The sequence below is a fragment of the Astyanax mexicanus genome, chromosome 1, assembly GCF_023375975.1.
Source record: "Astyanax mexicanus isolate ESR-SI-001 chromosome 1, AstMex3_surface, whole genome shotgun sequence".
NCBI classification, from domain to species: Eukaryota; Metazoa; Chordata; class Actinopteri; order Characiformes; family Acestrorhamphidae; genus Astyanax; species Astyanax mexicanus.
Genome location: NC_064408.1, coordinates 81709719 through 81853897, shown reverse-complemented (window position 1 = coordinate 81853897; position 144179 = coordinate 81709719). Strand labels below are relative to the sequence as shown.

The 144179-nt window shown below is 37.4% G+C and overlaps 8 protein-coding genes and 1 long non-coding RNA gene across 11 annotated transcripts; 2 read left to right on the top strand and 7 right to left on the bottom strand.

The window, feature by feature from the left end:
- Positions 1-11691: 11691 nt before the first annotated feature.
- gja1b (gap junction protein alpha 1b) lies at positions 11692-18005 on the bottom strand. The gene is made up of 2 exons (XM_007255391.4): positions 17851-18005; positions 11692-14351 (listed from the first exon to the last, which is right to left on the bottom strand). The coding sequence occupies exon 2, from the start codon at positions 14333-14335 to the stop codon at positions 13190-13192; it is 1146 nt and encodes a 381-aa protein (XP_007255453.3). The 5' UTR covers positions 14336-14351; positions 17851-18005; the 3' UTR covers positions 11692-13189.
- Positions 18006-18988: 983 nt separating this feature from the next.
- gja13.2 (gap junction protein alpha 13.2) lies at positions 18989-23862 on the bottom strand. Its single transcript, XM_007255387.4, has 2 exons — positions 23674-23862; positions 18989-20960 (listed from the first exon to the last, which is right to left on the bottom strand). The coding sequence occupies exon 2, from the start codon at positions 20935-20937 to the stop codon at positions 20089-20091; it is 849 nt and encodes a 282-aa protein (XP_007255449.3). The 5' UTR covers positions 20938-20960; positions 23674-23862; the 3' UTR covers positions 18989-20088.
- A 4136-nt stretch (positions 23863-27998) lies between these two features.
- On the bottom strand, positions 27999-31156 carry LOC125804830 (uncharacterized). The gene is made up of 2 exons (XR_007441017.1): positions 30973-31156; positions 27999-29709 (listed from the first exon to the last, which is right to left on the bottom strand). It is a non-coding gene; the product is annotated as an uncharacterized LOC125804830 (long non-coding RNA).
- A 6389-nt stretch (positions 31157-37545) lies between these two features.
- On the top strand, positions 37546-41757 carry gja12.2 (gap junction protein alpha 12.2). The gene is made up of 2 exons (XM_007255388.4): positions 37546-37776; positions 39859-41757. Exon 2 carries the CDS (start codon positions 39872-39874, stop codon positions 40616-40618), a length of 747 nt encoding a protein of 248 aa, XP_007255450.2. The 5' UTR covers positions 37546-37776; positions 39859-39871; the 3' UTR covers positions 40619-41757.
- A 686-nt stretch (positions 41758-42443) lies between these two features.
- On the bottom strand, positions 42444-45222 carry gja12.1 (gap junction protein, alpha 12.1). Its single transcript, XM_007255389.4, has 3 exons — positions 45096-45222; positions 44509-44590; positions 42444-44418 (listed from the first exon to the last, which is right to left on the bottom strand). Exon 3 carries the CDS (start codon positions 44394-44396, stop codon positions 43641-43643), a length of 756 nt encoding a protein of 251 aa, XP_007255451.1. The 5' UTR covers positions 44397-44418; positions 44509-44590; positions 45096-45222; the 3' UTR covers positions 42444-43640.
- A 3297-nt stretch (positions 45223-48519) lies between these two features.
- On the bottom strand, positions 48520-51150 carry gja13.1 (gap junction protein alpha 13.1). The gene is made up of 2 exons (XM_007255386.4): positions 51004-51150; positions 48520-50109 (listed from the first exon to the last, which is right to left on the bottom strand). Exon 2 carries the CDS (start codon positions 50086-50088, stop codon positions 49219-49221), a length of 870 nt encoding a protein of 289 aa, XP_007255448.2. The 5' UTR covers positions 50089-50109; positions 51004-51150; the 3' UTR covers positions 48520-49218.
- Positions 51151-51450: 300 nt separating this feature from the next.
- Positions 51451-56745, bottom strand: gja11 (gap junction protein, alpha 11). The gene is made up of 2 exons (XM_007255529.4): positions 56334-56745; positions 51451-52608 (listed from the first exon to the last, which is right to left on the bottom strand). The coding sequence occupies exon 2, from the start codon at positions 52586-52588 to the stop codon at positions 51689-51691; it is 900 nt and encodes a 299-aa protein (XP_007255591.2). The 5' UTR covers positions 52589-52608; positions 56334-56745; the 3' UTR covers positions 51451-51688.
- A 345-nt stretch (positions 56746-57090) lies between these two features.
- On the bottom strand, positions 57091-61680 carry hsdl1 (hydroxysteroid dehydrogenase like 1). Its single transcript, XM_007255385.3, has 4 exons — positions 61199-61680; positions 59712-60157; positions 58512-58730; positions 57091-57647 (listed from the first exon to the last, which is right to left on the bottom strand). Exons 1-4 carry the CDS (start codon positions 61416-61418, stop codon positions 57576-57578), a joined length of 957 nt encoding a protein of 318 aa, XP_007255447.2. The 5' UTR covers positions 61419-61680; the 3' UTR covers positions 57091-57575.
- A 217-nt stretch (positions 61681-61897) lies between these two features.
- Positions 61898-128393, top strand: tbc1d32 (TBC1 domain family, member 32). 3 transcript variants are annotated; one of them, XR_007440972.1, is made up of 35 exons: positions 61898-62052; positions 63932-64130; positions 64215-64376; positions 64577-64754; positions 65005-65076; positions 65527-65652; positions 65994-66072; positions 66185-66288; positions 66393-66454; positions 67193-67343; positions 67553-67612; positions 67847-67949; positions 71580-71717; positions 71876-71968; positions 74503-74645; positions 75024-75151; positions 75502-75703; positions 77040-77119; positions 78528-78666; positions 78797-78884; positions 79417-79535; positions 80231-80350; positions 81883-81971; positions 89578-89700; positions 89900-90008; positions 90376-90469; positions 92217-92342; positions 96768-96851; positions 98062-98131; positions 100571-100686; positions 107846-108000; positions 111927-112067; positions 116842-117030; positions 127045-127221; positions 128133-128393. XR_007440972.1 is itself a non-coding variant. In XM_049484324.1 (35 exons), exons 3-35 carry the CDS (start codon positions 63976-63978, stop codon positions 127162-127164), a joined length of 3918 nt encoding a protein of 1305 aa, XP_049340281.1. In that variant the 5' UTR covers positions 61900-62052; positions 63458-63556; positions 63932-63975; the 3' UTR covers positions 127165-128393. The 3 variants fall into 3 exon arrangements, 2 of the variants coding, with proteins under 2 accessions (XP_022517701.2, XP_049340281.1); XM_049484324.1 differs by adding an exon at positions 63458-63556 and having other exon boundaries at positions 61900-62052; positions 127045-128393; XM_022661980.2 differs by having other exon boundaries at positions 127045-128393.
- The last annotated feature ends 15786 nt before the right edge of the window (positions 128394-144179 follow it).

The window sequence follows — 144179 nt, the reverse complement described above, 5'->3', positions numbered from 1 at the left end:
TTTATTACCATCTGATGTGCATCATCCACCTTACAAGAACGAGCCAACCTCCAGCTCATAATCAGGACAGCAGAGATCATCAGGTGCACTCTGCCAGTGCTTCAGGACATGCATTACAGCAGGGTCATGGAGTGCGCTGGCAAGATTATAGTCAATCCCTCTCACCCTGGACATCATCTCTTCCAACCACTTCCCTCAGGCAGAAGACTTAAGACCATCTAAACAATCATAACATGGCATTGAAACAGCGTTTTTCTCTTGTTGACAAAACAAAAAGTGGTTCTGATTCTAAATGCTGGGATCAAACTAAATTGTGCATCTACTGAATTGTCAAACCCATCATTAAATAAAAGGTGCTGTATAGGACCTAGAAAAAAATACTGTCAATATTTGAACTCTTGAACTCTTTAATGCTCCTTAGAAGCTCTGTTTTCAAAATGAATTTAATTTAGTTGTAGTTCAGCAAACTGTTGTTACAGTTGCTGCTGCTAAGCAAACCGGTTATGATCATGATAAACACAATAAGGGAATCTAAGAGCTGGACAAAACACTCCAAACACATCATAAATGTTTATACATTCACCCCTGCTCCTCCCATTCCCTCCTCTCCGTCCCTGTTGCTGATTGGCTAAAGTGTTGAGTGACTCAAGCCACTTTGTTTGGGAAGAGTCAGGGATGATAACAAAGACAAGAGATCAAAGACTCAAATAAACCAGAGATCTAGAAAACGGAGTGTATTGAAATAGAACCATATACAGCACCTTTAAATCATCCACCCATCCATCCATTGTCAATATGGGTGTTGGGAGATCCTATCCCAGCCGGCGTCAGGCGGAGGGCAGTATACACCCCGGACAGGCCACCAATCCATCGCAGGGCAGACAGACACAGACAGTCACAGACTCACACCTAGGGGGCAATTTCAACTAATATCCAATCTGCATAAAAATGTCGTCTTTGGACTGTGGGAGGAAACTAAAGGACCCGGAGGAAACCCACGCAGACAGGGGAGAACGTGCAAACTCCACACACAGAAAAACTCTTGCTGTGAGGCAACAGTGCTACCCATTGCACCACCAGGCCACCCACCTTTAAATCATGATCCAAGTATTATGAATCAGATTAAATTGAATTGGGAAACCAATATTTTGCATTATTATTATTATTATTAGTAGTAGTAGTAAACAAACATAATCATTATATTGTTTTTTTTTTCTCATGCCCAATAACTTACACAACAACAGGTCTAAAAAGAATCAGTCCGAGGCCATGTGATATACAGATGTGCAGAGGATTGATAAAAAAAAAACATGCACCTGCAGCCAGGGAAAATGGGGAAATGAAACTGTGCAGATGTCTTTAGGGCAGTTGAGGAGACTGGTTCAGAATTTAACTGTCCTTCAGGACTCTCACATGAAGCTATGTTACAGAAACGAGGAAACCCTCAGTCAAATTAATGGAATTTTAACCCTCCCACATTCTTAAACAGCCATCCATCAGCAGGCTTTATATCCAAAGGCAGGAGGCATCATTGGGTAAATAATCCAACATGCGGTCGTCTCTGTCTGTTTTTACAATCACCGAGAGTGGATCAGCTGGGCCTTTTGAAGCGCACACATGCTTACTGAAGAATGAAAACAAGCCCAGCTTGAGAATCTGTGGATGTACACTTGGATTTGTTTGTTGAATGTGTCTGCAGTGGTTAAAGAGGTGCTATGTTATACTCGCAGAGCACAGCTCTTACATTGGCAGCAAGTGCACGCCTCAGGAAAGCCAGTTCTGCTGATTTCAGTGTTCCTCACCATCTGAGAGCCACTACTGCTTTGGCAAGCGCAGTGTCCACTGGGTGAAAATAAATAAGAACATACATCGCCACGGCTTTAACGAGTTTATTAGCAGCTTTTGCATTCCTGATGAGATTGTAAAAATACCTGCGCATTTATCTGGGGGACGGAGACTGAGCCTTGGGAAGGTGAAGCGGGGAAGCACTGGGTGTTTCACTGAGTGCAGATCAAGTTTTCATACCAAAAATCCACCAAATACCCAACAGTGTATTCAACCATGCTGGACAGAGCAGCAGCTGTGGATTGAGTGATTGTGGTGAGAACGGGAAAGCACACTCTAACTCCAGGCCTAAGCCCTGTTCTCTGGAGCGCTCATGATGTGATGATAGAGCTGATCTCTTTATCCCAGCCCAGACTGAAGGTTAACAGACTGATCAAAACATAAAGGGATCAGAAATCCACTGTACTGCTAATGGAGATTTCCATTCAGGAACAGAGCTGAGTTGGTTTCCTGTGACACAGCAAAGAAAAAGGTAGACTGTTTTATGCAGTACTGTATGTTAATATAATAATAAATGTCGCCATTATAGTCTAATATAAGTACTATCTTGATCACTGTGTTTCGTAGGGTGACGACGATATGTTCATCAATTAAAGCTGCAGATTGATTAATACTATTTGCTTAAGTAATAATACATCATAAGGCAGTAATTATGCAATTAAAACAGCAATATATATATTTTTTTGTGGACTGTTCTGGACACTGTTGTGGACACGTCCTGTAGAATCACATCCACATTCAATGCAGGAGGCCCCACATGCATAAACCACAGGTCAGTGCACTATTGTTTACATGGAACACTTCTTCTGCCATCATCAGTGTAGTCTTCCTTTGTCTACCAGTCCATTTGAAGTTAATGAGCTCATCAGTGCGTTTATTTTGCCTTTAGCTGGCACAGACTCGTCTTTAATTTTCATTGGCATAGCTTTAGTCCTCATGGCAAAATATGACCAGAACAGACTCCAAAGGTGTTTGAAAATTTAGAAGCAAGCCTAGTTAGTCCATCCAACAAATAGTAAGGTAATCTTAGAATACTCCTAGGTAATCAATCTGACACAGCACAGCATCTGTGTCTTCTGGGCAAGGGCAGCAGTATGTGGACAAGCTCTGTAAAAAAGTAAGAGACCCCCTATAAGTGATGAGTTTCTTTGATTTTACCAAACTGAAAACCTCTGGAATATAATCAAGAGGAAGATAGATGATCACAAGCCATCAAACCAAGCTGAACTGCTTGAATCTTTGCATCAGGAGTAGCATAAAGTTATCCAAAAGCAGTGTGTAAGACCGGTGAAGGAGAACATGCGAATATGCATATAAAAAACAGGGTGATTCCACCAAATATTGATTTCTAAACTCTTTATGAATATGAACTTGTTTTCTCTGCATCATTTGAGGTCTGAAAGCTCTGCATCTTTTTTGTTACTTCATCCATTTCTCATTTTTCCACAAATAAATGCTCTGAATGACTTTATTTTTATTTGGAATTTGAGAGAAATGTTGTCTGTAGTTTATAGAATAAAACAATAATGTTCAATTTACTCAAACATATACCTATAAATAGCAAAATCAGAGAAACATATTCAGAAACTGTGGTCTCTTGGTTTTTTCCAAGCTGTATTTTTTTTTTTTGACAAGTAGTGTATGTTAACAGATTAAACATATGTATGTGTATTTTGGGTTCATATTGTCTACAAAGTAAATGTAAAAAACATGCATTGTTCATACTGTCTTAGCTTATAGCCCATACATATAGAGTACAAATACAGCAACAATTTGGTCATAGTAGACCACCTCAGTCATTTTACTTTTGAACAAAATCTCCAAAGAACCAATCAAACTTTGGGGGATTTTAGCAATTTTCCAGGTATGCTGCATCATATTGTTAAGATATACATCGGATTATAATCAGTTATTCAGAGTGGCTTGGTATGAATGGGTCTGAATTATACTTTTAGAATCTATTACATGAATTAGCTACAAATACATTTCCTGATCCCCAGAACAGCACCCCCCCCTCCCCCAAGCCTATGTTAAAAACCAAACAGAAAACAGAATATCCTCTTAAACTCTAGGTTGAAGTATTTTATACAACATTTTTTATACAACATGAATCTGTTACAGCACCAATACACAATACAAAATGCTTTGCAATAAAACCTGTGAGTGATAGTTTGAGGCTTTATTATCTTGCTTTTCCTTGAAAGGAAAACAACATGACGGTGCGAGATGGTGAGCTTGAACGGGTTAAATGTTTAAACATTTTTATGAGTAAAAAGTCGCCGTTTGATCTGACCTACTGACTCCATATAGAGCCCCTAGTCCAGTCCTCAGACATGACTTTAGGAAGTTACACTGTGTTCTTTCTCTCTTAGCAGCTGTGTAACCAGTTACAGACCTCTCGCACTAAAATTACAGCTGTGGCAAATACATATTGCCAAAACAGACCCGCTGAAGTGATTCAATCTGATGCATACTTCGAATAGATACTGGTTACAATTATGCGAGTGAAATACAACTTTTTCTCCATTCTTAGAATATTCCTGGCTTGATTTTCCTGATTTGGACCTAGCAGTGGAAAACTGGGGCCCATCTGGCTAAATTTAGAGTAATGACCACGGTCTATGTATCGTACATCGCACTGAGAGAGCGCTGGTGTGGAAGTGTCGGGAAAAAACACAGACGCATTAAGGAGTGACTGTGGAAATATTTTGTATATGCCAGTGCAGACCACTATTGACGTTGGCCGTGTGCCTCATGCCTTCTTTCCTCTGACCTCTTGTGACATATCTCAAAGCTACAGCATCGGTTTGAGTTCGGCTGGTCTGAAGCTTATCCACCTCAGTTACCTGACAGTAGTAATGATCTGTGCTGTGGAATTGAATGTTCCTCTGTCCAAAAGCTCTCGGGTCCTAGTCATTTAGAGCTCTAACAGCCCTGACACTTCAGCAGTGGAGCCGGAGTGTGACTGCTATCAAACGAGAGGCAGTGGTGAACTGCACAAGTTGAAAGGACAGTGGCAGGACCACAGGCTAATCCATACCACATGCCTGACATCCTGCTCAGACAGTGAGTGCACGCACACTGGAGTCTCAGTGGCTTTGGCCACGGAGAGAGAGAGAAAGAGAGAGAGAAAGAGTGGAAACAGCGAGACCTGGACTGATTCACTGCACCCATGAACAGAGTTTACGCACAGGATTATGTTCCACATGTGCTTCACTGCTACGCTCGGTTTTCTCGTTGGTGTTTTTATGGTCGTCGTTTTTTTTTTTTTGTCCCTTTAGCGCCTGCTGGCCGTACTCTGGCATGACCTGCCCACACTGGCAGAGCTTCTTTCGCTGCCCTCTTCTTCAACTTGATCCTCGTGTGACTGCTCCTCGTGTTCCTTCTCCATTTCTTTCCACTTATACTCCTAGGGCCAGGTTCCCAGTGCTGGATTAAAGGGGAATTCCACACATTTTTAGAAAATGTATGAACAATTCAATCACTCAGTTGTGAACAAAGTCATTCAGAAAGTTTTGATGTAAAATGATTCACTGCAAAGAAATGTACAAACTTATTTTTTTTTATACACACTATAAGCCTGTATAAGTTAAATTAACTTAAAACATTTGAGGAAACCGGTTGTCTTAAAAAAGTTGAGAAACAGGCAATGAAAACTTAAGTTAGCATAACTTAAAACATTACGTTTTAAATATCTAAAAGGGAAGTTGATTTAACTTTTTAATTAGCAGCTCAGAAAATGATGCTTGTTCTTACAGCCTGCAACACAGAGACCAGGCAGTTCATCATAATATATGATCCACAACTTTACCTAAGGTTGTCCAGGAGAAATGACTACACACTAATGGTGAGTGTCAGGAACTGAGGAACACACCCAATATGCAAATAGTTTGTGCTAAAAGCCAATAGAAAAGAAGCTGCCAATGGCAGCAGACAAAACTCAGTTATTATTAACTATGTTAGTTAATAACTTAAAGGTCTATGTTTGAATGTATATGTTTTTGCAAATGTTCACCTATTTTAAAGCCCCACTAGGTAGGATTTCCTTGATTTTTTATATTTTTAAAGAAGTAAAGTTAAAGCTTGAAACTCACTGCAGACTCTGTAAGTTTTAAGAGGCAGCGCGACCAAAGCTCGCGAGAACTGCGACCTGCTTTCCGACCTTTAGTTCTAACAGTTCTACAAGGACTACTAGTTCATTCTTTACAAACTAGAAGCTAGAAAGAGACCAAATATGTCTGTGAAAGCCAGAAAACTAGAAAGAGAAACTAATCGGCCTAAAACATTTATTACACTCTACAACTGTAGGGGGAGCCCACAAGCACAAAATCTCAATAAAATAAAATAAAATAAAATAATAAAAATAAAAATAAAAATAAAATAAAATAAAATAAATAAAATAGTTGAGTAATGTTTTTAAATCTCCAATCTGACATAAAATAGACTTTATAGTTGAGTTCATAGACTTTATAGTTGAATAGTTGAGTTCAAACTAATTGTGTGTTTGGAGTGCAGTGGTGGTGATAGGAACCAGAATTCACAATGCCTACAACACAAATTTAGACTGGATAATAAAATGTTATTTATTTCCCAATTTGTTTTGTTTTAGTGTTGCTGATTGTGAAAATAGTGGCAAATCTGCAAGAATATGTGTTTTAAAATGAACCATCCTTCCTTAAACCATGCTGCATTCACCCTTCAGTAATAGGTGCACTTTAAAATTTGTATTTTAAGCCAAAATCCTCCCAAAATGATCAGAGAAACGATCAGAAACTTTCTGATTAAAGGCATCTTCAGATATCTAGGTTATGTTACCACCACTGTGAGCAATGCTGAGTCAGTGAGTGTCTCTAGGACAGTTTTTCATGCCAAACCACTCTGAATGACTTTCTTCACACCATAATGAGTTAATTAGGCACATATTTTTTATGAATGGAATTATACAGAATGATAAAGATTTTAAATATCTGCAGCTAATAGCTGGGGTCACATATGGGACCCAGCCCATTCCCCTCACCCATACTCTAACCACACACTAAAAACAAAAGCTCTAACTCTAAGCTCTAATGTTATATTGGGGTGTTTTCTACCATGAACTGCTTCTTTCGGTCCTTATACAACATTTCTGTTACACAGATTAGGGTCAGGACTTTAACTTGGCCATTAAAAAAACACGTTACATTTAGTACTATTTAAACATTCTGTAGTAGAATGACTTGTGTGCTTTGGGTCATTGTCTTGCTGCATGGTCCATGTTCTCTTGCATTCTTGGTACACAACTCAAAGGTCCTGACATTTTCTTTCTTCAGAATTTGCTTGTATAGTTCAAAATGCATTGTTTCTTCTATAGTAACTGTAGAATAAGCACTACGTAGATTACAGGATACACTAATGCCAAAAAATCTGTGGCTCTTTGTTCTGTCCTTTTCCACGGAAGCATATGACAGGATATAGGTCAGCTTCAGTCCCCTCTGCCGCAGGACACACATCCTACTGGCAGCACAGGGACCCCAGCGACACACTTTCTCTGAGGAAGGGTCTGCCGGGGGGGGGGGGGGGGGGGGGGGGGGGGGGGGGGGGCGGGGTTCATCGTAACATTTAGCTCTATACAAGTTAAAAAACAGAATGTGAATTTAATGTAAAGGCTGTGGAGAAGAAAGCATGATAACTAATTTGTCATTTTGTTTATGAAAGGAAGAAGAACAGGAACAACTAGAAGAAAATAAAGGACAGAAGAAGACAAAGAAAAGAAGAAAGGGAAGAAAAACACATGAAAGACAAACAGGATCTGACTCCATTCACGTTCTCCAGCTCATTAGAAACATTTGGGAGCAGCTCATCCATGTTTAATAAAACCACAGCTCTTCTGCTCAGTTCCAGCAGTGGATGCTTCAAAAGAGGAACGGGACAGGGATGAATCCAGTTCCTAACCACAACGAAAGCTGAGACTCCGTCTGAGTTCAGGCCGCTCCTGCGATTGAAGAATTGGAAGCATCCTACTGTTTTCATTCACTTACGCCTGTGTAAACAGCAGGAAGCACACAGATTGCTAAGGAAAAGTAACTACACATGATACTCTAGTACACCCAACAGTGCTAAACAGCCAATCAGAGAGCCCGGGCTGTCTGACATTTTCACGCCACCTGTGTGTGGTGGTTGGTGTTCCAGTGCTCCCACACAAAGGACCAGTTGACATCTACTGCTGATATATGATGGCCTGTTGTACCTATACTCATTCACACGCCATGCTGAGATTTAATGAAGTTCTTTTCACTGGGCACTGCCTTGTGTAGCTTACCTTAGTGACCATGTGATCTTCTTTCACATGAGACTGAAACATGGCATTTTTACCCCTGTAGTTCATTTGCTCTGGAATGAATCAGTTAACAAGTCTGCGGACATGGGGTGGTTTTCCCAATAGCACCCAAGCAGTAAGATTATTCCTAGATGGTCAAACGAGCATCACACAGAGCACTCTCTCTATTCTGGACTGGGAATTATTCCCCACTTTGCTTTGGTTTGCTTTCACACAGGGAAAGTTAAAACGTACCAAAATTCTAAACATTCTCTTTGCTTATTGATCAGATCTTCCTGTGACAATGCAAGAAGGTAAATACAAGAAGAAGGTCCTATATTCTGGACTAGTGTAGATTTCTGAGCAATTTAGCATTGACATAGCAGCAGAGAGGGCATTAGTTCATAACTGTAGTAATAAATCATGCTTAAAACCACACCTGCAAGTGTGCTTAGCACAAACATGTGGAGTATAAATGGGTCTGATCAAAGTCATACTGTGCATTTGGACAGTTTCTCAGGCATCACTACCACTGCTCTCACACTGTAAAACAACAGCTGACATAGTGAAAAGTCTTCCAATTCTGAAGCTCAGTTGACCAAATCAGGTTTAAAAACAAGCTAAAATGCACAGTGTATGACTGGCTTAATGCTGCTAATTTGCTGTTAGGCAGTTAGCCTAAATAATAAGATAAGCAGCCCTTTAATGCTAGTCTGACAGTCATGTTTTGTTTTTGTCTGCAATTGGTTAGCTGAATCAAAACCTAGTCAATTTCTCATATAGCTCATTTTATTATGATGTGTAAGGATGTTACACAAATTCTAGCACAGCATCTTATAGAAGACCAATAATACTGTAGATAATAGTAACAGTAGTGTACTGAAAAGCTAGTATAATAATTATAAGAGGATTTCTAATCAGTGTTTTTTTCTGTTAGCAGATCTTATCTACAAGTGGAACTATACATTTATTAGAGGAAATAAATAAATAAATAATTTACTCTTTATAACGCATTCATAAGTATTGTAAAATGCATTGATAAAACTAATACTTATTATTTATGAATATCCTAGGCCAGTATTCTTCAAATGACATAAGCCATTTTTTCATTCATAGCACATAAATGAATGCATTATTCAATGCTTATGAATGTGTTACAAAGCCCTTTGTAGGTACCAGGGGTGTGATAAGACACTCATCTCAAGAGACAAGAACGAGACAATTTTTTTTTTTTTTTTCATTTTTTATTTGACTGAAACTTACAAAATACCAACCTACTGGTGAATCTTGTAATGGATGTCAATATATTTTTACTTTGATTATGAATTATGTATGATTAAACATATACAGTAAAATACAGAACAGCATGCAAGTACTGCAGCTGGTTTTTCCATAAACCCAACCCTTAGGACTTTAGAACTATTGTCACTATCTATCCAGTGAGGGTTCTGTACTCAACTGGCAACCCCCTTGAAGGTTCTATACAGACCTGGCAACCTATAACCGAATCCTCTGCCTTCATGAATGTTGATAATTCTGCAGTTAAAACAGTGAAGGTGGAAGAGCCGTTTTAATCTTGCAAGATCTAATGTCACGAGATCTCGGTACCCTTTTAAAAGTGTAACCCTGTATTTTCTCTCTTAATATAAAATTACAAAATACAGAGTGCAACTATTAACATTGCACAGACAGCCTTAGCTATTTGAGAAAGATTAAAGCAGCAACTTTAAGATACCAAATGTACATTGATTACTATATTTCAGGTGAGACATTTCTTCATTTGTTCTTGTATGTTGTTTTTCTGTTTTAACCATACTTTAACTTGGAAAAAGGTTATTAGTTGGTTAGATTTCACAAAATACAAGCTAAATATGCTAGAAATGCAGGCCCTGAGTTCTCCAGAACCAGGGTTGGGAATTTAATGATCAAATAACTGATATTATGCTTCATACTTTTAGCTTTATTATGCTTTTTCATACAGCTAGAATGTGTGAGTGTAGCACAGCTGGGATCAGTAACCTGCTTGTAGAGGCTTTCAGACAAAAATAAGAACATCATTAAAAGTCAGATTGAGTTTGCTGCCTAGCCAGACTGCTGTCCAATATAAAATATTACGAGAGCAGCGCGGCATATGTTTTTATTAGACACGGGGCAGCGTCATAACAAAAGAGTTGATTTGCCATTTTTAGTCAGAGTTAGCAGCTTTAACATGAATTCCCAGAACCACCCTGAAGTTGTGGTCTGGGTGGCTGTACGGGTGGAGGAAATGGAACTCAGCAACAGAAGTTCTCAGTAGTCTGTGGAGAGGAGCGAGCTTTAATATGCATTTAAACTGTCCTCACTTGAATCCTCATCCTCCAAAAATAGATGGAGAAACATGTGGGAGCACTGGCTCGCTGTCTCAGACATGGTCTGTGCACCTCAGGAGAGGGCACTGGTTCACTTTTCTGACCCAGTCAGAAAAGTGGCTGTGGAAAGTTATATAATATGACATTAATAACCTTTTAATCTGCAAGTGTCTGCAGTGCAGGCCTACGCTTTAACCCACCATCTGCATAGCTACATTACTACTACTGTTGCATAAGTTTCATACAAGATACCCTGAAACACACTGAAGCAACAGCAGGACTGTTGGTAACTTCCAGTCCATATATTAATCTTTGTGTATACTTCCACAGTAGACGATTACCTGCTCACAGGAAAGCAAGACTAACAGGCAGCTAGTTTGTTGTTAGTCTGTATCTTCAGTGGGATTCATGCTGAGACCGGAGTTCAAAGTTAGCTCTCACGTTTTTCAAGCTGCTTTCCACAAGCTCTGCCCCCCCCTCCTCTCCTCCCCCATCTCTCTCTAATTTGTGTGCTAATGAATTTCTTTTGACAATACCTGCACAACTGAAGTCATTTTCAGGGAGTCTCCCGTTCATAAAATAACACCGGGTGATAAACCCGATAAAAAGCCATTGGTGAATAAAAGATCTGGATTAATTAGCACTAGATCAAAGTCTCCTGCGTTTTTTTCCCTCCTCTCTCTGCTCTAGCCACATGTGGTCCACAGGCTCAGCTCAGACATGTGGTTTTATTTAGCTTTGTGGAAAGGTTAAATAGGAAACTTGGATAAGGGAAAAAGCACTGAATCTTTTTATATGATGAAATTTTCAAAGTTTTGGGGGCATTTTAAAACATACATGTAAAACCATATCAGTCTTTTGGTTTGTAAGTAAGTCTTGGCAAGGGCCGATTTTGGCCACAAGGCCGAACTTCTCCTTATTGCCTCGGTTTATAACACAGCGGCTTGTATAAAGCTAATTCTTTCGAACAAAATGCCAGTACCAGGCCCTGTTTGATACTGGCACCAGACAAATTGTTGTGCATTGTGTCATTTTCTTATTATATGTGTTTAACAGCTTGTAAATTCAAATGCCTGTTTTACTGAAACACAATCTTGAGAGACAAAACTTCTACAGGAAAATATCTTTAACAGGTCAGAATAACTACTTCTATCGGTGAGATGGGAGGTTCATTGTGTACACTTTAAACATAAACACATCAAATATTACAAAGAAAAAATCTTTATTGGTTAAAATAGCTTTTTTTTCACAGATTTGATTAATGACTTTTTTTTTGCTATCATGCACTTGGACACTGTACAACAGTGGATTCCCATGGAATGACATTTCGTAACTCTCTTTTTCAAACAAATGTACAACCTTTTTATTGCTTTGTTAAGTGAATGCTAGATCTCGCTTTGGTGCATCAAGATCCAGAAAAAAAACAAGAGTTCACATGAAAACGCTGCTTTTAGTGTAGTTCTACTTCTGCTTGGTGTGTGGTAAAATAAATTAGTTCCTTGCACAACAGAGAGAACATTTGCCACTTACGCATCATACGACATCCTTGCCAAAATCTCAGTGCAAACACCATTGTAGCTGAAAAAAAAAGTCCATGAACTTCCAAGTTCGAGTACCGATATGCTACGATGTAAAGTTTTGCAATAGAAACACTAAAATGTCCAAATTGAAATTATATCTACTAGTGTTTGGTAGTTGTGGAGCTACATTGGCATATATCTTTTAATTTAATTGACTAAATATTAGTCCAGCTCTAACAAGCAGTCTTCTAAAAACTCACATTTGTGACAGTTAGCTTGATTTACAGTACTAAAACTCTATCTCTCAAGCAGCATGATTACATTGACTTAAAAAAAGAACACTCACTCCAAGGGTAAAACAAAAAAAACTAACTTATACTGCCCTCCTCTCCCATTCAAATAAACAAATAAGGAAAAAAATGACATACTTAAAAAGGAGAAATAAAGCCTTTCTCTCAAAGAGTTAAAAAATCAGATACTTCTACCCACACCAATATAACAAACACAAAATAATCAAACTAACACCACATAGATTCAAAGTTTATCAGGAAAACGACAGTCCACTGTGATTAATAAAAGAACCTCTTGTTAATAGACGTATTGCTGAAATTTGGATAATTGTCAATAAATATGCAATTGGCTCTGGTGACTTCTATGTGTATGTGACCTTGGATAGTAGTCAATCGTCTAGTGGTGGATATCCTGTATTCTTAATGAATAAATAAATATTAATTCATGAACATCAGCACTAGGAACCTGCTCAGGACCCTGTTTGATTAGATGGTGTTGAGATGGTCATAGAGATGAGGAACATGATGTGGATGAGTGTAGTAATGGGGTAAAGTGTGGTTCTGGAATAGTGGGGTGTTTTAAATGGAATGTCACTGTGTGGCTGTAGAACAATTCATGAAAAACCAATCACATATCACCAAGGCATATTCTTCCAGGAGATAAAATGCAGGACTGTCAGGAAGTGAAGCGAACACGCTCATGGCCCCTCACCCCCCCCAGCTGTTCAGCTTGTTAAGGCAATGTTAGCGCCACTAGTTTCAACGTCATCATTAATTAACAAATAGTACCTCCAGCAGTGTGAGTAAATTTAAGTCTCTGAGTCTAGAGTGAGGATGACCACAACTGGACAGCTGTCTGTCCCCTCTGTGCTCTGAGTGTCAGTACTCTAGCTAGACGTCCAGGTCGTCCGGCCTTGCCCGACTGCTCATGCGGCTGCTAGCTCGGCTGCATGGCCGTGGATCCATCAGGGCCAGGGGCTGTAGCTCGTGGCCCGGCGTAATTTTCTTGTGCTCTTGCGTATCGTCGGGGTAGTCGAAGGCTTGGGCGTGCGAGTTAGAAATGGTGCTGCCATTCTGGCCTAGCCGGTTTTGCTCGGTGCTGTAGTTGGCCCAGTTTTGCTCATTGGCCTGCTTGTTGTAGTTGCGGCAAGAGTTGGTCCTTTCACCGGTGGCTAGCTTGTAGCCTGGGGGTGACATGGGTGACAGCGGCGCCGTGGGCGAGGAACATCCGTTGTAGTAAGCGTACTTGGTGGTGGACAACTCCTTGGGCGTGGGACTCAGGGTGCCACCGGATGGGTAAGTGTTCTGTTTGCCCTTGACGCGGTCCTTGATCCGCTTGAAGAACACATAGAAGAGCTCGATGACATTGAGAAGCAGGGAGACCAGCGAGACCACCAACATGAAAATAATAAAGACAGTCTTTTCCGTGGGCCTGGACAAGAAGCAGTCCACCCTGTGAGGACATGGCGAGCGCTCACAGGTGTACACAGTAGACAGGCTGAAGCCATAGATGTACCACTGGATCACCAGGAAGCCGATCTCAAAGAGAGACTTGAAGAGGATGCTGACCACGTACGTGCGCAACAGTGCCCCCTTCATCTTCACCTTGCCATGCTCCTCCAGGCCGTGCTTGAGCTTCTTCAGCTCAATCTTCTTCAGAGGAACGTCCACGTCCCCGCCGTCATTCTGCACGGCCTTCAGCTCTTCCTCCTTGCGGTTGAGCTTCTGCTCCTTGCGCATGAGGTAGAAGACATGCGCCAGGTACAGGAGCGTGGGCGTGGACACGAAGATGATCTGAAGCACCCAGAAGCGCACGTGTGAGATGGGGAACGACTTGTCGTAGCACACATTCTCGCAACCAGGCTGCTGGGTGTTGCACTTGAAGGCCGACTGTTCGTCACCCCAGGCCGACTCCACAGCTGTTCCCAGGACCAGGATCCGGAAGATGAAGAGAACTGAGAGCCAGACCTTCCCTCCTGCTGTGGAGTACGCCTGCACCTTGTCAAGGAGCCTTCCCAAAGCGCTCCAGTCACCCATCTTGGGGGTGTTCTGGCTGCAAAGAAAAGTGTTAAGATTAATGATCATAGTTTTAAAAAGCATTTTCTGCATGATAGACATCTAAGGGTCTTCATTTGCAGCTGACATGATTTGTAAAACAAATTAAATGTATCCTCTATGCTTTCATCAAAGAATGAAAAACCTGTAAATTAAACCTGTGACATTCCAAAGTCTATGAGTATCAAAAATACACAATGATGTAAAAAGCAGAAAGTGTTGAGAGGTGTTAAGTATTTCTTTCTAATTGAACAGTGTAATGATCATGTTTTTATCACTTTTAGAACATTAATAATGTATGCTGTTATAGTAGTACATACTGTGTATATAGAAACAGTATGCATGCATGTATGTACAGAAAGCTGTATGAATTTTATAAGGCACAATAGGTGCCTTATTTCATGATTGATCTACAAACCTTGGCTTATTATAACTAGTGTACAAGGGCCTTTTGCAGGGGCAAGGGCTTATTCTAACTTGTGTGATTTGGCAAAAGGACAAAAACAGCATCAATGCCAACTTGTTAGAATAAGTCTTGACAGGCTTATTCTGTAGGTGTAATATAGTCTTAAAAATGCTGTTCTTCACTATAATCTTGTAATGTATTGAATCATATAGTATATCTCATCTCTTTTGTTGCTATAATATATATATAATAATATAATATAATATAAGACTGTAAGTAGCCCAATGGAATGATACATGAAATAAATGCTACTAAAGCTAAAACTCAGTACACACAACAAGACAGAAAAAAAACCAAACTAAAGGCTATTTCTGCCTTTATCTCACTAATGTGTAGACGGCAAACACCTAGGGTAGGCCTGCCACAATAGTTACATTATTAATACAATATGTATATTCCCCTTAATACTGCATACAGTAAGAAGAGTTCTAGTCTAGTTGACTTGGTTTAAGAGTAGCTCTATTATTTTTTACTATATTTCATTTGTTTAAGATATGTAATATTAATTTTATATTTCAAATTCTGAAGTCTAAGCATTCTTAATAATTTTAAGTTACCTGCTCATTAAAAGAAATGCATCCTTGCATTATCATGCTGTTATCATTATTATATTAGTGGCATGAAATGGTCTTCAACTGACAATAATTGTCGTTTATCGGGACAGGCCTAGCCCAGGGGATGAGACAGTGGGTTTCTAATCCGTGTATCATTCGTTCATTTGATATTCAATTGAGAATCAAAATCGGAAAATTAAAAAACCAATTCGTTTTTTCGTTTTTTCGTTTTTGAATATAATACCAAAAAACGAATAACGGCTTGTATTTTGTATTTTTATTTGGTTATCCAAACAAAAATTGGAAATTTAAAAAACGGACCAGGAGCCGAATTTGATTTTGATTTTGAACTTGACCAATTTGTGTGCCCGGAAGTTACTGATTTGTTTATTCTTGGTGGGTTTCTGTTGCGCGGGAGTTCACTGCAGTGTTATCTACACAGTCTGTATTGCTGTAGGCTTTGGATGGAGTTGAGGATGGAGAGTTTTATCTTGTTCAGAGGAACTAAACGCGTTGCAGTGAAAGAAGACGATATGACAACAGAAAATACATGTCTTTTTCGCTTAAGGTCGTGTTGAACACAGAACCTTCTAACACTCATTGCAGAACATCGCTGGATCCCCATTTGCTGCAACGTGCACGAAATCTCTTCATGCGTCTTACCACCTTCAAAAAGATCTTTAATTAGGCCAGAATGTGGTTCCAGTCCGGCCATGCTGCCTACAGCAATACAGACTGTGTAGATAACACTGCAGTGAACTCCCGCGCAACAGAAACCCACCAAGAATAAACAAATCAGTAACTTCCGGGGCACACAAATGGGTCAAGTTCAAAATCAAAATCAAATTCGGCTCCTGGTCCGTTTTTTAAATTTCCAATTTTTGTTTGGATAACCAAATAAAAATACAAAATACAAGCCGTTATTCGTTTTTTGGTATTATATTCAAAAACGAAAAAACGAAAAAACGAATTGGTTTTTTAATTTTCCGATTTTGATTCTCAATTGAATATCAAATGAACGAATGATACACGGATTGTTTCTCTTCCTCTTTTTTCATTTTTTCTCCACAAACAGAGCAGATGCTACGAGACTTTCTGGTGCTCTTTAAACCTTTTGCTCTTATAGAAACATGCATGTCTTTAGGCCCAACTGCTGCTTTATCCTGTCAGAATCCACAGAAGCGCTTGAACTAAATGAGTCTCAGTAGTCTGTGATTTAAGCAGAAGTTCTCCAGAGAGACAGAGGCATAGGGGTGGTGGAGGGCGAGCCAGGGCTCAGCATTAGAGCTGAGAACATGAGCCAGTGGTCAGACAGCAAACAGCAGCGGGATTTTATACTGCTCCAGGGATTAAATGTTGAATTTAGAGAGAAAAACTAAAATGTGCTAAAACATGGAGATGCTCAGAACAGATTGAAATAATAAATCATGACTTCCTATTATTTGTAGAGATCACTTTTTAAGACTTTCTGAGACTTTTTGTAGAAATCAGTACTTTTCGAATTATATTTCTAGTTTTTAAAGCATTTATTAAGACTTTATGAGACTTTAGAGGAAAGATATACTCAAGTTAGGCTTATTATTTCTCATAGACAAGTTCTCTTTGTGAACAATGTAAAATTGAAGCACTATTCTTTTGCTTATTAAAGTATTATTACTTGATTAAGACTTAATGAGACGTTTCTGAGCTCTCTTCTTGGTATTATTATTTCTCATAGACATGGTTAAGTCGTGTTGGAGGCCAATGTGAGATTGAAACACTTTTCTTCTGCTTCTTCAACCCACCTTTTTTTTATATCATAATTATGTGTCTCACATGTGGTTTAAACTTTTTTTTCCAGACAGAATGGTCTCAATTTAGTGTCATTTATAAATGATTCCTAGAATAATCTCATTTATTATAAAGCTCTATGTAATATATATATATATATATATATATATATATATATATATATATATATATATATATTTTTTTTTTTTTTTTTCTGTATTTTTGTTATATCTCAGAAAAATTTAACTAACTTAGCTAGCCTAGCCCCCCCCACAGTTCTCAGTGCTGATGCTGCTCCGATGGTTTCAGAAACCAGTGAAAAATAATATTCACATTTGTTGTATTTCTCCTAAAGCCAAATATAAGAAAATGCAGGGTTTCTTTCTGTATTTCTGTGATAATTTCCAGTGTTTTTAAGGCTTCCTCTCGCTCACAGTGCAGGACGTAGCCCAGTCTGAGAGGAAAAGGCGTGAATGAAATGCCAAACCCAAACACCCTGAAGGTAAATGTAGTGTTTTTGATGGTTTAGCCATCCAGCTAAATATAGGCAGCTGTGAGGAGCCGCACTCGCTGTAAGGAGTTTCTGTGGAAAAGCAGCTCTCCAGAGCCGCACTCGGCTTTCCAGTACAGAAAAAAACGAGTGAAAACTGTAAAAAGGAGAGACAGAAAAGTTAGAAGAAGTCAGGAGAAAAGTCTTCTTCACCTACCTGGAGAGTCACCGAGAAGCAGAAGAGAGTCCTGAGGGACTTTCTCCGTCACTTCTGTAGAGCTCACACCGCTTTCTCCCAAATCCTGCTCGGGGGGACCAAGAGAAACTGAGGCACACTTGTCAAACTTTCCTCGCTTATAAGAGACTTTCGTGCGGCGGTGAGAAGAAAAAAAAAGAAAAGTGAGCAAGCACCAAAGTTACAGAAGTCATGTGACCCCCTACGTCAGAGTTTTTTTATCTCCTTACTCTGAGTTTTGGTGAATATTTTCTCCTGGAAAAGAAACTTGTTGATTTGAATCTCATTTGTTTTCCATAAAAAAATATTTATCAACTAATTTCATAGAGTTTGTTCTCTGTAAAAAAAAAAACTTTTAAAACTTAATGCAGAACTTTATGCAGGCTACAGTACCAGATAAAAGTTTAGACACATCTCTGCTCATGTAATGATTTTCTTTCTATTTATATATGTTTATATAGTAAATTTAATATTAAAGCTATCCATGAACACATGGAATTATGTTATAAACAAACCAGACTATGTTTTATTCTTCTAAGTAGCACATTAAGCTTTAAGGACAGATCTGCACTGAGATTTTAATCTCAGTGTAGTAACCTAGAATAGTCTTTAAGGAGTTTCTGGAGGTGCTGAACAACAGTTATAGTTGCTGCTTTTAGTTGCTGCTCCAGCTCATCCCAAATCTTAAAATTCCCCATCTCAGTTGATCAGGTTCAGGTCAGAGGATTGTGGAGGAATAGCGGTTTTTACTGTTTACTACATAATTCCATATGTGCCCCTTAGTAGTTTTAATAACTTCCATGTATGTAGTATTAATCTACAATGTAGAAAATACATGAATCCTTTATGGCATGGGGTTGCCCTCAGGCAACAAACCATTTTTTTCATAATTACATTATGTTCATTATACCTTTTTTTTATATAATGTCTCAAAAGAAGCATCCATCAAATAAAATGAGGGGAAGAGTTTAGTTCAACATTCTGCATCGAGGTGAAGTAATCTGCAAACCAAACCTACATGAAACACAATACCAATAACTGATAAGATGAATATAATGTTCTAACATATTTAAATTTAACTACCTTTAAGATAAAATAATAAAACATGTCCACCAGTATGTAATGAAATATATTGGGGGTTTTAATCACATTTTAAATAAAGAAAATCATTGAATGAGATGTGTCCAAACTTTTCACTGGTACTGTATGAACACACCAACAGAGATTCTCCATTAAACTGCACATTGTAACTCAGTTCATCAATTGCATCAGTTTTTCTCAGTTCATCATTTGCATCAGTTTTTATATTTAGATATTTTTTATTTATATTTATTGATTGAAACACAGAAAATATGGTTATCAAACACGTTTAGAACAAATTCAAATATAAAAAAAAATGATAGTAGTAGTAAAAAAAGTATGTTCATTGCAGAAGAGATATGAATTTTGAGGCTTCTGAAAACAACAATTCGGTCAGAACAGACATTTACACATGGTTAGAGTTAATATTTTCTCTTAAAAAAGAAATATCTACCTTCATCACTTTGATTTCTGCCATATATACCCTTGTTTGGGAATGATAAAACACTGAAACTTTAATTCAAGTATAACACACCAACAGAGATGCTCCACTAACTGCACAGCGTGACCCAGTACATCAGTTACATCAGCTTTTCTCATATTTAAGAAATATTTATGTATACATTTATATATGATTATAATTATATAGATATGTATGATTAATTTTGTTTCATTTTTTTATTGCACATGATCCTCAAATATTTGGGCATTCAACACATTTGCAACATATGTAAATATATAAAACACAAGTAAAGTAAGTGTATTGCAGAGTAATAGTACTAGAAATATATGTCTGAGGCTTTTGAATACAACACTTTGGTCAAAACAGATTTTCAGACATTGTAACACTGTAACACCAAGGAGTTCATCTCACTCAACAGGTGCACTGCGACCTCTAGTGTAAGACTTTAGTAATGCATTTCAGATGTGTGGCTGTGGAGTAGTGTTTCTTTATCATGGTCCTGGAGGAACCCTGCATCCCTTCTTCTTCCTGCATTTATTGCCTTTTTTCTGCTTCCAGCACACTTGATTCAACAGATTAATTACATTTCAGTCTTTTAGAGGAAAACCTCTAAAATGTGCACGGCAGGGTGCCTCCAGGACCAGGATAGAGAAACACTGCTCTCATATGTCACGATTCTACAGTTCAGCCTTTTCTTCATGAGCAGCAGGGCTGCTGCTCCTCTGGGCCCATTTGCTCTCCATGCTGGTGTTCACACGGTTCTGCTTCAGACTTTCCACAGCTTCTAGGCCTATTGAAAATGAGGGAGGATGCATGTAATGGTGTTGTGGGTTGTAGTGCACCATACTTCTAGATTTAGGTCGTCTGCACATCCTCCTGCAACACAGATAGCACACTTCCAGCACGTTTAAGGCCAGAGACACACATGCTACCACCAGCATGAAGATAATGAAGATGGTCTTCTCTGTGGGCCTGGACATGAAACACTCTGTCTCCAACGGACAGGGCGATTGTTTGCAGAGAAATCTGGGAAACATCACAAAACCATATAGATAATACTGCCCAACGATGAAAGCCAGCTCCAGGATGATTTTGAAAAACAGCTGAGTCAGGTAGCTCCCCAACAGCCTCCCCTTGATTCGCACTTTGCCGTTCTCGTCTGTGTATTTCGGAGATTTCACTATCTGATTGGACTTCTGCATCTCCCTGAGCTTGTTCTCCTGGTGGATGACATGGATAGCATGGCCCAGGTACAGTAGAGTTGGAGTGGACACAAAGAGGATCTGCAAGACCCAGAAGCGCACGTGGGAGATGGGGAACTTCCAGTCGTAGCACACGCTCTCACAACCGGGCGTGTTGGTGTTACAGGTCATGTCTGATCGTTCATCCCCCCAGACGTTCTCCACTCCTGCTCCCAGGACCAGGATCCTGAAGATGAAGAGGACGCTCATCCATATCTTCCCAATCACAGTGGAGTGGGACTGCACCTTGTCCAGTAAACTCGAGAGAAACCCCCAATCTCCCATTCTCTTTGGTGCTCAGGGTTATTCTAGAAGAGAACGAGAAATAATGTCAAATTATTTTATACACTGTTAAACCAATACATGACAAAAAAATTATCCCCAGCAATCTGGCAGCAGGGGCGCCAAAAATATTCGTAAAAATGCTCCATAAATCTTCATGAGTAGCAGTGATTTTAACAGACCCCTTTTTACAGATATTTAAAAAAAACATATATTTCCAAAAAATAAAATATTTTTTTATGATAGTGATATATCAGCATAACAGTTAATCTAAAAACGAACATCAACTACTACTTTTTTTAGGTTAGTTAAAATAAAGCTGACCAAAAATGATAATTCATGTATTCTTATTTCCTGTATAATCACATTTCAGTTTATTTATTTATTTTATTTAGGTGTCTGTTTTCACCGATAATAAAGGTTAAAGACTATTTAATTGAAGCTTAAAAACGCTGTCAAAATGTGTATTAATTCTTTATAGAAATATAAAAATTGTAACATTTGTAACATTTAAAATTGTCTGTGTTTTGTTTTTTTTGGTAACCTGTATTGTAAACATGTTTTAGTAATAAGCAATGTTAAATTGTTAAGTAATGCCTAAGCTAATTATTAACACTAGTTAAGACATGAATAAACATTGTTAAATTTGATTGCTTAAGAATGTAAATATGGCCTGGCTCTTCATCCTGGTTTAAAGAGCTTATGTCCTTTTTGTATTTAGAGACAATTAAGCATACAATTAGAGGATCCTTGAAAACATTCTAGAAAACTTGGGACCCCCTCCTTTCTTATGATCCACAAAACATCAACCAACAATCTGACACTGAAGATTAGTGACACTCCCCTTTTTTTATACTTTTAGTTATAAGTTAATATTTGTTTATGTATTTTATTTTGTGTTTTATTTAATTATGTTTATATCTTTGTTTTACTTTGTTTTTGTTTAACATGCATATTTATTTGTGTTTATGTATCTTTGTAAGTTGTAATGTATAGACCACCATGCCCTTTTCATATAATGTCTTAAGTTATTCTCATTTCATGGGTGAAGGTGGGATGGCTGAGGGTGGGTGGTTTGGGGGTTTGTGGCTTGTAATTGATATATACTTGATTGTACTACTTTTATGGTTTGCCCAATAAACATATATATATATATATATATATATATATATATATATATATATATATATATATATATATATAAAGAATGTAAATATGAATTAATTGAGACATTAGTTTAAAAAATGTAATGATTACATTGTCTTACCTACTATGTTATAACTGTCTTATCTAATGTTAATTAATAATTAGTTGGGACATTTTGTCGTTAGTACTGATAATTAATGTAACCTTGTTAAGTGTTACTAGTGTTTATATATCTAGAGTATTAAGCACAGGCTTAGATACACAGGCTAATTGTTTAAAATACATAATTCAAGTAGTTTTCACCCTAGAAAGTTCTTACGGATCCAGTGCAGAGCCTCCGGACTAAACTAGAGCATTTATTGTATTTTTAATGGTGGTAACAGGTCGGATTGTAGCCTTCACATTCCAGCCACCAGAGGTCACCCTCCCCACACTGCTGAAGGAACTTTCTCACATCTACTGATGGTGGGTTTATCACTCACTCACTTAGTGTAGATATAATTGAGTGGATGTGTATTTAAATATCAATAATTGTTAATGTTTAATGTATGAATGTTAACTGTTGATTTAAATACAGTCTGTATTTAATATAAAGCCAGTATATTCTGTGTTTAAGTGGTATGTTAGAAACCTATTACAGACTGTGTTGATGTGTAAAGAATTCACATCATGTACATATTAATTTCTATACATTAGAATAATTTCAGAAAAAATTGGTAACCTACTCATACAATTAATAAAATATATAACAGCATACCATTTTAATTTGTCAAATCAAGTTATAGATTTTAGGCCCTTCAAAAGTCGCAGACAAGAAGTAGGTGAATAAACCTAGGCTACCTTTAAAAAGAGACTCAAGCAAAGAACTGTTGTCTCAGAGAAATAATGACTCAGACTGATGAATAAAATCGTTTCTAATCTTTTTATAAACAACTTCAGTAGAAGTATAACATTGAGCGATTTTAAGAAGTGGAAAGTTTTTAACACAGGAAGTGAAGCCTGTTCCTCTGTTTTGGATAAATGTATGGCCTGATGGTTTAGAGATAGACGGGTGAAGGGTGTGAATGTGGTCCGTTATGCCACAATAAAGTATGATGACATGATGATGTTGACATGACATCAGAATGGTAAAGTAGAGATACAATCTTCCTCTCACAAAACTGGAATAATTTGATTTCCCTCTGTGGTAAACCCCCTGTACAGTCTCTGTAATAATAATAATAATAATAATAATAATAATAATAATAATAATAATAATAATAATAATAATAATAATCATAAAAATATTTTATTTATAAATAACACAGTTTTTTATGCCAGTTGTGAGTGTATATGTGTGAGAGCATTAAAAAGAGATATATGTTATGATACAACCGACAGAAAAATAAGCTGAAGACTGACAAAAGTTGATCAAATTTAAGATTTGGACTTCGGTCCTTATGTATAAAATATCTGTAGTCCATAGCTGTTTCATAAAATATTCCACACTGATTTTACTAAGATCGTCACTGTGATAAAGCACAATAAAGTGATTAGTTTTTGTGAAATTGTTAAATGTATTAAATGATAGAGTACAAAAATACAACCACTTACCTGAAACAGTGGGTTGAACAGTAAATCCTGAATTTTAAATAAAATTAATAACAGTTTGCTGAATTCCCAACGTGGTCTGGGATCCCGCCTGATCAAAAGAACGGAAGTTACTGAAGACTGAGCTCAGCAACTCTGAGCTCAGCAACTGAATTTAGTTCCCTAATTTAGTGAAACACCAAATCACATTCTGTCTCTGCACTTATACTTTCATATACTGATGTCTAACACTAGACCCCACCCAACCAGTCATGTGTTCCTGAGGAACAGTGACATTTTCACACATTTCTACTGGTTGATTAATTTCTTACAAATACCGTAAAACGTTGACAGGTTGCAAAATAACCCCACCTTCAACTCCCACCTACTGAAATCAATTAATATGACATGCATCACTAGAGGGCAGCACTGATATTACATATTTTTGTAACAACAGAACAGTACAAAGGAAGAGAAAACGAGTGCAGAATAGCAAAAAAAAGGCTAAATTAAATTATGATAAACTAATTGAAGTAGCAAAAAAATAGAACAAAAAATGTATTGAATGTACAGCAAACATTTAATGAGTAATGGCAACAGGGTTGTCATGATATCAAAATAATTGTCTGTTATAGTAAGTTACTGAATTGTGGTATTCCACCACATATTTCAAGTTTGGAGACAGCTATCAATGATCCGAAGAAGAAGAAGAAGAAGAAGAAGAAAAAGAAGAAGAAGAAGAAGAAAAAGAAGGTTTTCAGTGATGTATAAATGTGCTTTACTATTTTGAGGTATAAAATCTAGCATAGCATTTTAGTTGAAGGTAGTATTGTCAGTAAGATGGTTTAAATGTTTTACCGTGATTTCGTGTTTCCCTTTTAACTGCTGTACACTGTTTTGTTGTGTTTGTTTGGGCGTCGAGTAATAATTAAAAAAAAAAAAGCTTAGAATTGTTTTTTGTTTTTGTTCACGATTTCATCTTTTAGGCTTTCGAATGTAGAGTTATTCATAAACACAAAAACCTGAGCAACAAGTGCTAAAAAAAAACAAACAAAAAAAAACACCAAGACTGAAAAACAGGAAGTTCTAAAAGAAATTCGGTGTGAAACGGATTTCGGCTGAAGTAAAACTTGACAATGAGTACAACAATTTTATGGATCGACCAACTCCGTTCAACTCCGAAATACAACTCTTTTAGCCGATGCTCCCAACAGGCTCACAGTGCTAGTGATAGGGTCATAGAGTTGCTCATGCAAGAATCATTATTTTTACTCCACTAACAGGCTCAAAGTAGCTCCACACTTTATTGGTAGAATACTGAGGGCTCTGATATTTAAAACGAGGCACTGAGATGTTTGAAAGTGCACAGACAGTTCATTAAAAACACTGTTTATACACACAGTACCTCCAGTTCTCCGGGGGCCGACATTTTGAAATTAAGTCAAGATAAGTCGACTGATTAGCACAAAGGAATAGGTAGGATAGCAGAACAGACTGCTAAATTAGTTCAGTGGAAATGCAGGAATTCCAGCTGTTGCTGAAAAACTTTTAAAGTTCTCAGTGCCTCATTTTTAAATATCAGGGCCCTTAGAATTCTAACAATGAAGTGTGGAGATTTTTTAAAGCTTGTTAATGGTGTAAAAATAGTGAAAAGTGCTGTATTTCTGGCGGGCTATACCACAAAACTTTGTACTCGTTGTTATGTTATTTTGTTATGTTCCATTACACCCCAAGTCCACTTCACACTGGATTTCTCTTTTCTCCTGTAAGAAGGATCTTTTCACTTTAGCTTGTGATGTGCATCACTGACTATTTTTGTTAACAGTTTCCTATACAAAAAGAGAAGTACATTTGTCATAATTTCACAACAATACATTTTTCCATTTGACTACTAAATCACATTCTTTAGGCAGACGTGTCAAACAGAAGCAGCTCCCCAATATTTGTAGTAATGTCTCAGTTGAGGTAAGATGTATCTGTGATAGAGTTATTTTTGATTGGAGGATGAAACCCAGTTCTTACACATAAAACAAACAACGTCTAGACATGCATCATTTTATAAGCCTACTTTGCAGAGGTTTAGAGTATTAAAAGATAGGGGACGTGATGTACGTGCTATAAAAGCTTCTAAATATTTAATATGTGGGAGGACAGTGACTGTTGATAAACATTTGACCATACTGGTCAGATTACTGGCATACTGCAAAAAACACAGACTTCCTTTTCTCTGAGGAAAGTCATTCCTTTCTCCTCATCCAGACACTTCTCTTTTTCTTTCAGAGTTTCTGTTTCATCAAGCTTGCTAAATTATTGGTAAGATAGATTGGCAAGATTATGTTTTTGTGGTTGTATATACAGCTCTGGAAGACCACTTCTGAATCAGTTTCTCTGATTTTGCTATTTATAGGTATATATTTGAGTAAAATTAACATTGTTGTTTTTTTCTATAAACTACAGACAACATTTCTCCAGAAAATGAGAAATGTCTGAAAGACCTCAAATAATACAAAGAAAACAAGTTCATATTCATAAAGTTTTATGAGCTCAGAATGGAATAAAACTGTTTTTAATCATTTGAGTGTAATGTTGTATTGTTGTCACTATACAGTGTGGGCAGTGTTTTTTTGTTTAATCAAGTATCTTGGTGCAGAAAAGCAGAAATATAATGTCCCCATATATGGATTCCGAATGTATGGCTTATTTAGGGCTGGCTGGATGGTAGCTAAGTTAAATCTTCTTTGAATATGATGGCTGGCTTCATATGTCTTAAAGAAATCATACTAACCCTAACCCTTCCAGCTTAAAGGCACCCATGTGTGATAGACTACAGTGAATACCAGGCTCATACATGATATGTGCAATATCAATATTCCATGCAAATATGAATACTCAAATAATCTTTTGCATGCTTAAAGTTTTTTTTTTTACTGTTAAAAGTTTGACATCTTTACAGAATCATTTTTGATGCCATATACAGACATTTTCAATAAAAAATTATTTTGATAAAATCACATCAAACACATTTTGCTTCAATTAGAACAACTTTTGTAGCATACAAATGGCTGTTTGAGTGTGTATGGTTCTGTATTTCTATATCTACATAACACATTGTAAACCTGAAAAAGCACAGCGCAATTTTATTTTTGAAATGTTTAATTTGCTTTTAAGTAGATCTTTGCCAATTGTGTGCTAAAAATGTATTAATTGCAACTGAACTCAAAAGAAACAGTTTATTGTCCAGATTTGGTGTATGGTTGTGGCACTTGAGGTAAAGGCATCAATACTCAATAAACTTTATTTAGTTTAATTTCAAATTATTTAATGCCTTACACTGAATGAGTCTGTATAACTCCAGGAATCATCTATAACAGCTCATCTACATATGCACTGTACCACAGAACAAGTTGAAATTCTATGTATAGAATGATGATGATGGTAATGGTGAATATTTCAGTCCTGTTTTAGCATTTTACACAAGGTATTATTCATTGTATAGTTCATAAACTCTGTAACTACAGTTATTAGAGTAAGCATTTTAAATAGGTTGCTCATATGTATTATTTCATGGATATAAAAAAAATGTTCAAAGGGACTATTACCTTATCACAAGTTTTTATTTTTTTTATTTTTTATGATGTCACAAAAAAATGCATTTGCATATATTTAAAAACTTTTTTTCATATATCCACACTTTATCCACTTCTGGTTTCATAAGAAGTGTTTCAGTTTAGGCTGCTTTAAGACAAATCTTGTTGCATATTTTAGAGTCACAATACACCACTGATATACTATTAACAAACAAAATCACTGCACAAGTTATTTTTTCCGAAAATAGTATAAATCTTTAATATACAGTATTTTTATTGCTGCATATTCTTTATATTGTACCTGTATTTCATAATGTGAAAAACATGCAAACACATATAAGACCAGTTTCCCAGACAAATATGAAGCCTAATAATTTTCTGAGAGCTGAATATTCCAGGACTAAACTCAATCCCTACCAGAAAAATGGCTGATAATAGATTAGATAGAAAAAAGTCATGCTAATATAGTGTCTGTATACATGTTATAGTAAATAGTCCCAATGTAATGGATGGTAACAGACATTGTGATAATAATACATTGATTATAATGCTGTGCTAACAGACTACATCATCAATTAATCTATACTCTATAAACAAAGTCATTCATTCATAGCAACTGTTGCTACATTGGACAAGTTTAGCCAGTTTTGGCAAACTTAAAGTTTACCTCATATTTGCAGAGGCTCTCATTAGACTCCAGATATTACTAATTGGTAACTACATGCAAAGCAATGCAAATTGGCTTTTTTACTTATTTCTGAGTTTTCAAAAAAAAAAAAGGCAAATATATTTCTCCAGAAAAGTAACTATTCCTGTGAACTTCCTTTTCTCTGAGGAAATCATTTCTTTTTCTCATCCAGACACTTCTCTACTTCTTTTGGAGGTTCTGCAAATTATTGGCAATCTTGGAGAAAAAAAGATTTTCAAAAGAAGTCTATAAATGAAGTCTGGAAAAATCTTACAAATTAGAAACAAATTCATATAGCAAAATACAGTATATCAGTATATGTTTGACTGGGGTTTTTGCTAATGTCCGTTTGTCTCAGTTGAGGATAGATGTATCTGTGAGTTGTTTTTTAAATAAAAGGATTAAAACCCAGTTCTTACACATACATACAAACAACGTCTAGACATGCATAATTTTAAAGACCTGAATCTGACCAGCAGTGTTCCCATGGATTTCCTTTTCTCTGGGGAAAGTCATTCCTTTCTACTTATCCAGACACTTTTCTTTTTTAGAGCTTGTGCTTCCCTGAGCTTGGAGAGAAAATAATATTTTCCAAATATATATATATATATATATATATATATATATATATATATATATATATAAATTAAGTCTAAATCTTACAATAGAATCTTACAATAGAAGAATTACAATTTCATAGTGCAAAATATTAAAATATATGTTTCACTGGGGTGTTGCAAATGCTTTGTCCAACCTGGCAACAGGTGCTATGGAAACATATGTTTGTAGACAGACTGAATAGGTTAAATCTGAGTGAATGCAAAACTGTAGAAGGCTGGGAGCTCCAGACCCATTCTGCTTTGCTGAAGATCCTCAGGTGGACTGAACAAGTCATATAGGAGGTGGAAGAGACTGATATACGGTACAAACATTTGTAAAAATTCATCACAGATGTTTGGTGGTGGAGAGTTTGAGATTTATTAGGTAGAACCGCCAAGCGTGAACTTTCTTCTTTCTTCCATACATCAGTAACTGCATTTCTTCATTGCATCTGCCTGCTTTGGATCACAAGATTCTACTTGATTGCAGAGATTGTTTTCAAGGTGCTTGCCACTCACATTCACCAAATTTGCAGACTCAACACTAGGCTTTTCAGCTTGTCTCCTCCTCAACTTCTTCAGAAGCAGCAGCCCCTCCAGCACATTGAGAGCCACAGACACACATGCAGCAACGAGGATGTAGATGGAAATAACATTCAGCTCATTTGAATGTGGCATATAGCAGCTCACACTAAAGGGGCAGGGAGGTGTGCCACATTTCACATGATTACCTATAAATATATCATAAAAAAGAAATTGTAAAGTAATAAAAACAACTTCTAGGATCGTTTTCACAAGCAGTTGAGCAAAGTAGCAAAGCATCACACATTTTCTCACATTCTTTGGGTGTTTGGAAGCTCTGTAGGTCACATGCATCACATAGGCAAGGTACAGCACAGTCGGAGTAGATACAAAAATGATCTGAGCAAACCAAAACTGGGCAGGAGCCACTGGGAAAAGTGTATTATGGCAAGACTCCGTACAGCCAGGCTGTTTTGTATTGCAGACCATTGATGTTAACGACTTCTGTGCAAAGATGCTGTTGTGCACCATCAGCATTAAGACTCTAAAGAAGAAAAGGACAGTCAGCCAGACTCTGCCAATGACGGTAGAATGGGTCAGCACCTCTTCCAACCACTTTGAGAGCAATCCTGTGAGCCCCATCTCGTCTACTTCTCAAGAACTGCTGCAAAAGATATCACACTGATATAAAAAAACAGAACATGAATGCTTGTAGCTTTTCAAATGGACACTCTGCTGCTAGGAAAATATGTTAAAACTAAATTTAGGCCTGTAGTTAAACAGAAATGACTGAAATACACAATCAAACAGTAGTAGCACACTGGAAAATGTAATGAAATGTAATAAATGTAATGATTTGAAATCAATCAACTGTTAAAACGGTTACAACTGTTGATAATTGTTTGACAACCAATCATCGAGTTGTTTCTCTGCACCAAAAAAACACATAGTAATAACTCTTACAAATGTCAATAGGACTTAGTGTGTTCTCAGTTATATTTTTAAAAATTAACCTTAGGTTTATTATTCAGTTATTAACCCTAATGCGGAAACGATTGAGAGTTACTTCTTGTGGAGTCCCACATGAATCTGTGTTAGGGCCTATAAAGAAATAATGTTACATATAAAAATTTACTTATGAGAGTGTGGGCTGACATATGGTCTCTTGGGGCTTAAGGTAATATTGGTTTGCCCCTCATTTTGCTCAAACTTACCGACTGAAACTAACCAAAACCCAAAAAATAATACATTCGATGACTGCACAATATAGCATTGTTATATTTATAACAATATATATTGTCTATGTCCAGTAAAAAACAAGTATCTAAAAAACAGCAACTTTACAGGAGAGATAAAACTTTTGGCAATTTAAAGAAAAATAACTGAAATTCTTTTTTAATAACAGTCACCAAAAAAACACCAGAAACAGTCATATTTTCATAAAGTATTCCTAAACTGATCTATAAATTACTCCCCGTACAGTATTCCTTGCTGTACACAGACCTAAAATAATGGTCGAATTTTAATTACACATTGCAACACAGACCCACAGATTTTAAGGATTTTAAACCTGCTGATTGTGTTGTTCACTACATTATTACAACATCACCTCCCTCAGTTTATAACTCACTCCATCATTGGAAGAACGGTGTGTATTGTCTTGTATTGTATTGTCTTGTTCCACTAGTATATTTCTTAGTATAAGACATATTTAGTATATTCTAAATCTACTAGGTAGATTTCTTTAAAAACCCAGTGAAACAGCTGCTTGCACATATTAAAATTCTTCTTTTTTAACTGCCAGTATATTTAAAATCATCAGTGATACAGTACATTTAAGTTGCAAGTGAAATAGAAGATAGTTCTGCACAGACTAAGCAGACCGTTCTAAAAAAAACAGCCATGACTCAAAAATATATAAACTTACCAGCAGAATGTGCTTCTTCACTGCTGCCTGTATGTCATACAGTTAGAGATCACCCTGAAAATGTACGAAAGCTTGTACGAGATGTCTGGGGTCGGCTTATATAACTAAGAGTTTTGCATTCCTGTTTTCTCCTGACCAATCCTATTTTCAGCTGCTCGGAGCAGGAAAGAGGAGGGGTGCAGTGTTTGGCACGGTTCTCTTATGTTTGTCTTGGGTTCCTCAGAGCTATGAATCTCAGACACACTTTCCCAGAAGTGATTGCATGGTTTACTGAAGTTGTTGATAAAATGCCAAATCATCTATCTATCCATCCATCCATCCATCCATCCATCCATCCATACATACAGCTATCCATCCATCCATCCATCCATCCATCTATCCATCCATCCTCACGAGCCTCTGGTTACCTCTCACTGTCCAAAAACATGAAGGTTAATTGCAGCATTTGTCTGTTTATTTGAACACAAATTGTTGAAGTGATTTTGTGTTGATTGCCTGATCCTGTGTGTGTGTGATATGTGTTGTCAGTGAGGAAGACCAGAAGAATGTTTAATGTGGGGGTGGCACTCTCAGGGGGATGGTGGTCTGGGTGTCCTCCCTCATAACATTTTTAATGAATTAGATGCAATGTCCTGCATTCTGCTGCGTTTGTGAGCACAAATAAACTAATGTACAAATAATTTTTTGAGGAGGTATTATGAAATGCTAAGGGGAGATTTAACGCCGCTGTTTAGAACATGAACAGCTTGCGGGAAAGGTCCTCCTCATCTTCTTTGTGTTCGCCTTTGGGAATCAGAAACACTTCAGTGAGCGTAGCACAGAGGAGAGTCTATTGTTGGGATGGCTGAGGTCATTTGCAGTGTTCCAGGCTTTGGTCCAACAATGTTTGCAATAGATTATCTGCAGGTCAGGAAGCTCGAACTAAAGGATGTGTTTCTAATTTTGTTATTCAGTTAATACATTTAAGCCCAAGTCCTATTCCATGTCCAAGTCACGTAAGGTAAAGTTGAGTTGGATATCATCAAATATATGAGTTGAGTCATGTGCATCAAGTTTACACATCTGTATTATATGCAATTTACAGTTTTCCTTACTTGATTTTCATACAGCCATATATAGAAAAGTACTTGGTTCTTTCGCTGCATATAACTGAATAAAAGAAAAAACGAAATTATGAAAGGTATAAAAGAAGGAAGGATGGTGGGAAGGAAGAAAGGGGATAAAAACAAGAAAAAATATTACATAAATCAGGACACAAGTGCGCCGAGTGGTCCAGCGGTCTAAAGCACTGCCACTATGAGCAGGAGGTCGCAGGTTCAACCCTAGATCATGCATCTTTGCCATCACGCTGCCGGCGTCAGAGGGAGCACAATTGGTCCTGCTCCCTCCGGTTGGGTAGATGGCGCTCTCTTCCCACATCACTCCTAGGGTGATGTACACAGCACAGGGCATCTGTGAGCTGATGTATCAGAACCGAGCCGCTGCGCTTTCCTCCAAGCGCGCTGTGATGCTACTCTCCATGCTGCATCAGCAGCAGCTCGAAAACAAGCAGTGGCTTACTTCATACTTTACTTCAGAGGAAGCATGTGTTAGTCTTTACCCTCCTGGTGTGTTGGGGCATTACTATTAATAGGGGGAGTCCTAGTGAGTGGTGTAAACTGAGGAGAAAATGGGAACATTTTGAAATAAAATAAAAATAAAAAAACAGGACACAAGTACTGTAATAAGAGAGCGGGAGATGATTCCCTGCAATCTGCTCCCTCCATCTATCAGACTGCAGACATTATAGAAAATGCTTCAGCTTTGGAGAATCTTATCACAAATGTAACAGGCTTCCTGCTTTTGCTGTACATCACAATGTGAACACAATCAAACTAAGCTAAATATTAAATAAACTCTTGCATATATTTACCCTCTGCTTCACAACATTGTTCTCTCGTCCAGTTCTCTCCTAAGGTGGCCTTTAAATGTGCCCAGCTGGGATAATTCATCCATTGTGTTCATTGCCCATTAGGGCTGTGTTGTGGTGTTGTGGGGGCAGGCCCATGGTTCTCTTGCCTCACCCTGTGACAATATAAATGAATGTGGCCGTCTGTAACAGACCTATAAAATGAAAACATTACACTGATTTGCTGATCTGATCTGATTCCTGGAATTGTTAAAATCCTCTTTTATGAAATATAGGAGAGATTTTTCTGTGTAAATCTGATATCTAGAAAAAAAGATAAATTAGAAGACTAAGAGAAGTACAGTTGCAGGAAAACGTATGTGAATCCTTTGGAATTATTTGGATTTCTACATAAATTGGTCAATAAATGTGTTCTGATCTTCATCTAAGTCACAACAATACAAAAACACAGTCTGCTTAAACTAATAACCAGTGTTGGGAAGGTTACTTTTAAAATGTAATCCCTTACAGATTACTGATTACATCACTCAAAATGTAATTTGTAACGTAATCAGTTACATTACTTCAAGTGAGTAACGTAATCTGATTACTTTGGATTACTTACAATATTGTCGTTTTTTTAAGCCTGAATGAATGTAGCAACCACATATTGCATATTATTCTTTTATTTTTCTTTCCAGTTAACAAATAGATAAACAAATAAAACATCCTTTTCAATCACTCTATAAAAATACTTATGAAACCATTTCATCAAACAATTTTATGAAACACTTCTATAAATTGATAATAAAACAATTTAAAACCAAACAATGTAACAACAACTGTAAGCTATCTATTTGCAGGTTTGCCACCAGTGTTAATTTTGACAACAAATTTTGATTTAGTCTTAGTCATAGTCTTGTGACGAAAATAGCATTTAGTTTTAGTCACAATTTAGTAATTTAGTCAACTTATTTTTAGTCGACTTAATGTCATAAGAATATAGTCTACTAAAATTACAGTAAATTTAGTCGACTAAAATGTAAAGGGTGTAAATGTAAATGCTTTTTCATCAGTTCCCTTGAGTTATTAACTCTACACGTATACGAAATGAAACGTTTAATAACCACTTGAGTAATATTGTTAATGTTTGAATATGAAATATATTTATATATGATTTAATGTATATTATTATTATTATTATTATAGGTGTGTGACTATATATATTTTACATTTAAAATTTTGCTCTAGAAATCAGGTCATAAAACAACTGAATAGTTAAATTATAGTTTAAATAGAGCTGTAGATGCAAAAACAGCTTTTAAATGATCTAGTTTTATCTCCAGCACTAACCCAGCACACCTACTGGACCTACAGTCTATAAATGAGATCAAAAACACACCTTCACACACTGTCCTGTAGAGATGCTCTCAGGATGTACTGAGAGACTTCATGAGTTAAAGTGAGAAACTTATGAGAAAGTGCTGTAAGGAACTTTACACAGACTTTTGGGTTCAGAGATTGACTTATTTTATTGTTTTATTTTGGATATATTATTGAGTTTCTTTCTGACCTGCTGCTGCTTTAACACTAGCTATATCTTTCCCACTGTGAGACTAAACAGATGATCTGATCTTAATGAGTGAGTTCTGTATCAGTTCTGTGTTTTAGTGCACTGCCGAGTTAAACACCCCATCAGCTCATGAAATAACATCAGCATTAAAACGCGGATCTCTGCATGGAGATCTGTGTGACTCTGGTCTGCAGAAGCTGAAAGATTAGTGGTGTTTTTACCGGAGATGGAGTCGCTCCACGCGGTTTACACGTTATCTTGTTTTTCGCGACGTCAAAGGAGAAATATATCGCCTCTCCTCTCTCTCTCTCCCTGCTGAACACTGTCGAGTTAACTTCCAGTCGAGCTCCGTAACGACAGTTTAATTCCCGGGTTTGTAACTGAGCGCGCGGTGCTACTGCAGGAGAGGCGGGTACTGATTGGATGAGTACCCCGCTTATCCCGCCTCTCCACCTTCGCTAAAGTAGCAGTGATTGGATCTCTTCCTAACTGGTCCCTACCTTTCACAGAACTAAATCAGTTCTGATTGGATTTCGTCCCTGCCAAACATTTGTCTTATTTTTATTCGTTGACCAAAATGTCAGTTAATTTCGTCTCGTTGTGTGTGCGGAGCCGCTGTCTGCCCCTCCTCCCTGTGTGTGTGTGTGTGTGTGTGTGTGCAGCGAGATGGGACGAGGGGCAGACAGTTCCCTTTCATATCAGAGCGATTTCACCGCAAAATGTTATTTGCGTTTTGTCAGTGTTGGAAGAGCAAAAATAGCAAAGTACCGCAATGTAATCCTTTAATTTTAGCAGAGTAACTGTAATCTGATTACCATTTATTGAAGCAGTAACTGTAACGGACTACAGTTACTTATAATTTGTAATCTGATTACGTAACGCCGTTACATGTAATCCGTTACTTCCCAACACTGCTAATAACACACAAAAATATATATGTTTGCATGGTTTTATTGAACAAAACATGTTAAAATTCACAGTGCCGGGTGGAAAAAGTATGGATTTAATAACTGGTTGACCACCAAAAATGACTGCCACCAAAAACCTCAACCAAACCTTTCCTGTAGTTGCAGATCAGATCTGCACAATGGTCAGGAGGAATTTTGGCGCATTCCTCTTCACAAAACTTTTTCAGTTCAGCAATATTCTTGGGATATCTGGTGTGAATCGCTCTCTTGAAGTCATGCCACAGCATCTCAATTGGGTTAAGGTCAGGACTCTCCCAAAGGCGTATTTTCTTCTGTTGAAGCCATTCGGTTGTTGATTTACTTCTATGTTTTGGGTCGTTGTCCTGTTGCTTCATCCATTCTCTGTTGAGCTTCAGTTGGCAGACAGATGGTCTTAAATGTTCCTGCAAAATGTCTTGGTAAACCTGGGAATTCATTATTCTGTTGAAGACGGCAATCCTTCCAGGCCCTGAGGCAGCAAAGCAGCCCCAAACCATGATGCCCCCTCCATCATGTTTCACATTTGGGATAAGGTTTTGATGATGGTGTGCTGTGCCTTATTTCCTTCCAACCTAATTTTGGTTTTATCTGTCCACAGTATATTTAGTTAGTACTGCTTTGGAACATCCAGGTGCTCTTTTGCAAACTTTAAACGTAGAGCAATGTTTTTTTGGACAGCAGTGGCTTCCTCTGTGGTGTCCTCCCATGAACTACATTCTTTTTTTTTTTTTTCTTATTATTTTTTTTCTTATTTTTTCTGATTTGTCAACAGAAATGTTAGCGTGTGCCAGAGATTTCTGTAAGTCTTCAGCTGACACTCTAGGATTCTTCCTCACCTCATTGATCATTCTGCGCTATGCTCTTGCAGTCATCTTTACAGGACGACCACGCCTAGGGAGAGTAGCAACAGTGCTGACCTTTCTCAATTTGTAGGCCGTCTGTCTTACAGTGGACACATGAACATCACGGCTTTTAGAGATACTTTAGTAACCCTTTCCGGCTCCATGCAAGTCAACAATTCTTGAACGTAGGTCTTCTGGGAGCTCTTTTGTGTGAGGCATGATTCACATCAAGCTATGCTTCTTGAGAACAGCACACTCAAAACTGGTGTGTGGTTTTTATAGTGCAGGGCAGCTTTAATCAACACATCTAATCTCATCACATTGATTGGACTCCAGGTTGGCTAATTCCTGACTCCAATTAGCTCTTAGAAAAGTAATTTGCCCTGGGTTTCACATACTTTTCCCAACCGGCACTGTGAATGTTAACATGCTGTGTTCAGTGTTCAATAAAACCATGCAAACATGTCATTTTTGTGTGGTATTAGTTTAAGCAGACTGTGTTTGTCTATTGTTGTGACTTAAATGGAGATCAGAACACATTTACTGACCAGTTTATGCAGAAATCCAAGTAATCCCAAAGGGTTCACATACTTTTTCTTGCAACTGTACGCAATCAGTCACTGGATGTTTAAGTTAGACCGTGACTCTGCACAGTGCTGTATGTCACAATTACAGAAAGTCCAATGGTAGCCTGGATTCAGCCTGGGCGATACAATCCTCCAACACTGCCGCGGCTCTAATGTGATGGGGAAGTGGTGATGACTAAATGTGAAAGGAAGGAGCCAAAATAACTGATGGAAATAATGGAAAATAGAAATAAAAAAATGGGTGATTAACCATAATGGCTAACGACTAACTGGCAATGCTAACTGTATTCTGAGTTAAACCAATCACAATTTGTGGTAACAGATAAATGTGACTGTGCTGGCTATATTAGTATGTTCTGGAATTTGATATGGTGTGTGGCTTATGGCTATAGTTCACTTGATCCTTTGGTTACAGCCCTTCAGAATGCAGCTTTTGACTCAATGCTAGCTAACAGCCGAACTTAGCAGTGAGGATTGGAGCATGTTAGCCCTGATGCTAACTGCTTCCGAGATTAATTAATCAATGATTTGTTTCTCTCAGAATTATATGATGTTACTTTATAGAAATGTGTATGTATCTATGTATGTTATTCTTCAGTTACAAAGGTCAGAACATCGAAATGAGCAAAGGAGGCCAAGCAGAGCCATTTTGGTCGTCTCCATGATGTTGCATTGTAAATGGGGAAGTCTGTGAGCTTTGCTGTGGAAGTCCAGGGTGAGTAACGCATGGTGACACTTAAGGTTTGAAAGTGTGTGGAGGGGGATGTGGACGTGATCTCTGGTTGTGTTGCAAAATAATGATTTTCTGTGCTAAGAGGCTGGGTGGAGACTGTAGGATAAAATTATAAAATTGGTCATCCCCGTGGATGATTCAATGCAGTTAGTTTCAGACGATATCTCCAGTTTCAACACTTCAACTTGTCGCTGGATTCACTTCGACCGCTAAAACATTAAACACAGCAGTTAGGTAAGCCATTTAAAATGTTACGATTATTCAATATGACTTCAATTCTGTGTGAGTTTCTATTAAAATGGTGTATCTGAACAGTAGGTAAGATCTGGGCAGTGTTTGTTGTCTGTGAGTGTGTTAGCACAATCACTTTCAGATCACTTTTTGAGGATATTGCTTTTTTTTATGGTTTACCTACCTACATACCTATACTGTCTATTCTAACAAAATATAGTACCAGTTAAAGGTTTTGGACACACCTTTTCATTCAATAAAGACATTAAAACAATTAAGGAACACATATTGAATTACATAGTAAACAAAAAAAGTGCTTGCCTCCACAATCCCCTGATTTAAACCTGATTAACTGAGATTGTGATCTGAGGTGATTTGGGGTGAGCTGGAGCTTCACAGTGTGAAGGAAAAGAAGCAACTATTGTTCAGCACCTCCAGGAACTCCTTCAAGATGCTGAGAAAACTATTTCAGGTGACTCTCCCTCATGAGACACTGAGATTAAAATACCAAGAGTGTGCAGATCTGTCCTCAAAGATAAATGTGGTACTTAGAAGAATCTAAAATAGTTTTTTTTTTTTACAATTTTTGTTTTTAAAATAATTTCATGTATGCTCCTGTATAGCTATAATGTCTTTAATATTAAAGTTACAATGTAAAATATCATAAAAGTACGAAATCAAATAAGAAGAAGTATGTCTAAATATTTGACTGGTACTGTACATCAATGCTGAAATGTGTAACTTGGATTACATGTAATGTCTTTGTTTTAAAAATATGTTGATTATTACAAATGTATTAGCATTGGCATATATGTTGATAATATAGCCATTTCAGATATCTAATAATAATAATAATTATTATTATTATTATTGTTATTATTATAACAGAATTAAACTGGAGTATAATAAATAATTTGCTGCATGTTAAAAAGTAAGATGTTAGAACAACCACAATATCAACATTAATTAAGCAAAATTTCAAAATCTCAAAAACTGAAGAATCAAAATGTAACTCAAAATTGATTTAACTGTGATTAAGCATTGAAATGACATCTAGAATCACACTAAGGTTCTTTGACAGTAGGATTAATTAGCTTATAGAGTACACCCTCTGATACATAGGATTGGTAAACCATCAGGGATACAATGCCACTTGTGTTTTGTATGAATAATAATGTGCACAAATACAAGCTAAAATTACGAGCTACTTTATACATTCTCGGCAGACTCGGCAGAAATTCACAAATTATAAAATTTGCACTAGAAATGACTAAACAACAACAACAACAGCCCCTGCAAACAATCATGGAATATTTGCAAATAAATTATATATTTTTTTATTTACTTGAAACTGTAAGTTGTAGCTCTGTACATAAAAGTTGATGTATAGTAATTACTACTTTACTATTATTTGTGGTCATTTGACAGTTGTTAGAGATAAATCAGACTATAATAATTTCATTAAATTGTTTGCGATAGATAGCTTAAGATGCATGCCTAAAAAAGCACACAAAAAAGAAACTGCACTGATGTTGGATTTTACAAATTTCTCTCATATTTATGGTTCTCATTAAGAACCTGTAACTGAGTCAGCTGGGCTGGTTTAGTAATTTACAATTAGTTTGTGTGTGCAGTGCAACCTATTTGAGTAAAACTCACATTTCCATCAGGTCTTGCCACTATATATTTATTGCATAGTCACTGTGTCCCACCCCTCTATATGTTGAAATGAAGTACACAAAAATAGTTGAATGTTTGACCTAAATCTGAACTCATATGGTAACCAATATTTAACATTATTTTATTCAACACAAATAAACTCTTTAATTGAAAATGTGTATAGTAGTATTAGATTAGTTTTGTTTTTTTCATAGATATATAATCATTGTTTTAGTATGCTTTCCTATTGAATTTAATTATACAATTAACTTTATCATTACTGTTGAATAAATGACTTGTCAGGCTGTGGCAGTAGGTCTGAAACTTTGATTACAAAATGCTTTTGTTATATCCAGATATACCTGTTGTTTTTTTTGCATTTTTGAGTTTCTGTTTTGTCCTAAGCCTCTTTTCTTCTGTCTTTAGCTGAGTATAAACCATGGGAGAATGGGGCTTTCTCTCCAACTTACTGGACAAAGTTCAGTCCCACTCCACCAGCATTGGGAAAGTGTGGATGACTGTGCTTCTAATCTTCAGGATCATGGTTCTAGGAGCTGGAGTAGATAAAGTGTGGGGGGATGAACAGTCTGGCATGGTGTGCAACATCAATACACCTGGATGCAAGAATGTGTGTTACGACCAAGCCTTTCCAATTTCCCACACTCGTTTCTGGGTTCTTCAGGTCCTTTTCGTCTCCTTGCCCACTCTGGTGTACCTCGGCTACGTCCTAAACGTCATCCACAAAGAAAACAAAATGAGACAAAAGCTCCAAAACCATGCTGAAAAGCAAGGGCTGAAGCTCCCCAAATACACAGATGACAATGGGAAGCTTCGCTATAAAGGAAACCTTTTGTGCGTCTACATAATGTGCATTATCATGACCATTTTATTTGAAGCAGCTTTCATTGTGGCCCAGTACTATCTGTATGGTTTCACAATGGAAGCAAAGATTTCATGCTATGGACCGCCATGCCCTGGACATACTGTAGAGTGCTTCATGTCTCGTCCCACAGAAAAGACCATCTTCATCATTTTCATGCTGGTGGTGGCCTGTGTGTCTCTAGCATTGAATGTAGGGGAGATATTTTATCTGATTGGTCGGGCTACTGTGTTCAGATCCCACAAATATCCACCAATCATTCGAGCTGATGAACAGAAACCCTTCACCACTGAGACATTTTGCTGAGATCAGTCTAAAACCATTTTGAGGTCAGTTTAGTGTAAATAAATCTTGAGCAGAAAAGCCAAATTAACATAAGTTACAATGCTTAAGGCTAGTTCTGCGCTTTTATTAGAACATGATAAAATAAATCTTTTTTTCCCTATGTTTAAGGTTAATCTGGGCCTGGGAAACAGGTTCTTGCTGTTAAGCCTGGTCTCAAGAGGAATATGTACATTTGTGACCTAAAGACCATTTCAGGATTCAGTGTGCACGAAATGTATTTGGGCCTAACACAACCTAGACAGGGCAAAACATTAACAATTTGAGCGGAGAATGTTACAAACAACTAGTTTAATTTTTAATCACCAGAGCCTTCACTTTAACCCAAACTTAATGTACACCTCACCCTTAACCTAAAATTATCTGATCCCTTAATCTACACCTAAACTAAATCTACTCCTAAACTTAATGTACACCACAACCTTAACATAAAATGAACTGACTACTTAACCTACACCTAAACTTAACATACTCCTTAACCTAAGCTTAACATAACTTAAATTTGAAAATGAACCTAATCTAAATTTACCCTAATCCTAAACATAGTAACTGTTAAAATTATTAGACTTTTTATGGAACCGTCAGCAAACATTTTAGTTTTTTAAAAAAACTTTTTCCTAAAGCACATTACAGGGTTCAAATTCAAGGGCATCCAAAACGTTTATCAAAATGCAGTGCAGAATGTGATTTATTTTTTACCTTAGATTTCCCACCATTAATTCCTTTTTAAAAACGCCATAAAAAAAAATTATTATGATGGTATCTAATGCACTACTGCTGTTCCTAATGAAGAGAACAGACATCATGATTGTTAATGTCTTTGTTTTTTTATGTTTGTCTTATTATTTTCATTGTCTGTAAATTAGCAATAATTCACAGAATCAGATCAAAATACACTATACACACTTATATGTCATGCCTTGTCTTTTCTATTACATAAGATGAATGTAGATTTTTGATATTGTTATTCCTGTCTGTGGGACTATTTTACTAAAGTCATACCAATTAATCAATTAATGTTTATTGAATTTTCAAATGACATGATGCCACTGTCAAATTACTTTTTTTAATAATGTATCATGATGACAAAATACACTATTCTGTTATTCTGTATTCTATTGTATTATTTAATCAATTTGTAACTTTGATTTGATAATGATGATACAAATTAAACATAACAGTGTTAATAAATCACTGTTACTAGAAATGTCAGTTGGTTTACTGTCTTGTTATTTTTCCAATCAAATATGGATGTAGATGATCTTCTCTACCACTAGGAGGCGATGTGTGATCAGGATGTTACTCGTTTTTTGACATTATATTTCTCACCATGTGTTAAAAGCTCACTGGAAAAAAGTCAAAAATGGAGTTACAAAAATGGGAAGCTCTAACACTTTAAGAACTCAGATATCTGCAGAAACACTGAAAGAAAGTCTAATAGAAAGAATGTAAGCTCTAATACAGGCATAGCGTGGATTAAAAATCTGATTTTATTTAGATTTTTTTCATGTTAATTTTTATGTTTACTATTTTTAACTTGAAGAAGTGTGCTTAAAAAACGTGTGCTTGAATGAAATGAATGGAGAGGGGTCTCATCTGTTTCAGCACTATTTATTAGCCTTTACCCACATGCCCACAAGTTCCAGATGGGTGTAGGGATGTGTAAATAAGACCAAGAGACCATTACTGATCTCATTGCCCCTTTTTCTGTTTTTCACACACTTCAGATGTTGCTATCAGTCTTTACTACATATATGATTAAAACAATGAATACACCTTGAATCAAACATTGGATGCACACATTTCCATTTTTTATTATTATTTTGTGCTATAGACATCAGTATACAGATATAGCCACAGATAATGTACAGTGTGTCCTGATTAGTTAACTCCTAGTAAGAGCCCAAATGCAGGGCAATACAGAGAAAAGCAGATAAAACAAAGCATACAGAAGCAAACAGTCAGAATCTGACAAATAGTTTAGGTCTGAGGCATGCTAAAAATCCACTCCAATAGGCCACATCCTAAATGAAACAGCACAATGAAATGGAAGGACCTGATGTTGAGCAGTAGATATTTCTACAGATCTTTCAAAAACTAAAAATAGTAAAACATATATATATATATATAAAATTGGACCTCCAACAAATAAAAAGTGAAAAGTGATGTTTTTCAAGAAAATTTCCATTAAAATCTAATACCATAATAGAAGCCATTAACTTGACCAATCCTTCCATTCTAGAAATTTCTATTAAAATTACACACAAAGTTGTTAAAAATTAGTAGCATTCTTTATTAGCAAATTGCATTAACAAAATCATAGTCCAATTAAAAAAAAATAACAAATTAATTAGACATTTTTGACATATGCATAAAAAAAATCATACATTTCAATGTAAACATGTGTGTATGATGTTCAATACCCTGTGACATGATCTACAAAACAAAGTATTCAATCAGTTTCATAACTTAAAGCTTCATTCACATAATTAATCCCACAAAAAGAAAAACAAAAATAGGTAAAAAGAAGTGTAAATAAGTAAAAATAGTAAAATGCGTGTGTCCATCTTTTTTTTACACACTGTCCTTGTTTATGAAACATTATGAGTTAAATAAGTCTGACAACCGTGTTTCATGTCAGTAAATGTAAACATGAACATCTCCCCCTAAAGCTCAAGAGTACACCAGCAAAGAAGGTCCTAAAACCAGACCTAATCTTCGTCTGTCACATCTGTACAATACTGACTAACACAGGGGATCTTTTTGACACATTTGGCACATCCTCAACATCTGTTCCTGACATGAACAGAAAGCCTGTTGATACTTTGCTTTAGCACCTGCCCATTAGCTTCTATTGTAAGTGTATTTATGCTGCAGATGTATCACAGTTAGAGACTAGCTTAAAAAATGCTAAAGCATTCATTTCTAATAATACACACTGTTTAGATCATTCGTTTAGGCCGGTTTTGGCTCTGATTTTGTTCTTTCAGGCTTTGCTGCTGCTACTTTCTTGGTTTACAGGAAGATACAAGTGTGCTTGCTTTAATCGCGCACTCATCTTAGCCTGATGCTTCTTTGACCTGTAGCCAATCAGGTAGAAAATTTCTATTAGGTTCAGGAGCAGGGAAACACATGACACGATCAACATGAAGATGATGAAGACGGTCTTCTCCGTAGGCCGAGACATGAAGCATTCTACAGTGTAGGGACATGGGTACCGGGTACATTCGATTTTGGGCACCATCACGAAACCGTACAGGTAGTACTGTCCGGCTATGAAACCTGCCTCAAGCAGGATCTTCACGATCACACTGGTCATGTAGCTGGCCAACAAGCCTCCTTTAATATCGATTTTACCCTTTTCGTCAGTGTATTTTGGTACTTTGACTCCCTGACGTTCCGCTTGGCTGTGAAGATGCTGCCTCAGCTTCTTTTCCTTGTGGACGACGTGTAGAACATGGCCTAGATACATGAGCGTCGGTGTGGCCACAAAGATGATCTGGAGGGTCCAGAAGCGAATGTGGGAGATGGGAAAAGCTTTATCGTAGCAGACATTTGTACAACCTGGTTGTTTGGTGTTACAGACCATTTTGGACTGTTCATCTCCCCACACCTTTTCAGCACCAGCTCCAAGAACCATGATTCTGAAGACAAAAAGGACCGTCATCCATACCTTCCCAATGACAGTGGAGTGGGACTGCACCTTGTCCAGCAACTTGGAGAGAAAGCCCCATTCTCCCATGTTTGCGTGTGTAACGCCTTATCTGATAGGAGAAAAAGATATTTAATAAAATAAGATTTTGAAGCAATACGTCTTGTTCCAGTGCTAAAATTCTCAGTAACAATAAAAATACCTGTAAGGGGCCTCTGGTGATTATACTTCAAGAGCGCTGTCAAAAGAAGAACAGTCCAAGGTCCAGTTCAGTACTGAACAACCTAATGATAAAAAACATGGACAACTACCATTGCTAACATGAACTTCAAATGAGTATTATTTCAGATAAAGCATTTTTTCTTACATATTTTAATGTGCTTTAATGTACTTTAAACTGCTAGCTAATCAAAATCTATGGACAAATGCAACATATATAATACAATGGTTGTTTATACAATGCCACATGTATAGGACCGTCTTTTTAAAAAGAGAAAACATGAAAATATATATTTAAATAAAGAAGTGGTCACATTTCAGATCATATGAACTGGTATTAAAATACAGATTACATCAAATAATAATGTAAAAATCTAAGTCCTCGTTCAAATTTAAGCACACAGTCGGTCCACTAGCGCACATATGGAAGCAGTCAATCTTAATCATTAAAAAGTTATCAAATAATTAACTATAAAGCTCTAAGATCCTGAAACGTTAAGAAAAGAAAGCTGTATGTCTTAAAAACAAGACAAATTCAGAACTTTAATATATATATAGATATTTACTCACCTTTAAAGTGCCACGGCCGGAAGGCTAAAGGATTGGAAACTAATGATAAAGTGCCATGGACTGGGTGCCTGCCTTGAACTTTAGCTTCCGCAGAGTTGCGCAACTGGCCCGTCGCGTTGCTCCTTACCACAAATGATAAGTTACCTGTGTGGCAGAAATGGGGAAAGATCAATCATTAATCGTCGGACGTGTTCTGTGACAGGACGTCCATGTGGGACAGGACAACGTGTCTTTTACATTTTAAAAGGATTAAAATCCTTCATGGGTCCTCTCAAATGTCATACACAATAGCTATTCTATATAAAACTTGATTTTCTTACACTTATTGACATATAAATAAACTGTATATAAAGCCATATTGGTAGGCATTCAAATGTCTGTTTCACGGAAATCTACAGAGTAAATTTGCCAGTCATCACTATCAGTGATGACTTAGCACTGGAAATTTTACTCTATAGATTCCCGTAAAATAGACCTTTAGATAACTACAGTTTTAAACAATATGGCTGTAAAAACACCTGATGAAATCATCATTCCCTGTTGCTTTTCAAAAGGTGTTATCGGCAGAACATGTGACCCTACCTCATCTGTTTGTGTTCTTTTAAACTGTCTTGACTATGACAATATTTAAACTGCTGATATGTGTCAGCACGTAAACTTACATTTATATTTTTCCAGAGACCACTTAAAAATTATGAGTTTCTTGGTTTTTACAAAATGTAAAACCTCTGGAATATAATCAAAAGGAAGATGGACAAGGAGTGGCATAAAGTTATCCAAAAGCAATGTGTAAACTGGTGGCGAATGCCAAGATACATGAAAACTGTGATTAAAAAACAGGGTTATTCCACCAAATATTGATTTCTGAACTCTTAAAACTTTATGAATATGAACTTGTTTTTTTTATTATTATTTGAGGTCTGAAAGCTCTGCATCTTTTTTTGTTATTTCAGTCATTTACAAATAAATACTCTAAATGACAATATTTTTATTTGGTTTTTAGGAGAAATGTTGTCTGTAGTTTATAGAATAAAACAATAATGTTCATTTTACTTAAACATATACAGTTGTGGTCAAAAGTTTACATACACTTGTAAAAAAACATAATGTTATGGCTGTCTTGAGTTTTCAATAAGTTCTACAACTCTTATTTTTCTGTGATAGAGTGATCGGAACACATACATGTTTGTCACAAAAAAACAGTCATAAAATTTGGTTCTTTCATAAATTTATTATGGGTCTGCTGAAAATGTCACCAAATCTGCTGGGTCAAAAATATACATACAGCAACATTAGTATTTGGTTACATGTCCCTTGGCCATTTTCACGGCAACTAGGCGCTTTTGGTAGCCATCCACAAGCTCCTGGCAAGCTTCAGGTCGAATGTTTGACCACTCTTCTTGACAGAATTGGTGCAGTTCAGCTAAATGTGATGGTTTTCTTGCATGAACCCGTTTCTTTAGCACTGTCCACATGTTCTCAATGGGTTTTAAGTCAGGACTTTGGGAAGGCCATTCTAAAACCTTAATTCTAGCCTGGTTTAGCCATTCCTTTACCACTTTTGATGTGTGTTTTGGGTCATTGTCTTGTTGGAACACCCAACTGCGCCCAAGACCCAACCTTCGGGCTGATGGTTTTAAGTTTTCCTGCAGAATTTGGAGGTAATCCTCCTTCTTCATTATCCCATTTACTTTCTGCAAAGAACCAGTTCCACTGGCAGCAAAACATCCCCAGAGCATAATACTACCACCACCATGCTTGACAGTAGGCATGGTGTTCCTGGGATTAAAGGCCTCACCTTTTCTCCTCCAAACATATTGCTGGGTGTTGTGGCCAAACAGCTCAATTTTTGTTTCGTCTGACCAGAGAACTTTCCTCCAGAAGGTTTTATCTTTGTCCATGTGATCAGCAGCAAACTTCAGCCGAGTCTTAAGGTGCCTTTTCTGGAGCAAGGGCTTCTTTCTTGCACGGCAGCCTCTCAGTCCATGGCGATGTAAAACACGCTTGACTGTGGAGACTGACACCTGTGTTCCATCAGCTTCCAAATCCTTGCAGACCTGCTTCTTGGTGATTCTTGGTTGACTCTTGACCATCCTGACCAATCTCCTCTCGGCAGCAAGTGATAGCTTGCGTTTTCTTCCTGATCGTGGCAGTGACACAACTGTTCCATGCACTTTATACTTGCGTATAATTGTCTGCACAGTTGCTCTTGGGACCTGTAGCTGCTTTGAAATGGCTCCAAGTGACTTCCCTGACTTGTTCAAGTCAATAATTCGCTTTTTCAGATCCACACTGAGTTCCTTTGACTTTCCCATTGTAGCTTTTGTAGCTGAGTCTAATCACTGGGTCAAATGAGCCCTATTTAAATGGGCTCATGAGAAGTCAACAGCTGTAGTCAATCAGAATCACTTACAAGAAGTGAAGAGGCCATGACATGAAGCTAATTTGATTGACACAACTCGCTACATCACCAAAATTGACAAATTTTGTTGCTGTATGTATATTTTTGACCCAGCAGATTTGGTGACATTTTCAGCAGACCCATAATAAATTTATGAAAGAACCAAATTTTATGACTGTTTTTTGTGACAAACATGTATGTGTTCCGATCACTCTATCACAGAAAAATAAGAGTTGTAGAACTTATTGAAAACTCAAGACAGCCATAACATTATGTTTTTTTACAAGTGTATGTAAACTTTTGACCACAACTGTACCTATAAATAGCAAAATCAGATAAACTGATTTAGAAACTTAAGTGGTCTCTTAATTTTGTCCAGAGTTTTATATGAAAATATATAATATGATCAGTATTAGAGAAAAGCTAGCTATTAAAATCATCAGAATTGATTAGACCTTACATACATTAAATACATTTACAAATGTATTTTTGTATTAGTTCTTCGTGAAAGATGGTTTAAAAAGCTCCAATACTTTTAATTAATTACTGTACTGAAAGAGATACTGTGTATAAGCAACACACAGCCTATTTAATCTAATTACATTTTATTTTTCTGTCCAATTTTTAATTATTTTTCAAATAAGCCTTTTAAATGAAACACATTCTTGATTCCTTTTTGGAAGGAAACTAGGGAGTGTAAGAACTCACCAGTAGAGGTGTTCTGCCCGTAAATCACTATTTTATCTTTGTAATAGTTAATAAAGACTTAACTAGTAAAGAAAATTATGCTGCACAGAACTATGACTAGTCAATGAACTATTTGAATCCATAAATGGTTATTTTCCTTGGTGTTCCCTGTGAGGAAAAACCTGTGGAATTTTTCATTTTATTCCACTGACAGATGAGACTTTGCATGAAACTACTAATTTTAAAGTCATCCGCTGTAGATTTTGTATTTTTTTTATATAAACATGTAATGACAGTTTTGTAATAAACATAAAATACCACAAGAAATTAAACAGCTTTAAAAGGTTTTCATTACAATACTTTATTTCAGGTGAAGAGATTATATCAACATACTCTTACATCCCAACATCATTCATTTTGAAGAATACTGAAATACTTTGAAGCCAAAAAAGCTTCTTTATAAGTTACTTTCTATGAATACATACAATACCTAAAAAAGACAAAAGTAACAAAAACTCGCAAAATGGACCAAAATACTTCAAGCCTAGTATATATCTATAATAAAGTACTAATATAGCATTTAAATTAAATCTATATCTCAATAAGCAGTCAGAATAAGATTTAACATAATTTTGTTCAATTGAAGTGTATGAACAGTGAGGTCTAGTGCAAACAGAGCTACTTTTATTTTATCAGTTATAAAAAACGTAAAAATGAATTCAACTTTCCTATTGGTACAACATTTCTTAAACAGATAAAAAAAAAAAAATGTCTCTTTAAACATACATAAGACATCAATTTAGTGTAGTGTGGAAGAATCCCAACAGTTCTCTCTTCTCTAACATTTTTGGAAATCAAACAAGAATAAATCAAGTATGGACAAAAGTTGAATTAGTTTTTTCGATAAATGATGAAATAAAAGCAGTTCCTGGCAGCAGACTCAGACCTTTGGACCCTAGAGTTTATGAACAACACATTCAAAACAACAATGTTTCTTTGAGAAGAAACAACATAATTTTTTTTGCAACATTAAATCTAATGGTCCTTTAACATCTCTTTGTCCTCATGTGCCTCGTCCAGACTGACAGCGATACTGTGTCCACTCTCTAACTGCATGTTAAGCTTGTTTTGCTTCAGAGGGTCCTCGACCCCCAGCGCGGGCTGCCACGAAGAAGACAAGCCGGCTGGGTGCTCAGCCGACGTTCTGTTGTACATCCTTTGCTTTGTGGGCCGACATCTAACCCGGGTGCAGATCAGGTAGAAGATCTCGATCACAGTCAGCAGTAGAGACACACAGGCCACCACCAGCATGAAGATGATGAAGATGGTCTTCTCTGTGGGACGGGACATGAAGCACTCCACTGTGTACGGGCACGGCTTTTTAGAGCAGGCAAATTCAGGGATCATAATGAAGCCATACAGATAATACTGCCCGACAATGAAAGCCAGCTCTAAGATTACCTTAAAGAAAAGCTGGGTTAGGTAGCTTCCTAGAAGATTCCCCTTGATCGTGACATGACCCTTGTCATCAGTGTATTTGGGCATTTTCAGCATTTTGTTGTCACGCTGCCGTTTTATTTTCTCTCTCAGCTTGTTCTCTTTGTGGATGACAAGAAAAGCATGGCCCAAGTAGATCAGGGTTGGAGTGGAGACAAAGATGATCTGCATCACCCAGAAGCGGATGTGGCTGATGGGGAACTTCCAGTCGTAGCACACATTCTCACAACCGGGCTGCATGGTGTTGCACACTAAACTAGATTGTTCATCGCCCCAGACGCTCTCCGCTCCCGCCCCCAGGACCAGGATCCTGAAGATGAAGAGGACGCTCATCCATATCTTCCCAATCACAGTGGAGTGGGACTGCACCTTGTCCAGTAGACTCGAGAGAAACCCCCAATCTCCCATTCTCCTTGGAGCTCAGGGTTACTGTAGAAAAAAAAAAAAGGAAATGTATTATATTGAGTTTCTTGGTCATTTCCGGTGTGGCAACTTCACATATTGCATGAAAGGTTTTAATTTATTTGTCAATTAACAAACTGATGCGTACAGTCCATGTTTTTTTTCTTTCTTATGTTCTATTTACAAGAAATTAGACACAAGAAAGATACACTGAGTTTTAATCTACATTTAAAATACTACTATCAGTTTCTCACAGAGGGATAAAGCCTAGTCATATATTCCTTTTAATGGAAAATCTCCATTCAAAATGCTGTTTAGTATAAGATTAAGTTTAATCCCTGTCTGGAAAACTGTCCCTTAATATTTAACTTAGGAATCAGCTTTACACTTTCCCACAGACAATTTTCTCTACAAATATCTTTATATTTATGTTGTAACTTATAATCTACAGTCAAACTATTAAAAAAACACATTTTAAACGTGTACATCTTGTAATGCTAAAAATAAGGGTCCCAATATGTCTAACAAAATATAAGTGTTAAGCAAATGGAATTAAATCTGCATTTTTCACAATGTTAACTTTATCATTAAGACAATGTAATGCTTTGAATTTCTTTGAAATTCTTTAATACTAGTTTTTAAATTCACTTTTGTTTTCATTACCCTAAAACTCACCCCCTAATCAAAACACTAATCTTAACTCAACTGAAGATCTAAACATAACCCTTATCCTGGTCTTTAACCTAGCCATGAATCTGTCATACTGGTAAAAAATCTATATGTATAAACTATAAGATATAAATAAAATATAAGATATAAATCTTACATAGAATTTGTAAAATACCAAAAAATATAAGCTCAAATGTCATAAAAATATAAACACAAAGCAATATTTCAATTTTACAAGATGCCATTTCTCACCTTTGCAAATGATCCCTTCTTCCTTATGAAAACCGCTCCAGAAACTAAGTGATATCTAACTGCTGTTGAACCTTGAGTTTTTCCCTTCCAGAGGTTGTGTAATAAATTTTTCAAAGTGGCAAACTGTCACGTTGCCGGAAGATCAGCAAATGGCACCGGGTCCAGTTTAGAGCACCTACTCTTGGAGTGGAGAGTTTTACTAATGATTGACAGATCAGAACATGAACCATGATCGTCACGATGAGCCGGTCTGAACTCCTTCACAACTTCACAATTTTTGGGTCATGACAAAAAGAAAACATCTTGACAAGGGGGAAAGTTATAAATCTATTTTTATAAATCTTCTTCATTACTAGTATTGATTAACAGGGTAAGGCTGCAATACTGTATGTATGCACTACACATGAAGGAAGAAATGAATGAATGAATGAACTTTTTTAAGCACTTTTATTAAGAATTCAACCAAGAACGAATCAGCATGGATCCACAGATTTTTAAGTAACAGAAATAAATGACAGAGCAAAAATGTGGCAATATCTATTTAAAAATTATTTAAAATCAAACACAAAACTAGCATGTGCCAGAGTTACTCAGTCATGGTTTAGGTCAGACTAACTCCATGCAACTCCACGGTTATTTGCACAATTCGGCCTTGTGAGTGGCTGTGTTTACAGAGACTTGCTGCTCAGATATGCACCTCCTCCAACACATCATTGGTGTTGAGGTCTTCTAAAACCCTGTTCTTAGCCAAGTCACTGCCAGGCTCTTTTGTATGGAGGTGTATGTCATGTTTCATCCAGTTCTGGATCACTTGACCTTTTTTGTCAAAGTTCTTCTTGGTCACAGCAGGGGTCACAGGGGTCACAATATAGTCCCTTTTTCGATTAAGGCACTCGTTGACCTTCCTGACACACAGGTAAAAAAACTCAACGAGGTTCAACAGCAGCGACACACAGGCCACGACCAGCATGAACCAAATGAAGACATTTTTCTCAGTCGGCCTTGACAGGAAGCAGTCCACCTTGTGCGGACAGGGGAAACGACTGCAGACGTATTGGGCGTGAAGGGTGAAGCCAAACAAATAATACTGGCCCAGTATAAATCCAACCTCAAGCAGTATCTTTACCAGCAAATTCAGGATATAACTTCTCAGGAGCCGGCCTTGGATGTTGACTTTGCCCTTTTCATTGCTGTATTTGGGAAATTTGCAGCCTTTCTTGAGAAACATGCTGATTTGTTCATTCTGGGCTTTCTTTATGGTTTCTCTCATTTCCTTCTCCTCGTGAAGGACATGCAGAACGTGGCCCAAGTAGACTAGTGTTGGAGTGGACACTGAGATGATCTGCAGCACCCAGAAGCGTAAGTGGGAAATGGGGAAGGCGTGGTCGTAGCAAACATTCTCACAGCCTGGCTGCTGGGTGTTGCAGATGAAGTCAGATTGTTCATCTCCCCACACTTTCTCAGCACCGGCTCCGAGGACTAGGATCCTGAAGACAAACAGCACAGTCAGCCAGATTTTCCCAATCACCGTAGAGTGTTTCTGCACCTTGTCCAACAACCGCCCAAGGACGTCCCACTCTCCCATTTTGCACTTTATTTGGTTACCTAAAGGGAAAAATAAATGATGTGAGTAACTCAATGTGGTGTAGAATAAAACATCTCACCTCAGGCTGAGATTTCCCATCACTTTTCTCAGGCATTGTCAGGTTGGGCTCAAGAAAATGGTCTGTGACATAGGCCTATGCTGGGCTGGACTGGGACAAAAAATCAGCCCTGGCATTGTTGGTTTAGACCGGCCCCTCATAATTTGGGAAGCACAACCAACTTGTAATTTATGTGTGTGGGGTTACAGAGATGCATAATGTATCATCAGCAGATTAAATTCCACTTCTATTTTTTCAGGTTAAAGGTGCTTCCTCCTTTAAACAGCTATAACATGTTTTTGTATCAGGCTACCAACAGGGCATTCTGTATAGCTTTACCATTATCAACATTATAATAAAAATTTAACTTTATTATAATCATGTTTTGAAAAACAAAAACAACAGCATTACTTTAACTACAAATATTTTTTCCTTATTACTGGATGCATTTTAGTGTTCTTTTTATGAAATATCAGCTTTAAATTGCTAAAATTAAATTATATCAGTGGTGTCAATCACTTACATCAGAGAGAGTGAGCGAGCGAGAAAGAGAGCGAGGAAGAAAAAGAGAGAGACAGTCAGAGAGAGAGAGAGAGAGAGAGAGAGAGAGCGCGCGCAATTAGGCGAGCGAGGGAGCGAGAGAGAGACCCCCTCTAACTTGTCCAGCCCTGGACCTACGTGATTATCACAATATACCAAATTAACAAATCACACTGTGTGAATGTTAGAATTACACAGCGCTGGCCTGCACACTGCATACACGCAAGTTTCCCCACTCGTCCACATTACAGTCTGGAGTTCCATTCTTACTAAACAGTTAGGCCTATGCTTATTCTGTGCTGCACTGTTCATTAATATCATTCTAAACAGATTTAACTCACTCAAACAGATGGGCCAGTTAGGGCTTGAACAGAAGGTACACAGGCTCAGATAAGGTCAGGCTGGATCTAAGCTCAAATCTCACCTGATATCATACCAAGATATCAACTTATCATCCTTTTTAACATGTAAATAGTGATGATTGCTGGTGTTGTCTTAAAAAATACATAACTATATATCAATTATTAGAAATAAAAAAATATATATTTTTTTCTTTTGTAATATAATTTGGAGATTTTTTACATTAAAAAACTTTATTTAATACTTCATTCATGAATGCACTTCAAATAATATTTTGTAACATATTGTGACTTATGGTTATTCTTTGGAAGGGCTCACATAATATTGAAAATAGTAAATATGTCATTCATTTTATTTTACCTCACAGTTTGCTACACGTCCAAATGTATCCACACACATCTTGTAATTAGTGAATTCAGTTCCCTTTAAAGCACACTTATCATTGGTGCAGATGTTCAGTTTGTAACAGAGAGCTTAATAGTAAAGCTTTTAGTTTAATTGGACAAATTGTAGTATATCTGGAAAAAAAACTCCCTGTATTTAGCATAAGAAATTATTTGTATTGTATACTTGGATAAATATTGTGTTCTGTGAAAATTGTCTTTAAATATAATATTTTTTACCATATTACCCAGTCCTACATTTGGCAATATAATAGGATGCACTGAGGCAGTCACACATGAGCTTAATGTCACAATAGAATGGGATGGCTAGAGGGGTACACAGTAATGATGCTTGTGACCCAAACATGATGATCAAATATTAGGACCTGACCTCACTAGCTGATCGGTAACAATTAGATTCTTACAGCAATGTTCCAACATCTAATGTAAAACCTTCCCAGACCTGTAAACCCCCCCCCCCCCCCCCAAACAACCCTAACACTGCTTATTCCTAATGGTGAAAACATTATACTGTATATGGCTTATATATTGTATATGGTTCCATAATGAATCTTGTTAAAGTGGTTTATATAACCCATTTATCTCCTAGTGTACTAATATTAGGACTGTCAATGTTAAAGCGTTAACGCACACGATCAATTTGAAACAAGTGACTCGTTATTATTTTTTAAACGCAATTTATTACACCACCAAGTTTGACTCCAATTTCTGCCGTAATCTGCCCCACTGTCACCCAACAGATTTTGGTCTAGTTCTGGTCCCATACCAACTCTGGAGCGGTTCACTTGTGGTGAGAATGTGATCTGGCCCCTATTCGACCCAGCAATACTTCTTTTTAATTGAGATAATCTGCTGATAAGGTGCAGTTTAATCTGATAAATTAGCCAGATAATATACTGCTCTGAATCAAAGCTGTCAGTGCTGCTCCAAGCAGCTTGCAGCTGAGTGACTCTGGGCTGTACTTCCCACTGAAAACAAAACACCATTTAAAAGCACAGCAGCAGATTTTCTGCGTCCAGCTAATGCAGGTTCACACTGCACAGCTATTCGCACAGGAACACAGAATCTTCTCACTATATTTACTTTCCTGCTCTTGCATTAGACAGCTCTGACCAATCAGAGGATACAATGTGCTTGCTGGTTTACTGGTCCTCATTTTGGTGTGTTGAAGTTAATGCCTGTGTGAAATGAAACCAAACAGAGGGAGAAAACGCTCCAAATAAATTAACTCGTCAACGAATCCGGAACAAAGGAACCAACTACACACAAGAAAACTCCCTTTTAAGCTGAGCAAATTAAGTTCAAATTTAAAAACCCTTACAACATATTTGTCATGGTTATTTTTATTTCAGAACCCCATGTTGGTTTTATCTCCCCTCAAACATTAAAGTAGATATTTTAATTGACACCACTAATATAAATATAATTGCATTTTACATTTCTTACATTTATTTTTTTATTTACATTTAAATATCCACTATAAAAAACTTGCATCTGCTACATTTTGTTAATCGATTGACACCACTAATTAACATTCACGTTTATTGAAGAGACATTAGATGTGCAGGTGTCTACAGACTTTACAGAGTTTACTTTGATTTAGTTTGACTATATCAGTAAATTAATCACATTATTCTGAAATAATACAGACAGTACAGTGCTATACAGGTTTTCCACTCCCTCTAAAAGGTTAATTATATGCTTATTCTGCAAGTTAATTGACCTGGCAGAGAGAATACACTGTGCTTATTGATAAGGAATGAGCAAGGTCTTTAAAGATAGCTTCTATAATCTAGTGGGAACCAAGGCTTTGACCTTGTTTTAACACAACACTTGCACTGTTCCTGAAGGAAGCAGCATACAAAGGTTAGGATTGCTCATTAAAAGGTTGTAGTTAAAATAACAAATTCTTCTTCTTATTCTTCTTCTTATTATTATTAAAAGCAGAAAGGCAGTTGAAGAATTAAGAGTTCGTTTTAAACAAAAAATGTGTACCTACTATTCATCTAAACATCATTAAAATTTGGAAAATGATTACACATAACTGTTAAATTACATTATTGCCTTCTGTTTCAGATGCATATTCATGCAGCAGTTAACAACTTTCCCTATAAGCATTTTGGTTTACTAAAACTTGTATTAAACCAAAATTAATGTATAAATTAATATTAAGATGACAAATTAATAATGAGTTCCTAACAACTTTGCTATTCGATCACATAAATATTGTTAATTAAAATCTAAAATCAGTAGTAGTTAAACAAAAGTCAATCATTCTTCTCAAAAAATAATATTTATAACCTGTAATGATATTTAAGAATTCAAATTCTCTTTTTCTACACCAATGATAGCAAAAATTGACACAATTTTTAGGTCTACTTACCAAATAAAGGAGTAAACAGACAGATCCGGGAGCTCAGTGAAGATGGGACAGAACTAAAGACTAGGCAAATCTTGTCTGACCCTTTTTCTTTTTACCTCTGAGGCCCCATCTAAAACAAAACACCACCACGCTCCCATTATCACAGAGATAATGCCCTTATTCTGTCTTGTGTCTAAGCTCCTACATGTTATGATTGTAACTGGCCTTTAAAAGAACACAATATACTGTACTCATTTTGCAAGGACGAAGGCTTATGAATAAGACACAATGCATGATATTAAGATTTTAAAGTTTAAAGTCTATAGACATTGTTTAACCATGTTTTACCAGAATTCAGTGACAAATCACTGTGACACTGTGAACATGGCAGCACACTGACTAGAAACTAATCTGGATTAGAAATCAATATTAAGATAACAAATTAATAATGAGTTCATAAAAAAACTAAAATCAGAAGTAGTTCGATAAAAGTCAATCATTCTACCTATAAAAATAATATTTATAACATGTAATGATATTTAAAAATTAAATGTATCTTTTTGTACACCAACAACAGCAAAAGTAGACACAGTTCTTAGGTCTATTTAACAAATAAAATAGTAATCAGACAGGTTTGAGAGGACAAATCACTGTGACACTCTGATAATGGCAGGATAATGACTGTAAACTATTTTAAGAGCCCATACAGTATGTGGTCATCATCCATTGTTATACATGTACAGTAATATTTAATGAATATAAAGACTACATACATAAATTGGTAATACAAGAAGTGTTTAATGATTGTTTCAGCAAATATAAACAGAAAAATAATCTTCTATAATGGAATAATCTTTTACCATAAATAAATCTAAAGTAGGAAAAAGGTACCACAGTAGAGTAGAACCAGCACACTCACCACACCAAGAACACTGATGTCTATTGGTCACTCTTACGTTGCTTATATCACAACTATAATTCCTTCTGTAATAATTTAAGAAAAGTAAGTGCCAAACACCATAATGGTCCAACAAGAGTTATTTTCAATCAACTAACTGTTAGTGCCCATGAAAACTAGTCTGAAAAGTCTAAAATATCTTGTGATCATTTTACAAGGACAACACGAGGTGATCTCCATATTTGCACTCTATAAAACACTGCATCATGATAGTTGGATATACTTTATCTCACATTAGTGAGGTGTTAAGTGTGTCAAAGCTTACAACATGTTTTGCATCATTAAATCCATCAATATGTCTGCAGTTAGGTCGTCCTGCACAGCAGTCGATGCCCCAGCATCCAAATCCACTCTGGGATGCACTGCATGAGTCGAAACTAGAGTAAAAATGAGATAAACATGCAAATCATTTAAAAAATAATAGTTGAAGAAGCACAGATATGGGAATAGTGGAACAATGTTGATATGCAATATAGTGTACTAAGTTCCTTTCAGGGCTGTGCAATATTCAGAATTCAAACCAATTCAATAAATGAATATGAATGTTAATTTAATCCACCCTACAGCAGGTTGAACTGAATTTGAATTTGCATTACAAGAAGTGGAATTAAACTCAGCAATTTAGAGACATTTATTTTTATCATATATCAGTGGGAATGTGATACTTTTAACAATGTAAAAGTACAGACATTAACATTAGGCATACAGCCACTTTAATGAACAAGCACAGATGTCTTTTTACATGCATTATTATTTTGCAGATTGCTATAAATACAAAAATTACCCTTTCTGTCCCTCAATTAACTTCATTCACTTTATTGTGTGCCATCAAAATGGCCTAAATGTTTGAACAACTATATTAAATACCTGGATAAAGCAAGGTGTTCTGGGAAATTAAGCATTGTCAATTTCTACAATTTAAAGGTTATTACAATTTTAATAGCCTGTTTTATAGAGTATGATGTAATCATACATTTGTGGCCCATGCAAAAAGATCTGTATGACATTCATGTTGTAATCACATGTCATGTACTGAAAAGCTTTGTTTTTAAATAAACCTGAATTATGTATTATGAATTTCTTTGAATTTCATTTCATTTTAATTCTACTTCCTGCTAAAAAAAATAATTGCACTTCAGCTTCTAGTTTGCAACCTCAAGTGGAATTTAGGGATCATTCTCAATTCAAATAGAGAAATATTGTACAACCATGCTTCCTATTATATTTCATCTGTAATTCACCTGTATTGTATGAGGCCAGTATCCTGTAGTTCTGTGGGAGATACCCAGAGTGGACAGGGCATGCCTTGCATACACATGTGGCTGTGGAACCAACCAGCCAGCACCACCCAGGTCTCCTTCTCCTTTAGAGGTAACTCTACAGGGGATCAAACTCTGCACAAAGACCCCTCGGTGACCATATTCATAATGCAGGGTGCGACTGAAGTGGTCAAGGAAAGCCTAGTGGGGGGGAAAAAAAAGACATATTTTACCCAAAGGAACAATTTATTTTTAAGGGCTATTACACACAGAGTTGGCAGTATATTTTGTATAACTAACTACTTTATAGCTGCAGTCATTGACCGCTTAGGTTTCAAAGTTTTTACTAAAGTTACTGAATGTGCATTCTTTCACAATTTTGTCCCCCTTCTTTATCCCATTAATTAATGCAATGTAATCAACACAGAGAACAGATATCATTTGAGTGGTAGACCATTTTATCACACAAATAATGATACATGTGGGTCGTGGTCATCATGTGAGTGGGTCGTGCTGCTGTGACAGAATCAGACAGACTGGTGCTTGTGAACACAATTTACATTTTTTTGCAAAACATGCTACAGTATGACTGTTTTTAACAGTTAAACACGTGAATATAAACTGAAAATCAACACATTAGGGTCAACATCAAAAAACCAGTGGTCCGAGGAAATCGATATGGACAGAAACGTGTTTCCTAATATTTTGGTGTACCTAATTTCAAATCTAAACCAGTGTTTCTTCATTCTGGTCTTGGAACACCACTGTCCTGTAGGTTAAAGAGTTGATGAGGTGAACTAGATTCTCACCTCTTTAACTTTTAGTAGTTTTTACATTTTTTAGACAATGTTTGAAAAGTCAATCACCCAAAAGCCCCTTTTTCCATACTGTGTTTTCTCAGCCTTCACAATGAATAATACTGCTGCCACTTAGTGTGTCTTTTTTGCTACTCAGTGGGGGTTACCACAGTGACCTCCACCAACTGTGACATCACATACACACCATCTAAATACTGGCAATTTTGTGTACATTTAGGACAGTCAAATAAAACAGGACCGAAAGTCAAACCATAATCCTTAGGAATCTGACTGTTAGAACACATAGTAGTTAATGCATAATAAATCTAGGGGTTAAATTGTGCTTAGGACACTATTGTAAAACATGAACAATTTGATCACTGACCATGGATGCAGAAAGCACAGCCTTCCTTGAAGTGGGCTTGGAACATCCTTCAGATGAGATATTAACCACAGCGCCTCTTTGTCTCTCTGCCATGCCAGGCAGAGCCAGACGGGTCACCAGGGTGGCCGTGGTGACATTATTGTTTAAGATGTGCCAAACGGTGCCTTCAGACAAGTCAAGAAAGTCTCTGAATACATTGTGGGATGAATCCAGACAGTTCACAACAAACCCTATGTCCTTGTCTCCGATGGCATCTTTAATAGGTTTACACACTGAGAGACCATGTGTGAAATCTGCTTCAACCAAAATGGCCTCCACCCCATGGACATCTGAAATAGACTTTGCTACATCATTTACACTGCGGACATCTGGGCTTATCAGGATGATGCACACACCATGTCTGGCCAGTTCCTCAGCATATGCTTTGGCTATGGCCTCTGATGCACCTGCATGAGAATAAAACAGAGCCAACATGAGAATACATCGTTTTTATCATTCAGACTAATGCAGAAGATAAACAGTCAGTAGGTGCAGTGATGGACAGTAACAAAGTAAATGCAATTTTTTACTATCCTTAAGTAGTTAAGTGTATTTGTTTATCTATACTTTCTCCACTACATCACAGAGTCAAATATGCGCAAACAGTATGTGTATGAAAATTTAAAAATTAAACGCAAGCACAACACATATACAGCACAGTACATAGCCACACAGTAAAAGTATATAGTGGAATGTTAGTTTAACAGTGTACATTTTTTTAAACGTACCTAAACCCACATACAAGAAGGGAAATTTGAAATATAGAGATTCAGTATAGTAAAAACCTATTGTAAACTTTTTTTAAGAATGTTATTAGGTTTACAATAAAAAAAAGAATGGTGAATGGTATCTCTAGCTACTTTTTACATGCTGGCCAATCAGTTTGGTCTTGCAGGTCATGTTTTTCATTGTGTTCAACCACCTTGGTCTTGCTGGTCAAGCATCTTGGTTATGTTGGTCCTCCAATTTGGTCTTGCTTGTCAACAGTCTTGGTCATGTTTCGTCAGCCAGCTTAGCCTTGCTGGTGAAGATGCATAAGCCTTTTCTTGTTGGTTAATCACTTTGGTCTTGCAAGTCATGCTGGTCTCCAGGTTGGTCTTGCTGGTCAACAGTCTTGATCATATTGGTCTGGCAGTTTGGTCTTGCTGGTTAAGATGGTCAACAAGATTTTTCTTGCTAGTCAACCACTTTGGTTAGTTTTAGTTTTGGTTTATGCTGATCAACCAGCTGGATCTTGCTGGACAAGCTGATTAATCGGCATGGTCATACTGGTGGTCTAGCTTGGTCGACCATGTTTGAAAACCAGTGAAGCCTTTAAAACACAAAATCTAAAACATCTTCCTGACCAGTTGGAGCAGGCCATGCTGATTTTTTTTTTTGAGCAGGTACATTATTTGTGCACTTTGTCCATCACTAATAGGTGTTAACTGTCACTTGTGTAAACTTACCACTAATGACAGCCCATTTGCCATACTGGTGAACCAGATCTCGGGGGTGAACGAGCCTGGGGATGAAGTGAAGCCGCACCAGGCTGTAACAGTCCCGCACGAGCACAGCAGCTTTGCTCGCTGTGTACAAAGCTCCCACTAATGCCAGGGTCTCCACATAACAGCTACAGGATCTGGCGATTTCTCTGTACAGAAACTGGAAGCTATCAACAGCAGCCATAAGAGGAGAATTACTGATAGCTAACTTTAGCTAACTAATAAGCAAACGAGCCTGTTTAAATCTAATACTGAACAAACCCCACTAAACCGAGCACACAGCCTACCGGGCGAGCTGGGCTCTCTCTCTTTCAGCCTCTATTTAACAGGTGTGAGGTTTTAAACTGACTGTTTACACTGATGAATGATCCAGACTTTTCCTGCACCGTTTCACAGCCTGAACACAACACAAACACACACGCAGAGCCGACAAAAGGTCACGTGACTCTTTCTCAGCCATTCTTTTAAAGGGACCGATAGTTGTTTTTTGTAACAGCACTTTTCGTGTACAAATTATAGTGCAAAAAATTATCTTCGTAAAAATATACATATCATGTTGTTTTTAGAATATTTTGTCGCATAATTATTTTTTTTATATTACAATATTTGTAACATTTGCTATAGTCGGTGGAGCGCACTCTGATTGGTCAGCTTGCTGTTTCTATAGTGACGCCGGTTGTGTGCGGACAGGCTCTCTCTGGCAGTGGTTAGGAGATTAGCTTGTGCTCAAACTCCGCTTTTTCAGCTCCGTTAAAAGATTTTCTACCTTCTAAAGGGTTTTTTTTCACATCTTCTCGGATGAAATGAACCTTGGTCAGGTAGTTTACGCCGTTCCGCGTTCTGTCTGTGTGTTAATTTAGCTTAGCAGCTAGCTAATTCCAAGACACAGCAGACTGTTAATAAAAACCGGTGTTCTGTCGAATATGGCTACCCGTCGATATGTGCTTCTTACTACCAGTGCGCAAGCGCTTATTCGCAAGTTTCGGGTTTCATGTGTTTTTACGGTAATTATGTTATACGTGGGGGCATTAAACAACCGGAGCGTCCTGTCATCATTTGTATTTGTATTATGTGAATGGCAGTTAATAATTAAAGTATAACGCAAGTAATAATACGACCATGAAAAAAAATCAAAACACGTTAAATCACCCGTTTAACTCTTTTAACCGTACCCTGACATATTGATTCAGATTTTCCAAAAATCAAATCGAGACTTTTTAGCGAGCATTTTTAAATATATGGTGCTATTTCTGGTATTTCTATGTTTAAATACACACAAGGGTATCACAGTTTGTCAAGGTAGCACAAATCGACAGAACACCAGTTAGCTAGCGTATCATTATACTTACCCGGCTACTGTTCGCTGCTGTTATGCTTTTTGTAGTCACTGCCTATATATCTATAGTGAAGGACTCAATGACATTGTTAACGTCTCTGGATATTATAACTACTGAACTGTTTAACTAGCTGTGTGTGATAGCTGGCTAGTCAAGAAACCTAGGTTAGCTAGCTGTCTGTTACCTACACTCGCCTGTTATTCACAAACAGCTCCTTCTTAGCTCAAATACCATTATTATTGTTAACTAACTAACGTGCTAAATAACGGCTATTAGAGTTAGCATCACACAAAAAAATGCAGCTCAAGACCAGGATTTTGGAAAGCTTGTCATCCATGCCTTCACACATACTGTTCTGCTAAGCTGACAGTTTATCCAGCTCATCACCAGCACACTAAATAGTGCATTTGATTTTACTTGTTCTTGGTCATGAGAGGTCATGCTGGTTGACAAGTCATGCTGGGTCATGGTGGTTAACCAGTTTGGTTATGCTTGGTCACACTGGTTATCTAACTTAGCTAGTGTGGTCAGGTTAATCATGGTTGTAGGCAAGCTAAACCACCCAACTCAACAAAAATACAGCTAACCAAGCAACCAGCTGGACCAGGTTACAGTAGAGATTAAACCCTTTCTCTTTATCTTGGGTTAGATTCATAAGGTTATGGTTAAGGATGGGAACGACATCCTAATGCCTGGCCACAATTTATTATTATTATTATTATTATTATTATTATTATTATTATTATTATTGTTCACACCCTAAATAAGTCATGGCCACACATTAGGATCTTGTTCCCACACCTTATTAAGCCTTGGCCACTCATCAGGATCTCGTTTCCATCCACGCCTTAATAAGTAAATTTTTCTTTCCATGATGTTATCTTAGGGTCTCTGTAGATTCAAGATGTCTGTCTCTAAAAATTTCTGGTTGGTGAATATTTCCAGGTCCTAAAAGCATCAGTGATGATCTGGATGTTGAGTAATGGTTAGTTAAATTCCTAAATACATAATTTGGTGAAAAACAATACACTACTGCAGCAAAATGAATTAGATTTCATTTGGCAAATTTGTTGTATATACTAAATGTTATGGCACATCCCTAATTCAGATTTTTACCTGATTGTAAGAGAAGTCAATGATCCAACTTGTCATGATACTAATAATGCACTCCATATCCAGGACTAAAGTAAACTAAATTATCCTAAAGAGATATAATCTGTTTCTAATAGATATTTAATGGGAAATCAGAACAGTGTGAATTGTCCTTTTGCTACAAACATCAACAATGTGCCAAACAATGCTGCAGCAATACTGCAGAAGACAAATATCCCATTTAATGATATTGTACTTGTGTCTATAGGAAGTCCTTGGTAGAGAAGGGTGCATCACACCCCCTGTGGAGTGATGTCTCAGTTTTCTGCAGAGGATGAGGCTGAGCTCCAGTGCCTGCTGAGGCAGCTTCTAAAAAGTGTAAAAGAGAGAATATCAGGGGCGCCATCAGTGGAATGTGCAGAGGAAATCTTGCTGCACTTGGAGGAGACGGACAAAAACTTTCACAAGTAGGTTTACACACCTTTACCTTGATCAATACATTTTAGTAATTTAAATTCTGTTTTTCCCTCATGCCCATTTTTTACTCTTAGTTATGAGTTCGTCAAGTACCTGCGACAGTATGTTGAGAGCACACTGGGGGCAGTTATTGAAGAGGAGACGGATAACTGTACCAAAGGTGATGGCCATGTCATTGGATCTGGCCAGGACACCCTGGTCCATGCTGTCACCAGAAGAACAAGGGAATCTGCGCAGTATGTGGCCTGCTTAATAACTAACTGAGCAAATACTTAATATATGATATAACAATGAATGGAAGTTTATAGTCACCAGTTTGGATGCTGTCATGTTTTTTAATTAGTATAGATCTTTATTTAGTCGTTTTAATTGTTCATTATATACCTGCACGTAAATACTTGTTGAAGGATTAAACAAATGTGTTATTGTTCAATAGGTATAAACAGATGATGCAGACATTAAAACAGACCATGATGGTTATTGTGGAATCACTAATCAATAAATTTGAGGAGGATCAGTTGAAGAAGGAGGAGATGCATAGGAAAAGCCAACATGAACAGTCAAGCAGCCACTACACAGACAACTGCTCTGACAGTGACTCTTCCTTTAATCAGGTGATGCACGTTTCCTTTGATGAATGTTCAAATCCCCACTACAATATATAATTTCATAGAACCAACCAGAGCACCAGTAAATTTAGTGGTCATGTAATTCACTGTAACTGCATTGTTTTTGTATTGTAGCATACCTTTACTAAACACTTTATAGTTAAGTGGATACAATATTTAAATATGGATTTGATTTTCTATTATGAATTCTACATGAATGTAAGCTCTAATAGATCTGTCTGTTTTGTTGTAACAGAGCTATGCCTTCATCAAGCAGGAGCAGCTTCAGGTCATTTCTGAGAAGCTTGACCCAAGTAGGCCTATAGAGGTAGATACCAGTTTGTGTAGCTATGTCTTATACCATTTTAGTGTTTTTTTTTCTTTTCAATAAAACATATATGACAGTCAAGCAAGTGTTTGATGAGTTTAAAATTTTACATGACTGTCAACTGCTGTGAGAGTATAACATTTAAATCTTCAGGTTATTATTGAATTTAAATACGACAAAACAAATTTCCTATTATTCTTCTTGAAACAAGCAAAATTATGCATACATAATATTTTAACTTTTTTTTATTTAAAAGGTATATTTAATCTGATTCCCTTAACAAGAGGTATTTTTTTGTGCAGTCATAATGAATGAGCAATTTTATTTAATATATTGGCTAAGATGATAATGTGTACCCCTATTTGAAATATTTTACAGTAAAGTAGAATGTTACTTATTTGGAGATGACAGTGAACAGAGTTGTCAGGATATGTCTCGCTCTTATTGCAGGTTCGCTGGGAAGCCTTGCAGTCTCTGTGCTGTGCTCCTCCCTCTGACGTACTGAGCTGCGAGAGCTGGACTGGTTTACGTAGAAACCTCTCAGCAGCTCTGGCTGACCCTGACCCTGACCTCAGTGTAAGAACAAACTGATTTTAAAGAGCCCATTCAAAAATGAGGAACTTTGGAGAGCAATATTAAACAGAGAGTCATTTAGTAAGCATTAGGATGTCAAACAAAGACAGGGAAGGCTGTCAGGACTAAAATGTTCTTAAACTTTCCGCAGTTTATCTGGATTGTCTTGTGCGTTATTAGATGTGTAAAATATCTGTTAGGCTGTTAGGATTTAGCACTAAGTTGTGAAAGTGTGATGCTGCCACAATTCTCACCTCTTTTAGTACCGGCTTCTGCAGGATGCCGGAGAAAGTTATTTATTTATTTATTTATTTATTTATTTATTTTCATGCTTTGTTTTGCAGGATAAGGTTTTGCGCTTCTTTGCAAAAACATTTTCTTCCTCTCCACTGAACGTGACAAGGGAAATTTACACCAGCTTGGGTAATAATTGTTTTTGTCTTTTTAATTATATATATATTTTATGCTCTATTTCTTAAATCATGTTCACGTATGCGACTCACATTCTCTTGTATTGTATTATTTTCTTCTCTAGTGGAAAGTTTGGAGAGTGACTTTATGTATCACAAGATAGGATTTTCCACTGAGTCAGCAGGTGTAGATGTGAATAGGCCAGATATCGCCCGTCTGCTTAAGCAAGTGAGGGACATGTACACTGTCATGTACTCAGCAATTCTTTGGAATTTGAATTATATTTGGCTATTGATTAACTGGAACTAATCATCCATGTTCTGCCTTCCCAGATGCGATTAATGAACGACTTCCAGAAAGAAGTGACCACATTTTGGATTCGCCATCCTGAGAAGTAAGCTCTGGATCTTTAAAATCGAATTTTATATTCACATTTTGTTAAATATAGATTGCACAAACGCACTTACCAAGCACTATTATCCTGTATTCACACTGGCAGGCTACAGGCAACCATCATTTTCTATAGCAGGGTGCAACAAGGAGTCACGTGCCAAGAGACAAGCGGCACACAGAGTTGAGTTTTTCTCAAATTCATGCAAACCAATTATGATGCAGTGAAGTGATATTCTACACCGATTTTCCAAACAAATTCTTTGGAATTCCTTCTGTACATTAGTCATATCCCCAAGTCCGAGTCAGGCCTCAGGGCAGAGAATCTAAGCTAGGGCAGAAAGGATTATAACCACTATTTCTGCTCTTTCAATTTTATATGATTTTGAACAAATGGGCAATATGGAGAAAAATAAAGCTTGGAAGAAAGTAGTGAATAGCTCGATGGCTAGCTTGTTAGAATGGTACCCAGCCATGCTGATACACGCATACATGGCAGCACAAACGACCTTAAACACACCCAAAAGAGACAAACTTGGGGTGAGGCAAGCGACTTATTGCCTGCCAGTGTGAATAAAGTAGATAAAATAGATCTCTTCACCATTTAGGGACTTTGGGGTTGTATTTTTAATGAAACATGCACTTAATCAATGTTTTGTTAATACTTTTACTGATCAGTATTTTGGATGACATAAAATCACTAATTGCTTCAGCTGTATTCATCATATGATCTGTTGTGTAGGTACATGGAGGAAATCATTGAGAGCACTCTTACACTTCTCTCTCTACATCCTGAACATGGCATAGGCAATCATGGCTCGGAGAAATCTTTAGATCCAGTCCATTTTGTCTCTCTTCTGGACATCAAAGCCACCTGGTTCACAAAGTGGATGGTGAGCAACAGTCTTAACCCTGTAGAAACAATTGTATCAATTGTATTTAATATTTAATATTAAAAATCTATACCAAAAGCTGTCAATGAGAGATATTTAATGTCAAATACATTATGTGAATTTTATGGGTTACACCCCTGTTAAAAATAAATGAGACTGTCTGAAACTGGAAGTAAGTATCTAGTAACAATGTAACCTTTTACCCCTAGCATGGCTACTACAGCAGAACTGTTGTGTTGAGACTCCTTGAACGGAAATACAAGTCAGTGGTGAGTTCCAGAAGATTTCATAAACACATACTATTAATCGCTGAATTAACTGGAAAGTGTTTTTATAGTTAGAATCATAAGTCATGGTCATGTTGTGTTGTTTGCTGGAATACACGCCCTAGCTGTGACTAACCAGCCTGAACAGATCTGCTGAGCACATCTTACTGGCAAATGAACTCTGCAGAGTTATTAAAATGATGATCCTGAGGCTTATACATGTTTCTGTCTCTTTAGATTGTTATGGCTGTTCAGCAGTGCATTTACTACTTTGAGTCCTATGACCCTGTGAGAGAGGAAACCTTGGAGATCACACATGCTATGGAGCATCAACAGATAGGTATAACATGGCTTTCTCGCATGCTACACAAATGTTATGCACATACAGTACATGCAACACAGTTATGAACCAAAATAGTATAATCACTTAAAAAAAAAAACATAATCTTAATCATCCATGGGCTGTCAAAACAGCTCTGACTCACTAAGGCATGGATTATACAATGCCTTTAAAGGTACATGGTGTTATTTGGAACCAAGACATTATAGCAAGTGGATCTGTGCTTTGTATCAATTTATTTTTTTTAGGACTTCCTACAAAAAAGAATGTGATGAGGGGATTTTGGAGGCTAATGTCTATAAAGCAGGGGTCACCAATCCTGCTCCTGGAGAGCTATTGTCCTCCAGGTTACCCTTTCATCCAAAATCTAACACTCAACATTGAACTGATTAAGCACTCCAGGAGGCAGCAATTAGCTGGATCAGGTGGAATTAGTTGAGTTGGAGTTAGTGGTTGGAGATGAATGCCAGAATACCGCTCTCCAGGAGCCGTCTAGAAGAACCCTGTTCTAAAGAATGTGCATTGTGTGGCAGTGCATACTGATGCTAAGTCTTTCTATCAAAGATGCTCTGACCCAGTTATTAGGCCCTGTCCTTTTTTCAAAGTTTCTAAGGTGTTCATTCCTGTCCATTTGTACTGTTCCCAACATGCCAACACTCTGAATACAGCAGTCAATGCCATTAACTTTATCTGTATCATTATGTCTCACTCATTGTTTAATTTCTGTCATCTTGTTTTTCTAAAATGGCAGTCACTCGTTATGAAGCTGGTTCATTTATCATAGAAGTTTACACAATATGACATACAATTGGATGATTCAAGTTATATCCAAAACTAAAAAACACAACAACGAAGTAATGGCAAAAATAGAGGTGGTTTAAGAGGAACGCGTATCATGCAGTCAAGCAGTAGAACCAACCAGAAACAATCCTTATTCAAAATACTGATTGAAAAGATATTATAACAGGCACAAATTGTTAAGCATTTATAGCTAGCTTGATGGACCAAAATTCAACCACAATAATAACTCTTTACAACAATGCTATATGTCTAGCATATATATTCATTATTAATAAGAAGTAAACTTTATATTATAGTACAAATCTTATCACCTACCAATTGGGGATGAGTCCTGAATTGTGGTAATTAGTTTAGTGAAGGTAGCGTCCATCTTGGAAAGCTATTAAAAAATGTTTTGACTTAGGCTTAATAAATTAGCCTAAGTTGTTATCCTAAAGGGGTACAATCAAATTATCTGGGTGTAGGCAACTTTACCACAGGTGGTCAGCATCATGAGGTGTCAATTTTGTAAAAAAAAAAAAAATAATAATAATTTTATGAAGATGACGATATGTAATAATTTAGATTGTTGCTATCACACCAAATGTTTATATCTTTCAATCTGTAGCTTTATAGGAGAAGGAAAAATCCCTAACTCAAAAATAGTAATTTTTACTCCCAGTAAAAATATTTCCAAGTCTAAGTCTTTGTAGCATTTCCATTGGTACATTCATCATGATATTCTGACTCAGTATAAACATCTGTCATATTTACATTATATCAAAAAGTGAAAATGACAGAAATGCAGGTTCAAGGTTTGGAGTGATGGTACATACAAAATTGCGCTGTTACTGTTTATTGTTAGAAATCGAATAACCTCCCTAATATTTTTATTTAGTTAAAAAGATGAAAAAAAGTATAAAACACTATCATATTATATCAGTCATATAATCATTGCTTATTTATGAAGATCAGTTTTAACTAATACTTTATTTATATACGACATAGAGAGTTTAATTAGGTCTATTTGAGCAAAGTAAATTAAATTCCTGAGGCTCACATTTTCACTGACTAACAGTGTATTACTTTTTGTATTCTCACTATCTAAGAAGCCCCTTACCAGTGAGGGACGTGATCTGTCTCTTTGTCCTTGTATGTCTCGGTCTATCTCAGCGCCTCCTCCTGTGCCTCCCCTCATTCATGCTGAATAAGCAGTCGAGGCTCAGAAGCTGTGGCTATCAGCCAGATTTATGTGCGTGCTGTTATTGTGTGTTCTTCTGAAGCCCAGTGCCCAGTCTATCGTGTGCCTGTGGAGAGATAACGGATAACATGGAGGTCACGGTAGCTGTGTTTTGGATTTGTCTCTGCAGGCTTTTATCAGCAGAGCTTTGCAGCAGAAATTAAAGCACCTGAAACAGCAGTTTGACACTAGTTTGCATTGAGTGTTCCAACAGATTCGGTTGTTGGTCTTTCCTACCCAGCTGGTGTGTACTCATGCTGCACGTAGAAAACCAGAGGAACACTCACAGCTGTAAAGATAACAGGACTGATAATAATATAACTAATAATAATAAGCTTTATACTGGGTTAAAGTTTGTGGACAAGGGTTCATTAACGGCTTCTTTTAAAATCAAGGGGTTTAACAGGGAATGTTTTAAACTTTACTGAAGTAACAGCTCCTGCACTCTATTGGTAAGGATTTAGACTAGATGTTAGAACATTTCTATACCCTTCTGACTGATACTTAGAACTGGGTATTATTACCTTAAAGGAACTATATGTACTAATTGAACGCAAGCATTTTTAACTATTCAGTCTGATTTCAAAACACTGTCTGCCCCACCTCCTTCTCCCCAGTTACATAGCTTATGCTGAACCATGTGCAGGAGTTCAAAATGTTCAAATACAGGCAAACATTCCGTTTCTGATGTACATTTCTTTTACTGTGTTTTTTGCCAATGCATTAAAAATATAGTGGCCTCTCTGCTCCTTCAGTATGACTGATAGCAGTTCACAGTAACGTTTTTTAGCATGATGATGTTAGCCAACACTAGTCCAGATCACGTTACCAATCTTAAATACCTGCTGCACAGAAACCACTGAGTATAAATGTGAACATTTGAATGTTTAAGGGACTTACAATTCCAACCCCTATTTGTGGTTATGATAAATTACCTAGCTAGCAAAGGTTAGCTAAGATTAGCTGAAGTTCAATACCTACCTGTTCAGGAGAAAATTAGCAATATCTGTATTTGTCTCCATCTATCAGACATTTTGCTAGTATTTGTTTGCAACTTTGATCATGGAGTTTTTAGAAGCTGTGTTTTTCTGTTATTGGGTTCCATACCTGGCAACTCAGGGAGTGAAAAAAGTGCTAGGGAATGAGCAGTGAGTGGGATCAGAGGCTAAGACACAGAACACAAGCTAAAACAGTTTTCTGCACCATAATGGCCAGTTTAAAAAGAACATACTGATTAAAGCACTGCTGTCAGAAAATGCCAGTGTTTAAACTTGACATATTTCCTTTATATCTGATGACACATCCTGATGGTTTTATATGTTTATGAGCACAGAGTTTTTTACCGGATTAGAAGCAGTGTTATGGTCTTATAGTACAGTGCACAATAAATATAAAAGATAACAAATGTATAGCAAGTAATTACTTCAGAAACAGCCAGTCAGTAAGTGCTAACAAACTAATAAAACTCATAAAATAGTACACTAAAGATAGAAAGATAAAGAATAGATTTTTTTAACTGACAATTGCACTTCAAAAAGCTCTTGTTTAAAAGAATTTTATAGAAAGGAGAAAGTTGGTGAATTTTCTGTTTTTTTTTTCTGTCCCCACAGATTCCTCTCAGAGAAGCTTTTACAGCGCTAAGGAGCTGGAGTACGCTTTCTTTGTTCACTCACTCTGTGTGCTCGGGAGGCTGCTGATGTACACCAATGGGAGGAAACTTTTTCCCATTAAAGTGAGGAAAAGGAGAGGTCAGTGGAAGGTTGGGAAAGAGACGTGAATAAAAACCATTATGCAGACACCACAGTTTCATCATTTTTGCTTAGAACAGTAAAAACCTAAATGCAATTTTAATTAGTCAGCCTTACTAAACAGTCACCGTGAATAATAATTCTGCTGTCTGTTTCAGATCCGGTATCTTTGACCGACCTGGTGGTGATCTTGATCAATATTATGTACCAGCACCCAAACACGTCATATGCCATTCATTCTACTCACACAGGTGTGTCCTACTGATTCACATCCTGATGTTGTCTATGGGTCTGCCTACATTAATGTTTACACACCTTCCCTTCTGCCAGGGTGGATCATTTGTTTGGGGGCGGATGGGTACGTTTGGTTGAGATTTATGCTCTTTTATCTAACTATTAGGAGTTGTTTTCCAGGGAAGTGTATCGGCATTCTTTGTGACACCTCCGTCTGTCTGACACACACATTCCTCAGACTGATTAGTAGATTATTTTATGAGCTGTTGAGTTTTATTGGTACTGCTCAGTGTCTTCACTGTCTTTACTGAATCGAGCAGCACTGTTTCTTGACTCTCAGTGTTTTTGCTCTGTTTTGTACACTGTACTGGCTATGATTCATTAACCTTTCTTGCTAATGTTTAATGAGCTGAATTGACAACTGTGTTGGCCCAAGTAAAGCTGCAGTGAACTTACTATTGATTCCCAATATGTGATTGGGCATTTCTGTATTTGGGTCTGTCTACACTGTCTACACCTACTTGTAGATTTCCTTTTATACCCTTTTGATGCTGTCCAGAATATTAACTACATTATAACTCATCTATCAATAAGGTATCACCATAGTTCATATGCTGCCCAGATATTTTTTGTGTAGTGGACCATTTTCTGCTTTTTAAAAAAGCTGTTGTTGCAGAGCAGCTTTGCAGATTCCCCTGAGCCCCTGTTCTGCCAGACAGAGGCAACAGTAGCAAAAAAACATCCCAGAACATGAGCAAGAATCCATGAGAGATTTAGAGACTCAAATGGGGATTATGCCCAGCTCTGGTCAGCACTGGATTGCAAAACAAATAACTTAAAAGAGTGAGTAAATAAGGAAATTACAACAAAATATACAGAAATAAAACCCAGGAATTAAAATGATATAGGAGCCTCATATTTGTCAGAATTTCTCAGATTTACCCACTGAAGAGCAGTGATTAATGTTTGACGTCTCATCAGGGGATAAAGATAATTAGCTGTACAATAATTGCCATGCCATGACATGAATATGTAAAGAACTCTGTATAATTAGTTTGTTAATAGTAATGGCTTTAGCTGTCTTTATCAGGGGGTGAATAGAGCATGCTGTTGAGGTTTTCAGGCTCAGCAGGAGAGAGAGAAATACATATATCCTGGTGGCTCCATGGTAGTCAAGCTGGTCTGAACTGCAGGCAAGCAGGCACACCTGATCAAACCACATACAGGTGCAGTTTAGCTCAGATAATAAGCACTAAGATTGATGGCTTGTAAGGTTAAACAAAGTAAAATCGTTGACTACAACAGCTTAGCGAAAGGCAGCACAGATTTGAGTGCTCCATGATACATCAGCACCTTTCCATCCAGTGTCAAATCAAACCATTATGGATGTGTGAGGGTGGCAAGAAGACAAACCCCAAATCTGTACTTTTTATCATACTGACGCTAGTAACTAAAAGTTTAACTGTGAAATAATAAGAAGTATCATTTTCTGTTTAGACTTAAACTAAACCTCTCACCGATTAACTAAAATTTTATTCCAAAGCTGGGGGTTTTGTATGAAAAAAACAAAACTCTTTTACCTGTATTAGCTTGCACAAGTTATGTATGGGAGTAAATATCAAAAACAGAATTTTGCACTTAGTACGGATTATGGCTGTCAGCCTGTGTAGAGTTGACTGATAATATTATATATCATATCATATTGTTAAATTTTCTTCTAAGGACATAGGTCTTGTAGTAGTCCAACCTTGAGGGAATAATGCAAATATCATAGGTGATAGTACAAGCATGTGTGATTTACTTAATTGTTTGTACAAAATTTAAACCCACAAAAATGAAGTCAAATAGCAAAAATGTATAACATTTTTTTTACTCGTTAATTTTGCTCCTTCTTTCACTGTTGCATTTATTAGTGATGTCAAACATGTCCACATTGGGCTGGTGTGGCTGCAGGTTTTCATTCTAAACAATCAGCAGCATACCTGATTCCACTTGTTTAATGAGTTGGTCAGTATTTAAAAAACTGATCACATGACGTCTGTTTTGGTGGAATGAAGCCCAATGTGGAACAAGTTTGACACCCTTGGCATAAGTTGCATAGCTTAAATGTAAATTTGTCTGGGTTTTTTTTTTTGTTTTTTTTTTTAAAGAATTGCAATACTGCCATTTAAAAATATTTTAATTTATTTGTATGTTTATATTAGCACAGCAGAACAGCAGCTTTTACCTCACATCACTGTTGAGAATTTGCCACTGCCATGTTGATAGCACAGCGGTCTTGAAATGATCCACTGTTCATATAGGATAGATGGGGTAGTCCTTTGGTTTTCCTGTCCATCAATGGACAGCGTGTAAAAGGTGAACTGTGCCCTAACAGTCAAACTACAGTCAGTAATTCTCAGCCTACAAAGCACACCTATAGTATATAGTTTGTGTTACTGATATAATGTCTGATGTGCGTAGTTGTAAATTCTGCACAAAACTGTCAACTTAGAGTATATGTATGTACAAATATGTATATGATTATTCCTGTATGTGTTTTGTTGTGTAGACTCACTTTGTCCCACTGCCCTGGTGATGGAGGTCCTAAAAACCCTATGTGAACGAACTGAGTGTGCTGTGGAGTGTATCTACCAAACCCCTGTCATAGAGACCCTGCTGGCCCCCATCCTTGCTTTACTCAAAGGAATGCCGGTCAGTAGCTCATAGACATTCTGTTTTTGCTTCATGTTGCAGTCTAGACAGTTGTACCAATGTGGAAATATGTCACTGACCTTCTTTTTTTTCATATATAGACTAGTTTCATTGAGAGTTTTACTGCCTGTCATAGAAAACTGCTGGGCCCCAGCCCAGCGCTGTAAATTTTTATACTCCATACACAGCCATGCTTCACTACGGGAAATATATATACCGCTCCAGGAGTTTCCCATAAATATTTATGTTAAGACAATGCATAGTATAGCTACAGTTATTTTTTCCCCTTCAGATATCGCAGTTTGTAGCTGTCTGATGTTATTCTTTATGCACTGCACAATTTGCTCAAAGCCTTTTCAATTTGTTTTCGTGTCACAGGCCAAATTAAACTCTCCAGAAAGTAGCCTCACGCACATTGCGGACACGCTGGCAAGAATCACCACCACCCAGCGTGGGCTGGCATTGTTTCTTTATGAGAGAAAGCTTGTCTGTGCTGAGGGTGAAGGGTAAGCAAATCTAATTTCGCACTTAGGTTTATGTTTTATTGCTTTTGTCTGCATGTGTGACCATGCAGGTAATCTCCTTGCACACCACAGAGACGATGGGCTTCTTATCAACTCTAAATTCATTTTCCAAACAGTTCTATAAAAACTCATATGCCTCCAGCTCTCGACACAAATTCACTTACAAGACCTCACTTCAAATGTTCATCTGAGTGGTTTACATTTGAAGCAGTAGCTCAGCTTATCTCAAATGTAACAGAATAGTACAGAAGACAGGTTGTCACAGATTTGGTAATGCTACCTGACATGTAATAATTGCATGGTACTGTTTTTTTCTTTTTTCTTTTTTTTAGTATCTCAGCAGCCCATGTTATAGTGCAGTTTACACAAAGGCTGTTGGCTAAGGAGTTGCCCGCATCCACAGAGCTGGAAAACTCCCCCGCTGTGAAGGGGGCCTTCATCTTTGTGTGCCACCAGATGTACAACACCTGCGAAGGGCTGCAGGTGCTCAGGCCCTACAGCCTGCATGAGTGTATTGCTAAAGCCTGGAGAAAGGTAACTCCATTACTATTAATGCTGAGCACTTACAGATCTCTCTCACACACACATTTGTGTATATATTGTAAATATATATATAGTATGTGGTCTGGTTTGGTGCACACACTCATAGAGAGAATATTCAGGATATATTTATTTTTTTATAAAATTAATGTTTGCAGCTATGTTTCTGTCTTCAAATTGCAAATGTCGTGACTTCATAGGCCCTGCATTCTTTAATATCTTGATATATATCATCGAAAATAGAACATTTGCAATGTAAATCTTTTCCAATATCGTGCAGCCCTAATTTAGACTTTAGGGGGTCTCAAAATGATTTTGCATTAATTAACATGCATTAATTGGTGTTGGTAATTCCACAACAATTATCCATGTGTTTTAGTCTTAGTTTATTGATTTATGCAATCAAAGCCTACTGTAGCAGTTTGGATCTTGAACTTTGTTTATGTTTTTTTTTTTTTCTCTCCAAAATCAGTTCAAATGCATGTTTTATTTATATGCTATATTTGCATGCGTGCATCATTATAACTTCTAATCTCTATACATTATGGACAAAAGTCTTACCATTCTATAAGATATCCTATTCTAAATGGCCACCCCTTGCAACTTTGACAGCAGGTTTGCAGCTTTACACAGTCTGTAACTGTGTGTTTTCTGATTCTTCATGACTGAGTTGCTGTTTTCAGTAATACTACTCAGTTGACACTAGAGTATCTTAATGTGAAGAAATTGGACCAATTGGCTGGTTACACGAGTATCATCCTGTTACAGTGCCACGATGGAATTCAGTGAGCTCTTTGGAATAACCCATACTTTCACTAAAGCTTACTGTATAAGGCTAGGTGCTTGTTTTTTACTCCTATGAACTGAATATACACCTATAGACTGAAGAGCAGCTGCATTCAATGATAAAGTTGTATGTCCAATACATTTATTCATATAGTTAATCAAAATGTAAATGTAAATGTAAACTCTTATTGAGTCTGTAGACTCTTATTGAGATGAAGTTTGATCTGTGTTCATGTCATTGTTATTCATGACCGTTAGTCACAGGTGGTGGGTGTATGTTCTCAGAGCTTGTGTGAGAAGCAGCAGTGACAGATGGCCATAGCTGTGTGTGTGTGTGTGTGTGTGTGTGTGTGTGTGTGTGTTACTTTCTCTACTGTCAGTAATGAGACCTAGTGAGGATGCTGTGCTTTGATGGGATGAGACTGTGGAGTGTGAGAAATCAGTGTTACTTGTGGTAATGAGCTAAAGAGAAGAGTGTGTGTTGTTGTGTGTGTTGTTGTGTTGCATGGACACTCTGGCTTACTGTGAGACATTTTGCCCACAGACAAGCTCCCTATCAGAGAGAGTCCCCACCCCTGTCCCTGGAGCCGTCACATCATCATCCTCTCAAGATCTCCAAAATGCGTGAGTCACTCACTCACTCACTCACTCACTCACTCACTCTATTGCACTCACTTGCTCTCACTCATTCTCTTGCTCTCACTCACTCACTCTTTCTTTTGCACTTACTCACTAACTTTCTCTCACTCTTTCTCTTGCTGTCACACTCACTCACTCACTCACTCTATTGCGCTCACTTTCTCTCACTCATTCTCTTGCTCTCACTCACTCTCACTCTTTCTTTTGCACTTACTAACTTTCTCTCACTCTTTCTCTTATTGTCACTCTCACTCACTCACTCACTCACTCACTCACTCACTCACTCACTCACTCACTCACTCACTCACTCACTCACTCACTCACTCACTCACTTTCTGTCTTTTAACGCCACCCTTTTAACTCATTCATTTGCTCTCACTTAATTCATTTGCTATTTCTTTCCCAGTTACTCATTCATCAGTGTGCTTATACTGTCAGTTAAGTCAACGTTTGTGACATTGCATTGTAAATAACAACACAAACCACTTCTCTCTAACATACACTCTCTTTTACTGTATCTTCATCTGCATATCTCTCTATCTTTATCTCTGTTTATGTCTCTAACTATCTTTATATTACTTTCTCAGCAGTAATTTCTGTTATGTGTGTCTCTCCCTCTGGATCTCTCTCATTATTGCCCTGATTGCATCAAATAAAATAGTATCTATGGGGCACAAAACACACTATGACAACAGAAAACATAACAACAATATTAAAAGACAAATCAGTAGTGGTGTCAATCGATTAAAACATTTAATCCAATTAATCACAACAAAATTCTGTGATCAACTGCGATTAATCACATTTGTTTTTCCCCAGAAGCGAATTTTTATAGTGGATAATTAAAATGTAACTAAAAGAATGAATGTAAGAAATGTAAAATGCAATTACTGCATATTAGTGGTGTCAATTAAAATTATAATATATACTTGTATGTTTGAGGGGAGAAAATCAACGTAGGGTGCTGGAATAAAGAATGCATGATAATTGTAGATGTCTCGGGCTGGTCTTCAGCCAGATAACAGATCAGTGCGTTGTGCGGGGGCGGGGCAGATTACGGCAGAAGTAGGGGTCAAACTTGGTGCCAATTGACTTGCGTTAAAAAAATAGTAACGCGTTACTGATTCCAAATTAACAGCGTGCTTTAACTCTTTAATGTTGACAGCCCTACAAATCAGCGATTTTCATTTCAGCCTTTGCCTTTAACTCATCTGTGCATTGAACATTCACATACATTCACCTCTCAGTCTCACTCATTTTCTTTCTTTCTTTCTTTCTTTCTCTCTCTCTCTTTCACTTATTCATACAGTCTGTCTGTATTGCTTGTGTTAAATGCGATTATTAATGCTGATTATTAGTAAGCACTCCCTCTCCCTTTTCTCCTGAACTGCAGAGTTGCCTGGGAGGAGGTGCTGCTGGACAATCTGCTGAACTTTGCAGCCACACCTAAAGGCCTGCTGTTGCTTCAGCAAACCGGAGCTATCCATGAGTGTGTCACCTACATGTTTTCTAGGTTCACCAAAAAGCTTCAGGTACCATTTTAGGCCAAATCAAGCAGAACTGCACACACATTTAAATGGGTTATAGGCAGGTTAGTGTTCCCTAAGGCTGCCTGTCAAAGCTACTGTATTATTGTACCTTTCCCTGTCCCGTTTGCTGCAGGTGTCCAGGTGTGAGAAGTTTGGCTATGGTGTAATGGTGACCCAGGTTGCAGCTACAGCTCCTGGTATTGTGGCTTTGCACAGTTCTGGTAAGTTTGTGGCTTTTGGAAAAAGAAATGTGCATGATCTTCATAACAATTAAGCCAAATGGTATATAAAATGAAAATATAAAACAAAATAGATTAAGTCACCTTTTACCAGTAGAAATATCTGTCCTTACTCTAACATAAAAACAGAAACAAGACATTCAGGAAATAAGTCCTTTATTTTAAATAATCTACACTTGTACAGATGTGTTTGTGGTGTAATATATATAAAGCTATTTATTTTTTTATTAAAGCTATTTAATTTTTGTCATGTTTATTTCTGTGTGAACTAGTTTGACTGATTATCAGATGTTGATATAAGAGAATCATAACATCAATTTCCTAAATCATCTTCTTTAATAATTTTCTGTTTTTATTAAAGTCTAATCTGTTGCTATTTAGGCAGCATATGGTGATGTATATGCAATAGAGTCATTGTTAGAAACATGATTGTGTTGTCTGGGGAATATTTTATGTTTTTTTTTTTTTTTTTGTTTTTTTTTTTCAAATTACTGAACTATAAATGGTCTTCCAGGTTTCATCCAGGCCATTGTGGTTGAGCTGTGGTCAACATTGGAATGTGGCAGAGAGGACATAAGAGTTGTCCATCCCAAATCTACTCCAATGGATCCCATTGACAGAAGCTGCCTGAAGGTCTAATCATTTGTCTTTCTGATCTGTATCTTCTAAATGTGTTGCTCTGCATTATCAGTGGACTTTCTTCAGGGTGGCAGGTGTTTGACTTTAGCTTAAAACTGTCAAAGTTAATATTGTATGTAAGACCCCCTGAATATACCTCACAGACTCCTTAGACCTCACTTTGATGACCATTGTTTAATGCTATAAATGCTATCATGCTCTACATTAAATGCTTTAATTGCATTTCTTAATTTTTATTTCCTTAAAATACAATCATAGTAAAGTCTTGCATGAATTAGGTATTATGTGTTTTATGTTTATTTTAAACTATTTCTTTAAAACATTATAATAAACACAAGTATCATACATCTAAACCTAAAGATCTATATTGCTGACTTTCTCTGATTCCTTTTCATGCCAACATATAAATGTTTTTGGAAAACAACATTCGGAAGTGCTTGCATTAATATTTAACTTAAGCATATGTGCTTTTAGTTCAAAGGTGCATGGGGTTGCTTTGATCTTATTTCTTGCGTTGGAGGTATTTAGTGCAAAATATTATTTATGCACCCCAGCAGGGCATCCAAATATTAGCTGCAGGAGTTAAACTGAGCTTTGAATTTCCAGCTGTGACCTGCAGTAGCTCAGAGTGGCCTGTATTTGAACTGCTGTTTATGTTTGTGTGTGTGTGTGTGTGTGTGTGTTTGCAGTCCTTCGTAACACTAGTGAACCTGCTGTCCTCTCCACATGCTGTGTGGGAACTGCTAGGCCACCAAGCTCTACCCAACAAGATCGAGTACAACCTGAGGGAAATGCCCACATCTATAATTGTAAGTCTCTCAACAACTCAATCACACATTAAAACTGAATATACAAAATAGATGGGCCTCCTCCTGTGTTCTTATTTAGCAGTAGGGTATATACTGTATATCCTTTTGTATCAGTTTATAGTTTAACCCAACTTCTCTTCGATTCATTCGGACTTATTGCTTTTCTGCAAAATCTGCAGTTTTGTATGATGAATAGGCCAAACATGTTTTTTATATATTGCTTTTATATATGATCGTCTTTTGATGGGAAGAAAAAGTATAATTTGTCTAAATTATCCCCTGAAACTGATGTAGAAGCAGTGGGAGTTGAGCAATTGGCCATCATTGGGGTGCAAGCATTATGCGAAATTACAAAGCCAGTAGAGCACAATGATGGCCTCTAATTCTAATAAATGTGGGTTTTCAACATGACATTTTTGGCCATTACTTGGATTTGCATAGTTGGTCAATTTTAATTATTTAACAGCAATAAGCCCTCTCTGTTTGATCCTCAAATGCATCAAAATACTCTTCTTAAAATCACTTAAAATGTTTTTTTTAGTAAAGAAGCCACTGGACCCCACTACAGGGGACTAGCTTTTGAACTTCTCACCTTTTTTAAACATTTTTGACATGTTTATGTCAAGAAACAGAAAAAAATGCACTTTACAAAAACAATAGTTCAATTAAGGAGTTAAATGTCAGAATTAATGGCTGGTAAAGTGCTAAAAAGATGCAAAGTGCAAATACTTGCGGAGTCTAAAAGGCACAGGTGAACGGTTGTTTTTTTGTTAGTGTGCTATTGAAAATTAAATAATTTTTTTACACATCTGACAGATTCCGTTAACAGCTTTGTATTTTTCCAGGATGTCAGAAATGTAATTAGTAGCCCATTTAGTGATTTATATGCTGGCTATAGAATTTTAAAGTCTCTTTAATAGCTGGCATGAGTATGTCAGTGCTGCATTCAAACCTATTTCTATCTAAGCTAATGTAACACAAGTAACATGCACTCTGACCCTAGAAATTGTCTTAATGCAAACAGCATGCCTAAATCACATACTTGCTACACACTAGAATTGTTTAAAATATATGTAGTTGCGTGGTTTCTGACATTGTGTGATATTATGTTATCTTTAAAAATTGGCAAATAACAGATTTTGCAGCTAAACCTAGTACTGGAAGGCATCTTAAAGGTTTTTCCCCATAATGTAGCTCACTTCTATTAAAATAAAATATGTCATACAGTGTCATAAACCACATAAGCAAGTTGCAGCTGTGGTAGAAGCAGAATTCAGATACCAAACATGTCTTGGCTGTTAACTATGTTTAAAGTAAGTGGGAAAATTATGTATATTAAAAAAATAATAAATAAATAAATAACATAGGTGCTGTTATTACATCTGCAGATTGCCTTTCAGCCTTAGGAGGGCAGACTTTGACCAAAGATGAGTTAGTCTTCGATGAAGGAGTTCTAGCATCTGTTTTTCATCATCCTCAGCTACCCTTATTTTATCTTAACGTCAGATACTCTTCTTTTGTTCTCTCTTCAGGATGTGATGGACCGCCTCATTGTTATTAGCTCAGATGCAAAGATACACTCCCTGTTCAACTATGAGCAGTCACACACGTTTGGCCTGAGGTGAGATCAATAGTTCTCTAACCTTCTTCTCTTTCATTCATTGTGACCGAAGAATGGCAAGAAAAGAATAGCAGCACCTTTTAAAGATTAGCTCTCTTTTTTTTTTTTTTTTTTTTTAGTACTTTGTTCGTTCTCCCACCCCTCAGATCGATGCAGGATTGATTCAGTTCTCTGTGTTTTCCGTGTGATTATACAGAATTACTGCCAGATATAGGATTAGGAAAAGGATCAGTCACAGAGAGGATGTTAAAGTGAACAGTGTTCAGCCAACCATTAAAATGAAGATAGAGGAAAAAATGTATTCACTGGAGTGTCTGCTACAGGCAAAGCTCGGGCTCATATATCTGCCGCCGCTGCTGCTGCTGCAATTAGATCCACTGCAGAGCTTATTTATATTAATAAGGAGTATTTCAGTGTTTTTATTATGAGCATGATATACCATAGTCCTTCACTTTATTGCTTCATAAACCATGCCATGCCCTAGGTGTCTGAGGCGAGCGAAAATAATGAACACCGAAGCTCAAGATCAAATTTACTTCCGTAGTTGAAGATGCAGGAGATCAAATGATGTTTTATGCAGTGTGGAAAAGTTGAAGCTGTGAAGGCACATTCATGTTAGCAGCTTCCAGAGATATCCATGGTGAAATATCACCATAACACCCCACAACCTATCTAGCCCATGGTAAAGCATGCTATCATGGATCGTCTCCAGCTCAGTGCTTGGAATCCTCCCAGACCCTTTTCACACATGCTCCTATTGCTAAGTGCCTCCCACAATGCAGGCACATGCCATTTGTGCCAAGTGTTAATTTGACAGCAAGGGTGTTATGTTCTGAGATCGAAGTTCCTTTACTGGATGAGATGCTTAATGAATGTTGTGGGTGTGTGTCTATGTATTGATGTATTGATTTGTGTGTGTGTGTGCTCATGTTATTTGGTGTTACCGAGCTTGCTTTCTTTTTTTTTATACTTTCAGCTAACAGAATTTGTTTAATCTGCAAATATATGGTTGTGGTCGATACTTTACACAGTGAATATAAATGCAATGGCAATAGTGAGCTTTCAGTGAGCTGTTCTTATTTTTACTAATTTTCTCTTAGCAAGTAGCACTTTGACCATCAGCAAGGTCCTGATAAAATTGTGGTTGGATATTTGGCTGCTCTTTTTGGCAGAATTGTTAAAGTTTGATTAAACGTTAAACTTTAAAGTATTTGGATTGTGTTCAGGACTTTAGAAAGGCCTTACTAAAATTATAATTTTAGCTTGCTTTCAGGAATGTGAGTTTTGGATCAATTTCCTGTTAGAACACCAATTGTGACCAAGTTTTAGCCATCTATTCAGTGTTTTGAGGTTATGCTAAAGAATTCTATGGTAGTTTCTCAATATACCATCCACTTTGTGAAATATACCAGTTCTGCTGGCAACATCATAACTATAGATTCTGATACTACTACCACCACCATGCTTAACAGTTGGTACAGTTTTCTTTGGGTTAAATTCCCTGCCTATATTCCTCCATGTATACATCTGATCATCATAGTCAAACAACTTTAATTATTGTTTCATTTGATCATAAAATTATTTTTTCGTTGCCCATGTGGTCAACTGCAAATTCCACTCCGTCTCATGCTTTAGCTAATTAGAAGTTGGCATTAAATCAAATTAAATGGTATATTAACTGAAAACTGAAAATGGAAGTCTTATTAAAGCACATAAAAAAATATATGTTTGTTATGTAGCATTCACTCCCAAAGGCACTGTATTTATGGAATTAACATGCAACAATTAACACATTTACATAATTATATCTGTTTTACTAGACAACAATAGCATTGATTTTTAAAGAAGGTATGAAGTTTTGAATGCTTCTTCTTTTACTTTTTTACCTAGCTATCATCTTTCATCAGTAGAAAAGGTCAGAATTGGAAAAAAAGGGATTTTTTAACTATTTTTTAACTGTTTATTCGCTGCTTTATATGACAAACAGTATTTCTTCTTTATGGTTATCAGGGTTTTTAAAATGTAGTTTGAGTGCAGCAGGTTCAACTTGGCACCACAACAGGGACTCAGCATTGGACATTACATGTTATAGCAAAATACTGCAGCTGGGCTGCTAATCATGCCCATGAATTGGACTTGATTATTTTGCTGCACTTTTACTTATGGTGAAAGGTTTATGAAACAAGCTTACGGTTTTAAAAAATACAGAAAATTAACTTGAACAATAATAGACATATAGTTCTGTAACTTCTATTCTAGTCCAAGTCCTGTTATTTTTGGTGATTTCTTTTAATCTGTGATACAGAGCTGTATAATGGCAAAAGTAACAGATACAGAATGCTGATATGATCTCTGTATTTTACTGACCTTTAAATCAATTTAAATAACTGGATATTGAAATAAGTCACTCTATTCTTAGGGAAACTGCAGGCTGATAAAGGCTTGCACTGCTGGATCTCTCACTGCGTATCTGTCTGTCTTTCTGACTGACTGAATGTGCCGTCACACTGGATACACACTATATATTATCATCTCTGCCATTAATCATCTTCTCACAGACACAGCCAACCTCCCACATGCCAATACAACATCTACTGCAGCCATCAAATAGGCTACTGGCACTGTATCACATACTGCTATATAAAACCATGAGCAAAAGAATGGGCACAGTTCTGACTCCAAGATGACTGCTATTACGTTTCTTAGATATGCACCAAAATTTGGTTTGTCTTTAAAAACTGAGACAGTGTTAAACTATTCAAAGAGACAAGTACACTAAGGAAGAAATGTTAAAGATTCTTCCCTTTTTTAAAGGGAACTATGTTGTGATCTTTATACAGATTTTTTTAAGTCTGGTCTCTTCCTCTGAAGCTAGAATCATCTAATGGCTCATGTACACACCCTTTACGTACAAAACATACAAAACAGCAGAAATGTCTTCAGAAAATTCTAGCATAGTTTTCTTTTCCTCCAGAGTTTATTCCTTGTTCTTTCCATTTGTCAGTGGTCATGTTATGCTTGGCTTATAGTGCATACACTGCCTCTATGAGTAATACACTGTAGTACAGCTCCGTTGTGCACGTGTCCATATATGTATTTGCTTTTAGAGATTTACAGTGAGTGAGATGAACATCCCAGAGTTAAAGCTGTTCTATATGAAGGAATAAAATCATTTCAGGGTGGTGTGCAGGACTGATCAACAGTTACCAGAAACCTTTAGTTGCAGTTATTGTTGTAAAGAGGGGATCACACCAGATACTGAAATCAAAGGTTCACATATTTTGACACTCACAAATATGTAGTATTAGATCATTTTCCTTAATAAATAATGAACTATGTATAATATTGTGTCCAATTTGTTTAAATGACCACTATGTAACTAATTTTCAGTGGTAAATGATAAAATGATCAAGATGTATCATCAGATATTAAGGAAACATGTTGAATGAAAGCACTGGCAGCTCTTGTCAGCACGGCTTCAGCAATACGTTCCTATTTTAAATGTGCAGGCCGTCCTGGGGTTTTGTGTTTGTTTTGTCCTCTTACTCCTCCTGCTGCTCGTTCCCCAACTAACTCCAGTTGCCAGCACTACAGCAGCGCAGCACAGCAAAGGAGCTAGCAGAGCTGGTTCAGTTAAACCTTAGCTGCTACACAGCTTAAAAAGCCGCAGCATGTCTCAAAAAAGCTCAGTGACCAAAGCAGGAATATAACAAGAGTAAATACTGGCAGTGAGTTCGAACAGTGGAGACTTAGAGCTCAAAAAGACTACAAGACCGACCCCGGAGCAGACTACTCTCTGTGTTTTTTTGAAATTGGACTGCTGTAGCCACACACTCGCTCTCAGGTCCTACATAATGCACCTTTAACTAGGTTCTCTTTGGCTATGTTCACATTACCAGTCTGAAGTGACTCAAATCTGATTTTTTGCTCAAAGTGGCTCAGATCTGATTTTTTTCATGGCTGTGTTTTCATGGCTTAAGCCACTTTCATATGTGGTCCTAATTTGGACACGTATCCGATCCATGGACATGCGACATGAATGTAAATGGTCAAATCACAATGTATGCGTCTTTTTGCTTTTTTAAACATGAATTACGTGCTTCTCTCTCACACTCACACTCATCTCTTGGTGCAGCTGTGCAGCTATAGCTGGTAAAAACAGCAAAAGCAAACCGCCTGGCCTTTTTTCACCTCCTCGACCTGAGCATGAGATTCAGATCAGCTGTTTACTCTCCACTCCAGCAAAAATGCTCCACATATGATCTGCTAACACATCCATTTCACCTTTATAAAACTACAAGTCATCTCTCTAATATGAGGTTTTTTGTTGTTGGTGAAGAAGGAGACGTTTAAACACGTACCAGTGTGCGAATGTGAGGTGTTTCAGATTCATAGATTCATTCACATTACACACAGATACAGGTTACTTACTTCTGTGAATGTAAACCAAATCTGATCTGAGCAGGAAATTGGATTTGAGCAATCAGGCTTGCAATCAGCCCTCTCTGTATTTGTGTGTTTTGAAATACTTTATAGTAAAACAATAGAAGCATCCTTAGAGTCGTTACAGTGTCCATTTTTCAGCATCAGAGCTATGAAAGATTTCCATTTCGTTATAGATTACTATGTCATATAATCATGTGTCAGTGATGTTGGCACCTAAGTGGCATGTGATATGGCTGGCTGGTTAAACATTATTGATTACTCCTGTCATCAGGAGGTCACAAGTTCAATCTCTTGACAATACCACAGAACCTTGCGGTCGGAAGACTTTTAAAACCACCCCTTACACGTCATGTTTACCTACAAAAGATTTTTACAAAATACCTTAATACAATTCTTTGGAATGTATGAGTGAGTTTTATAGGTGTGGTTCTCTTTGTGGTGCTGATTAGAGCACAGAAACAGTGGCGAGAACTTCCTTTATTAGTAATGACAGACACAGTAGCACAGGGTGTGGATAGTAGGAGTAATAGTAGATAACTTTTTGACTAACACAAAGTTCACTGGAAATTCTCAGTGTGCCACAGATCACACTTAACACAGTACTAATAAACACTTATTGTTATATAAAAACGCTACAATACAAAACGGCTCAAATTTGAAATCGCCAAGTAAATTAATAAATTAGTAGGATGTCCTGGATACTTATTTTTATTTACCAACACAGCTAATTTTGTGACAGTAGTGCAATGCATAACCAGATCTGCAGAAATAGTGTGATGCAGGCAAACTTCCTTTCAACACAGACAGTATCTTAAAGGAATTATTCTAACAACTTGTGGAATCCATCCAATAAAGAAACAGAAAAGTTCTGAAATCAGTTTTTGTAAAAAAAAATTGGATATAGGATGTCAGGACTCAAAACAATAAATAAGATAAGTAACACCACAGCAGTGCTTACTTGCGTAGTCTCACAAGTAAAGAAACAAAAATAAACAAGGGACTTGCATTTTGCTGTTTTTATGTGAGGTCTAAGCCTAGAGATATACTTGCGGTTAACCATGTGTTCACTTATCAGCATCAGTATGATAAAAAGTTTTAAAAAACAGCCTGTATGTTGTGCCTGTATGATGTGTCCTTAGTGCAGTGACACGGTGAATCCTCTAAGTTGAAGGCTCCAGTAACACACACACCAAAGTTGAGTAGTGCAGTTGCTGGCATTTTAGGTCCAGAGTGGCACCGATGGAGAATCCATCCAATCCAGAATTCCCCCTGTAACAAGTCAGTGTAGCATTAAAATATTTTGGATTAAAGTTTTTACTTAATGTTGCTTTATTTGCATTGTGTGTTATCCAGGTGGTTCTGTAAGAACATCTCTGGGTTTTGTTACAATGTATACTTGTACAGTGGATCATGATCATGATCTTGATCTTTGTAGCTTTTGTGAAAACTATACAAGCAGACGTGTCCTCAAGCATGTGCTGCTTCATTGTCTATATTTTGAGAGAGAAATTCTAAGGGGAAAGTTATGGTAATTAGATTTTTAGCCAACCAAGCTTTTTAACCTTGCTGACACACACTGAGGCTATTCTTGTTCAAATTGACATAATATAAAGTGATGTATGTCTCATTAATTGGGCTGAATCTGCTTGGTCACAGTTGACTCTGAGCATTTTTATAGACCTTGACGAGCCAAGTTACAAAGGCAGGAGGGGAGAAGATGTGAGGAGCACTGGAATTCTGACAGCGTGTTAGTGTGAGATGAAAGATCATCTCCGCCCTCTGCCTTTAGAGAGACCCACACCACTGCCAAGTATGCAAAAAGAACTAATTGCAAACTCAAGCTTTTAGACAGAGACTTCCTGTTTACAAGAACAGTTAACATGCTCAGCTGTTGAGTGTTGATTTGCTTCTAAGCTGAGATTGTGCCTTGATGAGTTGGAATCTACTATAAATCGACATTTAGAAATCTCACACATTTATAATATTTTATATCATTTGGTTTAAAGAGGATGTCTAATGATACAGTACAGGCCAAAAGTTTGGACACACTTTTTTTTTTAATGCATTTTCTTTATTTTTATGACTGTTTACATTGTAGATTCTCACTGAAGGCATCAAAACTATGAATAAACACATGGAGTTTTATGTACTTAACAAATAAGGTGAAAAAATATATATTCTAGTTTCTTCAAAATAGCCAACCTTTGCTCTGATTACTGCTTTGCACACTCTTGGCATTCTCTCAATAAGCTTCAAGCGGTGGTCACCTGAAATGGTTTTCCAACAGTCTTGAAGGAGTTCCTAGAGGTGTTTAGCACTTGTTGGACCCTTTGCCTTCACTCTGTGGTCCAGCTCACCCCAAACCATCAGGATTGGGTTCAGGTCCGGTGACTGTGGAGGCCAGGTCATTTTTTGTTAAGTACATAAACTCCACATGTGTTCATTCATAGTTTTGATGCCTTCAGTGAGAATCTGCAATGTAAATAAAGAATACATTTGTCCTATACTGTACATACAGCTCTGGAAAAAAATAAGAGACCACTTATTAAGAGATTGAGAAATGTTGCTGTTTATAGGTCTATGATTGAGTAAAATGAACATTGTTGTTTTATTCTATAAACTACGGACAAAATTTCTCCCAAATTCCAAATACAAATATTGTCATTTAGAGCATTTATGTGCAGAAAATAAGAAATGGCTAAAATAACAAAAAGATGCAGAGCTTTCAATCCTCAAATAATGTAAAGAAAACATATTCATATTCATAAAGTTTTAAGAGTTCAGAAATCAGTATTTGGTGGAAAAACCCTGTTTTTTAATCACAGTGTTCATGCTTCTTAGCATGTTCTCCTCCACCAGTCTTACACACTGCTTTTGGATAACTTAATGCCACTCCTGGTGCAAAAATTTAAGCAGTTCAGCTTGGTTTAATGGCTTGTGATCATGTATCTGCCTCTTGATTATATTCCAGAGGTTTTCAATTGGATACAATGAAAGAAACTCATCATTTTAAGTGGTCTCTTATATTTTTTTCCAGAGTTGTATATACATTATATACAAAAGTTTAAATTTCCTTTCAGATTGTACACATTTATAAGCATTTTGTAGTTTTTTTTTTTTTACTGATGCCTTAAATTCCTATGTTTCTTCTCTCCATCAGACTCTTAAGTGTGATGTGCTGCAGCCTGGACTCTCTCCTGCTGCTGGAGTCTCAGTACAAGCTCTCTGACATTTTGCTACAGAGTCAGAAGGACAATGCCATAGATTCTCCCTCTGGTGACGGGTATGTACTTCTTTCTGACTCACTGTAAGTTCTCTACAATTTCTGAGAATGGACAATCTGGCTCAAGAAACTGAGGTGATGTCAACTAAAAGCGAGTGCCACTCTGCCCAAAGTAATAAAATCAAATAAAGTGATAGAATTGTGTCCTCTGAGGTAAAGAAAGGTGTATGTGTGTTTTTATATATGGTCTACCCCTTAGGGAGTACATCATTGATGGCCTGACAGTGGAGAGGAACCACCTGCTGGTTCGGATGAGTGTGACTGGTGGCCCTTCCGAAAGGACACTTCCTCCCAGAGCTCTGGACAAGGTCAGCTTCAACTCCCTACTTCTCCACAGCAAACTACTGTATTGTTTAATATTCTTTTGTACATCTTTTATTCCTACATGAATTGGTGATTTTCCTGATTTATCTATCACTATGTTAATTAGTTAATTTTGCCATTTTGACATTAACATGGCTTCGCAGTGGTTTTAGGTCCAGTGCTAGATGTAGGTTCTACACTGCCCTCTGCTGGAGGATAGAGTTTGTATTTCATGGTTTCTGAAGGTTTTATGGTAGATGGCATATAAATTGGTAGTCCAACATTCAATTTTCCAAACAAATTGTTGCTGTAGAGGTTAACAGCATGCATTTTATTTTGTTTAGTTTAAAACATTTGTTGTCTTTGTTTCAGGGGAGTGATCCATACCCATGGCCTATGTTCTCATCCTACCCCGTGCCTAACTGTTATGTTCTTGATGTGACAAAAGCATCACGTTCTAAACAAGGTAAGAAGCTAGTGTATTTTTTTCTATGCTACCCTTTCTGCACTTCATTTTCTTTTTCTTATCTTTTTTTAAATATTTGTTTATCTTGACCCTATGGGGTCACAAACTAACTCATTTTTGGCATTAATAAAGCCCAGTTAAGAAACATATCATCTGCCTCTCATTGTTTCTAAATGGTGTGTCTATAATCTTACTCTCTTCTGTAATTGGTGGACTAATTGCCTCTGTCTATGTTTTGTGTGAAACTAACCTATTTACATTTAACAGGGTTTGTACGGTCAAGAAAAATCTTGAAAAAGTCATGGAATTGGAAAAAAGCATTTTCCATCCCTGGATAAGTTTTGGAAAAGTCATGAAAATTTGCTCTACAAATGTTTTTATTTATTGACGGAGAAGCTGTTTTAAGCTAACAAATACATTAGATCAGTTAGTTAAGTAATTTAGCCTTACACAATGAATCTCTCAGGATTTGACACACATTTTATTATTGAAGATTCTTTATCAACATTGCTTAAATATATATATATATATATATATATATATATATATATATATATATATATATATATATATATATATATATATATATATATATTTTTTTTTTTTTTCTTTTTTTAATCAAATTAATTTTAGGCGTATTATCAATTTTCATTATAGTTTGTAATAGTGTTTGTCTACTAAGAATTTGATTGTATAATTAATTAGGACTTTAATGCAGTCTTTTATCAAACTTTCTCCTTCTGAGGGACAAAAATGAGAGTCACGTACAATCATTCTGTGCATTTGAATAGTGAAAACTTACAGACTCAATATTACAGATTAAATATCAGTTGAAACTCTGTGGACCCCAGAGGGTTAATCTGCAGCCCTGTAGGCCTAATACTTTTATTTTATGTCTTTATGTTAGGTGCAAAAAAGTAACTATTTCAGTGTATAGACTTCTTCGTTTAGCTCTAAATTCAATGGTAAACCTGGTTGTCATTCAAAATTCTATTCCCTTTAATTCATGTCATTCCTTATGACTAATTGCAATCTAAATGGCTGGATGTTTGCTATGGCTCATGGCAGTATTTTTGACTGGTGTGAAATGCTTGTTAACAATCCAGCACCAAACCTTCCCAGAAATTAATTATGGTATTTTGTCATGCCTTAGGAAAGAGAGAGTCCACTGTTATTACTGTTTTTCTCCTCTAGGTATAAAACTTGAGGCAAGTGAGCATATTTAATTTTTTTTTCTCTCATCCTACCTGACACACTCTGTACTGAATAAATCTTTAATGAAGCGTTTCTCAGTAAAGTCAATGTAAATGTGGAACTATCAGCGATTTGCATGGCTGCCATTGTACCTCGGTGCATTTTAGAGCCTCCTCTATCCGCTCCCCTGTCACAGCTCTGCATCTTTATTTCAAAGTGACAGCTGTCTCCATGACTACATAACACAGCGGCACAGTGACTCCCAGCTGCCAGCATAGATGCTTATTTTTGACACAGGTCTCTGCGCATTACCGTAAGCCTGTTCAGTGATTTAACGACACTGATTTATTCAAGGCTGTCTAGCAAAGCATTTGTTTGGCGTGGGTAAAGAGCGTGACATTTCTTGTCAATTCAAAGGTCATGGTTGGCCAATCGTGGGTAGCAGTGTTGATTCATCAACCAGCAAAAGCTTTCAAGTCATCTAGTAATGTAAATACATAAAGATGTAAAAACAAAATCTTGCTCATTGTTTTATTTTATTTGTTCTCCACAGACTCCGAGATCAGTGCTTTACTGGCCTCATCTAAAGACACAGAGAGAGATGAGAACTGGATGGAGAACTGCAGGAGACACTTCTGCAAAGCCATGACATCAAAATCCACCATTCTCACTGGAAACGGTATAAATAATTCAGTACCACTTTAAAATAAGACTATCTTTATAAAGGGTTTATGAATGGTTTATAAAGGAGATTATTAATGGATATTAATTAGGCTGCAAATACTTTAAAACTCATTAATAAGCAGTTCATAAATAAATAACAACATGGATAGAAATGACAACAGCGGGTTAAAAAATGAGAGTAGTGATTCCACACTGATTTCTACTGTCAAACCTCAGATATTTCTAGATACTGATCTAACTTTGTGTTTTCCTTCAATCAGCATTAAACCTGTCATATTAATCAATTTGTAAGTATCTTTAACTCTTTACTATAAATTAAATGAGTTGAATTAAATGACTAAAATGACTTAAAGTAAACAACGGATCACTGTTGCCTTTTTAATTGATGTGTTGTAACTGCTTATCAATGGTTTTAAGGCATTTACAACCTAATATATAATAATTAATAATCTAGTTTAGAAACCATTTATAAACCATTTATAAGGGTAGTCTTATTTTAAAGGGGTACCAATAATTCTATGCATTCCACTTTATTCCATTACACAAATATTTAACAGTTTGTTTCTCCTGTCTTTGTGTTTGAATTTCTGGTCAGTTTAAATGAAATGGTGTATGGTCGAATCATATTCAAAGTTAAAGCAATCAATCATAAAGTAGCTAGCTATTCTAGCCCAATATTCTAACTGTATATTAAATGCTATTAAGATAAACACAGAAGTTCTAAACATAAAACAAAAAGATTTAAGTAGGACACCTACCACTCAAAGAAAAGTAGCTGTGTCTGTGGTTGAAGCCACTGAAGGTCAAACATCCACCCTTGTGGAAAGCTTGGTTATGAAGCTCTAGTTAAGTAGACACTTCAGGTGCATATGTGTCTCTGAGGTTAGATGGGAGCCAGTTTATTTTATTATTATTTATTTATTTATTTATTTTTGAAAGTTAGGCTAATGGTCCTCTCTGTATCAAAATATTGGCCAGATATAATAGATAGATATGTCACGTAAAATGAAATCAGTGCAAATTTTCTGTTGTATAAATAAAAAAAATATGTATATTTTTATTGATATTTCACAGTATATTGCATAGCTTGCAATGTGAACCTTTGATGTAAAGTGATGTATAGGGTGCCTCACAACTCTCTGGTCTTTTTGTGTTCTTTGTTCAGAACACTGTTGTTTAAGAGATTTTCTCCTCTTTCAGTTATTATTGTGAGACCATTTTTTTCTTTTTATAAGTATCATCACAAGCTATGATTCAAATCTTTACTTTTGATTAAAAAATCAAACATAATTTCTATAGTAAAATAACATAGTATTATACTTTATTGTACTTGCACGTATACCCACCGATTTAGCAAATTTTAGAATGTACTAAGTTTCATGATTAAGCCAGGTCATCGTTTCATCTGAAATGATGATGGTTTAATAAACTCCCTATTGATGAGAAGTTTATTCCTCTATTCTGCAGTAAAATCATCTACTGTTCTGGGAAGCTTTTACACAGATTTTTAGATGTTGTAACTTTGTTGGGAGGATTTGAATATATTCATCATGAGAACTTGACCTTATGCCCCTCTGACCACTGCCTGACTTTGGGCATAGTGACTTTCTATTGCTTTTCTATAACAGCAGCAGTCCAGTGCTTTCCCATAGAGATTACACAAGCTGTAATATATTTTGTCAGTAATATATACATCTTTGTCTCTTAATTGAGATCAGCACATTAATTAGGACTGTCTGATTGCTTTTGGGCATATAGTTATATTTCTGGCAATATTATGCTGAGTATATTAATGTGTAAACTTTAAATTTTAGTGGAAATTTCAGTGGCTGAAATATGAAATTTGAAATTTGAGCCCCATTCTTTTCAATAATGTATGCCAATACAGTGAAGCTAAGCTCATCCACTGCTACATATCTCTGCCTAATAGGACCTAAAATAATATCACATTATTTAATTTATGTAATCTGTAATATTCTTGGAACAGGAAAAGACTTTATTAATTAGCAAGAACATATTATTGCGACAAAAATACATGTTAAAGTATTTAGTGTAAGTACAACAGTTTCAAACAAATAATTTGTAAATTATTGGCTGTTTTGTAAACAACAGTAACTTTCCATTTTGTATAAAAAATATAACTAAAAATAACTAAAATATTGTGGTGTATCAAAAAATATACCACAACATTAAGGTACAGAATAATAATGTAATCATTTAGTGCTACAGATAAATTGCAAACATAAGCAATTATTCGAAAAATACTCTTACATCTTCACAGTAAATAGCAAAACAAATACAATACAGACTGCATTTAAGAGTTTTTAGAGATCAGTATGCTGATATTCAGAAGACTGTTATTACCAAAATATGCATTTTCTTTTTCCCTTTTATTACACATTTTATAATAATACTATTGTGTACAATGTGATATGATATGACACAGCCCTCTGCTTACATATCTTTTTATCATTTAATGCCACTTATATTGTATATATTATTTGTTGGCAATTTGTAGTCTGTTATATTCATAATGGAACAATAACTGAAGTACACAGTATCCACTAAGGCATTAGATGACAATTTTAGTTTCAGTTGGGTAAATAAAAAAGGTCTCTTTATCATTTGTTTAGAATAGTGTTCTTTAGATAACAGCTGATTATAATTTATCAATGTATCTTACAAAATGTACATTTAAAAAAACATATTCCTACAGGTTTCTATGACAGGTTTTGAAGCAGTTTCTCTTCCTCCTTGCCAGCATCCTATGGGCCTTAAAGCGCTTCATTCAGAGATGTATTGTGGACTCAGCAATAGAGTGACTTTAAACAATTCTTTTTGAGAAAAGGTCATTTGTACATACCTCATCCGTCTCTGTTCCTGCTGTTGTAAAGTTTTATAGCTTCCCCTGCTGGTCACAGGGGAAGAAATCTTGATTAGAGGTCTTTCTAAAAGAACACGAAAAAGGGAGATGGAAATGCCGGCTGTCAGTGAGTGTTCTTAGCAGCAGTGCTTCTTTGTTGAGTCAGAATGGCTCAAAGAGCATACACTAAGAAAAAAAATCATTTATTGTAAGTACGTGAGTAAAAGGTAAGCATTTCTGCTGCAGCAGCAACTTTACTGCCAAAAGTAAGCAAACGTATAAATCAGCTATTTTCTGTGTAAGCAGCAATTGAGGAGAAGTAGGAGATCACTGATTTTGACTTAGCTTTGTTGCAGTGGACACAGTATAAAGAAAATAAATGTGCAGATAATGATTGTTTTATTTTAGTATTCAATCAAGTAGAAAGGTGCAGGTAGTGTTGTTTGATAAGTCTGCTTACGCACTGGCTGCTTGGGTTATATTATTAAAGTTAAAGTAGATAAATGGCCGTTTGGGTGATGTTTTACTTTCTGTGCCTTTAACCAAAACTCAGCTCCCCTTCTTTGGAAGGCAATGGATATAAATGATATGGTGCCTCGCAACACTTCTATCTTTAGTTTTTTGTTTTTGTTTTTAAACGCTAGTTTGCTATGCTCCAATAGACCTAAATTACAAAGGGTTCCTACAATCTATTCGATCAGTCCTGTTGCATTTTCTATTTGCTTCTGTATTAATATATATTTTTGTAAGTTTTAGTTAATGAGGCTTGAGGCCAGGTAACCAGTTGTAATTATCAACTGTCAACTGAGCCTCAGACCTCAGCCTCTCTGACCACTCAAACCTTGTGTGCACACTCAACAATCATTGCCTTATCCTCTAATAAAAGGTCAAAAATTAAGAAAACGATGCCCACACGCAGAGTGAATACGGGTATAAAAAGAAGAAAAGCTTGCAGTTATGCATTACGTTGTTCATGGTAACTATGGAGGTTCAGATGAGATTAATATAACCAGAAGATCTTCTCATGCTGTATAAAAATTTGTTGGTGGACGTTTTAGTTTTATCTCTTAGTCTGGGATAGCATGCAAGATTATACAGGTATTGCAAGTTCAATAGGCGTTTTAAAATGCAAATTAATATTTGTGTTTTAGACTAGCATATGTTTTGGCTGTGCTGTTATTAAATTTAGCCCATAATATATTACTTCTATTGTTTTACCTTAAATCTATTAATTTACCTTCAGTCAATTTAAAGTGATTTACAAAACTAAAAGCAAGACAATGAAAAGAATAACAAATATTTAAAAGAAAGTAATTTAAATCTAAATAACACAGTAGGAAAATGCAAAAACACAAACAAATAATTGTTTGCATTATATAAATGTCATTTTTTTATTATTATTGTTACTCCGTATATATATATATTTTTCTTTTTCTTTGGTTATTTCTGACACCGTGGACTATGGATAGTTTGACTGGAGGTCTGGTCTGTTAAATGTGCTGTAGAGGAGCTGATCAGGTTAATGAAAGTGGGCTTGCTCTGTATTGTTTTCCACAGTGTTGGCTGATCTGGTGGAGAGAGCAGTGCTGCACCTGTCCTCTTCTCCAGCCAACTGCTTCTTCCCTCCTGCAGAATATAAAGGTCAGTGCCAATTTAAGGGAGGGAATAATTGCGTGCCTGGAGTGTACTCCAGCTCATCCCTTTGGGACAACTTATGAATGCAGTAAAAGATTTTTTATTTTTTTACCAATATTTTTTAAAGAAAAACCCTTTTTATTCATGGAGTCTAATAGAAGCGAATTTCAGTCCCAGGTTAATATTATCTTTATATAGCCTGCTGTAACATTTCAGTCAGAACACTCATTCTTTCAACAGAATTATTCAAAGAAAACATACAAAGTTCAAGTTGAAAGAATAAAAAAAAGAAAGACACCTCAACTTTCCTCTGTTTAGCATATCTCTTGCTTTTCTAAGTTTCTAACTAACTTTTTCTTTGTCCTTTTCTTAACCTCTTTTTCATGTTTGCTGTTTTCTTGTTTTTATTTCCCATGCTGTTTCTTTTCTCAATGTTAAACACCATCTATTTCTTTCTTTCCATCTCCCATTCTATCCCTCATTCTCGTTCTTTCCCATTTTTCCTTCTGTCCTACTTTCTCTCTTTTCCCTTCTTCCCTTATTCTTATTTTTTCTCTATCTTTTCTATTTCTTACTCTGTTTTCTTTAGTTTTTTTCCCATCTGCTGTCTCTTTCTCTTTTCTTCTTTTTTTCCTTTTCTCTTGCTTCTCTCTCTCTCTCTCTCTCTCTCTCTCGCTCTTTCTCTCTCTCATTTACGCTCTGCTGGGTAATTTGCGTTTGCTTTGGTTCTCTTACTCTCCTATTAGTAATAAACATTACCAGGCGGAACTGTGATTTGGCGTTTAGGGGCAGAGCTATTTGCAGAGCATTAAGCCGTGTTCTCCTGTCATTCGGGCCGACAGACATTTAAGGCTGGCTGCGCCGAGAGACACACATTCATCTGCATTATGTCATCATTACCCTGCTGCCATTGTTCTCATATTAATGAGGATAGAGGAGTGGCCCTATAATCACATCAGTGGCCTCATTTAACTCTCACCAAGGGCATTTAGCCAATTAATCCCTCTCTTAACTATGATGAATGGACACTGTACAGCTGATCTTGATTGCAGAGTGATGTTGTATGGTGTTCTGATTAATGTATTATTCTACAACACTTTTTGTCATTTCTGCCATTCTGGGCCACATTCTCTGTAGTCCAATCAGGATCATGGCTTGAAGTGATTATGTTGTAAACGGAAAGTAATATGACTTTATGGTGTCTTTTTTATTATAGTGGTGGATCACTATGTAAAGACTCGCAGCCTGACATCTGTGGAACAGCTGGGCATCAACATCTCTCTCAGGTAAATGATTCAGAGGATGGGTATTTTTGTTCTTTAAGAATCCACATGTGCTTAAATCGTGTCTTCACATTCTCAGCAGTACTATGTTACACATGCAGTGTATATGCAAGTGTATATCTAAACAACCCTTGTACGATATTAAACATACATGTTTCATTATCTGAATATATCCTTACCAACACAATGGCATGCACTGGAAAACACATTAGTATAAGGTCACCATCCTATGTCCTGTGTTTTTTGAAGGGATATGAAACACTGGGAATATCTAATATAATTTAATATATTTGGGGATCATTACTCCTACAGCTGAATGGAATTCAATTTATGTTTTAACATATATTTTACAGCCTTCTGAGAAGTGTTGCCCTGTTATCAATACCCTTTCAGAATGAGAGAAACTACAGCATGTCTTGCTTTAAATCTAAAAGGATTTTGTAGACTGTACTAAGGAAAGTAAACTCTACTACCCTCTGCTTTCAGTGTACCTTCCAAAGCCACTTCACCAGAACACATAAATGTACATGGCTTAAAAAGTCATGGCACACAGCATTTTTAAAAAGATGGTGGGGATCACCAAGAAATCAAACAAAGTTGAACTGCTTGAATTTTTGCACCAGGAGTGGAATAACGTTATCCAAAAGCAGTGTGTAAGACTGGTGGAGGAGAACATGCCAAGATGCATAAAAGCTATAATTAAAAATCATGGTTATTCCGCCAAATATTGATTTCTGAACTCTTCCTGAGTTAAAATATTAGTATTTTTGTTTCTAAAGTAGTACAAATGCTTAACGTTTAACATAAGCACATCTAGCTTAAACCTACAGTGTAGCTACCATTAACATTGGAATAATACACTTGTTATATGCTAGAAGTCATAGGATAGAATTACTGTACATAAATTGTTCATGATTGTGACCTCAGAGGCAGCTTGGTAACGTCCATACGTTATCTGTGTAAGTTGAGGTGTTATCTTGTATGTGAGGTAGGACATAGGCCATTGTGCTCACAGCAAGACAAAATTTATTATTGGACCTTGTGGAAGACCTGATAGTGGGTGCCAGATGGGGAATTTTAATTCTGAAATTGTGCAGGAATTTAATATTCCTCGACACACAGTGTCACGTGTATATGTATACGTCACTAAAGGATTTACCACCCACATTGGACCGTACACATTGGACCGCAGAGTATTCAAGCCAGCAGTATCTGGCTACAATTGTCTATGTAAATATATAAACAGGGTTCATACAGTCATGGAAAAACCTGAAAAAAGTAATGGAATTTTAACATAGCAGTTTTTTTAGGCCTGGATAAGTTTAGGGAAAAATTTAAATACTCAAAGTTTTGAAAAAGTCATGGAAATTTGAAACCTTTGTTTCCCTTAACCGTCTGAGAAAAGCTGTTTTGGTTGGGGTAAATCAATCACATGTATTCACATTAGCTAGCTGGCTGTGAGTGGAGATTCAGCTGCACTCTAACTGCACGTTCATTCATTGAGAGAAAAATGCTGATTTATTGCTGTCTGGCATAATTCAGACAAATTTTGGCATTGACATGCTAATTAAGCAGAAATGTTATTCAGCTAGTAAAATGTAATATTTAAATTTTCTTTTGATATTATTAATTTTAGGAAAGATGTAGGCCTTTTGACATGGATTTTTAGTTTTATTGTCTGTACTGATGTTTTAAAGATTCTATGGTCATGAAAATTTGCATGGAATGGAAAAGTCATGAAAAAATCATAGCAATGTATAGGTTAAAAAGTGTATGAACCCTGTATTAAATAAGAGGCTTCACATGCCTCAGTGCAGCGTTCTTTAGCTTCCATGGAAAAGAGCAAAAGCATGGTACACAATATTAGCTCCTGTCCCATGACATTTGAAATGTCTGTGTATAGCAAATTATGTTTCTGTATTAAAATAAACTTACCCTACTGGAAAAATGTACCCACAGGTCTAATGTATGCTATATGACTCATCTATGGCCAGTGGACATAATCAGAAACTCATTACCCTGCACATCTACAGTAGGAAATCCAAGACGAGTTAAACTTACTGTGAACTCAGTTGGAAATCATCTTATACAGTGTACACTCTCTCCTGCCTGCACTTGAGTGCACAGCACAGTTGAACAACCGTAGCTGTCTATTAACCTCCATCCCCTATTTCTATTGGGAATTTACACTATCTGAGTGTCTGAAGACATGAGATTTTGCCCAGTGCATATATTTTTTTCATTATTGTGTAAATCCAGCTCTTCTACTTGTTCATGCTGTTACAGTGTTCCACTTCTGTTAGTCTTAGGGTTACGTGCTGAGACTTTTAATCTTACTTTCCTGCTATTGCATGGCTGTGCTGAATAGACCAAGTCGCCTTGGGCAGGTGGTAGATTGATCTGTGGGGGTGTGTGTGTGTGTGTGTTTGTGTTTCTTTGTAGGTATGGTTTATTCCTGAAGTTGCTGAGGGAGGATTCTGAACAGGATCTCTGTCTTCTCATCAAACACAGTCAGGAGTTCCTCTCTCAGCAGCGTGTCACACTACAGTCTGAACTCTGTATCCTTTTAGCTCAACTTTTGGGGTTTGTGTGTGTCAGATTAAGCTCAGTTTGATTGATTACAATCAACAGATTTAGTCAATAAAGGCTCAGCTCTAATTACCATTTATTGATGGAAAAATATAATATTAATATATAATTTGCATAAAAAAATAATATGTAATCTCTATATCGAAGCAATAATACACTCAATGTTTTCGTGCTTTAAAGTGTAATATTGGTGCAGTTCGAGTGCCATAAATCAGCATAGCAGTGACAATATTGCACGTTATAGCACGAACCTCGAGTGTATTATTGTGATTATAACACAGTTCCATTATTTTTGTTTATTAAAAGATTTTAAGCTAAAGAGGAAAAGAAAATATGATCTGTTTCATTATAAAAACTCTGTGAGTTAAAATAGTTCTTATGCTGCTCTGTTTATAGCTGCGCTGTTTCGCTGCATCGTTGTTAGGTTACCTGTATGTGGTGGAGTAATACATGGAGAGCTTCAGCTACAGTACATTACCGGCTGATAATGGCACTTATAGAACACCTCTCAGCCAATCACATTGCAGGGTTGGAACTAGCTGTGGTATAATATTGATTGAGTTATTTTTCTTTACAGTGCACACTTGTTTAGTCGCCATAAAAAAGTATCCTTAACCCTTTCCAGTCTAGGGGCATTATCTCGATTTTTGGATATTTTCTTAATTTTGCCTTTAAAGGCACTTGCCTGTAACATAATACCCACATATTATATATCAAAATATTCAGAACATTCTCAGCTGTCTCAATAATGAGGAAATAAGTGACCTGGAGGGAATATGAAGAGATTATTTGGTCCTAATCCTTAAAAAAATTAATTTCGATTTTAAAATTCTTCATATATCTTGTAAAAAATATATTTTACTTGTGAGGATAAAATGTTTTGGTGATTGTAATTTATTTACAAAAGTCTTAGTTTCACATAAGTAATTGATTAAAAATAAAATAATATACAAATGTGAAATAAATGGCTAAAATTAAATTTCTGTAAAAAACATTTATTGAGTAAAATGTTGCCACTGTACTTGATATAACAACCAACAGCCAAAAAAGTGGGCATAAACATGAAAAAATAATTGTTAATTAGTATATATATATATATATATATATATATATATATATATATATATATATATATATATATATAATATTAAAGTCCATTGTCTGTTCTTTAGAAAACTTACTTTTACATATTAAACAATCATTAAAAACGTACAGAATGAAAAACTGTTTATACAATTTTTGTATTTATTTTGTTCATGTTTTCAAATGTCATGCCATGCAGCAAAGCAGTTTCTGTGCAGCTGCAGACACAGGGCAACACCACACTTGCTGCATTTCCAAGGTGTGTCTTGTCTCCTACCCTGGCTTTGGCAAAATTCACACCTCCTGCGACCTGTAGTGGCTCTCTCACTGGGGTCTGCTGACTGGGGACTGCTAGTAATGGGGACAGGAACATGACCTGCTGGTGACCTTGCAGGAGATGTGAGGAGGGGCCTGCCACAGAGCTCAGACGTCAGTTTCTCCAAAAAGGCTTTGTGCGTCAGGTGTTGTTGTTGATGGGCTACACAGTGTTCCTTGTGAAGAATAAAGCTGTTGGTTGTGGCAATGTCCAGAAAGTGATAAAACAACTTTCTATACCAGCGCATGGTTTTATGCTGTGCAGAATAGCATTGAATTAGTTGATCTGAGAGATCAACTCCACCCATGTGTTTGTTGTACTCTGCGACTGGTGTTGGACAGGGGACTGATGTTTTTGTCCAGGAGCCATCTTCTCGCTTCACCCTTCTCTGCACAGTTTCACCAGAATGTGCTGGGTGAATTGTGGAGCACATTGACACTGCCCTTGTGTCCATCCATTTCACATAGACGATGGGGCCATCCCGGATCCATCTTATGGAGCCTCTCTCTGATCTCTTCGTGAGGGCGTTCACATCTGTCTGAGGACAGCCCTTGCGGTTCTCCCTGTAAGTCCCGCAGGCAGAAAATTTGCACTCGTGGAGAGCCCTAAAGAGCTTGGGACTTGAATAAAAATTGTCCATATAAATATGGTAGCCTGTGCCGAGGTAGCCTGGCTGCACCAGCGACATAACAACATCATATGACAGACCATGGCCAGAGGGGATGTCACTTTTCCCGGTGTAAACTGAGAAGTCCACTGTGTACCCATTTCTGGAGTCAGCCAGGACGAACAGTTTGAATCCCCACTTCGTGGGTTTGGACTTCATGTACTGAGTCATCCCAGTTTTAGCCTTGGACGCAACCATCCTTTCATCTACAGCCAGTTCTTTGTGGGGATGATAAAATGCCTTGCAGGCATTTTTGATGGTCTCCATCAGAGGCTTTAGCCGGAAGAGTTTGTCATGCTGTGCTGTGCCTTTTTTCTGGTCATTGTGAACATCTTCATCTGGATCACTTAGATGAATGTTCCAAGATACTGTTCGGTATCTGTCCCTTGACATGATCTGGGAAGGCAGAGACAAAGAAAAAAGGTGATCCTGCCTCCAGTAATCACTAACGCTGTCGACTTTGATTAAAGCCATGTAGAGAACCAAACCACAATACTTGTAAAATTCCTCTGCATCCAAGTCTGTCCATTTGTACTTCTTTCCCTCTGACAGATTTTTAGCTGCCTGCTTGTTTGTGTTTTGACACAACGTTTGCACTGTTTGAACAGGGAAGAAAAGTTTGAAGAGGTCAAGAGGTGTATATGAGGAGGCTGAAATGAGCTGTGGCCCTGGTGTCCGAGCTGGTTGAAACCTGGAGACAGAGGGAGCGGTGTCTGGGTCATTTTCTGTCTTCCAGGACAGTGTAGCTGTTTGGGGTTCTGGTGGCTGGGGTGCTCGTATCTTAGGGGAATGGTACCTCTTTCCTAAACAGACAGGTGGGGCAGGCCCTTCTCCTGGGGATGTCTGCGGCATGGGCATGGGCAGCGGCAGAAAAGGAGGTTGTGGCTGCTGGGAAGGGTAAAATGTGCTGACTGTCTGTAAAGGAAGTGGTTTACGAGGTTCTGGTGGCTGTGGGGGATTTGTATGTGGCATTAGGAAATGGGTCCTCTTTGCTGGCTGGGCTGGTGATGGCTGTGGTGAAGAGGTTGACTCAGATGTGGCAGGCAGAAAATAAGGTGGTGGCATCTGGAGAGGAGCTGGCTGATGGGGAAATGCTGCACCGGGTGTAGTGTGTTCTGGCAGCTCTCTGTAAGAAAGATAAAAATGTAGGACACTGATTACTAACAAAGTTTGCTGAAAGATAGTTTTCATTCCCTTTCTCCCACACACCTAAGTGGAATGCAGAAGAGCCCATCATGGCTGGATTTACTCTCTTGCATTTTACTACACTACACTTTACACATGAACAGACTACCAGTAACTGCATTCACCACACACACACACAAACACACACACGCAGTATGATATGTATGGCATAGTCCATCACTGGTCATACATTTTTTGTATATTTGTATGCAATGTATAAGTGAAGCTTACTTTCACTAAAGAAAAAAACTTTTATACAATAAACATTTACTCATGGGCAGAAAATTAATAGCAAAGTAAGCATTTACTATGAGTCCGAGTTTTTCAGGAAATTAGGTCATGACCATTGTAAGCTAGCTAGCTAGTTAGCTGTGTTCATTGTTTACTGTGTGTCTGTATGTGTGTATGTGTTTACTGTCAGTGTTTTTTTACTGTGTGCTCAGTGATTACTGTGTGTGTTTTCTTACTGTGTGTTTACTGTCTGAGTGTTTTACTATGTGTGTGTTTACTGTGAGTGTGTGTTTACTGTATGATTATTGTTTACTGTGTGTGAGTTCAGTGTTTACAGTAAACACTGAACTCACAAACAGTAAACTATAAACTCACACAGTAAACACTGAACTCACACACAGTAAACACTGAACTCACACACAGTAAACACTGAACTCACACAGTAAACACTGAACTCACACAGTAAACAATAAACTCACACAGTAAACAATAAACTCACACAGTAAACACTGAACTCACACACAGTAAACACTGAACTCACACACAGTAAACACTGAACTCACACACAGTAAACACTGAACTCACACACAGTAAACACTGAACTCACACAGTAAACAATAAACTCACACAGTAAACACTGAACTCACACACAGTAAACAATAAACTCACACAGTAAACACTGAACTCACACAGTAAACAATAAACTCACACAGTAAACACTGAACTCACACACAGTAAACAATAAACTCACACAGTAAACACTGAACTCACACAGTAAACAATAAACTCACACAGTAAACACTGAACTCACACACAGTAAACAATAAACTCACACAGTAAACAATAAACTCACACAGTAAACACTGAACTCACACACAGTAAACAATAAACTCACACAGTAAACACTGAACTCACACAGTAAACAATAAACTCACACAGTAAACACTGAACTCACACACAGTAAACACTGAACTCACACAGTAAACAATAAACTCACACAGTAAACACTGAACTCACACACAGTAAACAATAAACTCACACAGTAAACACTGAACTCACACAGTAAACAATAAACTCACACAGTAAACACTGAACTCACACACAGTAAACACTGAACTCACACACAGTAAACACTGAACTCACACAGTAAACAATAAACTCACACAGTAAACACTGAACTCACACACAGTAAACAATAAACTCACACAGTAAACACTGAACTCACACAGTAAACAATAAACTCACACAGTAAACACTGAACTCACAAACAGTAAACAATAAACTCACACAGTAAACACTGAACTCACACACAGTAAACAATAAACTCACACAGTAAACAATAAACTCACACAGTAAACACTGAACTCACACACAGTAAACACTGAACTCACACACAGTAAACACTGAACTCACACACAGTAAACACTGAACTCACACACAGTAAACACTGAACTCACATACAGTAAACACTGAACTCACACAGTAAACACTGAACTCACACACAGTAAACAATAAACTCACACAGTAAACACTGAACTCACACACAGTAAACAATAAACTCACACAGTAAACACTGAACTCACACACAGTAAACAATAAACTCACACACAGTAAACACTGAACTCACACACAGTAAACAATAAACTCACACAGTAAACACTGAACTCACACACAGTAAACAATAAACTCACACAGTAAACACTGAACTCACACACAGTAAACAATAAACTCACACAGTAAACACTGAACTCACACAGTAAACACTGAACTCACACACAGTAAACACTGAACTCACACACAGTAAACACTGAACTCACACAGTAAACACTGAACTCACAAACAGTAAACACTGAACTCACACAGTGTCCAGAGACTGTGTGTGTGAGAGAGAGAAAGTGTGTGATTTTCCAGCTTCTCTCTATCAGTTCTGCGTTTTCATTCGGAGCTTTTTCATTCATACGGCTGCTAGCTCGCTAGCTCGCTAGCTCGCTAACTCACGTCACAGAAATATCCATCATCAGTGAGAGTTTTTATAAATACACTTACCGATCTTCAATTGGATCTAGATTGTTTCCATATTCCTCCTCATCATAAGAATCAAAACCTTCAGGCTCTGATCCGCTGCTATCTTCATCGCTGCTTCTCAAAATCGCTGCAGCAACTTCAGCCGCCGTCAACTTTTTACTCCACATTTTACTTCTCTCTCTCTGACAAAGAGTGAAGGATTGAGTGTGGGCGGGTCCTTAGTGATGCAATGAAAGCCCATTGGTCATCTTTACACAACCCACAGATGACAGACACATGAATGCACCAATTATAGACGAGAGGCTGGTCACAGACACACGGATTCACCAGTTACAGATGAGAGGCTGGTGACAGACACATGAATCCACCAGTCAGACAAGAGAGGCAGACCGCACTGCTCGATTTTATAGGCTTATAAGGCCGGACCTAAGTGACGTACAGAGTCAGGATTGGGTACAATAAAAGCACGAATTCTTTTGATTCAGGAAATGTTTGAACTGTATTTCTGTGCCGTGTTATTGCAAATCTATTTATAGAAACGCCCAGCAACGCTGCGTTTGACGCGCCCGCGCGTCCGTGGACCTTAAAGGGTTAAGTATCTTCTTGAGCAGCCACGCATGAGTCTCCATGCCCAAATTCCATTCAGTGCAAACAGGGCTATATAGCCTTGCAGCACTGAGCTGTTCAGCAGTATAATTGGTTTCTCTAGAGTGCTGGAGTCCCACAATCACCAGAACAAATCTGAGGGGAATTATGGACCTGTAACTTATTATTCACTATCCGTACCTGACCAGCTAATGCTCATATGGCTGAATTAAGCCCTCAAAGCCAACACATTCCATGTAGCCATTTTGAGTATTAGCATGAAATTGAAGCATTTTATTCCATTGTCATTTAAACTCCAATGTTTAAATTGAGTCAGTGGTGACTGGTTAGTGGTGATATAAATTAAAGCATTATTATGTCTTTTGGTAAGCAAACAAATGCTAAGGTTAACTTATCTAACATTACTATTCTTTGCACTGTATGGTTCGCAACTTATAAACAGCTCAAAAACAGTCATTGAAGAGGTAGAAAACTGAGTAAACTTTAACGCCATGTTCAAGTAAATTTTTACACTCCACTCGCATAAAAATGTACAGTATATGCTGTCCCTGCAGACATCCTATATAGAAGCAGCTGATTGATAGCTGGTGTAACAGAACTGGAGGCTTCATTTTTTTCTCCTCTACGGTTGTTAAATTGTCCAATCATGTTAGTGGCAGATTGGAATGATTTGGTTCTTTGTGTGTTTAGAAGGAAGCATGTGCGTTCCTTCAATCTTTACCCAGTACTGATGGCATTGTTTGATAGAAGGCAGTTGATAAAAATGATCAAGGACTAAACTGTGGTGAAAAATGGACATAAAAAGATGGAATAGAATTCTTGATCCTGCAGGAAATTGCTCCCTTTCATTAGCTCAGTCAGCAGACAGGAGGACATTATGTTTAAGGAAGGAGGAATGAGGCAGAAAGGTAGATGACCCCACTGACCTAAGCAGTTGTCAGCACGTAATGCACGTTATGAAAGTAATGGTGAGAAAGGAGTCGCAGTGACCGTTCCTTGACCCGTGCTCTGCTAGGTTATCTGCGAGGAGGCTACCCTGGCCATGACTGGTTCGCCTCCACCGTCTTCTTGCTCATGGGTGGAGACGTGGGCCGTTCTCTCAGTCTGCTGCTGCGTTTCTCACGCCTGTTGCCCTCCGCCTTCCTCTGGCCACCCAGAGTCTACAGCTCTGTGAGTACATTGTACAGCCCCCAGGCTGCGCTAACAGCACCGCAGCAGTTGTGCTGGCTGGAGCTGACTAGCGTCTTTCATTTCTGCTTTCAGTCATGCTCTTCATGCCATCTTCCCTAACTTTTCCACTGCAGTCTTTCTCAACATCTGTCTCCACTTCCCTTGTGTGTCACACTGTTTTGTTCTTTCTCATTTTCTTCCTCCAGTGACTTTGAAAAACAAAGACAATAAATGTTAATGAAGCAACCGCATGACATGCACAATAGAAAGCACGTCACACTGACCATTGACTGTTTCCTCCTTACAGTACATGATCTGCTGCATCCCCCTTGTGGTGTAACATGCTGCTGTTTTATTTTTTTTATGATACTACCAAAAAAAAAGCCTAAGTTGAGAGAGGAATGTTATATTACAGCCACCAACTACTGATTACAGGAATGGAAGTTTCTTTTTTTTATGTCCTATCTGTCAAAAATGAATGATAAATCTCCAAAGACCGTCAGTGGCCAGTCACAAAACAATACAAATGCTGTAACCAAAAGAATACAACTAACAGAATAAAATAATTTAATAATTTCTTGTCTAAAATGTACTACGCCAATTGTAAACTTTACTTCATGTGTATTGAATACATGAAGTGGATTAAAAGATAATTAGTTATTGACTGTTGACAGATATTGACATATCTTTTTAACATCATTATCAACCAAAATGTAAAAGATAAATGCATTTCATAAATAAATACTAAGGAAACAGCTATAACTATGCTGTACAGACTATTACTGTTTAATAACTGTTTAAGACAGTAACTTAGCGATATATATTTAATATTCACTGACATTTTTATGTACAAACTGTATGTAGAGACTGTTACACGGATGTATACAATGTTTTAATATAAATCACAGTATAAAATGGTGAGGGAAGATCATAATATAGCATGGCTTGATAATCACTTAAATCAGAAATCACATTATTATTATTATTATTATTATTATTATTATTATTATTATTATATATTTTTATATTTTTTTACAAATTGAGCTTTCAATGACATGCTGTACATCATCAAATATTATTAGTTATTAGTTTCTGTCTTGTCATAGTTGATTCAAAATTGTAAAAGCCTTTTGTCAATGAACCTTTTCATTATTAATTTTGTGTAATACCGCCCACTTGTGGTTGAAAGGTTGTTAAACCCTCTATTGCATGGTGTTGCCCTCAGGCAAAAAAAAACACTTATTGGATTATAACACTGTCCCTTATTTTTTTTTTTGATGTAAAAAGTATATTTGAAAGTGTATTCAAAGCAAATGTTGGCTATTTTGTTCCCATTTACCTGCGAAAACTTTCAAAAGTGGATTTTTTTATTTGTTGCCTCATTGGCAACATCATGCTGTTGGATCACAACTGTAATTATGCTAAAGCAGTGGTTCTTCATGTGGTTCTTGATATAGAAACAAGGACCTACAAGCTCCTAAAAAGTGGGCCATATGTTTCTTAACAAACATAATTGTCATGCAATAGAGGGTTAAAACTCATAATTTTCAGCAAAAAAAAAAAACAGCAGTTAGTTTATCAAAGTGTTTTTCCTGGTATTAAGAGACTATAAACAGGGTTGCATTGCCACTAAGGCTTTATTCACATTTGAAGTATTGTAGCATTAATCAATTTCCAAATATTTGCTTGGATCAGATTGTTCTGGGCTGATAGATCACATTCCTGTTGATAAGCTGGCTGCTGATATGAACAAAATTATGCTTTGAAACACTGTACTTTCACACACTGATATTGATAACAGCACGCAAATGAGCCTAAAACTAGGCTGAATCTCAAATAATCTCCTTCATCCCTAGTCCATTCACCGTAAAAAAACACCATTTCCAGTGGAGATCTTTGCTCGTGGACAGAATCCAAAATAACTCTTTGTTAGACATATAATGCACTGTTTTGGCATAGAATCCCCTATTGAAGCACCTGCATAGTGCAATATGAAGGCAGTAGATTGTGTTTTAGAACTGAGTCTGTCTAATTAGCATCATAAGCCTTCGGGAAGAGATTTTGTTCCAAACAGCCCTGAGCTCTTCAGAGTTTTAACATTATAAACACTAAATTATGATTCATTTGCATGGGAACAAAAAATATTAATTCCAGTCTGATCATTTTCATTAAGATCAAATGGTCTGGATGTGGATATATTCTGAGAATATAGAAAGTGGCTCAGATTTGAATGGATCAGATTTTTGTGTCCAAATAGCTCTGACAACATCATGCAGCACTTCAATTTGGAAATGTGAACGTAGCCTCTAGTTTTTGCACAACAATTTACATTTGTTACACGGATTGTTTTCTTCAAATATAAGTCTATAATATGGCATATTCTCTCAGAAAAGACTGTGTTCACATCATGACATGAATCTCTAAACAGTAGCGCAGTCCTCGGCGTGTTCGCCACTGGCATCACTGTCAACAGTGTGAGCACAGAGACAGATAATGAGATGTGTGGGCTTCGTCTCAGAACACTGCATGAGAGATGTTTACTCTCGTACTTCCCTCTACACAGCACAGCACTGGCAGTTAAGTTATGCTCAGTTCATTAATGATGCTGCTCTTAATGAATCACGCATAACCTACTCTTCACATGCAGTTCATTTGAATTCTGACTGCCTGCTCAAAAGATGCTAGCTATATAACAAGTTGATTCATTTAAAATTTGGAAGTAACATTTAATTGTTCCCCAGTCAAGACATGTTTGGTCTCCTCAGATCTTCTCCCAGTGCAGCCAGACCTGCCCAAATCATAAATTATAAATATGAAATGTTTTTGAAATCTATGACTTAGTGTCCTGTACTGTGAGGTGGACCCAGATTCACAAGTGCGAAATGTAAAATGTGATGCTGTGTTGCTATGCCTAAAACCTGTAAACCAATGAGAACCAATCTTAACTATACTTGTTAAAGTGTACGATGAGCACGACTTTATAAGAAAATTATAAGACTACCTCAGTTTCTGCATGTTTCTCAGATGTACTATCTATAAGTATATGTTTGAGTAAAATGAACATTGTTGTTTTATTCTATAAACTACGGACAACATTTCTCCCAAATTCCAAATAGAATTTAGCCATTTAAAGCATTTATTTGCAGAAAATTAGAAATTCCTGAAATAACAAAAAAGATGCAGAGCTTTTAAACCTCAAATAATGCATAGAAAACAAGTTCATATTCATAAAGTTTTAAAAGCTCAGAAACCAATATTTGGTGGAATAACCCTGGTTTTTAATCAAATTTTTCATGCATCTTGGAACGTTCTCCTCCACCAGTCTTACACACTGCTTTTGGATAACTTTATGCCACTCCTGGTGCAAAAATCCAAGCAGTTCAGCTTGGTTTGATGGTGTATGATCTCAATCTTCCTTTTGATTATATTCCAGAGATTTTCCATTTGGTAACATCATCAAGAAACTCATCATTTTTAAGAGCTGTATATATAATTAATTGTCCTCGTAATTTTCAAATAAGAAAATATTGATGAATGCTTTGAAAGAGTGTTTTGGTAAAATAGGCAACAATGCTAACCAAAAAACAAATTTGATTAAATATTGCTTGCCTGCATTGCTTTCTGAAAAGGTGTAATTTGATCTAATTATCAACAGGCTTGTTACTTAAAATTATGAACGTGATTTTTGCTTCAGATTATTGTTACTTGGTACAGTAGTAAATGTATAAGAGCAAAGAGAGCACTGGAGTGTTAAAAAACTTCTTGTACAGTGTAAAATGTTACCTCTCTGTCTTGCTTTAACATGGGTGTACGGTACATGTCTCACCAGTCTCAAATATTTTTATATCATCAACCTTTTCCCAATAGCCGGTAGTAATGCTTGTATTTCTTCAGTGATGTATTGGTGTCTTTCTTCACTCGATCAGGTGCATATCCCGGTGGAAATGGCTCAGTCTGGAATCCCTCTGCTGTACTCATGCACCGCTCACTATGTGGAGATGCTGCTGAAGGCAGAGGTGCCTCTAGTCTTCTCAGCCTTCAGGATGTCTGGCTTCACTCCATCTCAGGTACACAGCCTTTTCAGCACCATCTGGTGGCTGTCAGGGTCAGAACACATCACCAGTATATTGGGTTCTTCAATATTAATACATTTGCATTGTAAATTATGTCATATCAAAATGCCTAAGCTAACAAATAGCAGTCTGTTTACTGAGTGGTACTAGAAGAAGCACTATATCAGGATCAGCGTAGTAGTAGTAGTAGTAGCACAATGTTCAGTGTGTTGTATTAGATGTATATTACTGAACTCCAGTTTTAGACAGTGTAGACATGAACACTAAGGAAGTCCTCATCCATTTTTCCACTATTATGAACGAGCAAAAGACAACCGGCCTACTGCACTATTTGTTAAGGTGGAACGTCAGTCAGCTTGATAAGATAAGACCATAATCCTAAAAACAGGGCTGTGCTGTTCACAGCTTTAGGTCATTTAAAAAAAAAAAATGTTGTTGACAAAGGTTTATGACACTTGGGACATTTAACAAGCATTTAAGGTTTCTTGATCCACAGTATCACATGTATATTTAAAGTAGAAGGCATAACCACTCACTGTGCTTTCCACAATGATTGTGTCTGTCAAGAATTGTCCGCTCTAACAGACGAGCATCTCTGTCAAAAATGTCATCCACATTCAATGCAGAACTCCTCTCCCACACTTTCTGCAGGTCAATGCAGTTTTCTTTAGCTCCTAGAAGACAAGGAACAAGTAATGGGACACCATACTAGTTTCTGTCCTATTTCAGAGTAAAATATCTCTCGTAATTAAATATGTACTTCTTAATCATTACCATTATTCTATAATTAGCACATATAAACCAAAGACTGATTTTCTGTCTTCTCCAAAACCAAGAGAAAGGGCCTTATGTTTTTCTTCCGACACAGATAACAATAATGGATAATATGTTTGTTTCTCACTAATGAAGAAAACAAGGAGTCGGAACTGGGAGTTAATTAGCTTGTCCACATTTGATTACATTTTGGTTCCGATTTAGTTTATCTATCCTGTCATTCTCTGACAATTAAATCTGTCACATAGAACACTGGCACCTCCTCCTCACACACAACACTCGCTCTCTGCACACTCTCTATTACTGTCTCTCATTTGAGACGTTTTTCAAAGCTTGCTCTCGACTAAGCCTTTGACAACACAGTCAGACGTTTACACAGTCTGTTTAAACAAAGCTAAAGTTAGCACCAGCTTATAGTCAAATTTTCTGTTCAGATAAAGCAGCAGCAGTATGCGATTTCAATTTTTTAAATACTGGGCTGAGTACTACTGGGTTATTTGTCTTGATAGCTTACTGAGCCTACTGAAAATAGCATGACTTAAACTCTTTCTTAGGTGAAGCTATAAACACGCATTTGTTGACAGGCTAAGTGATTGGGAACCAGCAACTAAAGCGAAAGAACCCTGTCATCCGACACAGTAGAGTAATATTACAGGATTTTCCACAAACATGGCCTTGTGCATATCTTGTGTTAGCTTCATTCCAGAGAGACAGGAGTTGCAAGTCAGTGTATCATTAAAATTATTATTTTAATTATTATTATTTATCTTTTTTGGGGGGGTGGGGGGGGGCTTAAAAAGACTTCCTTCACTTCAAAAGACTTCATTTTAAAGTCAAACAAGTGCTGAATGTTAATCTACACAGATTTATCTCCTGAAAACTATTTATTTGGGTGAGTAAAGTGTTTCCATTTATTTACAGTAAGCTTAGATTCCCTAATTTCTCCAGCTCTAATGCTGGAGCATTAGCATTAGCAGCTATCCGCTAGTGGTTAGCGGCTAATGCCGCCCGACAGCACTACACTGAGGAACCCTGATTTTTTTACACAGTAAACGAAGAAAGAGCTAGCGCAGTTAGAGGATAATGCTAACCCTGATTCAGCAATGCTAGCCGGGGTTAGCAGCAGGCTACAGGCAGAAAATACTCACCTCTGAACGGGGAAAAAGCGGTTAGCAGCTAATGCTAATGCTACTCCAGCCCCGGTGCTGGAGAATTAAACTGACACGCTGCACTTTAGTGGAGTGGCTTTACTCTCCTTACAACCTGCCTGGTAAATTTATACATAAGGCTCACTTACTATTCTTGGGAAAATGTAAGGATTTTAAGTGCGCCTTATAGTGCGAAAAATACGGTAAATTATAATAACACAATAACAACAATAATAACACAACAGGAATGAAGCTTGGTAGGTAGCTGTGCCAGACTGTTATGGAGTGATTCAGAATGGCAGTGGGACGAATGGCATTTTTGCCTTAGGTAAGATGGCCAACAAATCTGTGTGTGGAGGCACTGTGATCAGCCCCAAGATCAACAGTTTTTGTCATGAATCACAAATCCAGAGAGCAAGGTGTCATGCCGTAGGGTTCAATTCCATACGATATCAGTTCGCCTTTGGTCTTCTTTACAGGCACTCAATGCTCTGTTAATGAGCTGAATCCACACTCCTATTTGCTGTTCTACTACTTATCTACTTGTCCACATACTGCTGCCATTGCAAGAGCTTGTCTTGAAGACACAGATACTATGTCATGGCCAGCCACATTGCCAGACCTATCCCTGATTAAAAATGTGTGGAATGCTGCTGAATGCGCTATGAACACTCCACTCTCTAAGACAGAAGAATTTTCATATTTACAGCTTTCACTCATATGTGATTCAAAACTGGACCTTTTACCTCTACAATAAAGGGCGGTAACTGATTCTTTACGAAATGTAAAAGTACATTTGATTAACAAATCAGTTGAGCAAAACAGGCCAATACTCTCAGTGGTTGACAACAGTTGATAATTAAAGGCTGCATAATCTTTAAGACAGATTTTTTGATCAAGTACTTACGTTTAGTAAAGTCATACTGTGACATCAGTGACATCAGTTTGCAGCCAGCTGTAAATGTGACAATTCCTTTGTCTTAGAAAGCTGCTGGCCAGCTTTGACTGATTCAAAACTAAACCTAGAAACCTGCAGCAGCGAGTACATCACTGAATATGAGAGAGAAGTGATCTGAAATTGAGTTTCACCTCCATCAGAGGAGGGCAGCTGTGTCTGAGTGCTGTGAGTCTCCCTCAGATTCCAGATGAAGCAGAACAAGAAACTCGGGAAGACATTCAGAAACTGCAGTGACTGCCTGCTGGAGTGACTCAGAAACAAGCATAATAAGCATAATAATTAATCGACTCTGAGAGAGAGAGAGAGAGAGAGAGAGAGAGAGAAGACTAATATGACCTGGCATTCTGTTCAGCCTCAGAATCAAGAGAGGATCAAAGTGAATGCTGTATGTTTGGGATCGTAAGATGTAATTGCTTTGTTGTATAATGCATCTCCAGTTTTTGCATTAGCCATGCCTTATTCATGCTTAATTGAACTCGTCCTGCAGTGCGTTTTTGATTGGGCTTTGTTTTGCTATTAATTACAGAGCTGCAATTAGACTCAGTATTGACTGCAGTCAGCCAGTGATGTCTACAGAACTTCACAACTCTCTCTGAACTAGTGTCTAGTAGTCATCTAGTATTGATTAGATTTAAAAATTCATAGAGCAGCTAACTTTCTGAGCTTTACTGTATGTGCTCATTCTATTTCTTTCTTGAAATCTACAGAAGTAAAAAAAAAAAAGTTTTTTTATGGCATGGTTATATTAAGTAGCCGAGGCATAATCACAGCATATAAAATAGTAATGTTTTTGTCTATAAATACAGATTACAAAATTAAGACATATCTGTATTTTAGTAATTGTAATAAAAATAGATGCAGTTTCAATATGCTGATTTCTTTTAAACGTTTTAATTTTATTTTGTCTTAAACCACCATCTTGAGTGCATGAATACATTATTAGGAAATTGATGGATGGATTGATTGATTGATTAAACAAATCTATATTCTACACAGTTTGTGCATGCATGCTCTGCATATATTGTGGTGACCTCAGCAAAAGAGGAATCATTAATTTTTTTTTTATTATAGTGAAAACGTGGTACCATTCATAAATGAGTGTATTTGGATACGTATTTAAATACATTTGTATACAAAATCCAAGTTTACCTTTTAAATTCCTATTGTCATTTAGAGCATTTATTTGCAGAAATTAAGAAATGGTTACAAAAACAAAAAAGATGCAGAGCTTTCAGACCTCAAATAGTGCAAAGAAAACAAGTTCATAATTATTATAAAGTTTAAAAAGTTTAAAAATCAATATTTGGTGGAATAACCCTGGTTTTTAAATCATAGTTTTTATGCATCTTGGCATGTTCTCCTCCACCAGTCTTACATACTGCTTTTGGATAACTTTATGCCTTTACTCCTGGTGCAAAAATGCAAGCAGTTCAGCTTGGTTTGATGGCTTGTGATCATCCATCTTTCTCTTTATTATATTCCAGAGGTTGAAACTCATCGTTTTTAAGTGGTCTTTTATTTTTTTCCAGAGCTGTATATATTTTTTGTACAAGAAAAAAACAAACAGCATTTATAATAAAGGATACATAAAGTTCTACTATAAAAAACTTTGAAATAATATAGATAATAAGAAACGTTGCAATTGCTCTTTTAAACAGTATTCTTTCTCTGATACAATTAAACATGTACAGGAATCTTCAGACGAAAGTGTAAAACTGCAAAAAATGAGGGGATTGGCGTCAAAAACAGTCAAAAGTCGAACTTGCTCTTTCTGTATAAATAAACTGAAATTCTAAAGACAGTTTAAATAAGAATTCAGTCTTTTCTTTTCATTTTTAACCATCAACCACATTTTCATTATGTCATTTTCTGTCTCTTGCTTGTGCAGATGTGTATTCAGTGGCTCAGTCAGTGTTTCTGGAACTACTTGGACTGGCCTGAGATCTGTCAATATTTGGCCACATGTATCATCTTGGGACCAGACTACCAGGTGTATATGTGCATCGCTGTGTTAAAGCACCTGCAGCAGGACATCCTCCAGCACACACAGACGCAGGACCTCCAGGTCTTCCTTAAGGTGAGGTGTTCTATACAGCACTGCCGACATAAAACAAAGTCAAATAGCATGTAAAAAACGAACATTGTGGTTCCATTTCCATTCTATAGAAATTAAGCAATAATTGTTAACAGTTTTGCCAAATTTGCAACCAGAGTCTGCACAGTAAAGACCAGTGGCAGAACCAGATGTTGTAGCCTTCATTGACCTTACACTTTGTCCAGTACGTGTAATGTTTTAACAGTAATAACTACAACTACAACGACAACTCAGCTGCAGCATTAACCTCAGGTTTTCTTCAACCAAGCATGTCAGTCACATTATTTTTAAGTGTATACAGTTAGCCTAATGAAAAGTACAGCCCTGAATCATTTTAAAGCTTGCTCCAAAGCGTGTCAAGTTGTGTGTCAACTTCTTATAATATACTGGTATCTGTAAGCATTGACATGCCATTCTTGTGTACTACTTAAATATGCAACAGCTACCAAGTGTCAAACATTCAAGGTAAAAAGAGAGTGGTGCTTTTACACCCGTGCCTGAAAAGTGCCTGAAAGCATTGTGATGATTTGTTCATATCCAAGAATTCCAAATGTATCTATCTCTGTCTTTAATCTAAGTTAAAGAGTGAAACGGAAATGACTTACCAGAATTGCTTTTGCTGTCACTCTGAAGTTGAATGCAGAAGAAGACTCAAAGTTAATCCATCCAGGATGACTCGGATGAAACGAGAATAAAACTAAAATAAAGCCAGCCTTTGTTCTAGAAATTGAAAAAAAAAAAAAAAAAAAAAAAAAAACGCCTGTCAGTGTACAATACTTTCAGCTCTCTCAGCGCTGTTTATGCGGGGAGTTCAAAGACTCCCACAGAACTATTTTAAGGCTTTATTTTCTTTTTATCATTAACAGCATTTTAATGTCCTTTAATGTTTAATGATTCGCTTTTCACTGGGCTGAAATATTTAATTTAAAAACAACAGCAAGTCTTTTCTATTTGATGCCCTCGCCCTTGCTGTTTTATATTGGAGCCATAGGGGTTTATTAATCTAAAGGGAAAACAGCTGTATGTTTCATTTTCTGCAGTAATAGCCTTTTTTTCTATTACTTTCTTTGTTGGTTGTGATAATTGTCTTGATGCTTTAAAGCAATAACTGACAGAGCAAACAAATTCAAATTGCCCGATTGTTTGGAATAAATTCAGCCTATTTTCATTTCAGTCAGGTCTTGGTTGGATAGAACTGCAGTTAATTAGGCGTAACCCTTAGGAATTGTTAAGATATTTCTTGTTATTACTTTATTCTGGCTTAATAGGAATTGTACAGAACAAAGCATAAGACATATAGGCACTACTCAAGTGAGAGAGAGAGAGCAAATTTAACCAAATCATCCTGATGGTGGCGCTACAGCAAAGCCATAAGCACTTTGGTCCATATCTACCACACTGCATGACATGGTGACAAATTTCCTTTTTTTGTCCATTTATTTCTTATTTCATGCCCTACAAAAAAGTTTCAAGGGCAACACTTCACAAGCATGTACCCGAGGGATCTTCTAGGCAATGTTCAAAGGTTGGCGCATCTGCAATATTCGGAGGAGCTATATCATTCACATAACTACGTCTTGGCAACTGCTTGTCTGATCAAGATGAAATCTGGCATGCTGCCACTTTCCTCAGTGATTTTGTTAAAATGACTTGACATTTCGACCAGCATGATCTGCTTTCAGCTGCCATAGGTATATGTATAGAATAGTTAAATCACCATGATATTAAGTGTGTGTGTCCAGAAATGAGCTCTCTCTACTACCTTTTGAACTTTGAGAGAGTATAAGCTCAGTTTAAATTCTTACGCCAAAAACGCTTTAATCAGTAGTTATGAAACTTCTCAAAAGTGTCTTTTATGTAACATTCAATCTTTGGTGCCACTGCAGTACTGTGATAACATTCTAATAAAAGTTCCCCAGTCACTTGTGTAAAACTTGGCGTACTGCATCGTTGTCTGTACATGTGAGTTTGTGATTACAACTTCATAATTCTGTTTATATGACCACCCTTGGCCTTACAGCAGTATATATATGGTATAGAAAGCAGGTATAGAAAAGTTCATCATGAAGAGCATTCTGATTGGAGAAGTCCTGGACTGGGCAAAAACAAATCAACACATATTGTTATAACACTTAAATGTCAAAAAATCATTGTCTTTAATACTGTAGAGATCGTTAAAAAATAACACTTTTATTATCTATCATATTTTAATAAACAAGCTACAGTTTACAAAAAGTACAAAACTGTACAAACCATCTTATATAAACCTTTATAATCTTTTGTTGCATTTTAAATCTCTGTTTTTTTGCAAATCTGTGTATTCTTTATATTGCATGAACAGGTTACACAACAAAGAGCGTAAAACATATATTTTTTTAATTGGTAGCGGTAAAAATTATTGTTAAATGGTTAAGTAACATCTCCACTAATTAATAATTAACACTAGTTAAGACAATATTAAACATTGCTAATTTTTTAAAAGTGTTTTTAAGATTTAAGAGTTGTAAACAATAATGAATTCAGACATTAGTTAAAAATGTTACAATGATAAATAATGTCTTAACTAGTGTCAATTAATAATTAGTTGAGATTTTGTAAATACTGTTAATTTATGTACCCTTAGAGCAAACATTTTACACTATTTTATTGTTTATATTGTTTATTGGTAAATAAAAGTTTCTAGAGGTCTCAAAATGAATTTGTATCATAAGTAATATACTTTGCTTTAATGGTTAGCATTGGCTGTACATTTGAAATACACTAATGAGACTATAGAAGAACTTGTAAATGAAGGTACATTGGGGACAGAATGTCTGAAAGTCAGGAAAGTAAGTAAACATATTATACATCATATTTATGTTAAACTGTGCCTCTTATGTTAAACTTTCAGCCTCTGCAGCTAATTAGCTTGGTGTAGCATGGCAGTGTCCAGTCTCAATGATACATGCCTCATTATAAACAACACTGTTTATTAAATGAGTTTTCCCTTTTGGCGTGGTTGCTGTCAGTGCGCTGAAGTATTATAGTCGTGACTTACCTACTTTATTATTGTTTAAAACAGAGATGACTGTCACTCACCAATGCAGAGCAAAAACATGCAGGCAGAGATTTTATGAGCTCTAAAATCTAACCCTCTAGACCTCTGGACAGAATGTGTGTGGGCCAGAGCCACTGCTAACAGGTTTATACTATGGGAGTTTTATAGTTTTCCTGGATAGTTGTTACAGATCCAGATATAGACTGTGAATCTCTGCAAAATATATATACAGTCATTTTTAACAGTAATAGACAGTGGTTGACTTATAGGTTGCTGGGCAAGGTTTAACAATTCATATCTCCAAAACAGACTCACGGATTGGAGGAACAGAATGGAATACACAGCCTGGAATCAGATGCATACAGTTTCACATTGCTGGCTTTAATAATCTGAAAATAATGCATATTACACCTGCAACCATATTTATAATATATATAGCAAATGCACTGTGTGCCCCGGCGGTATCTAGGCACCCAGTCTAGATAGGGAATGTAACTACTTTAAGGTGCACTCCCTGCTGACAACAGTATTCAGTTACACACACACACACACGCACACACACACACACGCACACACAAACTTGTAGGAAAGCACTGTTGATAGAATGAGCTCTGGAGCTGCTGCACATGAGGGTATACATAGGGTAATAAAGCTCCTCCTGCCCCCAGCGTTGGGGTTCTAAGCAGTAAAACTGTTTGTCCTTGAGTGGGTGATCTCCATCCAATACCTCTGGGATACGTTTGAGTGTCATTTCTAGTCCAGAACTAATCATCCTGACCTAACTAATAGTATTGTGGCTGAATGCAAGACAGTATTTTTCGCACTATAAGGCGCACTTAAAATCCTTTAAATTTCACAAAATTCGTCAGTGCAATTTATAATTCGATGTACTTTATGTATGAATGTTACCAGTCAGTTTGTAAGGCGCAGTAAAGTCACTCCTCTAAGGGCAAGTGTTATACAGGAGTTTTAGTTTAGCCTGAGGCAGCAAGACTGGAGCAGTATTAGCATTAACCACTAACTGCACTGAGCGCTAGCTTTTTCGCCGTTTAGAGGTGAGTATTATTGACCTGTATCCTTCTGCTAACCCCCGCTAGCACTGCTGGAGCAGTATTAGCATTAGCCTCTAACTGCGCTAGCTCTTTTGCCGTTCCGAGTTGAGTATAATTGGACTGTAGCCTGCGCATTTACTGTCAAAACAAGCTACGTGAGACAAACTGCTAGCTAATATCTCTCTGCCAGAACACTCAGGGTTCCTCAGTGTATCGCTGTTGGGCGGAAATCTGAAAATCTAACCTTACTGTAAATAAACAGAAGTGCTTTACTCATCCAAATAAACAGTTGTCAGGAGAGAAATCTGTGTAGATTAACATCCAGCGCTTAAAAAAAAATGTTTTTTTTAAGAATTACAGTTTTGTTTACCCAGTGGCAAGACCTGCTAAATTAGAAGGAAAACATGGCGACACACCTTTTCCTGACTAGTGTCAAATAATGCGCCTTATAATCCAGTGTGTCTCATGTATGTAAATAGATCAGAAAATAGACATTTTTTTGATAGTGCACCTTATAAGCTGGTGGACCTAATAGTGTGAAAAATGCAGTAGATTCTCACAACAATGTTCTACCATACAGTGTGAAATGTTTCCAGAAGAGCAGCAGAGAGATCAATTTACCTATTAATGTTTTGAATATCTAGCAATGTTTTGGATCACAGTGCTATTTAGAAAGAAAAGACAAGGAGCAATGAATGATTAAAAATTAGCCTGATATGGGTAATAATATTTATTGAGCTTCACATACAGCAGTGATGTGTACTACATGTGTAATGCAACATGCCAGACATTTCCCTCCACTTTTCTCATGCCCAGTCAGGTCTGGCTGAAGAAAATAATCTGTGACATAGGCCTATGTTTTTAATGCTATTTTTATTTTATAAAATTTTATATAAGCAATGGCATGAAATCACAATATTGCAAAATAACAAATTATACTGTGATTGTAAAAAAGAAAGTTGTGAATCACAAAGCACTGGCTCTTCATTTGAGCCTCCTCCACTTGTCTCGCATTACACTCGACCTGCAGCACTGTGTGTAGCCTACTAATAGACCAACAAAATGGAGCCTTCTGCAGTGAGAAGAAAAATTACAACAGGTGATCCTGATCCCTGAACCGAATAGTATGGGTGACTGGTTAAGGGACTTGGTTAGGGACTTGTGAAATAAGTGAAACTATCAGGCCAGGCAGCACACTTATCAAAGAGTTCTACAAATGGTAGAGACCAGTTTAGCACAGTTTACCTCACACTAGCACAAGTCAGTGTAGGACATATACAAAGAGCTACGAAGGAAACTGGAGACTCAGGGTGAGCTTTCTGAGCTTTCTGATCATGGAGAACTAAGTAAAAATAAATAAATATACCTCTTAAACTAGGTTTGTCTCTGGGTTTATAGACTGAAGAGACACTGCCAACCTTTTTCCTGACTTTCAGAGAATATCTTGTGCTGCACTAGAAGTTCTTTTCCTATTTTCTGGTCCTATGATTTCTGGAGTACATGTACATGTCCGAAGCTTGCTCCTGCCTGTGGAGGAAGATGCAGACTGACAGTGTGCACTACAGGCTTCACACTGCCAAGACCAGTGGAGACCCTGACTTTGCAGATTGGGAGAACCAAGATGATGATAAAGGACCAAATGAGGATGAAGTGACCATGTACATCTCACAGAGGCATGTCATTGAGGACGATAGATACCTTCTGGCTTTCAGATTGGTGTACTCAAAACTGGCTGAGTTGGAAAGATCTGTCCTCGGCATCCCAGCAAGTGCGTATTTAGCGTAGCTGGCCGAAAAATAGAGCAGAGGAAGACTGCTCTGAAATCAGCAACCATGGGTGCAATCTTGTTCTTGCACGAAAACATGTAAAACCATGTAAGTAGGCTATATAGCTTTGTGGTTAATGTGCCGTTATATTGTTTTATTGGTGGCACTTATTATACAGCATGCAGTACCTACTGTAGTTTACTCTTGGTAGAGCAAATTTACTTTTTTTATGTTCATACAGGCCGAAGACTGCTATTAGGCCTGACTGCAACGGGCCCAGTGTCAACCTGTCCAGGAATTCTTTAGGTTGCTAAACATTGCCTTGACTTATTTTTTAACCTAAATGCTTAATTTGTGTGTGCAATAGTGTTATGCATTTACAGCATCCTACAGACTATATATTAATTTGTTTTGATTAGACTACAGTTTGTTTATAGGCCTTTATTATTTAAAGAATTTATTGGTTTATTTTACATGTAAGTTATTGTTTGCTTTTTGCACAACAATAACTATAATTCATTTAATATAAAAATGTTAGTGTATCGGAAAGTATTTTAGATGATTAAACCTTGTTAAATTATATAAGTGTACAGGAAAGTCATTCAGACATCATTTCTGTAGCTTTTTTTACCATGTTTAGGCCTTCGAATCATTGTTCGCATCGTTCAAGTTTTAATCAATTGGAGTTTCATTCTTTATAAACAGTTTTCTTAATAAATAGGTCTATATATCTTCTGTGTTGCACTGTTCATTAACATCATTCTGAATGGATTTCAGTCTTTTAAACAACTCTGAAATGTAGTTAAATGGTCAGCTTTTTACCCTAAAGTATCAGGCTCTGACTCATAATGACAGTTCACGGGGTGGACCAGCTCGGGCTCGGACAGATTGTGCACAGTCTCAGGTAGAACTAAGCTGCATTGTTGGACCCGATGTTAGCTCTAACATGGAGTTGTAGAGGTTCCTAATCATTTCCTGCAATGATCCTTCCCATGCAGCTCAAATATTCATACGGTTCCTGCTGATTTTGCGGTCGGGGTGCAGTGTTTAGAGCATGTCCAGTAGCACCCCACACATTTGCAACTTGGGATAGGTTTGGTTGTGTCTTCAAGGTGAGCTCTTGAGGTGGCAGCAGTATGTGGACGAGCATTGTCCTGTTAAAATAGCGCACCAGAATATGGGTTTAGAAATGATAATGCCGCTGGTTGCAGAAACTTATTCATTTTACATTGGACAGTCCCAGTGCCTGTAATGAAGAATGAAGGTGATCTGGCCGTATCTGAAATTGCATCCTACTTTATAACACCAGGCCTTCTGGACATGTGATGCATGACTACAAAGTGTTGATCTTTGCCGTGACCACAGTCAATCCACAAACAGATTTGTTGGTCATCTCTAGGGGGAAAAAAAGTGAGATACATCCTGTAGATGACCAACTTCCAACACAACATGACTACCAACCAAGTTTTGCTCTTGACAACTGATTCTTTCTCAATGAAAACATTTTTAAACCTATTGTATAAACCAATACTCTAACTGATGCTGTTGTATTGGTTTTTCAAAATTAATCATATCATTTTTGTAAGAAGTTTAGGCAGCTTTATTAGACTTAAATAATAATTATTACTTACATTACACACATTACTTGCTTGGATTTTGCTGATTCATATGGCATAATTAGCTGGCTAATTTTGTATATCATTTCCAAATAGACTAATTGCCCTGCTTGCTGTGGTCTGCAGTTCTGACCACAGTTTGCTTACGCTGCAGTCATATTTTATTTAATATACCAGCCTGTAAAGATTTATTTGTCCTTTCTCTCATTTCCATATTCTGTTGTGTCCTTTTGTAACTTGAGGAGTAATTTTAGGGCATTACATTCATGTGCTGACTCAAAGAAAACAATATTAAATTATTTTTTTCGGTCTTAACCAAGCAGCTTTATACCAAGTGAAATATCAGTGTCCATTGAGAGAACACATGAACACATAGATTATGCTCTCACAGAGAAGTTGTATCTCCAAACATAATCTTTACGGAATTAATGGAAGCTTGTCTGCTGGGTTTAGCTTGTGTAATGCCACAGAAGGATTTATGCTTTCAGAGAATATTTGTGGGATAAAATGTAGAGACCAGAATTGGTGGAGACAAAAAAAATAAAGTGCTTTTCTTGACTTTTTTTTTTGTGCATTTTATTTACAATTTAGTTAAAATGCATTTTTTACTGTTTTAATTCAATGTTACATTCGTTAAGGATAAAGATCTGACTCAATGTTGCTTATTTTGTTTATTTGAGTAAGCTTTATTTAGTAAATCAATCATCAGTCATTTAAGGTATACTCACACTAGGCAATTCTTGAATAGCTCGGCTCAGTTTACTAGTTTGATTGCTCTGAATCGTGCCCAGTTCACAACCGATTGAAGAGGTGGGCCAGAGCACGGTTCATTTGGACTAGAGCACGGTACGCATGCAGTGTGAATGCTATTTGTGCCAAATCACGGTACAAAATGACGTCAGTGATGTTCCTGTAAAACAAACATGGCGATGTTGTACCAAATTCGGCACCCCCGCCAGGAAAAGCACCCCCTCTCTGAAGCACATGCTATGTTGTTAAATATGTAACCGTGACTTTTATAATCGTGACTTTTAGCACATATTTCTTAGAAGAGGGTGCTTTTCATGGCCGGGGAGATGAATTCAGCACAACGCCATCAAGCCCACTGAGCAGTGAGTGACGTAAGCGTACTCGGGCATGGATTGTTTGAATGCAGTGTGAGTGCACGCCAGCTGGGGAGTGGAAAGGTACAGAACCGTGCTCCAGTGTGAGTTTAGTGTGAGTACACCCTTAGATGAGTTGAATCATCATTAAAATATATACGTAACCTTGACTTACGTTTATGCTGGGACTTTTTAAACTTTTTTTCTGTGCCATTATGCATATTTGTAACTAATGTTTGTAATTCTGCAAAAATTTAGCATTATTTATCTTTGCTAGAAAAGTACAATAGTACAATAACGTCTGACCCTATGAGGTTATTTTAAAGGGACAATTGCCAGATGTTTTTTATTAGGAAAATAGCAATCAAGTGTGAGTTTAGCAGGCTAAACCATGTTTTAGGAACATAAAACTGGGTGTACACTACACAGAATTTAGAAGTGCACCATGCTGTAAAAAATTAAAGACTTCTGAGAGCTTCAGAAAAAGTGTTATTAAAACTCACCAGGCTGGAAAAAAGTTACAAAACCATTTCCTTTAATCCACTGTGAGGCAGAAGATAAACAAATAAAGGATTTCCAGTACCACTGTTACTCTTCAAAAAAGTGGTCATTCAGCAGAAAATGGCTTTAAGTCACCTATGGACCTTCAGGATTGACTTGCATTTAGTAAAGTAAATGTTCTTTACTCTGTCTACCATTCTGAAAATGCAAACCAGAACACTGTATGTGTTGTTGTTGTTGTTTTTTTGTTCTTTTGTTTTATAAAATGTAGTATGTTTGTTATTTTCTTTGATAAACCTAATCTTAGCCAACTGTTAAGCATGGTGGTGGCAGTGGTATAATATGGGATGCTGTGTTGCCTCAGGTTGAATATGACTTGATGGATGATGGATCTATGAATTACTGATTGTATCTTCCAATTCTCAAATAAATTACAGAATATCTGTAATTGGGCCATGCAGCAAGATAATGACCCTAAACTCAAAAGTAAGTCTTAAAGGAAATTTTCAAAACATAAAAGAATTCTATATTTTGGAATGACCGAGACGAGGCAGTCTACAAATTGCTCTTTCCTAAATCACTTAGTTTCATGTTCCTGATTGTGTATTCTTTTGTATGAAGAATAGTGTTTTAAACTGGCAAAGAAAATTCACTCATTTGCATCAAAATGATTTTCAGAAAGTGTCTACAAATGTTTAAAGAAATGTATACTAATACTGGTATTTTTGGCAACCTGAATGGCTGATTACTGTATATACAGCTTTTAATAAATCAGAGAATATGCTCAATCTCTTTTCTGAGCTCAGACCTCTATATATTATATGTGGTCTGTTTTATTTTTTAATTTTATTTACAAAATTTCAACGGCTATTTTAACCCACATTTACTGATCATGGCTTTCTGCCTCTTTTCCTCTTGCAGGAGGAACCCATCCGTGGCTTCAGAGTGAGCGATTATCTGGAGTATATGGAGAGCCTGGAGCACAGTTACAGGGGCATGGTGCTTGCGGACATGAGGAGCATCTTACAGAAGAACACCTAGCATTTCTGAGAGCTCTAAGAGCCTAACACTACATTCACCTTTGTAAAATTGCTCAGGGTAATGGCATTAACCAAGTACTGTAAACAAAAGAGATATCAAAATCAGTGTTTTACTGATTAAGTATAGCAATTTTCCAAAACATATTAATCTTAGTCCTGTTCCTAAGAGAAAAGAATGTTCAGTAGTTATTCATAAAGGTTTAACAATAATTCAGTGTCCAGTATCCTGAAAGGCAGCTTGGTTTGTAGAGTTGCAGCAATATGGGAATGCTGAACTGTGTTTTTTTTTCTCTACATATCTGTGGATGCAGATGCATGGACTTGATAAACTTAGTATACATACCTAAATGTATTCACTTCAAAAAATGTTAAAATGGCGGCTACATGCACCTGGATTTGCATTGCTTTCTAAAAGGAATTGTACTTTGCCAAATGAAATTATTTTAAACATAATCACATTATTTCATCTTTCTCATTTAGAAATGTATTCCTTGATGTTTTTACTGTTAAATTACTTGTGTTTAGTGAAAGTGTCAAATTCTTTTGGTAGATAACTATGACAATCATTTTTATTATAAAAAGGGTAATTATCTACCAGTAGAATTAGACATAAAATAAATAATAATAAAAAAGGAGGGAGGAATCATAATCCTATAATATCCTTACAACATAATTAAATTTTGCTTGCTAATTTATAATTTATGCATTGCTGAAAAATTAAAAAAAAAAAATAAATAAATAAATAAATAAACCAACCTAACCTGAATACATACAATCAAATGTTACATAATCAAATACATAATCATACATAATAATACATAATCAAATATTAGTTTAAAAATATTGGTCATATCTGTTAAATGCAGAGAAATGTCTATTTTGTTATATCTCTGCAGATACTGAAATGATACTGATATCATTCTGCATCTTTCATCTGCAGAATTAATGTTTTTCTTTTTCTTTTCTAAGGTACAAAAGACACATCCTGTGTTCTACACAGAAATATAAGACAAGACGCACAACATGCTGTGTGGAGCGTGACAGTATTTATATTGAAGTGTGTGTGTGTTGGTGTGTGCTATTTTAGATAGACAGGTGAATGCTCTTTTATAACATGCCCTGTACAGTTCTTTCTTGTTTTAAATATCATGTATATATTCATTCTGTTTCACCTCAGTGAACCCAGTTGTGAAGTTGCATCTCTGTGAGTAAACAGTGACTTGTATTTAAGCTGTGCTCAGCCTTTTCTGCTTCCCACTGCAGCACTGATCTCTTTCCAGGCTTTTCCAGGTCATAGTATAGTAGCTGGAAAATTGAGGTCAGGCTTCAGTGATCATGGGTCTCCAACCTATTGCTTGTGTTGTGTTGAAACTGCATAAAACATTAAGATGTATTACTAATTATAATACAAACAAATTAAGTGGCAACATGCTTTAAAAGAACAATCAGTATTAAATCGAGATCGAGACACAGTGGCTAGAGATAATGTGTCTTAGTCTGTAGCTAATTACTGAATATATACATTTAGTGTCCAAAATGCTTGTCTCTACTACGCTAGTGGTGGTGTTTAATTACCCAGCTGTGGTTAGCAACTTCACTGAAGGTCAGTGATTACCTGTTCAACAGAACAATAGCCAGCTCACCTGTTTCTATTACTGCAGCACACTGTTTCCATCCTGTTGTCTATACCTGGGATCCCGGGGTGTGGAAATGAGACTGGGGGAATGACGGTGGGAAATTCATTGGCTAAATCCCAAGCACATTTCTGTGATGTACCGCACAGTTCAATTAAGATCATTCTGATAGAAGCTCTGCTGTAAAGAGCTGCCAGTGCTTTAACTCAGCATGGTTCCTTAATATCTAATGATACATCCTAATTATGTCATGAGTTACTACAGAAAATATAATCTTTAATGGATCTTTAAGCTTCAGATACAAGAAACAACTTAAAACTAAAGTTGTAGCAGACTGGGAATGTAACACTTTCAGACTGGCTTTTCCTGATTTTAATGGAATGAAAAAAAATGTCCGTCACGCACTAAACAATTACAGATCATACACTTTACAACTCTAATCTGCTCCCGAATCAAACTGAACTACTCAAAAAACACAGACCTCACATTGCCTAAAGAATACATACTGTACTTTTCGCACTATAATGTGCACTTAAAATCCTTTCATTTTCCCAAAAATCGCCAGTGAGCCTGATAATCTGGTGCAACTCTGAATTTTATCAGTCAGGTTGTAAGAAGCAGTAAAGCCACTCCACTGAAGTGCAGCATTATACAGGAGTTTCAGTTTCTCAAGCACTGGGACTGGAGCAGTATTAGCATTTGCTGCTACCTGCAGCTCTTTTGCCCTTCAGAGGTGTGTATTATCGGCCTGTAGCCTTCTGCTAACCCCAGCTAGCACTGTTGTAGCAGCTTTAGCATTATTCACTAACTGCGCTAAGTGCTAGCTCTTTTGCCATTCAGAGGTAAGTATTATCAGTGTAAGGGGCCGCCCGTGCCGTGGTCTTCCCACCACTAGAGGGAGGCCACGCTCTAAGCCAAGTGGTAATCAGCGCGATTAACAACAGCTGGTGTCACTACCTTATAAGGGCTTCCTTCCGGTTCCTCGGCGCAGAGTCTTGAGTATTCCTGTCAGAAAGCAAGACCACGCCGGTTTTCCTAGCGATCTCCTTAGAGTGGCCAAGTGGCTCTCTTTTTCTCTTCACCTCTATGAGAACAGTGTATACTGGGCTCAGTTCACAGAGGTTCTCTTTATTCCTTCTTTTTCTCTTCACCTCTATGGGAACAGTGTATACTGGGCTCAGTTCACAGAGGTTCTCTTTATTTCTTTCGGAGCTACCTGCTTCGCTTTAATCACTCCACCTCGTTGGTCGTGTCACCACGAGGCTGTCTTTCTTTTTTTCTCTCTCTCACTTTCGTCACAAAAAAAAAAAAAAAAAAAAACTTTCTATCGTTTCTAGCGACCAGAGGGGGAAACCTTTTCCCTTCTAACTTCGCTTACCTTTTTTAATGTAGCCTTTATTGGTTGGTTCTCACAGTTTACAAATCATTAATCCTGCTATAATTATTATTATTATTTTCTTTCACTTCGTTTACTTTGCTCGCACTCCGCTTGCCGCGAGTCATTTAGTTCTTTCCAGCGCTGACGTCATCGGCTCGTCCCCGGTGGCGCAGTGTGTAGGCCGGGGTCTCTGTGCCTCAGAGCCCATTCTCGCAGGTGTTCAAACCCCGCTCTCCGCGATTTTTATTTTTAACTTTTTCAAACCTTATACTGTCGCTTTGTGTCTTCATTTCTTTCATTTCGCCACAGTAAAACAGTTCTTTCTACTCTTACACTTTAGTTTGTTTAATTATTCGGTGTTCTATACCCTGCCCCCAGTGTTAAAGCACCTACAGTCACAAATCACTCATAGTCCTCTATAGTGTTGTGGTCTACTCATTGGCCCTTCACACAAACGTTCTGGGTTCAAATCCAGCTCAATGCAATTCTCCCATATTTGCTTTTGAGTTCATCCTGGTGCTATATTTCACCAGGTTAAATACAATCTGAGACAGCTATCTGGATCTTACCTTTAGGGTAGCTGTCTCATTACAGCAAGACTCTGCCAGAATATGGACTCAGCAGATAAGGCAGCATTGCAACAGGCCATAACCTCTCAGGGTGCTCGTCTGGGCAAGCATGAAGACGCGTTAAATCAGTTAGCTGAGCGTCTGCAGGAGTTAACGGTGGCTGTCCAACGGTTGGCCATTCCACCCAAGGATGAAGCCCCACCTGCTGCTGAGGCTCCGCCTCTCACTGCATCCTCTGCAGACATAGTGCTACCAGCCCCCATGAGATTCAATGGTGAGCCAGGTGGATCTCGGGGCTTTCTGCTCCAGTGCTCTTTGGCTTTTAAGCAAGCCCCTAATCGGTTCCCCACTGAGGAGGCCAAGGTCGCATACATGATTTCCCTCCTTTCTGACCGTGCCTTAGAATGGGCTACAGCCCTTTGGGAGGCCGGATCTGTAGACTGTACCACCTCTTCTCTATTTGCCGGAGCCATGAGGCGGACATTTGATAGTTCCAGCAGGGGCAGTGATGCTGCCACTGCTCTCCTCAATGTACGCCAGGGTACTCGGTCTATTGCGGACTATAATATCACTTTCCGTACCCTGGCTGCTGAGAGTGGGTGGGACTGCCTTGCTCTTATGGCTGTTTACCAACAAGGCCTCAGTGAAGAGCTAAGAGATCTCATGTCAGTCCGTGATCCTCCAAATTCTTTGGAGGACCTGTATGACTTGGCTCTTAGGCTTGACAACCGTCTTCGTGAACGTCGCCGGGCCAGCAAAAAGGGGCCTCGCACTACTCAACCTCGGGAACATTCTCCTCATTCCCGGCCACAGTCTCGGGCTGATGGGAATGAACCCATGCAACTCGGTCGCACCCACCTCACCCCCCAAGAAGCCGAGACACGTCGCCGTCAGGGCAGATGCATGTATTGTGGAGGGGACGACCACAAGATAGAAAAATGCCCTGTTAGGCCAGTAAAAGGCCAAGCCTACCCCCGGTAGGGGACCCCAGGGTAGGCTCTCTCCTCAGTCCCCAGTCAAGTGGGCTGTTTCTCCCAGTCACTTTGATATGGGGAACACCACCTAAGGAGGGACGCCTGACTGCCTTTATTAACTCTGGTGCAGCAGGCGATTTCATGGACATCTCCACAGCACGCCAACTGGGTTTACCCCTGGAGTCCCTCACCACTCCTCTACCAGTGTCGGCTATAGATGGCTTCCCACTAAGATCAGGGGCAATTAACCAACAGACCAAACCAGTCATTATGAAAGTGGGTCAACATACTGAACGCCTATCTTTCTTTTTGACCCAGGCACCAAATCTACCTGTTATCTTGGGGTATTCTTGGCTGCAAAGGCATAACCCCCATATAGACTGGCTCTCAAAAGGTATTCGTCAGTGGGGTCCCCATTGTAGGGCTTCATGTTTACGCCCTGGCCTCCTGGAGAGTCATGGAACCCCACACCAAAAGTCTGTTGACCTGAGTAAGGTACCAAAGGCATACCATGACCTCGAGGAGGTCTTCAGCAAGCAAAAGACTGAGGTCCTACCACCTCACCGTACCTTCGATTGTGCCATCGAATTAATGCCGGGGACCGTTCCTCCTAGGGGGCGCCTCTTTTCTCTATCAGGGCCTGAGAGAGAGGCTATGGAGGAGTACATCAAAGAAGCACTGGCACAGGGGTTCATCCGTCCTTCAACGTCTCCTGCTGGGGCAGGATTTTTCTTTGTAGGCAAGAAGGACGGGGGTCTGCGACCGTGTATTGACTACAGAGGTCTTAACAAGATCACGGTCAAGGACCGCTACCCTTTGCCTTTGATGACAACCGCCTTTGAGGCACTCCAACAGGCCTCCGTTTTCACGAAATTGGACCTTCGGAGTGCCTACAACCTGGTGCGGATCCGCCCTGGGGACGAATGGAAGACAGCATTTGTCACCCCTACAGGCCACTATGAATACCTAGTCATGCCTTTTGGGCTGATGAATGCACCAGCTGTCTTCCAACGGCTAATCCATGAGGTCCTGCACGAGACCCTCGGCCTTTATGCTTTCGTTTACCTGGACGACATCCTCATATTCAGCAAAGACCTGAATGAGCATGTTGTTCATGTTCGCAGGGTGTTACAGCTACTCCTTGAGAACCATCTCTTTGTAAAACTTGAGAAGTCTGAATTCCATGTTGCTACAGTGCGGTTCCTGGGGTTCGTGGTCTCCAAGGGCAGCTTAGCTATGGATCCTGCCAAACTGAAAGCAGTGGCCGAGTGGCCTCGTCCCACCTCCCTCCGCCTGGTCCAACGTTTTTTGGGCTTCGCCAACTTTTACCGCCGGTTTGTTAGGAACTTTGGCTCGGTTGCTGCACCACTCACCGCTCTGACCCGCAAGCAGCCAGGCCTATTCCAATGGACCGACGAGGCCCAGAAAGCCTTTGAGGAGCTCAAACACCGGTTGACCAGTGCCCCTGTCTTACGCCTCCCAGATCCTGACCTCCCATTTTTGGTGGAGGTGGATGCCTCGGACATTGGGGTTGGTGCTGTCCTGTCCCAGCGCTCAGGGGAGAACAACAAGCTCCATCCCAGTGCTTATTTTTCTCACCGCTTGACTCCCACTGAAAGGAATTATGACGTGGGAGATCGGGAACTCTTGGCCGTTAAGATGGCCCTTGAAGAATGGAGACACTGGCTAGAGGGTTCCAAACACCCGTTCTTGGTCTGGACGGATCACAAGAACCTCTCTTACATCCAGAGTGCTAAGCGACTGAACCCTAGACAGGCCCGTTGGGCCCTGTTTTTCAGTCACTTTGACTTCACTCTGTCTTATCGTCCAGGATCCAAGAACATTAAGCCTGATGCCCTTTCCAGGCAGTGGGAGGAACCATCTGTACCACAGTTCTCTCCAATTCTTCCCCCCGAACGTATACTTGCTCCTCTGCAGTGGGAGATTGAAGGAGTAGTCCGGACAGCCTTACAAACTGAGCCAGATCCAGGCGGAGGTCCCACCAACAGGCTGTATGTCCCCACCTCTGCTCGGGCTCAGGTTATGCACTGGGGACACACCAGTCCTGTTTCAGGCCATCCAGGGGTTAATCGCACACTGGAATTCCTGAGCAGACGATTCTGGTGGCCTAAGATGGCAAGAGAGGTTCGGCAGTTTGTGGCTTCCTGTGATGTATGTGCACGTGCCACTTTGCTGGCACAAACCGCATCACGCAAGGCCGCTGCAGATCGGAGGCGTATGCTGGGGCCATCTCTACGTCCTGGTCAGCGTGTGTGGTTGGCGGCTAAGGACCTTCCGCTTAAAGTGGTCAACAAAAAATTGGCCCCTCGTTACATCGGGCCCTTCAAGGTCGTCCGCCGTGTCAACCCTGTGTCATACAGGCTGCAACTCCCACCGTCCCTTAGGATCAATCCCACTTTCCACATTTCGCGTCTCAAGCCGTTCCTGTGTTCAACTGGGGCCAGGCCTGTAGATCCGCCACCCCCTCGCATGGTGGCGGGCTCGCCAGCCTATACAGTACATAAAATACTGGATTCCCGTATGGTGAGGGGCCGAGTCCAGTATCTGGTGGATTGGGAGGGTTATGGTCCCGAAGAGCGCTCTTGGGTTCCAGCTGCCCGGATTCTTGATCCGGATCTCATCCGGGCTTTTCGGCATGATCGGGCGGCTGGGCTTGGGACTTCTGGAGCCGCCCCTCCGGGAGGGGGTCCTGTAAGGGGCCGCCCGTGCCGTGGTCTTCCCACCACTAGAGGGAGGCCACGCTCTAAGCCAAGTGGTAATCAGCGCGATTAACAACAGCTGGTGTCACTACCTTATAAGGGCTTCCTTCCGGTTCCTCGGCGCAGAGTCTTGAGTATTCCTGTCAGAAAGCAAGACCACGCCGGTTTTCCTAGCGATCTCCTTAGAGTGGCCAAGTGGCTCTCTTTTTCTCTTCACCTCTATGAGAACAGTGTATACTGGGCTCAGTTCACAGAGGTTCTCTTTATTCCTTCTTTTTCTCTTCACCTCTATGGGAACAGTGTATACTGGGCTCAGTTCACAGAGGTTCTCTTTATTTCTTTCGGAGCTACCTGCTTCGCTTTAATCACTCCACCTCGTTGGTCGTGTCACCACGAGGCTGTCTTTCTTTTTTTCTCTCTCTCACTTTCGTCACAAAAAAAAAAAAAAAAACTTTCTATCGTTTCTAGCGACCAGAGGGGGAAACCTTTTCCCTTCTAACTTCGCTTACCTTTTTTATGTAGCCTTTATTGGTTGGTTCTCACAGTTTACAAATCATTAATCCTGCTATAATTATTATTATTATTTTCTTTCACTTCGTTTACTTTGCTCGCGCTCCGCTTGCCGCGAGTCATTTAGTTCTTTCCAGCGCTGACGTCATCGGCTCGTCCCCGGTGGCGCAGTGTGTAGGCCGGGGTCTCTGTGCCTCAGAGCCCATTCTCGCGGGTGTTCAAACCCCGCTCTCCGCGATTTTTATTTTTAACTTTTTCAAACCTTATACTGTCGCTTTGTGTCTTCATTTCTTTCATTTCGCCACAGTAAAACAGTTCTTTCTACTCTTACACTTTAGTTTGTTTAATTATTCGGTGTTCTATACCCTGCCCCCAGTGTTAAAGCACCTACAGTCACAAATCACTCATAGTCCTCTATAGTGTTGTGGTCTACTCATTGGCCCTTCACACAAACGTTCTGGGTTCAAATCCAGCTCAATGCAATTCTCCCATATTTGCTTTTGAGTTCATCCTGGTGCTATATTTCACCAGGTTAAATACAATCTGAGACAGCTATCTGGATCTTACCTTTAGGGTAGCTGTCTCATTACAATCAGACTGTAGCCTGCGCGATTACTGTGTTAAAACAAGCTACGTGGGACAAAATCTGGAAATCTAAGCTTACTGTAAATTAACAGAAGCGCTTTACTCAACCCCCCATCACTCTTTTTTTTAAGAATTACAATTTTGTTTAATTAGCTTAGCTTTACAGGTGTCGCCGCCCAGCAAACATGGGGACTCCCTTTTCCTTACTGGTATTGCCTTAAAATCTAGTGCACATAGCTAATATATCTTTTAAGGTGAATCAGAAAATTTTAATCTGCACAAGATCAGAATCTGCTTAATAACAAACCAAACTAGTTCAGTGGTAGCTAAAAAGGTTTGAATACAAACAGAAGCGTAAAAATTAAACACAGGAAAATACTTCTACTGTTTATTTTTTGTGTTCAGTTTTCATTGGCTATTGATGGGGCACATTCAGATTAAGTCACTAACCAGTATACACTACCAGATAACGAGTTGGGTGTAAAAAAAAACAAGCATGTTTACTGAAATTATGCAGAGTAGAGACAGTTATCCCAGATTTATGTGTCTGAGTTTCTGGGCTGACCTGAACATTAAACTGATTTAGTCATGTAAGGAATATAACTGGATGCTAAATCAGTATGAGTATACTGGCTGTTTTTCTCTAAAGTTGAACTTCAGTGCTAGTACACAGAGCCAGTCTCAGAGTTCTTTATCCTCTATTTTCCACACTTGTGTTCTGTATAATCAGACATGCAACAAAACCCCGTCGTTTAGCACTGGCGCTGACTGTGTTGGTGCCTAAGCCCTGTGTTGTTCGAACATCTGCAGCCTTATAGGCAGCTGTATAGGGTATATCACACTGACAAGTCATCATTAGTACACAGAGCCAGCTCCACACATACCATCTGTAACTCCCACAGTGAGTAATGAATGGGATCGTTAAAGAGGTGTCTTTCTCCTTCACAGCAACCACTAAATATAACATACTGTTTACTCCGTAGGAAGACGAACCCCTTTTAATTTGACAGCTTGAAGCGTTTACAGAGTATTCTTAGTTTTCTCGTCTTGGGCACAAGTTGGCACTGCCTAAATGGCCTTGTGCAGACTTCTGATTTCTGTAAAGGGGGATTGCATAATGAAATACACTTACATTTTAATAGGACAAACTGAAAATAAAAATAAAAAAAACTCAAACGTGTGCACCAAATTCTTTAAAGATGGGTTCTTGCACTGTGCTTCTGCCCCAAAAAGACAGATCAAAGAAATAATTAAAAGCCCAATTTTCCTCCTTGGTAAAGATTTCTGTTAGTGTGAATAGATACTGTAAGTGTGCAGTAAAAATAAATGAGTCTTCAGAAGATGAGAAGAAAAGATGAAACATTATTTTTAATATTTTAAACAAGTTTAGTTTCTTATTTTGTCTTGTTCAACTTTAGAGCCAAAAAAAGAAAGCAGCACCATGCAAATGTTTGGACACCCCAAGAGATTTTAACCTTAAAAGAGGAACCCAGTGTGAAATGGACTTGGCTTATAGTGAAACATAATAAGTACAAACTTTTGTTGGCATAGCATTACCCATGAAAACAAATTACAACTTTTTCACCATTAATAAGCTCAAAGTGGCTCCACACTTCCCTGGTAGAATGTAGAAGGTCCTGACATTTAAAACGAGGCACTGAGAACTTTGAAAGTGCACAGATAGTTTATTAAAACAACACTGTTTATACACACAGTACCATTTGGTAATTAAGCCAATAAGTCGACTGACGTGCATAAATGAATAGGTAATATATGGGAATTTTGTAGAAATGCATTGTACATTGTGCATTGTGTGAAGAGATATTTTTAGCAACAGCTAGATTTCCTGCATTTCCACTGAATTAGTTTAGCAATATGTTTCCCTTTCCTACCATTTCCTTTGTTCATTATGATTTAATTTAAAGATGGCGGCACCCGGAGAACTACTTGAAGGTACTGTGTGTATAAACAGTGTTTTTAATAAACTATCTGTGTGCTTTCAAAGTTCTCAGTGCCTCGATTTAAATGTCAGGGCCCTCAGTATTCTAAAGAAGTGTGGAGCTTCTTTAGCTTGTTGATGGAGTAAAAATTGAGATTCTTCGCATGAGCAATGATATGCCCCTATCACTAGCATTAGCAAGTCTGTTGGGAGCATTGATTAAAGCCACTGTATTTTGGAACACTAGGGGAAAACAGAGATGGGCTATTCAACAAAAGTTTGAAGTTCATTACACCCCAAGTTCATTTCACACAGGAGTTCTCCTTTAATAACTTTTACCATGGTTTCTGACATTAATTAACTTTTTGACAGTCATATTTAGAAAAAGCTGTGATGATGCAAATAAAGCAGGGCATGATTATGAGAAGATCGTAAAATGTTTGTAATTAAATTAGGAAATTACAGTTAACAGGAATGGTTGATGTCAGTCTGAAGTCTGAAAGACTAAAATAAAATGGAATTGTTTGTGAGAGTGCTCTAAAGGCAAATAATACTAATCTATTTTTCACTGCAAACTTCTTTTAAGCAGTCTCTATAGTGGTGGTGCACAGCTGTCTGAAGAATGATGAAGTTAAAATCAAAATGGAATTTAATCAAAGAACACCTCTCTATCCCGTAAACACAGGGTTTTTTAAACTCAACTTATCCGGTCTCACAGTATAACAAAGATAAAAAAAGTTAAATCAACTTCCCCTTTAGTTGTAATAACTTGATGTTCTAAGTTATGCTAACTTAAGTTTTCATTACTTATTACTCACAACTCTTTTAAGGCAACCAGTTTTCTCAATGTTTTAAAATTAATTTAACAGTTCAAACATTTTACAGTGCAAACATACATCCAGAGCTACAGTAGAATGGTTTAGATCAAAGAATATGTATGTGTTAGAATGGCCCAATCAAAGTCCTGACCTAAATCCCATTGAGCTTCTGCTCCATAAAGTTCTATTCTACTGGCAATACTTCTTTACAGGGACTAGTCAAACTGTGTGCATTTGCACATCTGTAATACTGTATCATTCCAGCAGTGGGTGACAATATTTATTAGAAAAGTGTTCACAAACATTTGTACATACAGTGTATGTGTATTATATAAGCATATGTAAATACACTATAGCGTGTTTAGGAACAGGTAATTGCTTTGAGCTGCACTTTAAACAGACTATGTGTGATAACAGAAAACAGTTAACTTCATCAGTATTTCATGCTGTTTACATCAATTATAGTTAGATGTGATTACAGACCATCAGCATTCTAGTGAGTTTTGTTTGGTTTGGCTCGGAAAATGATAATGGCAACCCTTTTTTTTATGTCTCATTTGATTGCCTGTCTAATAGACCTTAATGGCAGAAGGTAATTTGAGACGGCTAATTAGCGCTAATTAAGCTGATTACATGCTAATTAAGACCTCTCTGTTCCTGTATCTGACTCTGGGAACAACATTAGCCTTGTTCTTCCGCATGAAGGTGCTTTATTATTGCAGCAAACTGCTTCGATATATCAGTCTCTGCCTTTAGCAACTGCCTGCCTGAATACATTACAGGCCCGTCATGCAGCTGCCTTGCAAATTGATCTTCAGACTCCAATCAGTGGAGACTGATGGGCGTGTGATCCGTTCTTCTTTGAAGTTGATGTCAACAGCGCTATTGGTCCGATCGAACGGTGCTGTTCTAGTAAGTTCAGCTCGCCCTCTTTACCTCTGCCTTTCTTAACCTGAACTGATTATTGCTTGATTAGAATGCAGGCCCACTGCAGTCAGCAGCAGCCTGATGGTCCAGCTCTGTTAGAGCAGTATGAGAACGGAGAGATTCTGGCTCCTCCAGGAATAGAGGAGGCTGAGAGTGGGCAGCGAAAGACTAAAGAATGTTGGAGAAGAGAGTCTTTGATCATAAAAGCTGTGCTTTACTTTTTTTTTCTCCCCCAAAGCCAATGTCGAAACATGAGGCAGAAAAAAAAAAAGAATATACAACAGCAAAGTTTGCCTCAGAGAGCCTGCGGTAATATGAGGTTGAATGATGTGCATGATACTAGGGATGTATGATATGGATAAAAAAAAGTAATATAGTGTGATAATGCTCTTGGATATTTCAGTATCTATGTGAAGTGTAGCAAATTAGGACCAAAAATAAATTATAGGAGCAATCAGTAGGAAATAAGCCCTCGACAGATGCAGTGCTCACTCGGGTTGCCAAAGTAATGACACTAAACCTACACATAAGAGTGCAAGATGAGTTCAGTAACTTCTACCATGGCAAGCAACATTATAAAGCAGATAAACAAGCTCATGTTGATTTTATATAACTTTATTTGCAGTTAGCTTGATGCGTTAGCCAAGTCTGCTATGCTGAAAAAAAAGCTCAGAAAATACACACCCTAGAGTTGGAGTTACTACTTTACAGATCATAGTAATATTATACTGCTTATTTTAGCAGATAACTTAAGAAAATGTTCAACTTATAATCACATTGATAGCTAAATTGGGTCAATATAGAGTCTAACTTTTGGTTTCTGATGTATATTTTTGGCATATAAGTCAATGTTGAATTAGTAATCAGATATAATACCACTGTGACTGACTGTAGTTAACGTTTAGCATACGTAACACAGACCACTAATATGTGTGTGAACACTCAAACACTCGTTCCTGGTAAGCTAACCTAGTAGCTGTGATAAATTGATCAATTTATCTGGCTAAAGTAGCTAACTAACCTGTTCAGGAGAAAACTAGCAGCTCTGCATCTTGTTGTCCTTCTGAGCTCAAAGTCTTTCCCATCCGTCGAACTCACTGCCCGTATTTATTTACGCTTTATTCCATTCATTTAACTTTTTAGGCTGTGTAGCAGCAAAGATTTGAACTAAACTTGCTAAGTTCCTTGGCTGCTGCCCCGCTGTTGTATTTTTAAACCTGGCAACCTTCGGGGTGGAGTTAGTGTTGGAGAATGAGCAGAAGGTGGAGACAGAGATCAACAGCCACACAGATTTCAGTCATGTTCTGCTGCACAGGTCTAGTAATAAAATACTGGCTGAGGCTCTTCCTACAAGAGATGATGGTGCTTGAACTTTGCACTTTTCCTCAATATCTGAAGACACATTCTGTTCATTTTATCATTTATTACTAAAAATATAATCCTTAATAGTTTTTAAAGCTTCTCAAAAGTTTTTCAGTTTTGATTTGGCTGCACTCATTTGTTTGTTACTCATTGTTACCCTGTTTACGCAGGGTAAACAGTAGTTTGGTGTGGGCAATCACTGTGGACCAATGTACCTTTCACACCAGCACTGTTTATTCCAACTACAACAGACTGCGGTTCAATTTCAGCAGGTATGAAAACAGCAATCACACTTGGGTGTGGACCAAAACAACTGCATCAAGACTCTTTAGGGGATATAGTCTGGGTGAGAACATGATCTGACCTCAATCTGACCCAACTATTAAATGTACTCTGCAAAATTGAGCTAAACGGCTGTTCAGGTGCAGTTTAAAATGATTTATTACTCAGATAATCTCTACAGTTATGAACAAATGCCATTTCTTTTTAAACGCTACTTTATGCTAAGTTGCACTGAACAGATAGATAATTCTATCTGTATTTTTTTGCCTCCACCACAGAAAGGTCAGACCAATAAGCAGAGACAACACACTCACATGGTTTGTTGTGATGCATTTTGTTGCACTTTCAGTTTTCATTGTAAGAACTATTAACTGATTCAGACCAGAGAAACAAACCCCTAGGAGTCACAGTCTTCAGTGTAAGGAGCTCCATCTGTTGCTGCATATCTTTGTTGTAAAAACTCCACAATAACACCGAAAATATGACTCATCACACAGCTGTACGTGATACATGATTTATGACAGTCTTCTTATATTAAACTTTTTATGTTTGTTTGTTGGTTTTCTAAGCAGGAAAGATCAGCCCTATATGCTGTCACTGGCTGCCATTCAGCTTTGTTAAAGATGGCTGGTAACACTTTATAATACTGTTCCATAGTTAATAAGTAACTAAGCAGGAACTAAGCAGTAACTAATTAATAGTGCTGCATTAACACCTAAATATTTTCTATTAACTACCAGGGAGTACTGAATAATTACTCAGTAGATAGTACTGAACTAATGATTATAGTAGTTCACTAATAACTCCACAATAATTACTGAGACTTACATATCTCCCAGAGAACTACTTACTAATTATGTCTCCTTTATAATAACTATTCATTCATTTCTGCTCAAATCAACATTAACTACTGAAAACCCTTACATCCCACCTGGGGAACTATAGATCTAAATCAGGCTTATTTGAGTTAAATGCATATTAATTGAAGGCATATTTGAATTAAGCAAGTGACACCATTTGTAGTAGTGGTAACCTTAATTACCTTATCCTCAGTTCCTTCCAAATATTAGCAACATAAAGTAAAATACTTCAGTGTGTATTACTCTGCTTAACCATCAATTTTTGGAAGAAAAAAAACAACATTATAACGTAATATTATTGCATAGAAGACATTGATGAAAGTTCTCCAGAAGGCATCTAAGACTATAAGAATGACTGTAAGACTGTAATAATGTAACAATCATTGCTTTAATACTAGGTATCAGCCTTATAAAAGTGCATCTTCAGCGTTTGCAGTCTCACAGATTTATTTAACTGCGCACTATTAGGGTAATTACGGTAATTTCACAGCGGACGCAGCTCTCCTGGTCCTTCATGTAAATTCTCTGCTGTGCGCTGCTGCTGGAGGAGGATTAAGAGAGACTGCTGCTTTCATATTTCTGTATTTGATTGAAAATAAACTAGTAATCAAGATATTGAGATCTTTTCCAGCTTATTTTACCCCCGGATCAGAGGAGGATTCTTTCTGGGTTGTTAACCAGCTTTAGGATGTGTGTTAGCTAGCTAAGTTAGCTAGGTTATGTGTGTGTTAGTTAACTGGCTAAGTTAACTAGGTTATGTATGTGTTTGTTAACTGGCTAAGTTAGCTAGGTTATGTGTGTGTTAGTTAACTGGCTAAGTTAACTAGGTTATGTATGTGTTTGTTAACTGGCTAAGTTAACTAGGTTATGTATGTGTTTGTTAACTGGCTAAGTTAGCTAGGTTATGTGTGTGTTAGTTAACTAGATTAAATGTGTGTTAGTTAGCTAGGTTAAATGTGTTTTAATTAGCAAGCTAAGTAGCTAGGGGAAATGTGTGTGTGTGTTAGCTAGGTTAATTGTGTTAGCTAGTTTACATGTGTGTGTTAGTTAGCTAGGTTAAATGTGTGTTATTATTATTATTATTAATGTATATTTCACTTTATAATACTGTGACATGATCTGCAGTAACTCCTAAAGAAGAACACAGTAACTCCTCAGTCATTAGTAATTAGTTACCATGTTTCTCACTTTATAATACTGTGACATGATCTGCAGTAACTACTAAAGAAGAACACAGTAACTCCTCAGTCATTAGTAATTAGTTACCATGTTTCTCACTTTATAATACTGTGACATGATCTGCAGTAACTCCTCAGTAATTAGTAATTAGTTACCATGTTTCTCACTTTATAATACTGTGGTATGATTTGCAGTAACTCCTAAAGAAGAACACAGTAACTCCTCAGTAATTAGTAATTAGTTACCATGTTTCTCACTTTATAATACTGTGGTATGATTTGCAGTAACTCCTAAAGAAGAACACAGTAACTCCTCAGTAATTAGTAATTAGTTACCATGTTTCTCACTTTATAATACTGTGGTATGATTTGCAGTAACTCCTAAAGAAGAACACAGTAACTCCTCAGTAATTAGTAATTAGTTACCATGTTTCTCACTTTATAATACTGTGGTATGATTTGCAGTAACTCCTAAAGAAGAACACAGTAACTCCTCAGTAATTAGTAATTAGTTACCATGTTTCTCACTTTATAATACTGTGGTATGATTTACAGTAACTCCTAAAGAAGATCACAGTAACTCCTCAGTAATTAGTAATTAGTTAACATGTTTCTCACTTTATAATACTGTGGTATGATTTGCAGTAACTCCTAAAGAAGAACACAGTAACTCCTCAGTAATTAGTAATTAGTTAACATGTTTCTCACTTTATAATACTGTGACATGATTTGCAGTAACTCCTAAAGAAGAACACAGTAACTCCTCAGTAATTAGTAATTAGTTACCATGTTTCTCACTTTATAATACTGTGGTATGATTTGCAGTAACTCCTAAAGAAGAACACAGTAACTCCTCAGTAATTAGTAATTAGTTAACATGTTTCTCACTTTATAATACTGTGGTATGATTTGCAGTAACTCCTAAAGAAGAACACAGTAACTCCTCAGTAATTAGTAATAGTTACCATGTTTCTCACTTTATAATACTGTGACATGATCTACAGTAACTCCTAAAGAAGAACACAGTAACTCCTCAGTCATTAGTAATGGGTTACCATGTGCTGCTGTTAACTCCCGAAAAAAGAAGACAGGGACCCCTTATTAATTATCTATGAAGAACACAGGGATGCCTAGTTCGTTATCTAACACAAATATTTATTCATTTAAACATGATTTCCCCCAGAATAAGGATATAGGACACAGCCTAGAGTAAAGTTGTATGTGAGCCATCACTTCTACTGAGCACATCTCCAGGAGGACTGAAGAAGAGCACAGGTTTA

Excerpts from the sequence above, each read along its gene's own strand:
- gja1b (XM_007255391.4), bottom strand. The coding sequence starts at position 14,335 with ATGGGTGACTGGAGCGCTTTGGGAAGGCTCCTTGACAAGGTGCAGGCG.
- tbc1d32 (XM_022661980.2), top strand. The coding sequence starts at position 63,976 with ATGTCTCAGTTTTCTGCAGAGGATGAGGCTGAGCTCCAGTGCCTGCTG. Across the intron at positions 67,950-71,579 it reads TATGGAGCATCAACAGATAG|ATTCCTCTCAGAGAAGCTTT; the intron begins GTATAACATGGC and ends CTGTCCCCACAG. Across the intron at positions 100,687-107,845 it reads CACACTACAGTCTGAACTCT|GTTATCTGCGAGGAGGCTAC; the intron begins GTATCCTTTTAG and ends GTGCTCTGCTAG.
- hsdl1 (XM_007255385.3), bottom strand. The coding sequence starts at position 61,418 with ATGGCTGCTGTTGATAGCTTCCAGTTTCTGTACAGAGAAATCGCCAGA. Across the intron at positions 60,158-61,198 it reads CAAATGGGCTGTCATTAGTG|GTGCATCAGAGGCCATAGCC; the intron begins GTAAGTTTACAC and ends ATTCTCATGCAG. Across the intron at positions 58,731-59,711 it reads CTGTGCTTTCTGCATCCATG|GCTTTCCTTGACCACTTCAG; the intron begins GTCAGTGATCAA and ends CCCCCCCACTAG.
- gja13.2 (XM_007255387.4), bottom strand. The coding sequence starts at position 20,937 with ATGGGAGATTGGGGGTTTCTCTCGAGTTTACTGGACAAGGTGCAGTCC.
- gja11 (XM_007255529.4), bottom strand. The coding sequence starts at position 52,588 with ATGGGAGAGTGGGACGTCCTTGGGCGGTTGTTGGACAAGGTGCAGAAA.
- gja13.1 (XM_007255386.4), bottom strand. The coding sequence starts at position 50,088 with ATGGGAGATTGGGGGTTTCTCTCGAGTCTACTGGACAAGGTGCAGTCC.
- gja12.2 (XM_007255388.4), top strand. The coding sequence starts at position 39,872 with ATGGGAGAATGGGGCTTTCTCTCCAACTTACTGGACAAAGTTCAGTCC.
- gja12.1 (XM_007255389.4), bottom strand. The coding sequence starts at position 44,396 with ATGGGAGAATGGGGCTTTCTCTCCAAGTTGCTGGACAAGGTGCAGTCC.